Below are 142887 nucleotides of genomic sequence, written 5' to 3' on the forward strand. Positions count from 1 at the left end.
GGGACTGATGGACTTCTCCTCCGAGTGACTGCTAACTTCTCCTCCGAGGCACTGCTGACTTCTCTCTCCGAGGGACTGGTGGAGTTCTCTCTCCGAGGGACTGCTGACATCTCTCTCCGAGGGACTGATGGACTTCTCTCTCCGAGGGACTGCTGACTTCTCTCTCCGAGGTACTGCTGACTTCTCTTTCCGAGGGACTGCTGACTTCTCTCTCCGAGGGACTACTGACTTCTTCTCCGAGGGACTACTGACTTCTCTCTCCGAGGGACTGGTGGACCTCTCCTCCGAGGGACTGATGGACTTCTCCTCCGAGTGACTGCTAACTTCTCCTCCGAGGGACTGCTGACTTCTCTCTCCGAGGGACTGGTGGAGTTCTCTCTCCGAGGGACTGCTGACTTCTCTCTCCGAGGGACTGCTGATTTCTCTCTCCGAGGGACTGCTGACTTCTCTCTCCGAGGGACTGCTGACTTCTCTCTCCGAGGGACTGCTGATTTCTCTCTCCGAGGGACTGGTGGACTTCTCCTCCGAGGGACTGCTGACTTCTCTCTCCGAGGGACTGTTGGATTTCTCTCTCCGAGGGACTGCTGACTTCTCTTTCCGAGGGACTGCTGACTTCTCTCTCCGAGGGACTGCTGACTTCTCTCTCCAAGGGACTGCTGAATTCTCTCTCCGAGGGACTGTTGACTTCTTCTCCGAGGGACTACTGACTTCTCTCTCCGAGGGACTGGTGGACCTCTCCCCCGAGGGACTGCTGACTTCTCTCTCCGAGGGACTGGTGACTTCTCCTCCGAGGAACTGGTGACTTCTCCTCCGAGTGACTGGTGACTTCTCCTCCGAGGGACTGGTGTCTTCTCCTCCGAGGGACTGCTGGACTTCTCTCTCTGAGAGACTGCTGACTTCTCTCTCCGAGGGATAGCTGACTTCTCCTCCGAGGGACTGGTGGACTTCTCCTCCGAGCGACTGCTGACTTCTCCTCCGAAGGACTGCTGACTTCTCTCTCCGATGGACTGGTGGACTTCTCTCTCCGAGGGACTGCTGACTTTTCTCTACGAGGGACTGCTGACTTCTCTCTCCGAGGGACTGCTGACTTCTCTCTCCGAGGGACTACTGACTTCTTCTCCGAGGGACTACTGACTTCTCTCTCCGAGGGACTGGTGGACCTCTCCTCCGAGGGACTGATGGACTTCTCCTCCGAGTGACTGCTAACTTCTCCTCCGAGGGACTGCTGACTTCTCTCTCCGAGGGACTGTTGGACTTCTCTCTCCGAGGGACTGCTGAATTCTCTCTCCGAGGGACTGCTGACTTCTTCTCCGAGGGACTACTGACTTCTCTCTCCGAGGGACTGGTGACTTCTCCTCCGTGGGACTGGTGGACTTCTCCTCCGAGGGACTGGTGTCTTCTCCTCCGAGGGACTGCTGGACTTCTCTCTCTGAGAGACTGGTGACTTCTCTCTCCGAGGCATAGCTGACTTCTCCTCCGAGGGACTGGTGGACTTCTCCTCCGAGGGACTGGTGGACTTCTCCTCCGTGGGACTGCTGTCTTCTCTTTCTGAGGGACTGGTGGAATTCTCCTCCAAGGGACTGATGGACTTCTCCTTCGTGTGACTGCTAACTTCTCCTCCAAGGAACTGCTGACTTCTCCTCCGAGCGACTGCTGACTTCTCCTCCGAAGGACTGCTGACTTCTCTCTCCGAGGGACTGGTGGACTTCTCTCTCCGAGGGACTGCTGACTTTTCTCTACGAGGGACTGCTGACTTCTCTCTCCGAGGGACTGCTGATTTCTCTCTCCGACGGACTGCTGACCTCTCTCCCCGAGGGACTGCTGACTTCTCTCTCCAAGGGATTGGTGGACATCTCCTCCGAGGGACTGCTGACTTCTCTCTCCGAGGGACTTGTGGGCTTCTCTCTCCGAGGGACTGGTTGACTTCTCTCTCCGAGGGACTGCTGGACTTCTCTCTCCGAGGAACTGCTGACTTCTCTCTCCGAGGAACTGCTGACTTCTGTCTCCGAGGGACTGCGGACTTCTCTCTCCGAGGGACTGGTGGACTTCTCTCTCCGAGGGACTGCTGACTTCTCTCTCGGAGGGACTGCTGACTTCTCTCTCCGAGGGACTGCTGACTTCTCTCTCCGAGGGACTGCTGACTTCTCTCTCCGAGGGACTGGTGGATTTCTCCTCCGAAGGACTGGTAGACTTCTTCTCCGAGGGACTTCTGACTTCTCTCTCCGAGGGACTGCTGACTTCTCTCTCCGAGGGACTGGTGGACTTCTCCTCCGAGGGACTGGTGGACTTCTCCTCCGAGGGACTGGTGGACTTCTCCTCCGAGGGACTGGTGACTTCTCCTCCGAGGGACTGCTGGACTTCTCTCTCCGAGAGACTGCTGACTTCTCTCTCCGAGGGACTGCTGACTTCTCTCTCCGAGGGACTGCTGACTTCTCCTCCGAGGGACTGCTGACTTCTCTCTCCGAGGGACTGCTGACTTCACTCTCCGAGGGACTGGTGGACTTCTCCTCCGAGGTACTGCAGACTTCTCCTCCGAAGGACTGCTGACTTCTCTCTCCGAGGGACTGGTGGACTTCTCCTCCGAGGGATTGGTAGACTTCTCCTCCGAGGGACTGCTGACTTCTCTCTCCGATGGACTGGTGGACTTCTCCTCCGAGGGACTGCTGATTTCTCTCTCCGAGGGACTGCTGACTTCTCTCTCCGAGGGACTGCTGATTTTTCTCTCCGAGGGATTGGTGTCTTCTCCTCCGAGGGACTGCTGGACATCTCTCTCCGAGAGACTGCTGACTTCTCTCTCCGAGGGTCTGCTGACTTCTCTCTCCGAGGGACTGCTGACTTCCCTCTCCGAGGGACTGCTGGACTTCTCTCTCCGAGGGACTGCTGACTTCTCTCTCCGAGGGACTGCTGACTTCTCTCTCCGAGGGACTGGTGGATTTCTCCTCCGAAGGACTGGTAGACTTCTCCTCCGAGGTACTTCTGACTTCTCTCTCCGAGGGACTGCTGACTTCTCTCTCCGAGGGACTGGTGGACTTCTCCTCCGAGGGACTGGTGGACTTCTCCTCCGAGGGACTGGTGACTTCTCCTCCGAGGGACTGCTGGACTTCTCTCTCCGAGAGACTGCTGACTTCTCTCTCCGAGGGATAGCTGACTTCTCTCTCCGAGGGACTGCTGACTTCTCCTCCGAGGGACTGCTGACTTCTCTCTCCGAGGGACTGCTGACTTCTCCTCCGAGGGACTGCTGACTTCTCCTCCGAGGGACTGGTGGATTTCTCTCTCCGAGGGACTGGTGGATTTCTCTCTCCGAGGGACTGCTGACTTCTCCTCCGAGGGACTGCTGACTTCTCTATCCGAGGGACTGGTGGACTTCTCCTCCAAGGGACTGGTGGACTTCTCCTTCGAGTGACTGCTGACTACTCCTCCGAGGGACTGGTGGACTTCTCCTCCGAGGGACTGCTGACTTCTCCTCCGAGGGACTGCTGACTTCTCTCTCCGAGGGACTGCTCACTTCCCTCTCCGAGGGACTGCTGGACTTCTCTCTCCGAGGGACTGCTGACTTCTCTCTCCGAGGGACTGCTGACTTCTCTCTCCGAGGGACTGGTGGACTTCTCCTCCGAGGGACTGGTAGACTTCTCCTCCGAGGGACTGCTGACTTCTCTCTCCGAGGGACTGCTGACTTCTCTCTCCGAGGGACTGCTGACTTCTCTCTCCGAGGGACTGCTGACTTCTCTCTCCGAGGGACTGGTGGACTTCTCCTCCGAGGGACTGGTGGACTTCTCCTCCGAGGGACTGGTGGACTTCACCTCCGAGGGACTGATGGACTTCTCCTCCGAGTGACTGCTAACTTCTCCTCCGAGGCACTGCTGACTTCTCTCTCCGAGGGACTGGTGGAGTTCTCTCTCCGAGGGACTGCTGACATCTCTCTCCGAGGGACTGATGGACTTCTCTCTCCGAGGGACTGCTGACTTCTCTCTCCGAGGTACTGCTGACTTCTCTTTCCGAGGGACTGCTGACTTCTCTCTCCGAGGGACTACTGACTTCTTCTCCGAGGGACTACTGACTTCTCTCTCCGAGGGACTGGTGGACCTCTCCTCCGAGGGACTGATGGACTTCTCCTCCGAGTGACTGCTAACTTCTCCTCCGAGGGACTGCTGACTTCTCTCTCCGAGGGACTGGTGGAGTTCTCTCTCCGAGGGACTGCTGACTTCTCTCTCCGAGGGACTGCTGATTTCTCTCTCCGAGGGACTGCTGACTTCTCTCTCCGAGGGACTGCTGACTTCTCTCTCCGAGGGACTGCTGATTTCTCTCTCCGAGGGACTGGTGGACTTCTCCTCCGAGGGACTGCTGACTTCTCTCTCCGAGGGACTGTTGGATTTCTCTCTCCGAGGGACTGCTGACTTCTCTTTCCGAGGGACTGCTGACTTCTCTCTCCGAGGGACTGCTGACTTCTCTCTCCAAGGGACTGCTGAATTCTCTCTCCGAGGGACTGTTGACTTCTTCTCCGAGGGACTACTGACTTCTCTCTCCGAGGGACTGGTGGACCTCTCCCACGAGGGACTGCTGACTTCTCTCTCCGAGGGACTGGTGACTTCTCCTCCGAGGAACTGGTGACTTCTCCTCCGAGTGACTGGTGACTTCTCCTCCGAGGGACTGGTGTCTTCTCCTCCGAGGGACTGCTGGACTTCTCTCTCTGAGAGACTGCTGACTTCTCTCTCCGAGGGATAGCTGACTTCTCCTCCGAGGGACTGGTGGACTTCTCCTCCGAGCGACTGCTGACTTCTCCTCCGAAGGACTGCTGACTTCTCTCTCCGATGGACTGGTGGACTTCTCTCTCCGAGGGACTGCTGACTTTTCTCTACGAGGGACTGCTGACTTCTCTCTCCGAGGGACTGCTGACTTCTCTCTCCGAGGGACTACTGACTTCTTCTCCGAGGGACTACTGACTTCTCTCTCCGAGGGACTGGTGGACCTCTCCTCCGAGGGACTGATGGACTTCTCCTCCGAGTGACTGCTAACTTCTCCTCCGAGGGACTGCTGACTTCTCTCTCCGAGGGACTGTTGGACTTCTCTCTCCGAGGGACTGCTGACTTCTCTTTCCGAGGGACTGCTGACTTCTCTCTCCGAGGGACTGCTGACTTCTCTCTCCGAGGGACTGCTGAATTCTCTCTCCGAGGGACTGCTGACTTCTTCTCCGAGGGACTACTGACTTCTCTCTCCGAGGGACTGGTGACTTCTCCTCCGTGGGACTGGTGGACTTCTCCTCCGAGGGACTGGTGTCTTCTCCTCTGAGGGACTGCTGGACTTCTCTCTCTGAGAGACTGGTGACTTCTCTCTCCGAGGCATAGCTGACTTCTCCTCCGAGGGACTGGTGGACTTCTCCTCCGAGGGACTGGTGGACTTCTCCTCCGTGGGACTGCTGTCTTCTCTTTCTGAGGGACTGGTGGAATTCTCCTCCAAGGGACTGATGGACTTCTCCTTCGTGTGACTGCTAACTTCTCCTCCAAGGAACTGCTGACTTCTCCTCTGAGCGACTGCTGACTTCTCCTCCGAAGGACTGCTGACTTCTCTCTCCGAGGGACTGGTGGACTTCTCTCTCCGAGGGACTGCTGACTTTTCTCTACGAGGGACTGCTGACTTCTCTCTCCGAGGGACTGCTGATTTCTCTCTCCGACGGACTGCTGACCTCTCTCCCCGAGGGACTGCTGACTTCTCTCTCCAAGGGATTGGTGGACATCTCCTCCGAGGGACTGCTGACTTCTCTCTCCGAGGGACTTGTGGGCTTCTCTCTCCGAGGGACTGGTTGACTTCTCTCTCCGAGGGACTGCTGGACTTCTCTCTCCGAGGAACTGCTGACTTCTCTCTCCGAGGAACTGCTGACTTCTGTCTCCGAGGGACTGCGGACTTCTCTCTCCGAGGGACTGGTGGACTTCTCTCTCCGAGGGACTGCTGACTTCTCTCTCGGAGGGACTGCTGACTTCTCTCTCCGAGGGACTGCTGACTTCTCTCTCCGAGGGACTGCTGACTTCTCTCTCCGAGGGACTGGTGGATTTCTCCTCCGAAGGACTGGTAGACTTCTTCTCCGAGGGACTTCTGACTTCTCTCTCCGAGGAACTGCTGACTTCTCTCTCCGAGGGACTGGTGGACTTCTCCTCCGAGGGACTGGTGGACTTCTCCTCCGAGGGACTGGTGGACTTCTCCTCCGAGGGACTGGTGACTTCTCCTCCGAGGGACTGCTGGACTTCTCTCTCCGAGAGACTGCTGACTTCTCTCTCCGAGGGACTGCTGACTTCTCTCTCCGAGGGACTGCTGACTTCTCCTCCGAGGGACTGCTGACTTCTCTCTCCGAGGGACTGCTGACTTCTCTCTCCGAGGGACTGGTGGACTTCTCCTCCGAGGTACTGCAGACTTCTCCTCCGAAGGACTGCTGACTTCTCTCTCCGAGGGACTGGTGGACTTCTCCTCCGAGGGATTGGTAGACTTCTCCTCCGAGGGACTGCTGACTTCTCTCTCCGATGGACTGGTGGACTTCTCCTCCGTGGGACTGCTGATTTCTCTCTCCGAGGGACTGCTGACTTCTCTCTCCGAGGGACTGCTGATTTTTCTCTCCGAGGGATTGGTGTCTTCTCCTCCGAGGGACTGCTGGACATCTCTCTCCGAGAGACTGCTGACTTCTCTCTCCGAGGGTCTGCTGACATCTCTCTCCGAGAGACTGCTGACTTCTCTCTCCGAGGGTCTGCTGACTTCTCTCTCCGAGGGTCTGCTGACTTCTCTCTCCGAGGGACTGGTGGAGTTCTCTCTCCGAGGGACTGCTGACTTCTCTCTCCGAGGGACTGGTGGACTTCTCCTCCAAGGGACGACTGACTTCTCTCTACGAGGGACTGATGACTTCTCTCTCCGAGGGACTGCTGGACTTCTCTCTCCGAGGGACTGCTGACTTCTCTCTCCGAGGGACCGCTGACTTCTCTCTCCGAGGGACTGGTGGACTTCTCCTCCGAGGGACTGCTGCCTTCTCCTCCGAAGGACTGCTGACTTCTCTATCCGAGGGACTGTTGACTTCTCTCTCCGAGGGACTGCTGACTTCTCTCTCCGAGGGACTGGTGGACTTCTCCTCCAAGGGACTACTGACTTCTCTCTACGAGGGACTGATGACTTCTCTCTCCGAGGGACTGCTGGACTTCTCTCTCCGAGGGACTGCTGACTTCTCTCTCCGAGAGACTGCTGACTTCTCTCTCCGAGGGACTGCTGATTTCTCTCTCCGAGGGAGTGGTGGACTTCTCCTCCGAGGGCCTGCTGATTTCTCTCTCCGAGGGACTGCTGACTTCTCTCTCCGAGGGACTGCTGATTTCTCTCTCCGAGGGACTGGTGTCTTCTCCTCTGAGGGACTGCTGGACTTCTCTCTCCGAGGGACTGCTGACTTCTCTCTCCGAGGGACTGCTGACTTCTCTCTCCGAGGGTCTGGTGGACTTCTCCTCTGAGGGATTGGTAGAATTCTCCTCCGAGGGACTGCTGACTTCTCTCTCCGATGGACTGGTGGACTTCTCCTCCAAGGGACTACTGACTTCTCCTCCGAGGGACTGCTGATTTCTCTCTCCGAGGAACTGCTGACATCTCTCTCCGAGGGACTGCTGATTTCTTTCTCCGAGGGACTGGTGTCTTCTCCTCCGAGGGACTGCTGGACATCTCTCTCCGAGAGACTGCTGACTTCTCTCTCCGAGGGTCAGCTGACTTCTCTCTCCGAGGGTCTGCTGACTTCTCTCTCCGAGGGTCTGCTGACATCTCTCTCCGAGGGTCTGCTGACTTCTCTCTCCGAGAGACTGCTGACTTCTCTCTCCGAGGGACTGGTGGACTTCTCCTCCGAGGGACTACTGACTTCTCTCTACGAGGGACTGATGACTTCTCTCTCCGAGGGACTGCTGGACTTCTCTCTCCGAGGGACTGCTGACTTCTCTCTCCGAGGGCCCGCTGACTTCTCTCTCCGAGGGACTGGTGGACTTCTCCTCCGAGGGACTGCTGCCTTCTCCTCCGAAGGACTGCTGACTTCTCTCTCCGAGGGACTGCTGACTTCTCTCTCCGAGGGACTGGTGTCTTCTCCTCCGAGGGACTGGTGGACTTCTCCTCCGAGGGACTGCTGACTTCTCTCTCCGAGGGACTGGAGTAGTTCTCTCTCCGAGGGACTGCTGACTTCTCTCTCCGAGGGACTGGTGGAGTTCTCTCTCCGAGGGACTGCTGACTTCTCTCTCTCCGAGGGACTGCTGGACTTCTCTCTCCGAGGGACTGCTGACTTCTCTTTCCGAGGGACTGCTGACTTCTCTCTCCGAGGGACTACTGACTTCTTCTCCGAGGGACTACTGACTTCCCTCTCCGAGGGACTGGTGGACCTCTCCTCCGAGGGACTGATGGACTTCTCCTCCGAGTGACTGCTAACTTCTCCTCCGAGGGACTGCTGACTTCTCTCTCCGAGGGTCTGCTGACTTTTCTCTCCGAGGAACTGCTGACTTCTCTCTCCGAGAGACTGCTGACTTCTCTCTCCGAGGGACTGGTGGACTTCTCCTCCAAGGGACTGCTGACTTCTCTCTACGAGGGACTGATGACTTCTCTCTCCGAGGGACTGCTGGACTTCTCTCTCCGAGGGACTGCTGACTTCTCTCTCCGAGGGACCGCTGACTTCTCTTTCCGAGGGACTGGTGGGCTTCTCCTCCGAGGGACTGCTGCCTTCTCCTCCGAAGGACTGCTGACTTCTCTCTCCGAGGGACTGCTGACTTCTCTCTCCGAGGGACTGCTGACTTATCTCTCCGAGGGACTGGTGGACTTCTCCTCCGAGGGACTGGTGGACTACTCCTCCGAGGGACTGATGGACTTCTCCTCCGAGTGACTGCTAACTTCTCCTCCGAGGGATTGCTGACTTCTCTCTCCGAGGGACTGGTGGAGTTCTCTCTCCGAGGGACTGCTGACTTCTCTCTCCGAGGGACTGCTGATTTCTCTCTCCGAGGGACTACTGACTTCTCTCTCCGAGGGACTGCTGACTTCTCCTCCGAGGGACTGCTGACTTCTCTCTCCGAGGGACTGTTGGACTTCTCTCTCCGAGGTACTGCTGACTTCTCTTTCCGAGGGACTGCTGACTTCTCTCTCCGAGGGACTACTGACTTCTTCTCCGAGGGACTACTGACTTCTCTCTCCGAGGGACTGGTGGACCTCTCCTCCGAGGGACTGATGGACTTCTCCTCCGAGTGACTGCTAACTTCTCCTCCGAGGGACTGCTGACTTCTCTTTCCGAGGGACTGGTGGAGTTCTCTCTCCGAGGGACTGCTGACTTGTCTCTCCGAGGGACTGCTGATTTCTCTCTCCGAGGGACTGCTGACTTCTCTCTCCGAGGGACTGCTGACTTCTCTCTCCGAGGGACTGCTGATTTCTCTCTCCGAGGGACTGGTGGACTTCTCCTCCGAGGGACTGCTGACTTCTCTCTCCGAGGGACTGTTGGACTTCTCTCTCCGAGGGACTGCTGACTTCTCTTTCCGAGGGACTGCTGACTTCTCTCTCCGAGGGACTGCTGACTTCTCTCTCCGAGGGACTGCTGAATTCTCTCTCCGAGGGACTGCTGACTTCTTCTCCGAGGGACTACTGACTTCTCTCTCCGAGGGACTGGTGACTTCTCCTCCGTGGGACTGGTGGACTTCTCCTCCGAGGGACTGGTGTCTTCTCCTCCGAGGGACTGCTGGACTTCTCTCTCTGAGAGACTGGTGACTTCTCTCTCCGAGGCATAGCTGACTTCTCCTCCGAGGGACTGGTGGACTTCTCCTCCGAGGGACTGGTGGACTTCTCCTCCGTGGGACTGCTGTCTTCTCTTTCTGAGGGACTGGTGGAATTCTCCTCCAAGGGACTGATGGACTTCTCCTTCGTGTGACTGCTAACTTCTCCTCCAAGGAACTGCTGACTTCTCCTCCGAGCGACTGCTGACTTCTCCTCCGAAGGACTGCTGACTTCTCTCTCCGAGGGACTGGTGGACTTCTCTCTCCGAGGGACTGCTGACTTTTCTCTACGAGGGACTGCTGACTTCTCTCTCCGAGGGACTGCTGATTTCTCTCTCCGACGGACTGCTGACCTCTCTCCCCGAGGGACTGCTGACTTCTCTCTCCAAGGGATTGGTGGACATCTCCTCCGAGGGACTGCTGACTTCTCTCTCCGAGGGACTTGTGGGCTTCTCTCTCCGAGGGACTGGTTGACTTCTCTCTCCGAGGGACTGCTGGACTTCTCTCTCCGAGGAACTGCTGACTTCTCTCTCCGAGGAACTGCTGACTTCTGTCTCCGAGGGACTGCGGACTTCTCTCTCCGAGGGACTGGTGGACTTCTCTCTCCGAGGGACTGCTGACTTCTCTCTCCGAGGGATAGCTGACTTCTCTCTCCGAGGGACTGCTGACTTCTCCTCCGAGGGACTGCTGACTTCTCTCTCCGAGGGACTGCTGACTTCTCCTCCGAGGGACTGCTGACTTCTCCTCCGAGGGACTGGTGGATTTCTCTCTCCGAGGGACTGGTGGATTTCTCTCTCCGAGGGACTGCTGACTTCTCCTCCGAGGGACTGCTGACTTCTCTATCCGAGGGACTGGTGGACTTCTCCTCCAAGGGACTGATGGACTTCTCCTTCGAGTGACTGCTGACTTCTCCTCCGAGGGACTGGTGGACTTCTCCTCCGAGGGACTGCTGACTTCTCCTCCGAGGGACTGGTGACTTCTCCTCCGAGGGACTGGTGGACTCGTCCTCCGAGGGACTGCTGCCTTCTCCTCCGAAGGACTGCTGACTTCTCTCTCCGAGGGACTGCTGACTTCTCTCTCCGAGGGACTGCTGACTTCTCTCTCCGAGGGACTGCTGACTTCTCTCTCCGAGGGACTGCTGATTTCTCTCTCCGAGGGACTTGTGGACTTCTCCTCCGAGGTACTGCTGACTTCTCTCTCCGAGGGACTGCTCACTTCCCTCTCCGAGAGACTGCTGGACTTCTCTCTCCGAGGGACTGCTGACTTCTCTCTCCGAGGGACTGCTGAATTCTCTCTCCGAGGGACTGGTGAACTTCTCCTCCGAGGGACTGGTAGACTTCTCCTCCGAGGGACTGCTGACTTCTCTCTCCGAGGGACTGCTGACTTCTCTCTCCGAGGGACTGGTGGACTTCTCCTCCGAGGGACTGCTGCCTTCTCCTCCGAAGGACTGCTGACTTCTCTCTCCGAGGGACTGCTGACTTCTCTCTACGAGGGACTGCTGACTTCTCTCTCCGAGGGACTGCTGACTTCTCTCTCCGAGGGACTGCTGACTTCTCTCTCCGAGGGACTGGTGGACTTCTCCTCCGAGGGACTGGTGGACTTCTCCTCCGAGGGACTGGTGGACTTCTCCTCCAAGGGACTGATGGACTTCTCCTCCGAGTGACTGCTAACTTCTCCTCCTAGGGACTGCTGACTTCTCTCTCCGAGGGACTGGTGGAGTTCTCTCTCCGAGGGACTGCTGACTTCTCTCTCCGAGGGACTGCTGACTTCTCTTTCCGAGGGACTGCTGACTTCTCTCTCCGAGGGACTACTGACTTCTTCTCCGAGGGACTACTGACTTCTCTCTCCGAGGGAATGTTGGACCTCTCCTCCGAAGGACTGATGGACTTCTCCTCCGAGTGACTGCTAACTTCTCCTCCGGGGTACTGCTGACTTCTCTCTCCGAGGGACTGGTGGAGTTCTCTCTCCGAGGGACTGCTGACTTCTCTCTCCGAGGGACTGCTGAATTCTCTCTCCGAGGGACTGTTGACTTCTTCTCCGAGGGACTACTGACTTCTCTCTCCGAGGGACTGGTGGACCTCTCCTCCGAGGGACTGCTGACTTCTCTCTCCGAGGGACTGCTGACTTCTCCTCCGAGGAACTGGTGACTTCTCCTCCGTGTGACTGGTGACTTCTCCTCCGAGGGACTGCTGACTTCTCTCTCCGTGGGACTGGTGGACTTCTCCTCCGAGGGACTGGTGTCTTCTCCTCCGAGGGACTGCTGGACTTCTCTCTCTGAGAGACTGCTGACTTCTCTCTCCGAGGGATAGCTGACTTCTCCTCCGAGGGATTGGTGGACATCTCCTCCGAGGGACTGATGACTTCTCTCTCCGAGGGACTTGTGGGCTTCTCTCTCCGAGGGACTGGTTGACTTCTCTCTCCGAGGGACTGCTGGACTTCTCTCTCCGAGGAACTGCGGACTTCTCTCTCCGAGGGACTGGTGGACTTCTCTCTCCGAGGGACTGCTGACTTCTCTCTCCGAGGGACTGCTGCCTTCTCTCTCCGAGGGACTGCTGCCTTCTCTCTCCGAGGGACTGCTGCCTTCTCTCTCCGAGGGACTGCTGCCTTCTCTCTCCGAGGGACTGCTGACTTCTCTCTCCGAGGGACTGCTGACTTCCCTCTCCGAGGGACTGCTGGACTTCTCTCTCCGAGGGACTGCTGACTTCTCTCTCCGAGGGACTGCTGACTTCTCTCTCCGAGGGACTGGTGGATTTCTCCTCCGAAGGACTGGTAGACTTCTCCTCCGAGGTACTTCTGACTTCTCTCTCCGAGGGACTGCTGACATCTCTCTCCGAGGGACTGGTGGACTTCTCCTCCGAGGGACTGGTGGACTTCTCCTCCGAGGGACTGGTGACTTCTCCTCCGAGGGACTGCTGGACTTCTCTCTCCGAGAGACTGCTGACTTCTCTCTCCGAGGGATAGCTGACTTCTGTCTCCGAGGGACTGCTGACTTCTCCCGAGGGACTGCTGACTTCTCTCTCCGAGGGACTGCTGACTTCTCCTCCGAGGGACTGCTGACTTCTCCTCCGAGGGACTGGTGGATTTCTCTCTCCGAGGGACTGGTGGATTTCTCTCTCCGAGGGACTGCTGACTTCTCCTCCGAGGGACTGCTGACTTCTCTATCCGAGGGACTGGTGGACTTCTCCTCCAAGGGACTGATGGACTTCTCCTTCGAGTGACTGCTGACTTCTCCTCCGAGGGACTGGTGGACTTCTCCTCCGAGGGACTGCTGACTTCTCCTCCGAGAGACTGCTGACTTCTCTCTCCGAGGGATAGCTGACTTCTGTCTCCGAGGGACTGCTGACTTCTCCCGAGGGACTGCTGACTTCTCTCTCCGAGGGACTGCTGACTTCTCCTCCGAGGGACTGCTGACTTCTCCTCCGAGGGACTGGTGGATTTCTCTCTCCGAGGGACTGGTGGATTTCTCTCTCCGAGGGACTGCTGACTTCTCCTCCGAGGGACTGCTGACTTCTCTATCCGAGGGACTGGTGGACTTCTCCTCCAAGGGACTGATGGACTTCTCCTTCGAGTGACTGCTGACTTCTCCTCCGAGGGACTGGTGGACTTCTCCTCCGAGGGACTGCTGACTTCTCCTCCGAGGGACTGCTGACTTCTCTCTCCGAGGGACTGCTCACTTCCCTCTCCGAGGGACTGCTGGACTTCTCTCTCCGAGGGACTGCTGACTTCTCTCTCCGAGGGACTGCTGACTTCTCTCTCCGAGGGACTGGTGGACTTCTCCTCCGAGGGACTGGTAGACTTCTCCTCCGAGGGACTGCTGACTTCTCTCTCCGAGGGACTGCTGACTTCTCTCTCCGAGGGACTGCTGACTTCTCTCTCCGAGGGACTGCTGACTTCTCTCTCCGAGGGACTGGTGGACTTCTCCTCCGAGGGACTGGTGGACTTCTCCTCCGAGGGACTGGTGGACTTCTCCTCCGAGGGACTGATGGACTTCTCCTCCGAGTGACTGCTAACTTCTCCTCCGAGGGACTGCTGACTTCTCTCTCCGAGGGACTGGTGGAGTTCTCTCTCCGAGGGACTGCTGACTTCTCTCTCCGAGGGACTGATGGACTTCTCTCTCCGAGGGACTGCTGACTTCTCTCTCCGAGGTACTGCTGACTTCTCTTTCCGAGGGACTGCTGACTTCTCTCTCCGACGGACTACTGACTTCTTCTCCGAGGGACTACTGACTTCTCTCTCCGAGGGACTGGTGGACCTCTCCTCCGAGGGACTGATGGACTTCTCTCTCCGAGGGACTGGTGGAGTTCTCTCTCCGAGGGACTGCTGACTTCTCTCTCCGAGGGACTGCTGATTTCTCTCTCCGAGGGACTGCTGACTTCTCTCTCCGAGGGACTGCTGACTTCTCTCTCCGAGGGACTGGTGGAGTTCTCTCTCCAAGGGACTGCTGACTTCTCTCTCCGAGGGACTGCTGATTTCTCTCTCCGAGGGACTGCTGACTTCTCTCTCCGAGGGACTGCTGACTTCTCTCTCCGAGGGACTGCTGATTTCTCTCTCCGAGGGACTGGTGGACTTCTCCGAGGGACTGCTGACTTCTCTCTCCGAGGGACTGTTGGACTTCTCTCTCCGAGGGACTGCTGACTTCTCTTTCCGAGGGACTGCTGACTTCTCTCTCCGAGGGACTGCTGACTTCTCTCTCCAAGGGACTGCTGAATTCTCTCTCCGAGGGACTGTTGACTTCTTCTCCGAGGGACTACTGACTTCTCTCTCCGAGGGACTGGTGGACCTCTCCCCCGAGGGACTGCTGACTTCTCTCTCCGAGGGACTGGTGACTTCTCCTCCGAGGAACTGGTGACTTCTCCTCCGAGTGACTGGTGACTTCTCCTCCGAGGGACTGGTGTCTTCTCCTTCGAGGGACTGCTGGACTTCTCTCTCTGACTGACTGCTGACTTCTCTCTCCGAGGGATAGCTGACTTCTCCTCCGAGGGACTGGTGGACTTCTCCTCCGAGCGACTGCTGACTTCTCCTCCGAAGGACTGCTGACTTCTCTCTCCGATGGACTGGTGGACTTCTCTCTCCGAGGGACTGCTGACTTTTCTCTACGAGGGACTGCTGACTTCTCTCTCCGAGGGACTGCTGACTTCTCTCTCCGAGGGACTACTGACTTCTTCTCCGAGGGACTACTGACTTCTCTCTCCGAGGGACTGGTGGACCTCTCCTCCGAGGGACTGATGGACTTCTCCTCCGAGTGACTGCTAACTTCTCCTCCGAGGGACTGCTGACTTCTCTCTCCGAGGGACTGTTGGACTTCTCTCTCCGAGGGACTGCTGACTTCTCTTTCCGAGGGACTGCTGACTTCTCTCTCCGAGGGACTGCTGAATTCTCTCTCCGAGGGACTGCTGACTTCTTCTCCGAGGGACTAATGACTTCTCTCTCCGAGGGACTGGTGACTTCTCCTCCGAGGAACTGGTGACTTCTCCTCCGAGTGACTGGTGACTTCTCCTCCGAGGGACTGCTGACTTCTCTCTCCGTGGGACTGGTGGACTTCTCCTCCGAGGGACTGGTGTCTTCTCCTCCGAGGGACTGCTGGACTTCTCTCTCTGAGAGACTGGTGACTTCTCTCTCCGAGGCATAGCTGACTTCTCCTCCGAGGGACTGGTGGACTTCTCCTCCGAGGGACTGGTGGACTTCTCCTCCGTGGGACTGGTGGACTTCTCCTCCGAGGGACTGGTGTCTTCTCCTCCGAGGGACTGCTGGACTTCTCTCTCTGAGAGACTGGTGACTTCTCTCTCCGAGGCATAGCTGACTTCTCCTCCGAGGGACTGGTGGACTTCTCCTCCGAGGGACTGGTGGACTTCTCCTCCGTGGGACTGCTGTCTTCTCTTTCTGAGGGACTGGTGGAATTCTCCTCCAAGGGACTGATGGACTTCTCCTTCGTGTGACTGCTAACTTCTCCTCCAAGGAACTGCTGACTTCTCCTCCGAGCGACTGCTGACTTCTCCTCCGAAGGACTGCTGACTTCTCTCTCCGAGGGACTGGTGGACTTCTCTCTCCGAGGGACTGCTGACTTTTCTCTACGAGGGACTGCTGACTTCTCTCTCCGAGGGACTGCTGATTTCTCTCTCCGACGGACTGCTGACCTCTCTCCCCGAGGGACTGCTGACTTCTCTCTCCAAGGGATTGGTGGACATCTCCTCCGAGGGACTGCTGACTTCTCTCTCCGAGGGACTTGTGGGCTTCTCTCTCCGAGGGACTGGTTGACTTCTCTCTCCGAGGGACTGCTGGACTTCTCTCTCCGAGGAACTGCTGACTTCTCTCTCCGAGGAACTGCTGACTTCTGTCTCCGAGGGACTGCGGACTTCTCTCTCCGAGGGACTGGTGGACTTCTCTCTCCGAGGGACTGCTGACTTCTCTCTCGGAGGGACTGCTGACTTCTCTCTCCGAGGGACTGCTGACTTCTCTCTCCGAGGGACTGCTGACTTCTCTCTCCGAGGGACTGGTGGATTTCTCCTCCGAAGGACTGGTAGACTTCTCCTCCGAGGGACTTCTGACTTCTCTCTCCGAGGGACTGCTGACTTCTCTCTCCGAGGGACTGGTGGACTTCTCCTCCGAGGGACTGGTGGACTTCTCCTCCGAGGGACTGGTGACTTCTCCTCCGAGGGACTGCTGGACTTCTCTCTCCGAGAGACTGCTGACTTCTCTCTCCGAGGGACTGCTGACTTCTCTCTCCGAGGGACTGCTGACATCTCCTCCGAGGGACTGCTGACTTCTCTCTCCGAGGGACTGCTGACTTCTCTCTCCGAGGGACTGGTGGACTTCTCCTCCGAGGTACTGCAGACTTCTCCTCCGAAGGACTGCTGACTTCTCTCTCCGAGGGACTGGTGGACTTCTCCTCCGAGGGATTGGTAGACTTCTCCTCCGAGGGACTGCTGACTTCTCTCTCCGATGGACTGGTGGACTTCTCCTCCGAGGGACTGCTGATTTCTCTCTCCGAGGGACTGCTGACTTCTCTCTCCGAGGGACTGCTGATTTTTCTCTCCGAGGGATTGGTGTCTTCTCCTCCGAGGGACTGCTGACTTCTCTCTCCGAGGGACTGCTGACTTCTCCTCCGAGGGACTGCTGACTTCTCTCTCCGAGGGACTGCTGACTTCTCTCTCCGAGGGACTGGTGGACTTCTCCTCCGAGGTACTGCAGACTTCTCCTCCGAAGGACTGCTGACTTCTCTCTCCGAGGGACTGGTGGACTTCTCCTCCGAGGGATTGGTAGACTTCTCCTCCGAGGGACTGCTGACTTCTCTCTCCGATGGACTGGTGGACTTCTCCTCCGAGGGACTGCTGATTTCTCTCTCCGAGGGACTGCTGACTTCTCTCTCCGAGGGACTGCTGATTTCTCTCTCCGACGGACTGCTGACCTCTCTCCCCGAGGGACTGCTGACTTCTCTCTCCAAGGGATTGGTGGACATCTCCTCCGAGGGACTGCTGACTTCTCTCTCCGAGGGACTTGTGGGCTTCTCTCTCCGAGGGACTGGTTGACTTCTCTCTCCGAGGGACTGCTGGACTTCTCTCTCCGAGGGACTGCTGACTTCTCCTCCGAGGGACTGCTGACTTCTCTATCCGAGGGACTGGTGGACTTCTCCTCCAAGGGACTGGTGGACTTCTCCTTCGAGTGACTGCTGACTACTCCTCCGAGGGACTGGTGGACTTCTCCTCCGAGGGACTGCTGACTTCTCCTCCGAGGGACTGCTGACTTCTCTCTCCGAGGGACTGCTCACTTCCCTCTCCGAGGGACTGCTGGACTTCTCTCTCCGAGGGACTGCTGACTTCTCTCTCCGAGGGACTGCTGACTTCTCTCTCCGAGGGACTGGTGGACTTCTCCTCCGAGGGACTGGTAGACTTCTCCTCCGAGGGACTGCTGACTTCTCTCTCCGAGGGACTGCTGACTTCTCTCTCCGAGGGACTGCTGACTTCTCTCTCCGAGGGACTGCTGACATCTCTCTCCGAGGGACTGGTGGACTTCTCCTCCGAGGGACTGGTGGACTTCTCCTCCGAGGGACTGGTGGACTTCACCTCCGAGGGACTGATGGACTTCTCCTCCGAGTGACTGCTAACTTCTCCTCCGAGGCACTGCTGACTTCTCTCTCCGAGGGACTGGTGGAGTTCTCTCTCCGAGGGACTGCTGACATCTCTCTCCGAGGGACTGATGGACTTCTCTCTCCGAGGGACTGCTGACTTCTCTCTCCGAGGTACTGCTGACTTCTCTTTCCGAGGGACTGCTGACTTCTCTCTCCGAGGGACTACTGACTTCTTCTCCGAGGGACTACTGACTTCTCTCTCCGAGGGACTGGTGGACCTCTCCTCCGAGGGACTGATGGACTTCTCCTCCGAGTGACTGCTAACTTCTCCTCCGAGGGACTGCTGACTTCTCTCTCCGAGGGACTGGTGGAGTTCTCTCTCCGAGGGACTGCTGACTTCTCTCTCCGAGGGACTGCTGATTTCTCTCTCCGAGGGACTGCTGACTTCTCTCTCCGAGGGACTGCTGACTTCTCTCTCCGAGGGACTGCTGATTTCTCTCTCCGAGGGACTGGTGGACTTCTCCTCCGAGGGACTGCTGACTTCTCTCTCCGAGGGACTGTTGGATTTCTCTCTCCGAGGGACTGCTGACTTCTCTTTCCGAGGGACTGCTGACTTCTCTCTCCGAGGGACTGCTGACTTCTCTCTCCAAGGGACTGCTGAATTCTCTCTCCGAGGGACTGTTGACTTCTTCTCCGAGGGACTACTGACTTCTCTCTCCGAGGGACTGGTGGACCTCTCCCACGAGGGACTGCTGACTTCTCTCTCCGAGGGACTGGTGACTTCTCCTCCGAGGAACTGGTGACTTCTCCTCCGAGTGACTGGTGACTTCTCCTCCGAGGGACTGGTGTCTTCTCCTCCGAGGGACTGCTGGACTTCTCTCTCTGAGAGACTGCTGACTTCTCTCTCCGAGGGATAGCTGACTTCTCCTCCGAGGGACTGGTGGACTTCTCCTCCGAGCGACTGCTGACTTCTCCTCCGAAGGACTGCTGACTTCTCTCTCCGATGGACTGGTGGACTTCTCTCTCCGAGGGACTGCTGACTTTTCTCTACGAGGGACTGCTGACTTCTCTCTCCGAGGGACTGCTGACTTCTCTCTCCGAGGGACTACTGACTTCTTCTCCGAGGGACTACTGACTTCTCTCTCCGAGGGACTGGTGGACCTCTCCTCCGAGGGACTGATGGACTTCTCCTCCGAGTGACTGCTAACTTCTCCTCCGAGGGACTGCTGACTTCTCTCTCCGAGGGACTGTTGGACTTCTCTCTCCGAGGGACTGCTGACTTCTCTTTCCGAGGGACTGCTGACTTCTCTCTCCGAGGGACTGCTGACTTCTCTCTCCGAGGGACTGCTGAATTCTCTCTCCGAGGGACTGCTGACTTCTTCTCCGAGGGACTACTGACTTCTCTCTCCGAGGGACTGGTGACTTCTCCTCCGTGGGACTGGTGGACTTCTCCTCCGAGGGACTGGTGTCTTCTCCTCTGAGGGACTGCTGGACTTCTCTCTCTGAGAGACTGGTGACTTCTCTCTCCGAGGCATAGCTGACTTCTCCTCCGAGGGACTGGTGGACTTCTCCTCCGAGGGACTGGTGGACTTCTCCTCCGTGGGACTGCTGTCTTCTCTTTCTGAGGGACTGGTGGAATTCTCCTCCAAGGGACTGATGGACTTCTCCTTCGTGTGACTGCTAACTTCTCCTCCAAGGAACTGCTGACTTCTCCTCTGAGCGACTGCTGACTTCTCCTCCGAAGGACTGCTGACTTCTCTCTCCGAGGGACTGGTGGACTTCTCTCTCCGAGGGACTGCTGACTTTTCTCTACGAGGGACTGCTGACTTCTCTCTCCGAGGGACTGCTGATTTCTCTCTCCGACGGACTGCTGACCTCTCTCCCCGAGGGACTGCTGACTTCTCTCTCCAAGGGATTGGTGGACATCTCCTCCGAGGGACTGCTGACTTCTCTCTCCGAGGGACTTGTGGGCTTCTCTCTCCGAGGGACTGGTTGACTTCTCTCTCCGAGGGACTGCTGGACTTCTCTCTCCGAGGAACTGCTGACTTCTCTCTCCGAGGAACTGCTGACTTCTGTCTCCGAGGGACTGCGGACTTCTCTCTCCGAGGGACTGGTGGACTTCTCTCTCCGAGGGACTGCTGACTTCTCTCTCGGAGGGACTGCTGACTTCTCTCTCCGAGGGACTGCTGACTTCTCTCTCCGAGGGACTGCTGACTTCTCTCTCCGAGGGACTGGTGGATTTCTCCTCCGAAGGACTGGTAGACTTCTTCTCCGAGGGACTTCTGACTTCTCTCTCCGAGGAACTGCTGACTTCTCTCTCCGAGGGACTGGTGGACTTCTCCTCCGAGGGACTGGTGGACTTCTCCTCCGAGGGACTGGTGGACTTCTCCTCCGAGGGACTGGTGACTTCTCCTCCGAGGGACTGCTGGACTTCTCTCTCCGAGAGACTGCTGACTTCTCTCTCCGAGGGACTGCTGACTTCTCTCTCCGAGGGACTGCTGACTTCTCCTCCGAGGGACTGCTGACTTCTCTCTCCGAGGGACTGCTGACTTCTCTCTCCGAGGGACTGGTGGACTTCTCCTCCGAGGTACTGCAGACTTCTCCTCCGAAGGACTGCTGACTTCTCTCTCCGAGGGACTGGTGGACTTCTCCTCCGAGGGATTGGTAGACTTCTCCTCCGAGGGACTGCTGACTTCTCTCTCCGATGGACTGGTGGACTTCTCCTCCGTGGGACTGCTGATTTCTCTCTCCGAGGGACTGCTGACTTCTCTCTCCGAGGGACTGCTGATTTTTCTCTCCGAGGGATTGGTGTCTTCTCCTCCGAGGGACTGCTGGACATCTCTCTCCGAGAGACTGCTGACTTCTCTCTCCGAGGGTCTGCTGACATCTCTCTCCGAGAGACTGCTGACTTCTCTCTCCGAGGGTCTGCTGACTTCTCTCTCCGAGGGTCTGCTGACTTCTCTCTCCGAGGGACTGGTGGAGTTCTCTCTCCGAGGGACTGCTGACTTCTCTCTCCGAGGGACTGGTGGACTTCTCCTCCAAGGGACGACTGACTTCTCTCTACGAGGGACTGATGACTTCTCTCTCCGAGGGACTGCTGGACTTCTCTCTCCGAGGGACTGCTGACTTCTCTCTCCGAGGGACCGCTGACTTCTCTCTCCGAGGGACTGGTGGACTTCTCCTCCGAGGGACTGCTGCCTTCTCCTCCGAAGGACTGCTGACTTCTCTATCCGAGGGACTGTTGACTTCTCTCTCCGAGGGACTGCTGACTTCTCTCTCCGAGGGACTGGTGGACTTCTCCTCCAAGGGACTACTGACTTCTCTCTACGAGGGACTGATGACTTCTCTCTCCGAGGGACTGCTGGACTTCTCTCTCCGAGGGACTGCTGACTTCTCTCTCCGAGAGACTGCTGACTTCTCTCTCCGAGGGACTGCTGATTTCTCTCTCCGAGGGAGTGGTGGACTTCTCCTCCGAGGGCCTGCTGATTTCTCTCTCCGAGGGACTGCTGACTTCTCTCTCCGAGGGACTGCTGATTTCTCTCTCCGAGGGACTGGTGTCTTCTCCTCTGAGGGACTGCTGGACTTCTCTCTCCGAGGGACTGCTGACTTCTCTCTCCGAGGGACTGCTGACTTCTCTCTCCGAGGGTCTGGTGGACTTCTCCTCTGAGGGATTGGTAGAATTCTCCTCCGAGGGACTGCTGACTTCTCTCTCCGATGGACTGGTGGACTTCTCCTCCAAGGGACTACTGACTTCTCCTCCGAGGGACTGCTGATTTCTCTCTCCGAGGAACTGCTGACATCTCTCTCCGAGGGACTGCTGATTTCTTTCTCCGAGGGACTGGTGTCTTCTCCTCCGAGGGACTGCTGGACATCTCTCTCCGAGAGACTGCTGACTTCTCTCTCCGAGGGTCAGCTGACTTCTCTCTCCGAGGGTCTGCTGACTTCTCTCTCCGAGGGTCTGCTGACATCTCTCTCCGAGGGTCTGCTGACTTCTCTCTCCGAGAGACTGCTGACTTCTCTCTCCGAGGGACTGGTGGACTTCTCCTCCGAGGGACTACTGACTTCTCTCTACGAGGGACTGATGACTTCTCTCTCCGAGGGACTGCTGGACTTCTCTCTCCGAGGGACTGCTGACTTCTCTCTCCGAGGGCCCGCTGACTTCTCTCTCCGAGGGACTGGTGGACTTCTCCTCCGAGGGACTGCTGCCTTCTCCTCCGAAGGACTGCTGACTTCTCTCTCCGAGGGACTGCTGACTTCTCTCTCCGAGGGACTGGTGTCTTCTCCTCCGAGGGACTGGTGGACTTCTCCTCCGAGGGACTGCTGACTTCTCTCTCCGAGGGACTGGAGTAGTTCTCTCTCCGAGGGACTGCTGACTTCTCTCTCCGAGGGACTGGTGGAGTTCTCTCTCCGAGGGACTGCTGACTTCTCTCTCTCCGAGGGACTGCTGGACTTCTCTCTCCGAGGGACTGCTGACTTCTCTTTCCGAGGGACTGCTGACTTCTCTCTCCGAGGGACTACTGACTTCTTCTCCGAGGGACTACTGACTTCCCTCTCCGAGGGACTGGTGGACCTCTCCTCCGAGGGACTGATGGACTTCTCCTCCGAGTGACTGCTAACTTCTCCTCCGAGGGACTGCTGACTTCTCTCTCCGAGGGTCTGCTGACTTTTCTCTCCGAGGAACTGCTGACTTCTCTCTCCGAGAGACTGCTGACTTCTCTCTCCGAGGGACTGGTGGACTTCTCCTCCAAGGGACTGCTGACTTCTCTCTACGAGGGACTGATGACTTCTCTCTCCGAGGGACTGCTGGACTTCTCTCTCCGAGGGACTGCTGACTTCTCTCTCCGAGGGACCGCTGACTTCTCTTTCCGAGGGACTGGTGGGCTTCTCCTCCGAGGGACTGCTGCCTTCTCCTCCGAAGGACTGCTGACTTCTCTCTCCGAGGGACTGCTGACTTCTCTCTCCGAGGGACTGCTGACTTATCTCTCCGAGGGACTGGTGGACTTCTCCTCCGAGGGACTGGTGGACTACTCCTCCGAGGGACTGATGGACTTCTCCTCCGAGTGACTGCTAACTTCTCCTCCGAGGGATTGCTGACTTCTCTCTCCGAGGGACTGGTGGAGTTCTCTCTCCGAGGGACTGCTGACTTCTCTCTCCGAGGGACTGCTGATTTCTCTCTCCGAGGGACTACTGACTTCTCTCTCCGAGGGACTGCTGACTTCTCCTCCGAGGGACTGCTGACTTCTCTCTCCGAGGGACTGTTGGACTTCTCTCTCCGAGGTACTGCTGACTTCTCTTTCCGAGGGACTGCTGACTTCTCTCTCCGAGGGACTACTGACTTCTTCTCCGAGGGACTACTGACTTCTCTCTCCGAGGGACTGGTGGACCTCTCCTCCGAGGGACTGATGGACTTCTCCTCCGAGTGACTGCTAACTTCTCCTCCGAGGGACTGCTGACTTCTCTTTCCGAGGGACTGGTGGAGTTCTCTCTCCGAGGGACTGCTGACTTGTCTCTCCGAGGGACTGCTGATTTCTCTCTCCGAGGGACTGCTGACTTCTCTCTCCGAGGGACTGCTGACTTCTCTCTCCGAGGGACTGCTGATTTCTCTCTCCGAGGGACTGGTGGACTTCTCCTCCGAGGGACTGCTGACTTCTCTCTCCGAGGGACTGTTGGACTTCTCTCTCCGAGGGACTGCTGACTTCTCTTTCCGAGGGACTGCTGACTTCTCTCTCCGAGGGACTGCTGACTTCTCTCTCCGAGGGACTGCTGAATTCTCTCTCCGAGGGACTGCTGACTTCTTCTCCGAGGGACTACTGACTTCTCTCTCCGAGGGACTGGTGACTTCTCCTCCGTGGGACTGGTGGACTTCTCCTCCGAGGGACTGGTGTCTTCTCCTCCGAGGGACTGCTGGACTTCTCTCTCTGAGAGACTGGTGACTTCTCTCTCCGAGGCATAGCTGACTTCTCCTCCGAGGGACTGGTGGACTTCTCCTCCGAGGGACTGGTGGACTTCTCCTCCGTGGGACTGCTGTCTTCTCTTTCTGAGGGACTGGTGGAATTCTCCTCCAAGGGACTGATGGACTTCTCCTTCGTGTGACTGCTAACTTCTCCTCCAAGGAACTGCTGACTTCTCCTCCGAGCGACTGCTGACTTCTCCTCCGAAGGACTGCTGACTTCTCTCTCCGAGGGACTGGTGGACTTCTCTCTCCGAGGGACTGCTGACTTTTCTCTACGAGGGACTGCTGACTTCTCTCTCCGAGGGACTGCTGATTTCTCTCTCCGACGGACTGCTGACCTCTCTCCCCGAGGGACTGCTGACTTCTCTCTCCAAGGGATTGGTGGACATCTCCTCCGAGGGACTGCTGACTTCTCTCTCCGAGGGACTTGTGGGCTTCTCTCTCCGAGGGACTGGTTGACTTCTCTCTCCGAGGGACTGCTGGACTTCTCTCTCCGAGGAACTGCTGACTTCTCTCTCCGAGGAACTGCTGACTTCTGTCTCCGAGGGACTGCGGACTTCTCTCTCCGAGGGACTGCTGACTTCTCTCTCCGAGGGATAGCTGACTTCTCTCTCCGAGGGACTGCTGACTTCTCCTCCGAGGGACTGCTGACTTCTCTCTCCGAGGGACTGCTGACTTCTCCTCCGAGGGACTGCTGACTTCTCCTCCGAGGGACTGGTGGATTTCTCTCTCCGAGGGACTGGTGGATTTCTCTCTCCGAGGGACTGCTGACTTCTCCTCCGAGGGACTGCTGACTTCTCTATCCGAGGGACTGGTGGACTTCTCCTCCAAGGGACTGATGGACTTCTCCTTCGAGTGACTGCTGACTTCTCCTCCGAGGGACTGGTGGACTTCTCCTCCGAGGGACTGCTGACTTCTCCTCCGAGGGACTGGTGACTTCTCCTCCGAGGGACTGGTGGACTCGTCCTCCGAGGGACTGCTGCCTTCTCCTCCGAAGGACTGCTGACTTCTCTCTCCGAGGGACTGCTGACTTCTCTCTCCGAGGGACTGCTGACTTCTCTCTCCGAGGGACTGCTGACTTCTCTCTCCGAGGGACTGCTGATTTCTCTCTCCGAGGGACTTGTGGACTTCTCCTCCGAGGTACTGCTGACTTCTCTCTCCGAGGGACTGCTCACTTCCCTCTCCGAGAGACTGCTGGACTTCTCTCTCCGAGGGACTGCTGACTTCTCTCTCCGAGGGACTGCTGAATTCTCTCTCCGAGGGACTGGTGAACTTCTCCTCCGAGGGACTGGTAGACTTCTCCTCCGAGGGACTGCTGACTTCTCTCTCCGAGGGACTGCTGACTTCTCTCTCCGAGGGACTGGTGGACTTCTCCTCCGAGGGACTGCTGCCTTCTCCTCCGAAGGACTGCTGACTTCTCTCTCCGAGGGACTGCTGACTTCTCTCTACGAGGGACTGCTGACTTCTCTCTCCGAGGGACTGCTGACTTCTCTCTCCGAGGGACTGCTGACTTCTCTCTCCGAGGGACTGGTGGACTTCTCCTCCGAGGGACTGGTGGACTTCTCCTCCGAGGGACTGGTGGACTTCTCCTCCAAGGGACTGATGGACTTCTCCTCCGAGTGACTGCTAACTTCTCCTCCTAGGGACTGCTGACTTCTCTCTCCGAGGGACTGGTGGAGTTCTCTCTCCGAGGGACTGCTGACTTCTCTCTCCGAGGGACTGCTGACTTCTCTTTCCGAGGGACTGCTGACTTCTCTCTCCGAGGGACTACTGACTTCTTCTCCGAGGGACTACTGACTTCTCTCTCCGAGGGAATGTTGGACCTCTCCTCCGAAGGACTGATGGACTTCTCCTCCGAGTGACTGCTAACTTCTCCTCCGGGGTACTGCTGACTTCTCTCTCCGAGGGACTGGTGGAGTTCTCTCTCCGAGGGACTGCTGACTTCTCTCTCCGAGGGACTGCTGAATTCTCTCTCCGAGGGACTGTTGACTTCTTCTCCGAGGGACTACTGACTTCTCTCTCCGAGGGACTGGTGGACCTCTCCTCCGAGGGACTGCTGACTTCTCTCTCCGAGGGACTGCTGACTTCTCCTCCGAGGAACTGGTGACTTCTCCTCCGTGTGACTGGTGACTTCTCCTCCGAGGGACTGCTGACTTCTCTCTCCGTGGGACTGGTGGACTTCTCCTCCGAGGGACTGGTGTCTTCTCCTCCGAGGGACTGCTGGACTTCTCTCTCTGAGAGACTGCTGACTTCTCTCTCCGAGGGATAGCTGACTTCTCCTCCGAGGGATTGGTGGACATCTCCTCCGAGGGACTGATGACTTCTCTCTCCGAGGGACTTGTGGGCTTCTCTCTCCGAGGGACTGGTTGACTTCTCTCTCCGAGGGACTGCTGGACTTCTCTCTCCGAGGAACTGCGGACTTCTCTCTCCGAGGGACTGGTGGACTTCTCTCTCCGAGGGACTGCTGACTTCTCTCTCCGAGGGACTGCTGCCTTCTCTCTCCGAGGGACTGCTGCCTTCTCTCTCCGAGGGACTGCTGCCTTCTCTCTCCGAGGGACTGCTGCCTTCTCTCTCCGAGGGACTGCTGACTTCTCTCTCCGAGGGACTGCTGACTTCCCTCTCCGAGGGACTGCTGGACTTCTCTCTCCGAGGGACTGCTGACTTCTCTCTCCGAGGGACTGCTGACTTCTCTCTCCGAGGGACTGGTGGATTTCTCCTCCGAAGGACTGGTAGACTTCTCCTCCGAGGTACTTCTGACTTCTCTCTCCGAGGGACTGCTGACATCTCTCTCCGAGGGACTGGTGGACTTCTCCTCCGAGGGACTGGTGGACTTCTCCTCCGAGGGACTGGTGACTTCTCCTCCGAGGGACTGCTGGACTTCTCTCTCCGAGAGACTGCTGACTTCTCTCTCCGAGGGATAGCTGACTTCTGTCTCCGAGGGACTGCTGACTTCTCCCGAGGGACTGCTGACTTCTCTCTCCGAGGGACTGCTGACTTCTCCTCCGAGGGACTGCTGACTTCTCCTCCGAGGGACTGGTGGATTTCTCTCTCCGAGGGACTGGTGGATTTCTCTCTCCGAGGGACTGCTGACTTCTCCTCCGAGGGACTGCTGACTTCTCTATCCGAGGGACTGGTGGACTTCTCCTCCAAGGGACTGATGGACTTCTCCTTCGAGTGACTGCTGACTTCTCCTCCGAGGGACTGGTGGACTTCTCCTCCGAGGGACTGCTGACTTCTCCTCCGAGAGACTGCTGACTTCTCTCTCCGAGGGATAGCTGACTTCTGTCTCCGAGGGACTGCTGACTTCTCCCGAGGGACTGCTGACTTCTCTCTCCGAGGGACTGCTGACTTCTCCTCCGAGGGACTGCTGACTTCTCCTCCGAGGGACTGGTGGATTTCTCTCTCCGAGGGACTGGTGGATTTCTCTCTCCGAGGGACTGCTGACTTCTCCTCCGAGGGACTGCTGACTTCTCTATCCGAGGGACTGGTGGACTTCTCCTCCAAGGGACTGATGGACTTCTCCTTCGAGTGACTGCTGACTTCTCCTCCGAGGGACTGGTGGACTTCTCCTCCGAGGGACTGCTGACTTCTCCTCCGAGGGACTGCTGACTTCTCTCTCCGAGGGACTGCTCACTTCCCTCTCCGAGGGACTGCTGGACTTCTCTCTCCGAGGGACTGCTGACTTCTCTCTCCGAGGGACTGCTGACTTCTCTCTCCGAGGGACTGGTGGACTTCTCCTCCGAGGGACTGGTAGACTTCTCCTCCGAGGGACTGCTGACTTCTCTCTCCGAGGGACTGCTGACTTCTCTCTCCGAGGGACTGCTGACTTCTCTCTCCGAGGGACTGCTGACTTCTCTCTCCGAGGGACTGGTGGACTTCTCCTCCGAGGGACTGGTGGACTTCTCCTCCGAGGGACTGGTGGACTTCTCCTCCGAGGGACTGATGGACTTCTCCTCCGAGTGACTGCTAACTTCTCCTCCGAGGGACTGCTGACTTCTCTCTCCGAGGGACTGGTGGAGTTCTCTCTCCGAGGGACTGCTGACTTCTCTCTCCGAGGGACTGATGGACTTCTCTCTCCGAGGGACTGCTGACTTCTCTCTCCGAGGTACTGCTGACTTCTCTTTCCGAGGGACTGCTGACTTCTCTCTCCGACGGACTACTGACTTCTTCTCCGAGGGACTACTGACTTCTCTCTCCGAGGGACTGGTGGACCTCTCCTCCGAGGGACTGATGGACTTCTCTCTCCGAGGGACTGGTGGAGTTCTCTCTCCGAGGGACTGCTGACTTCTCTCTCCGAGGGACTGCTGATTTCTCTCTCCGAGGGACTGCTGACTTCTCTCTCCGAGGGACTGCTGACTTCTCTCTCCGAGGGACTGGTGGAGTTCTCTCTCCAAGGGACTGCTGACTTCTCTCTCCGAGGGACTGCTGATTTCTCTCTCCGAGGGACTGCTGACTTCTCTCTCCGAGGGACTGCTGACTTCTCTCTCCGAGGGACTGCTGATTTCTCTCTCCGAGGGACTGGTGGACTTCTCCTCCGAGGGACTGCTGACTTCTCTCTCCGAGGGACTGTTGGACTTCTCTCTCCGAGGGACTGCTGACTTCTCTTTCCGAGGGACTGCTGACTTCTCTCTCCGAGGGACTGCTGACTTCTCTCTCCAAGGGACTGCTGAATTCTCTCTCCGAGGGACTGTTGACTTCTTCTCCGAGGGACTACTGACTTCTCTCTCCGAGGGACTGGTGGACCTCTCCCCCGAGGGACTGCTGACTTCTCTCTCCGAGGGACTGGTGACTTCTCCTCCGAGGAACTGGTGACTTCTCCTCCGAGTGACTGGTGACTTCTCCTCCGAGGGACTGGTGTCTTCTCCTTCGAGGGACTGCTGGACTTCTCTCTCTGACTGACTGCTGACTTCTCTCTCCGAGGGATAGCTGACTTCTCCTCCGAGGGACTGGTGGACTTCTCCTCCGAGCGACTGCTGACTTCTCCTCCGAAGGACTGCTGACTTCTCTCTCCGATGGACTGGTGGACTTCTCTCTCCGAGGGACTGCTGACTTTTCTCTACGAGGGACTGCTGACTTCTCTCTCCGAGGGACTGCTGACTTCTCTCTCCGAGGGACTACTGACTTCTTCTCCGAGGGACTACTGACTTCTCTCTCCGAGGGACTGGTGGACCTCTCCTCCGAGGGACTGATGGACTTCTCCTCCGAGTGACTGCTAACTTCTCCTCCGAGGGACTGCTGACTTCTCTCTCCGAGGGACTGTTGGACTTCTCTCTCCGAGGGACTGCTGACTTCTCTTTCCGAGGGACTGCTGACTTCTCTCTCCGAGGGACTGCTGAATTCTCTCTCCGAGGGACTGCTGACTTCTTCTCCGAGGGACTAATGACTTCTCTCTCCGAGGGACTGGTGACTTCTCCTCCGAGGAACTGGTGACTTCTCCTCCGAGTGACTGGTGACTTCTCCTCCGAGGGACTGCTGACTTCTCTCTCCGTGGGACTGGTGGACTTCTCCTCCGAGGGACTGGTGTCTTCTCCTCCGAGGGACTGCTGGACTTCTCTCTCTGAGAGACTGGTGACTTCTCTCTCCGAGGCATAGCTGACTTCTCCTCCGAGGGACTGGTGGACTTCTCCTCCGAGGGACTGGTGGACTTCTCCTCCGTGGGACTGGTGGACTTCTCCTCCGAGGGACTGGTGTCTTCTCCTCCGAGGGACTGCTGGACTTCTCTCTCTGAGAGACTGGTGACTTCTCTCTCCGAGGCATAGCTGACTTCTCCTCCGAGGGACTGGTGGACTTCTCCTCCGAGGGACTGGTGGACTTCTCCTCCGTGGGACTGCTGTCTTCTCTTTCTGAGGGACTGGTGGAATTCTCCTCCAAGGGACTGATGGACTTCTCCTTCGTGTGACTGCTAACTTCTCCTCCAAGGAACTGCTGACTTCTCCTCCGAGCGACTGCTGACTTCTCCTCCGAAGGACTGCTGACTTCTCTCTCCGAGGGACTGGTGGACTTCTCTCTCCGAGGGACTGCTGACTTTTCTCTACGAGGGACTGCTGACTTCTCTCTCCGAGGGACTGCTGATTTCTCTCTCCGACGGACTGCTGACCTCTCTCCCCGAGGGACTGCTGACTTCTCTCTCCAAGGGATTGGTGGACATCTCCTCCGAGGGACTGCTGACTTCTCTCTCCGAGGGACTTGTGGGCTTCTCTCTCCGAGGGACTGGTTGACTTCTCTCTCCGAGGGACTGCTGGACTTCTCTCTCCGAGGAACTGCTGACTTCTCTCTCCGAGGAACTGCTGACTTCTGTCTCCGAGGGACTGCGGACTTCTCTCTCCGAGGGACTGGTGGACTTCTCTCTCCGAGGGACTGCTGACTTCTCTCTCGGAGGGACTGCTGACTTCTCTCTCCGAGGGACTGCTGACTTCTCTCTCCGAGGGACTGCTGACTTCTCTCTCCGAGGGACTGGTGGATTTCTCCTCCGAAGGACTGGTAGACTTCTCCTCCGAGGGACTTCTGACTTCTCTCTCCGAGGGACTGCTGACTTCTCTCTCCGAGGGACTGGTGGACTTCTCCTCCGAGGGACTGGTGGACTTCTCCTCCGAGGGACTGGTGACTTCTCCTCCGAGGGACTGCTGGACTTCTCTCTCCGAGAGACTGCTGACTTCTCTCTCCGAGGGACTGCTGACTTCTCTCTCCGAGGGACTGCTGACATCTCCTCCGAGGGACTGCTGACTTCTCTCTCCGAGGGACTGCTGACTTCTCTCTCCGAGGGACTGGTGGACTTCTCCTCCGAGGTACTGCAGACTTCTCCTCCGAAGGACTGCTGACTTCTCTCTCCGAGGGACTGGTGGACTTCTCCTCCGAGGGATTGGTAGACTTCTCCTCCGAGGGACTGCTGACTTCTCTCTCCGATGGACTGGTGGACTTCTCCTCCGAGGGACTGCTGATTTCTCTCTCCGAGGGACTGCTGACTTCTCTCTCCGAGGGACTGCTGATTTTTCTCTCCGAGGGATTGGTGTCTTCTCCTCCGAGGGACTGCTGACTTCTCTCTCCGAGGGACTGCTGACTTCTCCTCCGAGGGACTGCTGACTTCTCTCTCCGAGGGACTGCTGACTTCTCTCTCCGAGGGACTGGTGGACTTCTCCTCCGAGGTACTGCAGACTTCTCCTCCGAAGGACTGCTGACTTCTCTCTCCGAGGGACTGGTGGACTTCTCCTCCGAGGGATTGGTAGACTTCTCCTCCGAGGGACTGCTGACTTCTCTCTCCGATGGACTGGTGGACTTCTCCTCCGAGGGACTGCTGATTTCTCTCTCCGAGGGACTGCTGACTTCTCTCTCCGAGGGACTGCTGATTTCTCTCTCCGACGGACTGCTGACCTCTCTCCCCGAGGGACTGCTGACTTCTCTCTCCAAGGGATTGGTGGACATCTCCTCCGAGGGACTGCTGACTTCTCTCTCCGAGGGACTTGTGGGCTTCTCTCTCCGAGGGACTGGTTGACTTCTCTCTCCGAGGGACTGCTGGACTTCTCTCTCCGAGGAACTGCTGACTTCTCTCTCCGAGGAACTGCTGACTTCTGTCTCCGAGGGACTGCGGACTTCTCTCTCCGAGGGACTGGTGGACTTCTCTCTCCGAGGGACTGCTGACTTCTCTCTCGGAGGGACTGCTGACTTCTCTCTCCGAGGGACTGCTGACTTCTCTCTCCGAGGGACTGCTGACTTCTCTCTCCGAGGGACTGGTGGATTTCTCCTCCGAAGGACTGGTAGACTTCTCCTCCGAGGGACTTCTGACTTCTCTCTCCGAGGGACTGCTGACTTCTCTCTCCGAGGGACTGGTGGACTTCTCCTCCGAGGGACTGGTGGACTTCTCCTCCGAGGGACTGGTGGACTTCTCCTCCGAGGGACTGGTGACTTCTCCTCCGAGGGACTGCTGGACTTCTCTCTCCGAGAGACTGCTGACTTCTCTCTCCGAGGGACTGCTGACTTCTCTCTCCGAGGGACTGCTGACTTCTCCTCCGAGGGACTGCTGACTTCTCTCTCCGAGGGACTGCTGACTTCTCTCTCCGAGGGACTGGTGGATTTCTCCTCCGAGGTACTGCAGACTTCTCCTCCGAAGGACTGCTGACTTCTCTCTCCGAGGGACTGGTGGACTTCTCCTCCGAGGGATTGGTAGACTTCTCCTCCGAGGGACTGCTGACTTCTCTCTCCGATGGACTGGTGGACTTCTCCTCCGAGGGACTGCTGATTTCTCTCTCCGAGGGACTGCTGACTTCTCTCTCCGAGGGACTGCTGATTTTTCTCTCCGAGGGATTGGTGTCTTCTCCTCCGAGGGACTGCTGGACATCTCTCTCCGAGAGACTGCTGACTTCTCTCTCCGAGGGTCTGCTGACATCTCTCTCCGAGAGACTGCTGACTTCTCTCTCCGAGGGTCTGCTGACTTCTCTCTCCGAGGGTCTGCTGACTTCTCTCTCCGAGGCACTGGTGGAGTTCTCTCTCCGAGGGACTGCTGACTTCTCTCTCCGAGGGACTGGTGGACTTCTCCTCCAAGGGACGACTGACTTCTCTCTACGAGGGACTGATGACTTCTCTCTCCGAGGGACTGCTGGACTTCTCTCTCCGAGGGACTGCTGACTTCTCTCTCCGAGAGACTGCTGACTTCTCTCTCCGAGGGACTGCTGATTTCTCTCTCCGAGGGAGTGGTGGACTTCTCCTCCGAGGGCCTGCTGATTTCTCTCTCCGAGGGACTGCTGACTTCTCTCTCCGAGGGACTGCTGATTTCTCTCTCCGAGGGACTGGTGTCTTCTCCTCCGAGGGACTGCTGGACTTCTCTCTCCGAGGGACTGCTGACTTCTCTCTCCGAGGGACTGCTGACTTCTCTCTCCGAGGGTCTGGTGGACTTCTCCTCTGAGGGATTGGTAGACTTCTCCTCCGAGGGACTGCTGACTTCTCTCTCCGATGGACTGGTGGACTTCTCCTCCAAGGGACTACTGACTTCTCCTCCGAGGGACTGCTGATTTCTCTCTCCGAGGAACTGCTGACTTCTCTCTCCGAGGGACTGCTGATTTCTCTCTCCGAGGGACTGGTGTCTTCTCCTCCGAGGGACTGCTGGACATCTCTCTTCGAGAGACTGCTGACTTCTCTCTCCGAGGGTCTGCTGACTTCTCTCTCCGAGGGTCTGCTGACATCTCTCTCCGAGGGTCTGCTGACTTCTCTCTCCGAGAGACTGCTGACTTCTCTCTCCGAGGGACTGGTGGACTTCTCCTCCGAGGGACTACTGACTTCTCTCTACGAGGGACTGATGACTTCTCTCTCCGAGGGACTGCTGGACTTCTCTCTCCGAGGGACTGCTGACTTCTCTCTCCGAGGGCCCGCTGACTTCTCTCTCCGAGGGACTGGTGGACTTCTCCTCCGAGGGACTGCTGCCTTCTCCTCCGAAGGACTGCTGACTTCTCTCTCCGAGGGACTGCTGACTTCTCTCTCCGAGGGACTGGTGTCTTCTCCTCCGAGGGACTGGTGGACTTCTCCTCCGAGGGACTGCTGACTTCTCTCTCCGAGGGACTGGTGGAGTTCTCTCTCCGAGGACTGCTGACTTCTCTCTCCGAGGGACTGCTGACTTCTCTCTCCGAGGGACTGCTGATTTCTCTCTCCGAGGGACTGGTGGACTTCTCCTCCGAGGGACTGCTGACTTCTCTCTCTCCGAGGGACTGCTGGACTTCTCTCTCCGAGGGACTGCTGACTTCTCTTTCCGAGGGACTGCTGACTTCTCTCTCCGAGGGACTACTGACTTCTTCTCCGAGGGACTACTGACTTCCCTCTCCGAGGGACTGGTGGACCTCTCCTCCGAGGGACTGATGGACTTCTCTCTCCGAGGGACTGGTGCACTTCTCCTCCAAGGGACTGCTGACTTCTCTCTACGAGGGACTGATGACTTCTCTCTCCGAGGGACTGCTGGACTTCTCTCTCCGAGGGACTGCTGACTTCTCTCTCCGAGGGACCGCTGACTTCTCTCTCCGAGGGACTGGTGGACTTCTCCTCCGAGGGACTGCTGCCTTCTCCTCCGAAGGACTGCTGACTTCTCTCTCCGAGGGACTGCTGACTTCTCTCTCCGAGGGACTGCTGACTTCTCTCTCCGAGGGACTGCTGACTTATCTCTCCGAGGGACTGGTGGACTTCTCCTCCGAGGGACTGGTGGACTACTCCTCCGAGGGACTGATGGACTTCTCCTCCGAGTGACTGCTAACTTCTCCTCCGAGGGATTGCTGACTTCTCTCTCCGAGGGACTGGTGGAGTTCTCTCTCCGAGGGACTGCTGACTTCTCTCTCCGAGGGACTGCTGATTTCTCTCTCCGAGGGACTGCTGACTTCTCTCTCCGAGGGACTGCTGACTTCTCCTCCGAGGGACTGCTGACTTCTCTCTCCGAGGGACTGTTGGACTTCTCTCTCCGAGGTACTGCTGACTTCTCTTTCCGAGGGACTGCTGACTTCTCTCTCCGAGGGACTACTGACTTCTTCTCCGAGGGACTACTGACTTCTCTCTCCGAGGGACTGGTGGACCTCTCCTCCGAGGGACTGATGGACTTCTCCTCCGAGTGACTGCTAACTTCTCCTCCGAGGGACTGCTGACTTCTCTCTCCGAGGGACTGGTGGAGTTCTCTCTCCGAGGGACTGCTGACTTGTCTCTCCGAGGGACTGCTGATTTCTCTCTCCGAGGGACTGCTGACTTCTCTCTCCGAGGGACTGCTGACTTCTCTCTCCGAGGGACTGCTGATTTCTCTCTCCGAGGGACTGGTGGACTTCTCCTCCGAGGGACTGCTGACTTCTCTCTCCGAGGGACTGTAGGACTTCTCTCTCCGAGGGACTGGTGGTCTTCTCTCTCCGAGGGACTGCTGACTTTTCTCTACGAGGGACTGCTGACTTCTCTCTCCGAGGGACTGCTGATTTCTCTCTCCGACGGACTGCTGACCTCTCTCCCCGAGGGACTGCTGACTTCTCTCTCCAAGGGATTGGTGGACATCTCCTCCGAGGGACTGCTGACTTCTCTCTCCGAGGGACTTGTGGGCTTCTCTCTCCGAGGGACTGGTTGACTTCTCTCTCCGAGGGACTGCTGGACTTCTCTCTCCGAGGAACTGCTGACTTCTCTCTCCGAGGAACTGCTGACTTCTGTCTCCGAGGGACTGCGGACTTCTCTCTCCGAGGGACTGGTGGACTTCTCTCTCCGAGGGACTGCTGACTTCTCTCTCCGAGGGACTGCTGACTTCTCTCTCCGAGGGACTGCTGACTTCTCTCTCCGAGGGACTGGTGGATTTCTCCTCCGAAGGACTGGTAGACTTCTCCTCCGAGGGACTTCTGACTTCTCTCTCCGAGGGACTGCTGACTTCTCTCTCCGAGGGACTGGTGGACTTCTCCTCCGAGGGACTGGTGACTTCTCCTCCGAGGGACTGCTGGACTTCTCTCTCCAAGAGACTGCTGACTTCTCTCTCCGAGGGATAGCTGACTTCTCTCTCCGAGGGACTGCTGACTTCTCCTCCGAGGGACTGCTGACTTCTCTCTCCGAGGGACTGCTGACTTCTCCTCCGAGGGACTGCTGACTTCTCCTCCGAGGGACTGGTGGATTTCTCTCTCCGAGGGACTGCTGACTTCTCCTCCGAGGGACTGCTGACTTCTCTATCCGAGGGACTGGTGGACTTCTCCTCCAAGGGACTGATGGACTTCTCCTTCGAGTGACTGCTGACTTCTCCTCCGAGGGACTGGTGGACTTCTCCTCCGAGGGACTGCTGACTTCTCCTCCGAGGGACTGGTGACTTCTCCTCCGAGGGACTGGTGGACTCGTCCTCCGAGGGACTGCTGCCTTCTCCTCCGAGGGACTGCTGACTTCTCCTCCGAGGGACTGCTGACTTCTCTCTCCGAGGGACTGCTGACTTCTCCTCCGAGGGACTGCTGACTTCTCCTCCGAGGGACTGCTGACTTCTCTCTCCGAGGGACTGCTGACTTCTCTCTCCGAGGGACTGCTGACTTCTCTCTCCGAGGGACTGCTGATTTCTCTCTCCGAGGGACTGGTGGACTTCTCCTCCGAGGTACTGCTGACTTCTCTCTCCGAGGGACTGCTCACTTCCCTCTCCGAGAGACTGCTGGACTTCTCTCTCCGAGGGACTGCTGACTTCTCTCTCCGAGGGACTGCTGACTTCTCTCTCCGAGGGACTGGTGGACTTCTCCTCCGAGGGACTGGTAGACTTCTCCTCCGAGGGACTGCTGACTTCTCTCTCCGAGGGACTGCTGACTTCTCTCTCCGAGGGACTGGTGGACTTCTCCTCCGAGGGACTGCTGCCTTCTCCTCCGAAGGACTGCTGACTTCTCTCTCCGAGGGACTGCTGACTTCTCTCTACGAGGGACTGCTGACTTCTCTCTCCGAGGGACTGCTGACTTCTCTCTCCGAGGGACTGATGACTTCTCTCTCCGAGGGACTGGTGGACTTCTCCTCCGAGGGACTGGTGGACTTCTCCTCCGAGGGACTGGTGGACTTCTCCTCCAAGGGACTGATGGACTTCTCCTCCGAGTGACTGCTAACTTCTCCTCCTAGGGACTGCTGACTTCTCTCTCCGAGGGACTGGTGGAGTTCTCTCTCCGAGGGACTGCTGACTTCTCTCTCCGAGGGACTGCTGACTTCTCTTTCCGAGGGACTGCTGACTTCTCTCTCCGAGGGACTACTGACTTCTTCTCCGAGGGACTACTGACTTCTCTCTCCGAGGGAATGTTGGACCTCTCCTCCGAAGGACTGATGGACTTCTCCTCCGAGTGACTGCTAACTTCTCCTCCGAGGTACTGCTGACTTCTCTCTCCGAGGGACTGGTGGAGTTCTCTCTCCGAGGGACTGCTGACTTCTCTCTCCGAGGGACTGCTGATTTCTCTCTCCGAGGGACTGCTGACTTCTATCTCCGAGGGACTGCTGACTTCTCTCTCCGAGGGACTGCTGAATTCTCTCTCCGAGGGACTGTTGACTTCTTCTCCGAGGGACTACTGACTTCTCTCTCCGAGGGACTGGTGGACCTCTCCTCCGAGGGACTGCTGACTTCTCTCTACGAGGGACTGATGACTTCTCTCTCCGAGGGACTGCTGGACTTCTCTCTCCGAGGGACTGCTGACTTCTCTCTCCGAGAGACTGCTGACTTCTCTCTCCGAGGGACTGCTGATTTCTCTCTCCGAGGGAGTGGTGGACTTCTCCTCCGAGGGCCTGCTGATTTCTCTCTCCGAGGGACTGCTGACTTCTCTCTCCGAGGGACTGCTGATTTCTCTCTCCGAGGGACTGGTGTCTTCTCCTCCGAGGGACTGCTGGACTTCTCTCTCCGAGGGACTGCTGACTTCTCTCTCCGAGGGACTGCTGACTTCTCTCTCCGAGGGTCTGGTGGACTTCTCCTCTGAGGGATTGGTAGACTTCTCCTCCGAGGGACTGCTGACTTCTCTCTCCGATGGACTGGTGGACTTCTCCTCCAAGGGACTACTGACTTCTCCTCCGAGGGACTGCTGATTTCTCTCTCCGAGGAACTGCTGACTTCTCTCTCCGAGGGACTGCTGATTTCTCTCTCCGAGGGACTGGTGTCTTCTCCTCCGAGGGACTGCTGGACATCTCTCTCCGAGAGACTGCTGACTTCTCTCTCCGAGGGTCTGCTGACTTCTCTCTCCGAGGGTCTGCTGACATCTCTCTCCGAGGGTCTGCTGACTTCTCTCTCCGAGAGACTGCTGACTTCTCTCTCCGAGGGACTGGTGGACTTCTCCTCCGAGGGACTACTGACTTCTCTCTACGAGGGACTGATGACTTCTCTCTCCGAGGGACTGCTGGATTTCTCTCTCCGAGGGACTGCTGACTTCTCTCTCCGAGGGCCCGCTGACTTCTCTCTCCGAGGGACTGGTGGACTTCTCCTCCGAGGGACTGCTGCCTTCTCCTCCGAAGGACTGCTGACTTCTCTCTCCGAGGGACTGCTGACTTCTCTCTCCGAGGGACTGGTGTCTTCTCCTCCGAGGGACTGGTGGACTTCTCCTCCGAGGGACTGCTGACTTCTCTCTCCGAGGGACTGGTGGAGTTCTCTCTCCGAGGACTGCTGACTTCTCTCTCCGAGGGACTGCTGACTTCTCTCTCCGAGGGACTGCTGATTTCTCTCTCCGAGGGACTGGTGGACTTCTCCTCCGAGGGACTGCTGACTTCTCTCTCTCCGAGGGACTGCTGGACTTCTCTCTCCGAGGGACTGCTGACTTCTCTTTCCGAGGGACTGCTGACTTCTCTCTCCGAGGGACTACTGACTTCTTCTCCGAGGGACTACTGACTTCCCTCTCCGAGGGACTGGTGGACCTCTCCTCCGAGGGACTGATGGACTTCTCTCTCCGAGGGACTGGTGGACTTCTCCTCCAAGGGACTGCTGACTTCTCTCTACGAGGGACTGATGACTTCTCTCTCCGAGGGACTGCTGGACTTCTCTCTCCGAGGGACTGCTGACTTCTCTCTCCGAGGGACCGCTGACTTCTCTCTCCGAGGGACTGGTGGACTTCTCCTCCGAGGGACTGCTGCCTTCTCCTCCGAAGGACTGCTGACTTCTCTCTCCAAGGGACTGCTGACTTCTCTCTCCGAGGGACTGCTGACTTCTCTCTCCGAGGGACTGCTGACTTATCTCTCCGAGGGACTGGTGGACTTCTCCTCCGAGGGACTGGTGGACTACTCCTCCGAGGGACTGATGGACTTCTCCTCCGAGTGACTGCTAACTTCTCCTCCGAGGGATTGCTGACTTCTCTCTCCGAGGGACTGGTGGAGTTCTCTCTCCGAGGGACTGCTGACTTCTCTCTCCGAGGGACTGCTGATTTCTCTCTCCGAGGGACTGCTGACTTCTCTCTCCGAGGGACTGCTGACTTCTCCTCCGAGGGACTGCTGACTTCTCTCTCCGAGGGACTGTTGGACTTCTCTCTCCGAGGTACTGCTGACTTCTCTTTCCGAGGGACTGCTGACTTCTCTCTCCGAGGGACTACTGACTTCTTCTCCGAGGGACTACTGACTTCTCTCTCCGAGGGACTGGTGGACCTCTCCTCCGAGGGACTGATGGACTTCTCCTCCGAGTGACTGCTAACTTCTCCTCCGAGGGACTGCTGACTTCTCTCTCCGAGGGACTGGTGGAGTTCTCTCTCCGAGGGACTGCTGACTTGTCTCTCCGAGGGACTGCTGATTTCTCTCTCCGAGGGACTGCTGACTTCTCTCTCCGAGGGACTGCTGACTTCTCTCTCCGAGGGACTGCTGATTTCTCTCTCCGAGGGACTGGTGGACTTCTCCTCCGAGGGACTGCTGACTTCTCTCTCCGAGGGACTGTTGGACTTCTCTCTCCGAGGGACTGCTGACTTCTCTTTCCGAGGGACTGCTGACTTCTCTCTCCGAGGGACTGCTGACTTCTCTCTCCGAGGGACTGCTGAATTCTCTCTCCGAGGGACTGCTGACTTCTTCTCCGAGGGACGACTGACTTCTCTCTCCGAGGGACTGGTGACATCTCCTCCGAGGAACTGGTGACTTCTCCTCCGAGTGACTGGTGACTTCTCCGAGGGACTGCTGACTTCTCTCTCCGTGGGACTGGTGGACTTCTCCTCCGAGGGACTGGTGTCTTCTCCTCCAAGGGACTGGTGGACTTCTCCTCCGAGGGACTGGTGGACTTCTCCTCCGTGGGACTGCTGTCTTCTCTTTCTGAGGGACTGGTGGACTTCTCCTCCAAGGGACTGATGGACTTCTCCTTCGTGTGACTGCTAACTTCTCCTCCAAGGAACTGCTGACTTCTCCTCCGAGCGACTGCTGACTTCTCCTCCGAAGGACTGCTGACTTCTCTCTCCGAGGGACTGGTGGACTTCTCTCTCCGAGGGACTGCTGACTTTTCTCCACGAGGGACTGCTGACTTCTCTCTCCGAGGGACTGCTGATTTCTCTCTCCGACGGACTGCTGACCTCTCTCCCCGAGGGACTGCTGACTTCTCTCTCCAAGGGATTGGTGGACATCTCCTCCGAGGGACTGCTGACTTCTCTCTCCGAGGGACTTGTGGGCTTCTCTCTCCGAGGGACTGGTTGACTTCTCTCTCCGAGGGACTGCTGGACTTCTCTCTCCGAGGAACTGCTGACTTCTCTCTCCGAGGAACTGCTGACTTCTGTCTCCGAGGGACTGCGGACTTCTCTCTCCGAGGGACTGGTGGACTTCTCTCTCCGAGGGACTGCTGACTTCTCTCTCCGAGGGACTGCTGACTTCTCTCTACGAGGGACTGCTGACTTCTCTCTCCGAGGGACTGGTGGACTTCTCCTCCGAGGGACTGGTGGACTTCTCCTCCGAGGGACTGGTGACTTTTCCTCCGAGGGACTGCTGGACTTCTCTCTCCGAGAGACTGCTGACTTCTCTCTCCGAGGGATAGCTGACTTCTCTCTCCGAGGGACTGCTGACTTCTCCTCCGAGGGACTGCTGACTTCTCTCTCCGAGGGACTGCTGACTTCTCCTCCGAGGGACTGCTGACTTCTCCTCCGAGGGACTGGTGGATTTCTCTCTCCGAGGGACTGGTGGATTTCTCTCTCCGAGGGACTGCTGACTTCTCCTCCGAGGGACTGCTGACTTCTCTATCCGAGGGACTGGTGGACTTCTCCTCCAAGGGACTGATGGACTTCTCCTTCGAGTGACTGCTGACTTCTCCTCCGAGGGACTGGTGACTTCTCCTCCGAGGGACTGGTGGACTCGTCCTCCGAGGGACTGCTGCCTTCTCCTCCGAAGGACTGCTGACTTCTCTCTCCGAGGGACTGCTGACTTCTCTCTCCGAGGGACTGCTGACTTCTCTCTCCGAGGGACTGCTGACTTCTCTCTCCGAGGGACTGCTGATTTCTCTCTCCGAGGGACTGGTGGACTTCTCCTCCGAGGTACTGCTGACTTCTCTCTCCGAGGGACTGCTCACTTCCCTCTCCGAGAGACTGCTGGACTTCTCTCTCCGAGGGACTGCTGACTTCTCTCTCCGAGGGACTGCTGACTTCTCTCTCCGAGGGACTGGTGGACTTCTCCTCCGAGGGACTGGTAGACTTCTCCTCCGAGGGACTGCTGACTTCTCTCTCCGAGGGACTGCTGACTTCTCTCTCCGAGGGACTGGTGGACTTCTCCTCCGAGGGACTGCTGCCTTCTCCTCCGAAGGACTGCTGACTTCTCTCTCTGAGGGACTGCTGACTTCTCTCTACGAGGGACTGCTGACTTCTCTCTCCGAGGGACTGATGACTTCTCTCTCCGAGGGACTGATGACTTCTCTCTCCGAGGGACTGGTGGACTTCTCCTCCGAGGGACTGGTGGACTTCTCCTCCGAGGGACTGGTGGACTTCTCCTCCAAGGGACTGATGGACTTCTCCTCCGAGTGACTGCTAACTTCTCCTCCTAGGGACTGCTGACTTCTCTCTCCTAGGGACTGCTGACTTCTCTTTCCGAGGGACTGCTGACTTCTCTCTCCGAGGGACTACTGACTTCTTCTCCGAGGGACTACTGACTTCCCTCTCCGAGGGACTGGTGGACCTCTCCTCCGAGGGACTGATGGACTTCTCTCTCCGAGGGACTGGTGGACTTCTCCTCCAAGGGACTGCTGACTTCTCTCTACGAGGGACTGATGACTTCTCTCTCCGAGGGACTGCTGGACTTCTCTCTCCGAGGGACTGCTGACTTCTCTCTCCGAGGGACCGCTGACTTCTCTCTCCGAGGGACTGGTGGACTTCTCCTCCGAGGGACTGCTGCCTTCTCCTCCGAAGGACTGCTGACTTCTCTCTCCAAGGGACTGCTGACTTCTCTCTCCGAGGGACTGCTGACTTCTCTCTCCGAGGGACTGCTGACTTATCTCTCCGAGGGACTGGTGGACTTCTCCTCCGAGGGACTGGTGGACTACTCCTCCGAGGGACTGATGGACTTCTCCTCCGAGTGACTGCTAACTTCTCCTCCGAGGGATTGCTGACTTCTCCCTCCGAGGGACTGGTGGAGTTCTCTCTCCGAGGGACTGCTGACTTCTCTCTCCGAGGGACTGCTGATTTCTCTCTCCGAGGGACTGCTGACTTCTCTCTCCGAGGGACTGCTGACTTCTCCTCCGAGGGACTGCTGACTTCTCTCTCCGAGGGACTGTTGGACTTCTCTCTCCGAGGTACTGCTGACTTCTCTTTCCGAGGGACTGCTGACTTCTCTCTCCGAGGGACTACTGACTTCTTCTCCGAGGGACTACTGACTTCTCTCTCCGAGGGACTGGTGGACCTCTCCTCCGAGGGACTGATGGACTTCTCCTCCGAGTGACTGCTAACTTCTCCTCCGAGGGACTGCTGACTTCTCTCTCCGAGGGACTGGTGGAGTTCTCTCTCCGAGGGACTGCTGACTTGTCTCTCCGAGGGACTGCTGATTTCTCTCTCCGAGGGACTGCTGACTTCTCTCTCCGAGGGACTGCTGACTTCTCTCTCCGAGGGACTGCTGATTTCTCTCTCCGAGGGACTGGTGGACTTCTCCTCCGAGGGACTGCTGACTTCTCTCTCCGAGGGACTGTTGGACTTCTCTCTCCGAGGGACTGCTGACTTCTCTTTCCGAGGGACTGCTGACTTCTCTCTCCAAGGGACTGCTGACTTCTCTCTCCGAGGGACTGCTGAATTCTCTCTCCGAGGGACTGCTGACTTCTTCTCCGAGGGACGACTGACTTCTCTCTCCGAGGGACTGGTGACTTCTCCTCCGAGGAACTGGTGACTTCTCCTCCGAGTGACTGGTGACTTCTCCTCCGAGGGACTGCTGACTTCTCTCTCCGTGGGACTGGTGGACTTCTCCTCCGAGGGACTGGTGTCTTCTCCTCCGAGGGACTGGTGGACTTCTCCTCCGAGGGACTGGTGGACTTCTCCTCCGTGGGACTGCAGTCTTCTCTTTCTGAGGGACTGGTGGACTTCTCCTCCAAGGGACTGATGGACTTCTCCTTCGTGTGACTGCTAACTTCTCCTCCAAGGAACTGCTGACTTCTCCTCCGAGCGACTGCTGACTTCTCCTCCGAAGGACTGCTGACTTCTCTCTCCGAGGGACTGGTGGACTTCTCTCTCCGAGGGACTGCTGACTTTTCTCCATGAGGGACTGCTGACTTCTCTCTCCGAGGGACTGCTGATTTCTCTCTCCGACGGACTGCTGACCTCTCTCCCCGAGGGACTGCTGACTTCTCTCTCCAAGGGATTGGTGGACATCTCCTCCGAGGGACTGCTGACTTCTCTCTCCGAGGGACTTGTGGGCTTCTCTCTCCGAGGGACTGGTTGACTTCTCTCTCCGAGGGACTGCTGGACTTCTCTCTCCGAGGAACTGCTGACTTCTCTCTCCGAGGAACTGCTGACTTCTGTCTCCGAGGGACTGCGGACTTCTCTCTCCGAGGGACTGGTGGACTTCTCTCTCCGAGGGACTGCTGACTTCTCTCTCCGAGGGACTGCTGACTTCTCTCTCCGAGGGACTGCTGACTTCTCTCTCCGAGGGACTGCTGACTTCTCTCTCCGAGGGACTGGTGGATTTCTCCTCCGAAGGACTGGTAGACTTCTCCTCCGAGGGACTTCTGACTTCTCTCTCCGAGGGACTGCTGACTTCTCTCTCCGAGGGACTGGTGGACTTCTCCTCCGAGGGACTGGTGACTTCTCCTCCGAGGGACTGCTGGACTTCTCTCTCCGAGAGACTGCTGACTTCTCTCTCCGAGGGATAGCTGACTTCTCTCTCCGAGGGACTGCTGACTTCTCCTCCGAGGGACTGCTGACTTCTCTCTCCGAGGGACTGCTGACTTCTCCTCCGAGGGACTGCTGACTTCTCCTCCGAGGGACTGGTGGATTTCTCTCTCCGAGGGACTGGTGGATTTCTCTCTCCGAGGGACTGCTGACTTCTCCTCCGAGGGACTGCTGACTTCTCTATCCGAGGGACTGGTGGACTTCTCCTCCAAGGGACTGATGGACTTCTCCTTCGAGTGACTGCTGACTTCTCCTCCGAGGGACTGGTGGACTTCTCCTCCGAGGGACTGCTGACTTCTCCTCCGAGGGACTGGTGACTTCTCCTCCGAGGGACTGGTGGACTCGTCCTCCGAGGGACTGCTGCCTTCTCCTCCGAAGGACTGCTGACTTCTCTCTCCGAGGGACTGCTGACTTCTCTCTCCGAGGGACTGCTGACTTCTCTCTCCGAGGGACTGCTGATTTCTCTCTCCGAGGGACTGGTGGACTTCTCCTCCGAGGTACTGCTGACTTCTCTCTCCGAGGGACTGCTCACTTCCCTCTCCGAGAGACTGCTGGACTTCTCTCTCCGAGGGACTGCTGACTTCTCTCTCCGAGGGACTGCTGACTTCTCTCTCCGAGGGACTGGTGGACTTCTCCTCCGAGGGACTGGTAGACTTCTCCTCCGAGGGACTGCTGACTTCTCTCTCCGAGGGACTGCTGACTTCTCTCTCCGAGGGACTGGTGGACTTCTCCTCCGAGGGACTGCTGCCTTCTCCTCCGAAGGACTGCTGACTTCTCTCTCCGAGGGACTGCTGACTTCTCTCTACGAGGGACTGCTGACTTCTCTCTCCGAGGGACTGATGACTTCTCTCTCCGAGGGACTGATGACTTCTCTCTCCGAGGGACTGGTGGACTTCTCCTCCGAGGGACTGGTGGACTTCTCCTCCGAGGGACTGGTGGACTTCTCCTCCAAGGGACTGATGGACTTCTCCTCCGAGTGACTGCTAACTTCTCCTCCTAGGGACTGCTGACTTCTCTCTCCGAGGGACTGGTGGAGTTCTCTCTCCGAGGGACTGCTGACTTCTCTCTCCGAGGGACTGCTGACTTCTCTTTCCGAGGGACTGCTGACTTCTCTCTCCGAGGGACTACTGACTTCTTCTCCGAGGGACTACTGACTTCTCTCTCCGAGGGAATGTTGGACCTCTCCTCCGAAGGACTGATGGACTTCTCCTCCGAGTGACTGCTAACTTCTCCTCCGAGGTACTGCTGACTTCTCTCTCCGAGGGACTGGTGGAGTTCTCTCTCCGAGGGACTGCTGACTTCTCTCTCCGAGGGACTGCTGATTTCTCTCTCCGAGGGACTGCTGACTTCTCTCTCCGAGGGACTGCTGACTTCTCTCTCCGAGGGACTGCTGAATTCTCTCTCCGAGGGACTGTTGACTTCTTCTCCGAGGGACTACTGACTTCTCTCTCCGAGGGACTGGTGGACCTCTCCTCCGAGGGACTGCTGACTTCTCTCTCCGAGGGAAAGCTGACTTCTCCTCCGAGGAACTGGTGACTTCTCCTCCGAGTGACTGGTGACTTCTCCTCCGAGGGACTGCTGACTTCTCTCTCCGTGGGACTGGTGGACTTCTCCTCCGAGGGACTGGTGTCTTCTCCTCCGAGGGACTGCTGGACTTCTCTCTCTGAGAGACTGCTGACTTCTCTCTCCGAGGGACTGCTGGACTTCTCTCTCCGAGGAACTGCGGACTTCTCTCTCCGAGGGACTGGTGGACTTCTCTCTCCGAGGGACTGCTGACTTCTCTCTCCGAGGGACTGCTGCCTTCTCTCTCCGAGGGACTGCTGCCTTCTCTCTCCGAGGGACTGCTGCCTTCTCTCTCCGAGGGACTGCTGCCTTCTCTCTCCGAGGGACTGCTGACTTCTCTCTCCGAGGGACTGCTGACTTCCCTCTCCGAGGGACTGCTGGACTTCTCTCTCCGAGGGACTGCTGACTTCTCTCTCCGAGGGACTGCTGGACTTCTCTCTCCGAGGGACTGCTGACTTCTCTCTCCGAGGGACTGGTGGACTTCTCCTCCGAGGGACTGGTGGACTTCTCCTCCGAGGGACTGGTGACTTCTCCTCCGAGGGACTGCTGGACTTCTCTCTCCGAGAGACTGCTGACTTCTCTCTCCGAGGGATAGCTGACTTCTGTCTCCGAGGGACTGCTGACTTCTCCCGAGGGACTGCTGACTTCTCTCTCCGAGGGACTGCTGACTTCTCCTCCGAGGGACTGCTGACTTCTCCTCCGAGGGACTGGTGGATTTCTCTCTCCGAGGGACTGGTGGATTTCTCTCTCCGAGGGACTGCTGACTTCTCCTCCGAGGGACTGCTGACTTCTCTATCCGAGGGACTGGTGGACTTCTCCTCCAAGGGACTGGTGGACTTCTCCTTCGAGTGACTGCTGACTTCTCCTCCGAGGGACTGGTGGACTTCTCCTCCGAGGGACTGCTGACTTCTCCTCCGAGGGACTGCTGACTTCTCTCTCCGAGGGACTGCTCACTTCCCTCTCCGAGGGACTGCTGGACTTCTCTCTCCGAGGGACTGCTGACTTCTCTCTCCGAGGGACTGCTGACTTCTCTCTCCGAGGGACTGGTGGACTTCTCCTCCGAGGGACTGGGAGACTTCTCCTCCGAGGGACTGCTGACTTCTCTCTCCGAGGGACTGCTGACTTCTCTCGCCGAGGGACTGGTGGAGTTCTCTCTCCGAGGGACTGCTGACTTCTCTCTCCGAGGGACTGCTGATTTCTCTCTCCGAGGGACTGCTGACTTCTCTCTCCGAGGGACTGGTGGAGTTCTCTCTCCGAGGGACTGCTGACTTCTCTCTCCGAGGGACTGCTGATTTCTCTCTCCGAGGGACTGCTGACTTCTCTCTCCGAGGGACTGCTGACTTCTCTCTCCGAGGGACTGCTGATTTCTCTCTCCGAGGGACTGGTGGACTTCTCCTCCGAGGGACTGCTGACTTCTCTCTCCGAGGGACTGTTGGACTTCTCTCTCCGAGGGACTGCTGACTTCTCTTTCCGAGGGACTGCTGACTTCTCTCTCCGAGGGACTGCTGACTTCTCTCTCCAAGGGACTGCTGAATTCTCTCTCCGAGGGACTGTTGACTTCTTCTCCGAGGGACTACTGACTTCTCTCTCCGAGGGACTGGTGGACCTCTCCCCCGAGGGACTGCTGACTTCTCTCTCCGAGGGACTGGTGACTTCTCCTCCGAGGAACTGGTGACTTCTCCTCCGAGTGACTGGTGACTTCTCCTCCGAGGGACTGATGTCTTCTCCTCCGAGGGACTGCTGGACTTCTCTCTCTGAGAGACTGCTGACTTCTCTCTCCGAGGGATAGCTGACTTCTCCTCCGAGGGACTGGTGGACTTCTCCTCCGAGCGACTGCTGACTTCTCCTCCGAAGGACTGCTGACTTCTCTCTCCGATGGACTGGTGGACTTCTCTCTCCGAGGGACTGCTGACTTTTCTCTACGAGGGACTGCTGACTTCTCTCTCCGAGGGACTGCTGACTTCTCTCTCCGAGGGACTACTGACTTCTTCTCCGAGGGACTACTGACTTCTCTCTCCGAGGGACTGGTGGACCTCTCCTCCGAGGGACTGATGGACTTCTCCTCCGAGTGACTGCTAACTTCTCCTCCGAGGGACTGCTGACTTCTCTCTCCGAGGGACTGTTGGACTTCTCTCTCCGAGGGACTGCTGACTTCTCTTTCCGAGGCACTGCTGACTTCTCTCTCCGAGGGACTGCTGACTTCTCTCTCCGAGGGACTGCTGAATTCTCTCTCCGAGGGACTGCTGACTTCTTCTCCGAGGGACTACTGACTTCTCTCTCCGAGGGACTGGTGACTTCTCCTCCGAGGAACTGGTGACTTCTCCTCCGAGTGACTGGTGACTTCTCCTCCGAGGGACTGCTGACTTCTCTCTCCGTGGGACTGGTGGACTTCTCCTCCGAGGGACTGGTGTCTTCTCCTCCGAGGGACTGCTGGACTTCTCTCTCTGAGAGACTGGTGACTTCTCTGTCCGAGGCATAGCTGACTTCTCCTCCGAGGGACTGGTGGACTTCTCCTCCGAGGGACTGGTGGACTTCTCCTCCGTGGGACTGCTGTCTTCTCTTTCTGAGGGACTGGTGGACTTCTCCAAGGGACTGATGGACTTCTCCTTCGTGTGACTGCTAACTTCTCCTCCAAGGAACTGCTGACTTCTCCTCCGAGCGACTGCTGACTTCTCCTCCGAAGGACTGCTGACTTCTCTCTCCGAGGGACTGGTGGACTTCTCTCTCCGAGGGACTGCTGACTTTTCTCTACGAGGGACTGCTGACTTCTCTCTCCGAGGGACTGCTGATTTCTCTCTCCGACGGACTGCTGACCTCTCTCCCCGAGGGACTGCTGACTTCTCTCTCCAAGGGATTGGTGGACATCTCCTCCGAGGGACTGCTGACTTCTCTCTCCGAGGGACTTGTGGGCTTCTCTCTCCGAGGGACTGGTTGACTTCTCTCTCCGAGGGACTGCTGGACTTCTCTCTCCGAGGAACTGCTGACTTCTCTCTCCGAGGAACTGCTGACTTCTGTCTCCGAGGGACTGCGGACTTCTCTCTCCGAGGGACTGGTGGACTTCTCCTCCGAGGGACTTCTGACTTCTCTCTCCGAGGGACTGCTGACTTCTCTCTCCGAGGGACTGGTGGACTTCTCCTCCGAGGGACTGGTGGACTTCTCCTCCGAGGGACTGGTGACTTCTCCTCCGAGGGACTGCTGGACTTCTCTCTCCGAGAGACTGCTGACTTCTCTCTCCGAGGGATAGCTGACTTCTCTCTCCGAGGGACTGCTGACTTCTCCTCCGAGGGACTGCTGACTTCTCTCTCCGAGGGACTGCTGACTTCTCCTCCGAGGGACTGCTGACTTCTCCTCCGAGGGACTGGTGGATTTCTCTCTCCGAGGGACTGGTGGATTTCTCTCTCCGAGGGACTGCTGACTTCTCCTCCGAGGGACTGCTGACTTCTCTATCCGAGGGACTGGTGGACTTCTCCTCCAAGGGACTGATGGACTTCTCCTTCGAGTGACTGCTGACTTCTCCTCCGAGGGACTGGTGGACTTCTCCTCCGAGGGACTGCTGACTTCTCCTCCGAGGGACTGGTGACTTCTCCTCCGAGGGACTGGTGGACTCGTCCTCCGAGGGACTGCTGCCTTCTCCTCCGAAGGACTGCTGACTTCTCTCTCCGAGGGACTGCTGACTTCTCTCTCCGAGGGACTGCTGACTTCTCTCTCCGAGGGACTGCTGACTTCTCTCTCCGAGGGACTGCTGATTTCTCTCTCCGAGGGACTGGTGGACTTCTCCTCCGAGGTACTGCTGACTTCTCTCTCCGAGGGACTGCTCACTTCCCTCTCCGAGAGACTGCTGGACTTCTCTCTCCGAGGGACTGCTGACTTCTCTCTCCGAGGGACTGCTGACTTCTCTCTCCGAGGGACTGGTGGACTTCTCCTCCGAGGGACTGGTAGACTTCTCCTCCGAGGGACTGCTGACTTCTCTCTCCGAGGGACTGCTGACTTCTCTCTCCGAGGGACTGGTGGACTTCTCCTCCGAGGGACTGCTGCCTTCTCCTCCGAAGGACAGCTGACTTCTCTCTCCGAGGGACTGCTGACTTCTCTCTACGAGGGACTGCTGACTTCTCTCTCCGAGGGACTGATGACTTCTCTCTCCGAGGGACTGGTGGACTTCTCCTCCGAGGGACTGGTGGACTTCTCCTCCGAGGGACTGGTGGACTTCTCCTCCAAGGGACTGATGGACTTCTCCTCCGAGTGACTGCTAACTTCTCCTCCGAGGGACTGCTGACTTCTCCTCCGAGGGACTGGTGGATTTCTCTCTCCGAGGGACTGGTGGATTTCTCTCTCCGAGGGACTGCTGACTTCTCCTCCGAGGGACTGCTGACTTCTCTATCCGAGGGACTGGTGGACTTCGCCTCCAAGGGACTGATGGACTTCTCCTTCGAGTGACTGCTGACTTCTCCTCCGAGGGACTGGTGGACTTCTCCTCCGAGGGACTGCTGACTTCTCCTCCGAGGGACTGGTGACTTCTCCGAGGGACTGGTGGACTCGTCCTCCGAGGGACTGCTGCCTTCTCCTCCGAAGGACTGCTGACTTCTCTCTCCGAGGGACTGCTGACTTCTCTCTCCGAGGGACTGCTGACTTCTCTCTCCGAGGGACTGCTGACTTCTCTCTCCGAGGGACTGCTGATTTCTCTCTCCGAGGGACTGGTGGACTTCTCCTCCGAGGTACTGCTGACTTCTCTCTCCGAGGGACTGCTCACTTCCCTCTCCGAGAGACTGCTGGACTTCTCTCTCCGAGGGACTGCTGACTTCTCTCTCCGAGGGACTGCTGACTTCTCTCTCCGAGGGACTGGTGGACTTCTCCTCCGAGGGACTGGTAGACTTCTCCTCCGAGGGACTGCTGACTTCTCTCTCCGAGGGACTGCTGACTTCTCTCTCCGAGGGACTGGTGGAATTCTCCTCCGAGGGACTGCTGCCTTCTCCTCCGAAGGACTGCTGACTTCTCTCTCCGAGGGACTGCTGACTTCTCTCTACGAGGGACTGCTGACTTCTCTCTCCGAGGGACTGATGACTTCTCTCTCCGAGGGACTGGTGGACTTCTCCTCCGAGGGACTGGTGGACTTCTCCTCCGAGGGACTGGTGGACTTCTCCTCCAAGGGACTGATGGACTTCTCCTCCGAGTGACTGCTAACTTCTCCTCCTCGGGACTGCTGACTTCTCTCTCCGAGGGACTGGTGGAGTTCTCTCTCCGAGGGACTGCTGACTTCTCTCTCCGAGGGACTGCTGACTTCTCTTTCCGAGGGACTGCTGACTTCTCTCTCCGAGGGACTGCTGACTTCTCTCTCCGAGGGACTGCTGACTTCTCTCTCCGAGGGACTGCTGATTTCTCTCTCCGAGGGACTGGTGGACTTCTCCTCCGAGGTACTGCTGACTTCTCTCTCCGAGGGACTGCTCACTTCCCTCTCCGAGAGACTGCTGGACTTCTCTCTCCGAGGGACTGCTGACTTCTCTCTCCGAGGGACTGCTGACTTCTCTCTCCGAGGGACTGGTGGACTTCTCCTCCGAGGGACTGGTAGACTTCTCCTCCGAGGGACTGCTGACTTCTCCTCCTCGGGACTGCTGACTTCTCTCTCCGAGGGACTGGTGGAGTTCTCTCTCCGAGGGACTGGTGACTTCTCCTCCGAGGAACTGGTGACTTCTCCTCCGAGTGACTGGTGACTTCTCCTCCGAGGGACTGGTGTCTTCTCCTCCGAGGGACTGCTGGACTTCTCTCTCTGAGAGACTGCTGACTTCTCTCTCCGAGGGATAGCTGACTTCTCCAAGGGACTGATGGACTTCTCCTCCGAGTGACTGCTAACTTCTCCTCCGAGGGACTGCTGACTTCTCTCTCCGAGGGACTGGTGGAGTTCTCTCTCCGAGGGACTGCTGACTTCTCTCTCCGAGGGACTGCTGACTTCTCTTTCCGAGGGACTGCTGACTTCTCTCTCCGAGGGACTACTGACTTCTTCTCCGAGGGACTACTGACTTCTCTCTCCGAGGGAATGTTGGACCTCTCCTCCGAAGGACTGATGGACTTCTCCTCCGAGTGACTGCTAACTTCTCCTCCGAGGGACTGCTGACTTCTCTCTCCGAGGGACTGGTGGAGTTCTCTCTCCGAGGGACTGCTGACTTCTCTCTCCGAGGGACTGCTGATTTCTCTCTCCGAGGGACTGCTGACTTCTCTCTTCGAGGGACTGCTGACTTCTCTCTCCGAGGGACTGCTGAATTCTCTCTCCGAGGGACTGTTGACTTCTTCTCCGAGGGACTACTGACTTCTCTCTCCGAGGGACTGGTGGACCTCTCCTCCGAGGGACTGCTGACTTCTCTCTCCGAGGGACTGCTGACTTCTCCTCCGAGGAACTGGTGACTTCTCCTCCGAGTGACTGGTGACTTCTCCTCCGAGGGACTGCTGACTTCTCTCTCCGTGGGACTGGTGGACTTCTCCTCCGAGGGACTGGTGTCTTCTCCTCCGAGGGACTGCTGGACTTCTCTCTCTGAGAGACTGCTGACTTCTCTCTCCGAGGGATAGCTGACTTCTCCTCCGAGGGATTGGTGGACATCTCCTCCGAGGGACTGATGACTTCTCTCTCCGAGGGACTTGTGGGCTTCTCTCTCCGAGGGACTGGTTGACTTCTCTCTCCGAGGGACTGCTGGAATTCTCTCTCCGAGGAACTGCGGACTTCTCTCTCCGAGGGACTGGTGGACTTCTCTCTCCGAGGGACTGCTGACTTCTCTCTCCGAGGGACTGCTGCCTTCTCTCTCCGAGGGACTGCTGCCTTCTCTCTCCGAGGGACTGCTGCCTTCTCTCTCCGAGGGACTGCTGCCTTCTCTCTCCGAGGGACTGCTGACTTCTCTCTCCGAGGGACTGCTGACTTCCCTCTCCGAGGGACTGCTGGACTTCTCTCTCCGAGGGACTGCTGACTTCTCTCTCCGAGGGACTGCTGACTTCTCTCTCCGAGGGACTGGTGGATTTCTCCTCCGAAGGACTGGTAGACTTCTCCTCCGAGGTACTTCTGACTTCTCTCTCCGAGGGACTGCTGACTTCTCTCTCCGAGGGACTGGTGGACTTCTCCTCCGAGGGACTGGTGGACTTCTCCTCCGAGGGACTGGTGACTTCTCCTCCGAGAGACTGCTGGACTTCTCTCTCCGAGAGACTGCTGACTTCTCTCTCCGAGGGATAGCTGACTTCTGTCTCCGAGGGACTGCTGACTTCTCCCGAGGGACTGCTGACTTCTCTCTCCGAAGGACTGCTGACTTCTCCTCCGAGGGACTGCTGACTTCTCCTCCGAGGGACTGGTGGATTTCTCTCTCCAAGGGACTGGTGGATTTCTCTCTCCGAGGGACTGCTGACTTCTCCTCCGAGGGACTGCTGACTTCTCTATCCGAGGGACTGGTGGACTTCTCCTCCAAGGGACTGGTGGACTTCTCCTTCGAGTGACTGCTGACTTCTCCTCCGAGGGACTGGTGGACTTCTCCTCCGAGGGACTGCTGACTTCTCCTCCGAGGGACTGCTAACTTCTCTCTCCGAGGGACTGCTCACTTCCCTCTCCGAGTGACTGCTGGACTTCTCTCTCCGAGGGACTGCTGACTTCTCTCTCCGAGGGACTGCTGACTTCTCTCTCCGAGGGACTGGTGGACTTCTCCTCCGAGGGACTGGGAGACTTCTCCTCCGAGGGACTGCTGACTTCTCTCTCCGAGGGACTGCTGACTTCTCTCTCCGAGGGACTGCTGACTTCTCTCTCCGAGTGACTGGTGGACTTCTCCTCCGAGGGACTGGTGGACTTCTCCTCCGAGGGACTGGTGGACTTCTCCTCCGAGGGACTGATGGACTTCTCCTCCGAGTGACTGCTAACTTCTCCTCCGAGGGACTGCTGACTTCTCTCTCCGAGGGACTGGTGGAGTTCTCTCTCCGAGGGACTGCTGACTTCTCTCTCCGAGGGACTGATGGACTTCCCTCTCCGAGGGACTGCTGACTTCTCTCTCCGAGGTACTGCTGACTTCTCTTTCCGAGGGACTGCTGACTTCTCTCTCCGACGGACTACTGACTTCTTCTCCGAGGGACTACTGACTTCTCTCTCCGAGGGACTGGTGGACCTCTCCTCCGAGGGACTGATGGACTTCTCTCTCCGAGGGACTGGTGGAGTTCTCTCTCCGAGGGACTGCTGACTTCTCTCTCCGAGGGACTGCTGATTTCTCTCTCCGAGGGACTGCTGACTTCTCTCTCCGAGGGACTGCTGACTTCTCTCTCCGAGGGACTGGTGGAGTTCTCTCTCCGAGGGACTGCTGACTTCTCTCTCCGAGGGACTGCTGATTTCTCTCTCCGAGGGACTGCTGACTTCTCTCTCCGAGGGACTGCTGACTTCTCTCTCCGAGGGACTGCTGACTTCTCTCTCCGAGGGACTGCTGACTTCTCTCTCCAAGGGACTGCTGAATTCTCTCTCCGAGGGACTGTTGACTTCTTCTCCGAGGGATTACTGACTTCTCTCTCCGAGGGACTGGTGGACCTCTCCCCCGAGGGACTGCTGACTTCTCTCTCCGAGGGACTGGTGACTTCTCCTCCGAGGAACTGGTGACTTCTCCTCCGAGTAACTGGTGACTTCTCCTCCGAGGGACTGCTGACTTCTCCTCCGAGGGACTGGTGACTTCTCCTCCGAGGGACTGGTGGACTCGTCCTCCGAGGGACTGCTGCCTTCTCCTCCGAAGGACTGCTGACTTCTCTCTCCGAGGGACTGCTGACTTCTCTCTCCGAGGGACTGCTGACTTCTCTCTCCGAGGGACTGCTGACTTCTCTCTCCGAGGGACTGCTGATTTCTCTCTCCGAGGGACTGGTGGACTTCTCCTCCGAGGTACTGCTGACTTCTCTCTCCGAGGGACTGCTCACTTCCCTCTCCGAGAGACTGCTGGACTTCTCTCTCCGAGGGACTGCTGACTTCTCTCTCCGAGGGACTGCTGACTTATCTCTCCGAGGGACTGGTGGACTTCTCCTCCGAGGGACTGGTAGACTTCTCCTCCGAGGGACTGCTGACTTCTCTCTCCGAGGGACTGCTGACTTCTCTCTCCGAGGGACTGGTGGACTTCTCCTCCGAGGGACTGCTGCCTTCTCCTCCGAAGGACTGCTGACTTCTCTCTCCGAGGGACTGCTGACTTCTCTCTACGAGGGACTGCTGACTTCTCTCTCCGAGGGACTGCTGACTTCTCTCTCCGAGGGACTGATGACTTCTCTCTCCGAGGGACTGGTGGACTTCTCCTCCGAGGGACTGGTGGACTTCTCCTCCGAGGGACTGGTGGACTTCTCCTCCAAAGGACTGATGGACTTCTCCTCCGAGTGACTGCTAACCTCTCCTCCTCGGGACTGCTGACTTCTCTCTCCGAGGGACTGGTGGAGTTCTCTCTCCGAGGGACTGCTGACATCTCTCACCGAGGGACTGCTGACTTCTCTTTCCGAGGGACTGCTGACTTCTCTCTCCGAGGGACTACTGACTTATTCTCCGAGGGACTACTGACTTCTCTCTCCGAGGGAATGTTGGACCTCTCCTCCGAAGGACTGATGGACTTCTCCTCCGAGAGACTGCTAACTTCTCCTCCGAGGTACTGCTGACTTCTCTCTCCGAGGGACTGGTGGAGTTCTCTCTCCGAGGGACTGCTGACTTCTCTCTCCGAGGGACTGCTGATTTCTCTCTCCGAGGGACTGCTGACTTCTCTCTCCGAGGGACTGTTGACTTCTTCTCCGAGGGACTACTGACTTCTCTCTCCGAGGGACTGGTGGACCTCTCCTCCGAGGGACTGCTGACTTCTCTCTCCGAGGGACTGCTGACTTCTCCTCCGAGGAACTGGTGACTTCTCCTCCGAGTGACTGGTGACTTCTCCTCCGAGGGACTGCTGACTTCTCTCTCCGTGGGACTGGTGGACTTCTCCTCCGAGGGACTGGTGTCTTCTCCTCCGAGGGACTGCTGGACTTCTCTCTCTGAGAGACTGCTGACTTCTCTCTCCGAGGGATAGCTGACTTCTCCTCCGAGGGATTGGTGGACATCTCCTCCGAGGGACTGATGACTTCTCTCTCCGAGGGACTTGTGGGCTTCTCTCTCCGAGGGACTGGTTGACTTCTCTCTCCGAGGGACTGCTGGACTTCTCTCTCCGAGGAACTGCGGACTTCTCTCTCCGAGGGACTGGTGGACTTCTCTCTCCGAGGGACTGCTGACTTCTCTCTCCGAGGGACTGCTGCCTTCTCTCTCCGAGGGACTGCTGCCTTCTCTCTCCGAGGGACTGCTGCCTTCTCTCTCCGAGGGACTGCTGCCTTCTCTCTCCGAGGGACTGCTGACTTCTCTCTCCGAGGGACTGCTGACTTCCCTGTCCGAGGGACTGCTGGACTTCTCTCTCCGAGGGACTGCTGACTTCTCTCTCCGAGGGACTGCTGACTTCTCTCTCCGAGGGACTGGTGGATTTCTCCTCCGAAGGACTGGTAGACTTCTCCTCCGAGGTACTTCTGACTTCTCTCTCCGAGGGACTGCTGACTTCTCTCTCCGAGGGACTGGTGGACTTCTCCTCCGAGGGACTGGTGGACTTCTCCTCCGAGGGACTGGTGACTTCTCCTCCGAGAGACTGCTGGACTTCTCTCTCCGAGAGACTGCTGACTTCTCTCTCCGAGGGATAGCTGACTTCTGTCTCCGAGGGACTGCTGACTTCTCCCGAGGGACTGCTGACTTCTCTCTCCGAGGGACTGCTGACTTCTCCTCCGAGGGACTGCTGACTTCTCCTCCGAGGGACTGGTGGATTTCTCTCTCCAAGGGACTGGTGGATTTCTCTCTCCGAGGGACTGCTGACTTCTCCTCCGAGGGACTGCTGACTTCTCTATCCGAGGGACTGGTGGACTTCTCCTCCAAGGGACTGGTGGACTTCTCCTTCGAGTGACTGCTGACTTCTCCTCCGAGGGACTGGTGGACTTCTCCTCCGAGGGACTGCTGACTTCTCCTCCGAGGGACTGCTAACTTCTCTCTCCGAGGGACTGCTCACTTCCCTCTCCGAGTGACTGCTGGACTTCTCTCTCCGAGGGACTGCTGACTTCTCTCTCCGAGGGACTGCTGACTTCTCTCTCCGAGGGACTGGTGGACTTCTCCTCCGAGGGACTGGGAGACTTCTCCTCCGAGGGACTGCTGACTTCTCTCTCCGAGGGACTGCTGACTTCTCTCTCCGAGGGACTGCTGACTTCTCTCTCCGAGGGACTGCTGACTTCTCTCTCCGAGGGACTGGTGGACTTCTCCTCCGAGGGACTGGTGGACTTCTCCTCCGAGGGACTGGTGGACTTCTCCTCCGAGGGACTGATGGACTTCTCCTCCGAGTGACTGCTAACTTCTCCTCCGAGGGACTGCTGACTTCTCTCTCCGAGGGACTGGTGGAGTTCTCTCTCCGAGGGACTGCTGACTTCTCTCTCCGAGGGACTGATGGACTTCCCTCTCCGAGGGACTGCTTACTTCTCTCTCCGAGGTACTGCTGACTTCTCTTTCCGAGGGACTGCTGACTTCTCTCTCCGACGGACTACTGACTTCTTCTCCGAGGGACTACTGACTTCTCTCTCCGAGGGACTGGTGGACCTCTCCTCCGAGGGACTGATGGACTTCTCTCTCCGAGGGACTGGTGGAGTTCTCTCTCCGAGGGACTGCTGACTTCTCTCTCCGAGGGACTGCTGATTTCTCTCTCCGAGGGACTGCTGACTTCTCTCTCCGAGGGACTGCTGACTTCTCTCTCCGAGGGACTGGTGGACTTCTCTCTCCGAGGGACTGCTGACATCTCTCTCCGAGGGACTGCTGATTTCTCTCTCCGAGGGACTGCTGACTTCTCTCTCCGAGGGACTGCTGACTTCTCTCTCCGAGGGACTGCTGATTTCTCTCTCCGAGGGACTGGTGGACTTCTCCTCCGAGGGACTGCTGACTTCTCTCTCCGAGGGACTGTTGGACTTCTCTCTCCGAGGGACTGCTGACTTCTCTTTCCGAGGGACTGCTGACTTCTCTCTCCGAGGGACTGCTGACTTCTCTCTCCAAGGGACTGCTGAATTCTCTCTCCGAGGGACTGCTGACTTCTTCTCCGAGGGACTACTGACTTCTCTCTCCGAGGGACTGGTGGACCTCTCCCCCGAGGGACTGCTGACTTCTCTCTCCGAGGGACTGGTGACTTCTCCTCCGAGGAACTGGTGACTTCTCCTCCGAGTGACTGGTGACTTCTCCTCCGAGGGACTGGTGTCTTCTCCTCCGAGGGACTGCTGGACTTCTCTCTCTGAGAGACTGCTGACTTCTCTCTCCGAGGGATAGCTGACTTCTCCTCCGAGGGACTGGTGGACTTCTCCTCCGAGCGACTGCTGACTTCTCCTCCGAAGGACTGCTGACTTCTCTCTCCGATGGACTGGTGGACTTCTCTCTCCGAGGGACTGCTGACTTTTCTCTACGAGGGACTGCTGACTTCTCTCTCCGAGGGACTGCTGACTTCTCTCTCCGAGGGACTACTGACTTCTTCTCCGAGGGACTACTGACTTCTCTCTCCGAGGGACTGGTGGACCTCTCCTCCGAGGGACTGATGGACTTCTCCTCCGAGTGACTGCTAACTTCTCCTCCGAGGGACTGCTGACTTCTCTCTCCGAGGGACTGTTGGACTTTTCTCTCCGAGGGACTGCTGACTTCTCTTTCCGAGGGACTGCTGACTTCTCTCTCCGAGGGACTGCTGACTTCTCTCTCCGAGGGACTGCTGAATTCTCTCTCCGAGGGACTGCTGACTTCTTCTCCGAGGGACTACTGACTTTTCTCTCCGAGGGACTGCTGACTTCTCTTTCCGAGGGACTGCTGACTTCTCTCTCCGAGGGACTGCTGACTTCTCTCTCCGAGGGACTGCTGAATTCTCTCTCCGAGGGACTGCTGACTTCTTCTCCGAGGGACTGCTGACTTCTCTCTCCGAGGGACCGCTGACTTCTCTCTCCGAGGGACTGGTGGACTTCTCCTCCGAGGGACTGCTGCCTTCTCCTGCGAAGGACTGCTGACTTCTCTATCCGAGGGACTGCTGACTTCTCTCTCCGAGGGACTGCTGACTTCTCTCTCCGAGGGTCTTCTGACTTCTCTCTCCGAGAGACTGCTGACTTCTCTCTCCGAGGGACTGGTGGACTTCTCCTCCAAGGGACTACTGACTTCTCTCTACGAGGGACTGATGACTTCTCTCTCCGAGGGACTGCTGGACTTCTCTCTCCGAGGGACTGCTGACTTCTCTCTCCGAGAGACTGCTGACTTCTCTCTCCGAGGGACTGCTGATTTCTCTCTCCGAGGGAGTGGTGGACTTCTCTTCCGAGGGCCTGCTGATTTCTCTCTCCGAGGGACTGCTGACTTCTCTCTCCGAGGAACTGCTGATTTCTCTCTCCGAGGGACTGGTGTCTTCTCCTCCGAGGGACTGCTGGACTTCTCTCTCCGAGGGACTGCTGACTTCTCTCTCCGAGGGACTGCTGACTTCTCTCTCCGAGGGTCTGGTGGACTTCTCCTCTGAGGGATTGGTAGACTTCTCCTCCGAGGGACTGCTGACTTCTCTCTCCGATGGACTGGTGGACTTCTCCTCCAAGGGACTACTGACTTCTCCTCCGAGGGACTGCTGATTTCTCTCTCCGAGGAACTGCTGACTTCTCTCTCCGAGGGACTGCTGATTTCTCTCTCCGAGGGACTGGTGTCTTCTCCTCCGAGGGACTGCTGGACATCTCTCTCCGAGAGACTGCTGACTTCTCTCTCCGAGGGTCTGCTGACTTCTCTCTCCGAGGGTCTGCTGACATCTCTCTCCGAGGGTCTGCTGACATCTCTCTCCGAGGATCTGCTGACTTCTCTCTCCGAGAGACTGCTGACTTCTCTCTCCGAGGGACTGGTGGACTTCTCCTCCGAGGGACTACTGACTTCTCTCTACGAGGGACTGATGACTTCTCTCTCCGAGGGACTGCTGGACTTCTCTCTCCGAGGGACTGCTGACTTCTCTCTCCGAGGGACCGCTGACTTCTCTCTCCGAGGGACTGGTGGACTTCTCCTCCGAGGGACTGCTGCCTTCTCCTGCGAAGGACTGCTGACTTCTCTATCCGAGGGACCGCTGACTTCTCTCTCCGAGGGACTGGTGGACTTCTCCTCCGAGGGACTGCTGCCTTCTCCTGCGAAGGACTGCTGACTTCTCTATCCGAGGGACTGCTGACTTCTCTCTCCGAGGGACTGCTGACTTCTCTCTCCGAGGGTCTGCTGACTTCTCTCTCCGAGAGACTGCTGACTTCTCTCTCCGAGGGACTGGTGGACTTCTCCTCCAAGGGACTACTGACTTCTCTCTACGAGGGACTGATGACTTCTCTCTCCGAGGGACTGCTGGACTTCTCTCTCCGAGGGACTGCTGACTTCTCTCTCCGAGAGACTGCTGACTTCTCTCTCCGAGGGACTGCTGATTTCTCTCTCCGAGGGAGTGGTGGACTTCTCTTCCGAGGGCCTGCTGATTTCTCTCTCCGAGGGACTGCTGACTTCTCTCTCCGAGGAACTGCTGATTTCTCTCTCCGAGGGACTGGTGTCTTCTCCTCCGAGGGACTGCTGGACTTCTCTCTCCGAGGGACTGCTGACTTCTCTCTCCGAGGGACTGCTGACTTCTCTCTCCGAGGGTCTGGTGGACTTCTCCTCTGAGGGATTGGTAGACTTCTCCTCCGAGGGACTGCTGACTTCTCTCTCCGATGGACTGGTGGACTTCTCCTCCAAGGGACTACTGACTTCTCCTCCGAGGGACTACTGATTTCTCTCTCCGAGGAACTGCTGACTTCTCTCTCCGAGGGACTGCTGATTTCTCTCTCCGAGGGACTGGTGTCTTCTCCTCCGAGGGACTGCTGGACATCTCTCTCCGAGAGACTGCTGACTTCTCTCTCCGAGGGTCTGCTGACTTCTCTCTCCGAGGGTCTGCTGACTTCTCTCTCCGAGGGTCTGCTGACATCTCTCTCCGAGGATCTGCTGACTTCTCTCTCCGAGAGACCGCTGACTTCTCTCTCCGAGGGACTGGTGGACTTCTCCTCCGAGGGACTACTGACTTCTCTCTACGAGGGACTGATGACTTCTCTCTCCGAGGGACTGCTGGACTTCTCTCTCCGAGGGACTGCTGACTTCTCTCTCCGAGGGACCGCTGACTTCTCTCTCCGAGGGACTGGTGGACTTCTCCTCCGAGGGACTGCTGCCTTCTCCTCCGAAGGACTGCTGACTTCTCTCTCCGAGGGACTGCTGACTTCTCTCTCCGAGGGACTGGTGTCTTCTCCTCCGAGGGACTGGTGGAGTTCTCTCTCCGAGGGACTGCTGACTTCTCTCTCCGAGGGACTGGTGGAGTTCTCTCTCCGAGGACTGCTGACTTCTCTCTCCGAGGGACTGCTGACTTCTCTCTCCGAGAGACTGCTGATTTCTCTCTCCGAGGGACTGGTGGACTTCTCCTCCGAGGGACTGCTGACTTCTCTTTCCGAGGGACTGCTGACTTCTCTCTCCGAGGGACTACTGACTTCTTCTCCGAGGGACTACTGACTTCCCTCTCCGAGGGACTGGTGGACCTCTCCTCCGAGGGACTGATGGACTTCTCCTCCGAGTGACTGCTAACTTCTCCTCCGAGGGACTGCTGACTTCTCTCTCCGAGGGTCTGCTGACTTTTCTCTCCGAGGAACTGCTGACTTCTCTCTCCGAGAGACTGCTGACTTCTCTCTCCGAGGGACTGGTGGACTTCTCCTCCAAGGGACTGCTGACTTCTCTCTACGAGGGACTGATGACTTCTCTCTCCGAGGGACTGCTGGACTTCTCTCTCCGAGGGACTGCTGACTTCTCTCTCAGAGGGACCGCTGACTTCTCTCTCCGAGGGACTGGTGGACTTCTCCTCCGAGGGACTGCTGCCTTCTCCTCCGAAGGACTGCTGACTTCTCTGTCCGAGGGACTGCTGACTTCTCTTTCCGAGGGACTGGTGTCTTCTCCTCCGAGGGACTGGTGGACTTCTCCTCCGAGGGACTGCTGACTTCTCTCTCCGAGGGACTGCTGACTTCTCTCTCCGAGGGTCTTCTGACTTCTCTCTCCGAGAGACTGCTGACTTCTCTCTCCGAGGGACTGGTGGACTTCTCCTCCAAGGGACTACTGACTTCTCTCTACGAGGGACTGATGACTTCTCTCTCCGAGGGACTGCTGGACTTCTCTCTCCGAGGGACTGCTGACTTCTCTCTCCGAGAGACTGCTGACTTCTCTCTCCGAGGGACTGCTGATTTCTCTCTCCGAGGGAGTGGTGGACTTCTCTTCCGAGGGCCTGCTGATTTCTCTCTCCGAGGGACTGCTGACTTCTCTCTCCGAGGAACTGCTGATTTCTCTCTCCGAGGGACTGGTGTCTTCTCCTCCGAGGGACTGCTGGACTTCTCTCTCCGAGGGACTGCTGACTTCTCTCTCCGAGGGACTGCTGACTTCTCTCTCCGAGGGTCTGGTGGACTTCTCCTCTGAGGGATTGGTAGACTTCTCCTCCGAGGGACTGCTGACTTCTCTCTCCGATGGACTGGTGGACTTCTCCTCCAAGGGACTACTGACTTCTCCTCCGAGGGACTGCTGATTTCTCTCTCCGAGGAACTGCTGACTTCTCTCTCCGAGGGACTGCTGATTTCTCTCTCCGAGGGACTGGTGTCTTCTCCTCCGAGGGACTGCTGGACATCTCTCTCCGAGAGACTGCTGACTTCTCTCTCCGAGGGTCTGCTGACTTCCCTCTCCGAGGGTCTGCTGACTTCTCTCTCCAAGGGTCTGCTGACATCTCTCTCCGAGGATCTGCTGACTTCTCTCTCCGAGAGACTGCTGACTTCTCTCTCCGAGGGACTGGTGGACTTCTCCTCCGAGGGACTACTGACTTCTCTCTACGAGGGACTGATGACTTCTCTCTCCGAGGGACTGCTGGACTTCTCTCTCCGAGGGACTGCTGACTTCTCTCTCCGAGGGACCGCTGACTTCTCTCTCCGAGGGACTGGTGGACTTCTCCTCCGAGGGACTGCTGCCTTCTCCTGCGAAGGACTGCTGACTTCTCTATCCGAGGGACCGCTGACTTCTCTCTCCGAGGGACTGGTGGACTTCTCCTCCGAGGGACTGCTGCCTTCTCCTGCGAAGGACTGCTGACTTCTCTATCCGAGGGACTGCTGACTTCTCTCTCCGAGGGACTGCTGACTTCTCTCTCCGAGGGTCTGCTGACTTCTCTCTCCGAGAGACTGCTGACTTCTCTCTCCGAGGGACTGGTGGACTTCTCCTCCAAGGGACTACTGACTTCTCTCTACGAGGGACTGATGACTTCTCTCTCCGAGGGACTGCTGGACTTCTCTCTCCGAGGGACTGCTGACTTCTCTCTCCGAGAGACTGCTGACTTCTCTCTCCGAGGGACTGCTGATTTCTCTCTCCGAGGGAGTGGTGGACTTCTCTTCCGAGGGCCTGCTGATTTCTCTCTCCGAGGGACTGCTGACTTCTCTCTCCGAGGAACTGCTGATTTCTCTCTCCGAGGGACTGGTGTCTTCTCCTCCGAGGGACTGCTGGACTTCTCTCTCCGAGGGACTGCTGACTTCTCTCTCCGAGGGACTGCTGACTTCTCTCTCCGAGGGTCTGGTGGACTTCTCCTCTGAGGGATTGGTAGACTTCTCCTCCGAGGGACTGCTGACTTCTCTCTCCGATGGACTGGTGGACTTCTCCTCCAAGGGACTACTGACTTCTCCTCCGAGGGACTGCTGATTTCTCTCTCCGAGGAACTGCTGACTTCTCTCTCCGAGGGACTGCTGATTTCTCTCTCCGAGGGACTGGTGTCTTCTCCTCCGAGGGACTGCTGGACATCTCTCTCCGAGAGACTGCTGACTTCTCTCTCCGAGGGTCTGCTGACTTCTCTCTCCGAGGGTCTGCTGACTTCTCTCTCCGAGGGTCTGCTGACATCTCTCTCCGAGGATCTGCTGACTTCTCTCTCCGAGAGACTGCTGACTTCTCTCTCCGAGGGACTGGTGGACTTCTCCTCCGAGGGACTACTGACTTCTCTCTACGAGGGACTGATGACTTCTCTCTCCGAGGGACTGCTGGACTTCTCTCTCCGAGGGACTGCTGACTTCTCTCTCCGAGGGACCGCTGACTTCTCTCTCCGAGGGACTGGTGGACTTCTCCTCCGAGGGACTGCTGCCTTCTCCTCCGAAGGACTGCTGACTTCTCTCTCCGAGGGACTGCTGACTTCTCTCTCCGAGGGACTGGTGTCTTCTCCTCCGAGGGACTGGTGGACTTCTCCTCCGAGGGACTGCTGACTTCTCTCTCCGAGGGACTGGTGGAGTTCTCTCTCCGAGGACTGCTGACTTCTCTCTCCGAGGGACTGGTGGAGTTCTCTCTCCGAGGACTGCTGACTTCTCTCTCCGAGGGACTGCTGACTTCTCTCTCCGAGAGACTGCTGATTTCTCTCTCCGAGGGACTGGTGGACTTCTCCTCCGAGGGACTGCTGACTTCTCTCTCTCCGAGGGACTGCTTGACTTCTCTCTCCGAGGGACTGCTGACTTCTCTTTCCGAGGGACTGCTGACTTCTCTCTCCGAGGGACTACTGACTTCTTCTCCGAGGGACTACTGACTTCCCTCTCCGAGGGACTGGTGGACCTCTCCTCCGAGGGACTGATGGACTTCTCCTCCGAGTGACTGCTAACTTCTCCTCCGAGGGACTGCTGACTTCTCTCTCCGAGGGTCTGCTGACTTTTCTCTCCGAGGAACTGCTGACTTCTCTCTCCGAGAGACTGCTGACTTCTCTCTCCGAGGGACTGGTGGACTTCTCCTCCAAGGGACTGCTGACTTCTCTCTACGAGGGACTGATGACTTCTCTCTCCGAGGGACTGCTGGACTTCTCTCTCCGAGGGACTGCTGACTTCTCTCTCAGAGGGACCGCTGACTTCTCTCTCCGAGGGACTGGTGGACTTCTCCTCCGAGGGACTGCTGCCTTCTCCTCCGAAGGACTGCTGACTTCTCTGTCCGAGGGACTGCTGACTTCTCTTTCCGAGGGACTGGTGTCTTCTCCTCCGAGGGACTGGTGGACTTCTCCTCCGAGGGACTGCTGACTTCTCTCTCCGAGGGACTGGTGGAGTTCTCTCTCCGAGGGACTGCTGACTTCTCTCTCCGAGGGACTGGTGGAGTTCTCTCTCCGAGGACTGCTGACTTCTCTCTCCGAGGGACTGCTGACTTCTCTCTCCGAGGGACTGCTGATTTCTCTCTCCGAGGGACTGGTGGACTTCTCCTCCGAGGGACTGCTGACTTCTCTCTCTCCGAGGGACTGCTTGACTTCTCTCTCCGAGGGACTGCTGACTTCTCTTTCCGAGGGACTGCTGACTTCTCTCTCCGAGGGACTACTGACTTCTTCTCCGAGGGACTACTGACTTCCCTCTCCGAGGGACTGGTGGACCTCTCCTCCGAGGGACTGATGGACTTCTCCTCCGAGTGACTGCTAACTTCTCCTCCGAGGGACTGCTGACTTCTCTCTCCGAGTGTCTGCTGACTTTTCTCTCCGAGGAACTGCTGACTTCTCTCTCCGAGAGACTGCTGACTTCTCTCTCCGAGGGACTGGTGGACTTCTCCTCCAAGGGACTGCTGACTTCTCTCTACGAGGGACTGATGACTTCTCTCTCCGAGGGACTGCTGACTTCTCTCTCAGAGGGACCGCTGACTTCTCTCTCCGAGGGACTGGTGGACTTCTCCTCCGAGGGACTGCTGCCTTCTCCTCCGAAGGACTGCTGACTTCTCTCTCCGAGGGACTGCTGACTTCTCTCTCCGAGGGACTGCTGACTTCTCTCTCCGAGGGACTGCTGACTTATCTCTCCGAGGGACTGGTGGACTTCTCCTCCGAGGGACTGGTGGACTTCTCCTCCGAGGGACTGGTGGACTTCTCCTCCGAGGGACTGGTGGACTACTCCTCCGAGGGACTGACGGACTTCTCCTCCGAGTGACTGCTAACTTCTCCTCCGAGGGATTGCTGACTTCTCTCTCCGAGGGACTGGTGGAGTTCTCTCTCCGAGGGACTGCTGACTTCTCTCTCCGAGGGACTGCTGATTTCTCTCTCCGAGGGACTGCTGACTTCTCTCTCCGAGGGACTGCTGACTTCTCCTCCGAGGGACTGCTGACTTCTCTCTCCGAGGGACTGTTGGACTTCTCTCTCCGAGGTACTGCTGATTTCTCTTTCCGAGGGACTGCTGACTTCTCTCTCCGAGGGACTACTGACTTCTTCTCCGAGGGACTACTGACTTCTCTCTCCGAGGGACTGGTGGACCTCTCCTCCGAGGGACTGATGGACTTCTCCTCCGAGTGACTGCTAACTTCTCCTCCGAGGGACTGCTGACTTCTCTCTCCGAGGGACTGGTGGAGTTCTCTCTCCGAGGGACTGCTGACTTGTCTCTCCGAGGGACTGCTGATTTCTCTCTCCGAGGGACTGCTGACTTCCCTTTCCGAGGGACTGCTGACTTCTCTCTCCGAGGGACTGCTGACTTCTCTCTCCGAGGGACTGCTGAATTCTCTCTCCGAGGGACTGCTGAATTCTTCTCCGAGGGACTACTGACTTCTCTCTCCGAGGGACTGGTGACTTCTCCTCCGAGGAACTGGTGACTTCTCCTCCGAGTGACTGGTGACTTCTCCTCCGAGGGACTGCTGACTTCTCTCTCCGTGGGACTGGTGGACTTCTCCTCCGAGGGACTGGTGTCTTCTCCTCCGAGGGACTGCTGGACTTCTCTCTCTGAGACACTGGTGACTTCTCTCTCCGAGGCATAGCTGACTTCTCCTCCGAGGGACTGGTGGACTTCTCCTCCGAGGGACTGGTGGACTTCTCCTCCGTGGGACTGCTGTCTTCTCTTTCTGAGGGACTGGTGGACTTCTCCTCCGAGGGACTGGTGGACTTCTCCTCCGAGCGACTGCTGACTTCTCCTCCGAAGGACTGCTGACTTCTCTCTCCGAGGGACTGGTGGACTTCTCTCTCCGAGGGACTGCTGACTTTTCTCTACGAGGGACTGCTGACTTCTCTCTCCGAGGGACTGCTGATTTCTCTCTCCGACGGACTGCTGACCTCTCTCCCCGAGGGACTGCTGACTTCTCTCTCCAAGGGATTGGTGGACATCTCCTCCGAGGGACTGCTGACTTCTCTCTCCGAGGGACTTGTGGGCTGCTCTCTCCGAGGGACTGGTTGACTTCTCTCTCCGAGGGACTGCTGGACTTCTCTCTCCGAGGAACTGCTGACTTCTCTCTCCGAGGAACTGCTGACTTCTGTCTCCGAGGGACTGCGGACTTCTCTCTCCGAGGGACTGGTGGACTTCTCTCTCCGAGGGACTGCTGACTTCTCTCTCCGAGGGACTGCTGACTTCTCTCTCCGAGGGACTGCTGACTTCTCTCTCCGAGGGACTGCTGACTTATCTCTCCGAGGGACTGGTGGATTTCTCCTCCGAAGGACTGGTAGACTTCTCCTCCGAGGGACTTCTGACTTCTCTCTCCGAGGGACTGCTGACTTCTCTCTCCGAGGGACTGGTGGACTTCTCCTCCGAGGGACTGGTGGACTTCTCCTCCGAGGGACTGGTGACTTCTCCTCCGAGGGACTGCTGGACTTCTCTCTCCGAGAGACTGCTGACTTCTCTCTCCGAGGGATAGTTGACTTCTCTCTCCGAGGGACTGCTGACTTCTCCTCCGAGGGACTGCTGACTTCACTCTCCGAGGGACTGCTGACTTCTCCTCCGAGGGACTGCTGACTTCTCCTCCGAGGGACTGGTGGATTTCTCTCTCCGAGGGACTGGTGGATTTCTCTCTCCGAGGGACTGCTGACTTCTCCTCCGAGGGACTGCTGACTTCTCTCTCCAAGGGACTGGTGGACTTCTCCTCCGAGGGACTGGTAGACTTCTCCTCCGAGGGACTGCTGACTTCTCTCTCCGAGGGACTGCTGACTTCTCTCTCCGAGGGACTGCTGACTTCTCTCTCCGAGGGACTGCTGACTTCTCTCTCCGAGGGACTGGTGGACTTCTCCTCCGAGGGACTGGTGGACTTCTCCTCCGAGGGACTGGTGGACTTCTCCTCCGAGGGACTGATGGACTTCTCCTCCGAGTGACTGCTAACTTCTCCTCCGAGGGACTGCTGACTTCTCTCTCCGAGGGACTGGTGGAGTTCTCTCTCCGAGGGACTGCTGACTTCTCTCTCCGAGGGACTGATGGACTTCTCTCTCCGAGGGACTGCTGACTTCTCTCTCCGAGGTACTGCTGACTTCTCTTTCCGAGGGACTGCTGACTTCTCTCTCCGACGGACTACTGACTTCTTCTCCGAGGGACTACTGACTTCTCTCTCCGAGGGACTGGTGGACCTCTCCTCCGAGGGACTGATGGACTTCTCTCTCCGAGGGACTGGTGGAGTTCTCTCTCCGAGGGACTGCTGACTTCTCTCTCCGAGGGACTGCTGATTTCTCTCTCCGAGGGACTGCTGACTTCTCTCTCCGAGGGACTGCTGACTTCTCTCTCCGAGGGACTGGTGGAGTTCTCTCTCCGAGGGACTGCTGACTTCTCTCTCCGAGGGACTGCTGATTTCTCTCTCCGAGGGACTGCTGACTTCTCTCTCCGAGGGACTGCTGACTTCTCTCTCCGAGGGACTGCTGATTTCTCTTTCCGAGGGACTGCTGACTTCTCTCTCCAAGGGACTGCTGAATTCTCTCTCCGAGGGACTGTTGACTTCTTCTCCGAGGGACTACTGACTTCTCTCTCCGAGGGACTGGTGGACCTCTCCCCCGAGGGACTGCTGACTTCTCTCTCCGAGGGACTGGTGACTTCTCCTCCGAGGAACTGGTGACTTCTCCTCCGAGTGACTGGTGACTTCTCCTCCGAGGGACTGGTGTCTTCTCCTCCGAGGGACTGCTGGACTTCTCTCTCTGAGAGACTGCTGACTTCTCTCTCCGAGGGATAGCTGACTTCTCCTCCGAGGGACTGGTGGACTTCTCCTCCGAGCGACTGCTGACTTCTCCTCCGAAGGACTGCTGACTTCTCTCTCCGATGGACTGGTGGACTTCTCTCTCCGAGGGACTGCTGACTTTTCTCTACGAGGGACTGCTGACTTCTCTCTCCGAGGGACTGCTGACTTCTCTCTCCGAGGGACTACTGACTTCTTCTCCGAGGGACTACTGACTTCTCTCTCCGAGGGACTGGTGGACCTCTCCTCCGAGGGACTGATGGACTTCTCCTCCGAGTGACTGCTAACTTCTCCTCCGAGGGACTGCTGACTTCTCTCTCCGAGGGACTGTTGGACTTCTCTCTCCGAGGGACTGCTGACTTCTCTTTCCGAGGGACTGCTGACTTCTCTCTCCGAGGGACTGCTGACTTCTCTCTCCGAGGGACTGCTGAATTCTCTCTCCGAGGGACTGCTGACTTCTTCTCCGAGGGACTACTGACTTCTCTCTCCGAGGGACTGGTGACTTCTCCTCCGAGGAACTGGTGACTTCTCCTCCGAGTGACTGGTGACTTCTCCTCCGAGGGACTGCTGACTTCTCTCTCCGTGGGACTGGTGGACTTCTCCTCCGAGGGACTGGTGTCTTCTCCTCCGAGGGACTGCTGGACTTCTCTCTCTGAGAGACTGGTGACTTCTCTCTCCGAGGCATAGCTGACTTCTCCTCCGAGGGACTGGTGGACTTCTCCTCCGAGGGACTGGTGGACTTCTCCTCCGTGGGACTGCTGTCTTCTCTTTCTGAGGGACTGGTGGACTTCTCCAAGGGACTGATGGACTTCTCCTTCGTGTGACTGCTAACTTCTCCTCCAAGGAACTGCTGACTTCTCCTCCGAGCGACTGCTGACTTCTCCTCCGAAGGACTGCTGACTTCTCTCTCCGAGGGACTGGTGGACTTCTCTCTCCGAGGGACTGCTGACTTTTCTCTACGAGGGACTGCTGACTTCTCTCTCCGAGGGACTGCTGATTTCTCTCTCCGACGGACTGCTGACCTCTCTCCCCGAGGGACTTGTGGGCTTCTCTCTCCGAGGGACTGGTTGACTTCTCTCTCCGAGGGACTGCTGGACTTCTCTCTCCGAGGAACTGCTGACTTCTCTCTCCGAGGAACTGCTGACTTCTGTCTCCGAGGGACTGCGGACTTCTCTCTCCGAGGGACTGGTGGACTTCTCTCTCCGAGGGACTGCTGACTTCTCTCTCCGAGGGACTGCTGACTTCTCTCTCCGAGGGACTGCTGACTTCTCTCTCCGAGGGACTGCTGACTTCTCTCTCCGAGGGACTGGTGGATTTCTCCTCCGAAGGACTGGTAGATTTCTCCTCCGAGGGACTTCTGACTTCTCCCTCCGAGGGACTGCTGACTTCTCTCTCCGAGGGACTGGTGGACTTCTCTCTCCGAGGGACTGGTGGACTCCTCCTCCGAGGGACTGGTGGACTTCTCCTCCGAGGGACTGGTGGACATCTCCTCCGAGGGACTGGTGACTTCTCCTCCGAGGGACTGCTGGACTTCTCTCTCCGAGAGACTGCTGACTTCTCTCTCCGAGGGACTGCTGACTTCTCTCTCCGAGGGACTGCTGACTTCTCTCTCCGAGGGACTGCTGACTTCTCTCTCCGAGGGACTGGTGGACTTCTCCTCCGAGGTACTGCAGACTTCTCCTCCGAAGGACTGCTGACTTCTCTCTCCGAGGGACTGGTGGACTTCTCCTCCGAGGGATTGGTAGACTTCTCCTCCGAGGGACTGCTGACTTCTCTCTCCGATGGACTGGTGGACTTCTCCTCAGAGGAACTGCTGATTTCTCTCTCCGAGGGACTGCTGACCTCTCTCTCCGAGGGACTGCTGATTTTTCTCTCCGAGGGATTGGTGTCTTCTCCTCCGAGGGACTGCTGGACATCTCTCTCCGAGAGACTGCTGACTTCTCTCTCCGAGGGTCTGCTGACATCTCTCTCCGAGAGACTGCTGACTTCTCTCTCCGAGGGTCTGCTGACTTCTCTCTCCGAGGGTCTGCTGACTTCTCTCTCCGAGGGACTGGTGGAGTTCTCTCTCCGAGGGACTGCTGACTTCTCTCTCCGAGGGACTGGGGGACTTCTCCTCCAAGGGACGACTGATTTCTCTCTGCGAGGGACTGATGACTTCTCTCTCCGAGGGACTGCTGGACTTCTCTCTCCGAGGGACTGCTGACTTCTCTCTCCGAGGGACCGCTGACTTCTCTCTCCGAGGGACTGGTGGACTTCTCCTCCGAGGGACTGCTGCCTTCTCCTGCGAAGGACTGCTGACTTCTCTCTACGAGGGACTGATGACTTCTCTCTCCGAGGGACTGCTGGACTTCTCTCTCCGAGGGACTGCTGACTTCTCTCTCCGAGAGACTGCTGACTTCTCTCTCCGAGGAACTGGTGGACTTCTCCTCCAAGGGACTACTGACTTCTCTCTACGAGGGACTGATGACTTCTCTCTCCGAGGGACTGCTGGACTTCTCTCTCCGAGGGACTGCTGACTTCTCTCTCCGAGAGACTGCTGACTTCTCTCTCCGAGGGACTGCTGATTTCTCTCTCCGAGGGAGTGGTGGACTTCTCTTCCGAGGGCCTGCTGATTTCTCTCTCCGAGGGACTGCTGACTTCTCTCTCCGAGGAACTGCTGATTTCTCTCTCCGAGGGACTGGTGTCTTCTCCTCCGAGGGACTGCTGGACTTCTCTCTCCGAGGGACTGCTGACTTCTCTCTCCGAGGGACTGCTGACTTCTCTCTCCGAGAGACTGCTGACTTCTCTCTCCGAGGGTCTGGTGGACTTCTCCTCTGAGGGATTGGTAGACTTCTCCTCCGAGGGACTGCTGACTTCTCTCTCCGATGGACTGGTGGACTTCTCCTCCAAGGGACTACTGACTTCTCCTCCGAGGGACTGCTGATTTCTCTCTCCGAGGAACTGCTGACTTCTCTCTCCGAGGGACTGCTGATTTCTCTCTCCGAGGGACTGGTGTCTTCTCCTCCGAGGGACTGCTGGACATCTCTCTCCGAGAGACTGCTGACTTCTCTCTCCGAGGGTCTGCTGACTTCTCTCTCCGAGGGTCTGCTGACTTCTCTCTCCGAGGGTCTGCTGACATCTCTCTCCGAGGATCTGCTGACTTCTCTCTCCGAGAGACTGCTGACTTCTCTCTCCGAGGGACTGGTGGACTTCTCCTCCGAGGGACTACTGACTTCTCTCTACGAGGGACTGCTGACTTCTCTCTCCGAGGGACCGCTGACTTCTCTCTCCGAGGGACTGGTGGACTTCTCCTCCGAGGGACTGCTGCCTTCTCCTCCGAAGGACTGCTGACTTCTCCCTCCGAGGGACTGCTGACTTCTCTCTCCGAGGTACTGCTGACTTCTCTTTCCGAGGGACTGCTGACTTCTCTCTCCGACGGACTACTGACTTCTTCTCCGAGGGACTACTGACTTCTCTCTCCGAGGGACTGGTGGACCTCTCCTCCGAGGGACTGATGGACTTCTCTCTCCGAGGGACTGGTGGAGTTCTCTCTCCGAGGGACTGCTGACTTCTCTCTCCGAGGGACTGCTGATTTCTCTCTCCGAGGGACTGCTGACTTCTCTCTCCGAGGGACTGCTGACTTCTCTCTCCGAGGGACTGGTGGAGTTCTCTCTCCGAGGGACTGCTGACTTCTCTCTCCGAGGGACTGCTGATTTCTCTCTCCGAGGGACTGCTGACTTCTCTCTCCGAGGGACTGCTGACTTCTCTCTCCGAGGGACTGCTGATTTCTCTTTCCGAGGGACTGGTGGACTTCTCCTCCGAGGGACTGCTGACTTCTCTCTCCGAGGGACTGTTGGACTTCTCTCTCCGAGGGACTGCTGACTTCTCTTTCCGAGGGACTGCTGACTTCTCTCTCCGAGGGACTGCTGACTTCTCTCTCCAAGGGACTGCTGAATTCTCTCTCCGAGGGACTGTTGACTTCTTCTCCGAGGGACTACTGACTTCTCTCTCCGAGGGACTGGTGGACCTCTCCCCCGAGGGACTGCTGACTTCTCTCTCCGAGGGACTGGTGACTTCTCCTCCGAGGAACTGGTGACTTCTCCTCCGAGTGACTGGTGACTTCTCCTCCGAGGGACTGGTGTCTTCTCCTCCGAGGGACTGCTGGACTTCTCTCTCTGAGAGACTGCTGACTTCTCTCTCCGAGGGATAGCTGACTTCTCCTCCGAGGGACTGGTGGACTTCTCCTCCGAGCGACTGCTGACTTCTCCTCCGAAGGACTGCTGACTTCTCTCTCCGATGGACTGGTGGACTTCTCTCTCCGAGGGACTGCTGACTTTTCTCTACGAGGGACTGCTGACTTCTCTCTCCGAGGGACTGCTGACTTCTCTCTCCGAGGGACTACTGACTTCTTCTCCGAGGGACTACTGACTTCTCTCTCCGAGGGACTGGTGGACCTCTCCTCCGAGGGACTGATGGACTTCTCCTCCGAGTGACTGCTAACTTCTCCTCCGAGGGACTGCTGACTTCTCTCTCCGAGGGACTGTTGGACTTCTCTCTCCGAGGGACTGCTGACTTCTCTTTCCGAGGGACTGCTGACTTCTCTCTCCGAGGGACTGCTGACTTCTCTCTCCGAGGGACTGCTGAATTCTCCCTCCGAGGGACTGCTGACTTCTTCTCCGAGGGACTACTGACTTCTCTCTCCGAGGGACTGGTGACTTCTCCTCCGAGGAACTGGTGACTTCTCCTCCGAGTGACTGGTGACTTCTCCTCCGAGGGACTGCTGACTTCTCTCTCCGTGGGACTGGTGGACTTCTCCTCCGAGGGACTGGTGTCTTCTCCTCCGAGGGACTGCTGGACTTCTCTCTCTGAGAGACTGGTGACTTCTCTCTCCGAGGCATAGCTGACTTCTCCTCCGAGGGACTGGTGGACTTCTCCTCCGAGGGACTGGTGGACTTCTCCTCCGTGGGACTGCTGTCTTCTCTTTCTGAGGGACTGGTGGACTTCTCCAAGGGACTGATGGACTTCTCCTTCGTGTGACTGCTAACTTCTCCTCCAAGGAACTGCTGACTTCTCCTCCGAGCGACTGCTGACTTCTCCTCCGAAGGACTGCTGACTTCTCTCTCCGAGGGACTGGTGTTCTTCTCTCTCCGAGGGACTGCTGACTTTTCTCTACGAGGGACTGCTGACTTCTCTCTCCGAGGGACTGCTGATTTCTCTCTCCGACGGACTGCTGACCTCTCTCCCCGAGGGACTGCTGACTTCTCTCTCCAAGGGATTGGTGGACATCTCCTCAGAGGGACTGCTGACTTCTCTCTCCGAGGGACTTGTGGGCTTCTCTCTCCGAGGGACTGGTGGACTTCTCCTCCGAGGGACTGGTGACTTCTCCTCCGAGGGACTGCTGGACTTCTCTCTCCGAGAGACTGCTGACTTCTCTCTCCGAGGGACTGCTGACTTCTCTCTCCGAGGGACTGCTGACTTCTCCTCCGAGGGACTGCTGACTTCTCTCTCCGAGGGACTGCTGACTTCTCTCTCCGAGGGACTGGTGGACTTCTCCTCCGAGGTACTGCAGACTTCTCCTCCGAAGGACTGCTGACTTCTCTCTCCGAGGGACTGGTGGACTTCTCCTCCGAGGGATTGGTAGACTTCTCCTCCGAGGGACTGCTGACTTCTCTCTCCGATGGACTGGTGGACTTCTCCTCAGAGGGACTGCTGATTTCTCTCTCCGAGGGACTGCTGACTTCTCTCTCCGAGGGACTGCTGATTTTTCTCTCCGAGGGATTGGTGTCTTCTCCTCCGAGGGACTGCTGGACATCTCTCTCCGAGAGACTGCTGACTTCTCTCTCCGAGGGTCTGCTGACATCTCTCTCCGAGAGACTGCTGACTTCTCTCTCCGAGGGTCTGCTGACTTCTCTCTCCGAGGGTCTGCTGACTTCTCTCTCCGAGGGACTGGTGGAGTTCTCTCTCCGAGGGACTGCTGACTTCTCTCTCCGAGGGACTGGGGGACTTCTCCTCCAAGGGACGACTGATTTCTCTCTGCGAGGGACTGATGACTTCTCTCTCCGAGGGACTGCTGGACTTCTCTCTCCGAGGGACTGCTGACTTCTCTCTCCGAGGGACCGCTGACTTCTCTCTCCGAGGGACTGGTGGACTTCTCCTCCGAGGGACTGCTGCCTTCTCCTGCGAAGGACTGCTGACTTCTCTCTACGAGGGACTGATGACTTCTCTCTCCGAGGGACTGCTGGACTTCTCTCTCCGAGGGACTGCTGACTTCTCTCTCCGAGAGACTGCTGACTTCTCTCTCCGAGGGACTGTTGGACTTCTCCTCCAAGGGACTACTGACTTCTCTCTACGAGGGACTGATGACTTCTCTCTCCGAGGGACTGCTGGACTTCTCTCTCCGAGGGACTGCTGACTTCTCTCTCCGAGAGACTGCTGACTTCTCTCTCCGAGGGACTGCTGATTTCTCTCTCCGAGGGAGTGGTGGACTTCTCTTCCGAGGGCCTGCTGATTTCTCTCTCCGAGGGACTGCTGACTTCTCTCTCCGAGGAACTGCTGATTTCTCTCTCCGAGGGACTGGTGTCTTCTCCTCCGAGGGACTGCTGGACTTCTCTCTCCGAGGGACTGCTGACTTCTCTCTCCGAGGGACTGCTGACTTCTCTCTCCGAGGGTCTGGTGGACTTCTCCTCTGAGGGATTGGTAGACTTCTCCTCCGAGGGACTGCTGACTTCTCTCTCCGATGGACTGGTGGACTTCTCCTCCAAGGGACTACTGACTTCTCCTCCGAGGGACTGCTGATTTCTCTCTCCGAGGAACTGCTGACTTCTCTCTCCGAGGGACTGCTGATTTCTCTCTCCGAGGGACTGGTGTCTTCTCCTCCGAGGGACTGCTGGACATCTCTCTCCGAGAGACTGCTGACTTCTCTCTCCGAGGGTCTGCTGACTTCTCTCTCCGAGGGTCTGCTGACTTCTCTCTCCGAGGGTCTGCTGACTTCTCTCTCCGAGGGTCTGCTGACATCTCTCTCCGAGGATCTGCTGACTTCTCTCTCCGAGAGACTGCTGACTTCTCTCTCCGAGGGACTGGTGGACTTCTCCTCCGAGGGACTACTGACTTCTCTCTACGAGGGACTGCTGACTTCTCTCTCCGAGGGACCGCTGACTTCTCTCTCCGAGGGACTGGTGGACTTCTCCTCCGAGGGACTGCTGCCTTCTCCTCCGAAGGACTGCTGACTTCTCCCTCCGAGGGACTGCTGACTTCTCTCTCCGAGGGACTGGTGTCTTCTCCTCCGAGGGACTGGTGGACTTCTCCTCCGAGGGACTGCTGACTTCTCTCTCCGAGGGACTGGTGGAGTTCTCTCTCCGAGGGACTGCTGACTTCTCTCTCCGAGGGACTGGTGGAGTTCTCTCTCCGAGGACTGCTGACTTCTCTCTCCGAGGGACTGCTGACTTCTCTCTCCGAGGGACTGCTGATTTCTCTCTCCGAGGGACTGGTGGACTTCTCCTCCGAGGGACTGCTGACTTCTCTCTCTCCGAGGGACTGCTTGACTTCTCTCTCCGAGGGACTGCTGACTTCTCTTTCCCAGGGACTGCTGACTTCTCTCTCCGAGGGACTACTGACTTCTTCTCCGAGGGACTACTGACTTCCCTCTCCGAGGGACTGGTGGACCTCTCCTCCGAGGGACTGATGGACTTCTCCTCCGAGTGACTGCTAACTTCTCCTCCGAGGGACTGCTGACTTCTCTCTCCGAGGGTCTGCTGACTTTTCTCTCCGAGGAACTGCTGACTTCTCTCTCCGAGAGACTGCTGACTTCTCTCTCCGAGGGACTGGTGGACTTCTCCTCCAAGGGACTGCTGACTTCTCTCTACGAGGGACTGATGACTTCTCTCTCCGAGGGACTGCTGGACTTCTCTCTCCGAGGGACTGCTGACTTCTCTCTCAGAGGGACCGCTGACTTCTCTCTCCGAGGGACTGGTGGACTTCTCCTCCGAGGGACTGCTGCCTTCTCCTCCGAAGGACTGCTGACTTCTCTCTCCGAGGGACTGCTGACTTCTCTCTCCGAGGGACTGCTGACTTCTCTCTCCGAGGGACTGCTGACTTATCTCTCCGAGGGACTGGTGGACTTCTCCTCCGAGGGACTGGTGGACTTCTCCTCCGAGGGACTGGTGGACTTCTCCTCCGAGGGACTGGTGGACTTCTCCTCCGAGGGACTGGTGGACTACTCCTCCGAGGGACTGACGGACTTCTCCTCCGAGTGACTGCTAACTTCTCCTCCGAGGGATTGCTGACTTCTCTCTCCGAGGGACTGGTGGAGTTCTCTCTCCGAGGGACTGCTGACTTCTCTCTCCGAGGGACTGCTGATTTCTCTCTCCGAGGGACTGCTGACTTCTCTCTCCGAGGGACTGCTGACTTCTCCTCCGAGGGACTGCTGACTTCTCTCTCCGAGGGACTGTTGGACTTCTCTCTCCGAGGTACTGCTGACTTCTCTTTCCGAGGGACTGCTGACTTCTCTCTCCGAGGGACTACTGACTTCTTCTCCGAGGGACTGCTGGACTTCTCTCTCCGAGAGACTGCTGACTTCTCTCTCCGAGGGACTGCTGACTTCTCTCTCCGAGGGACTGCTGACTTCTCCTCCGAGGGACTGCTGACTTCACTCTCCGAGGGACTGTTGACTTCTCTCTCCGAGGGACTGGTGGACTTCTCCTCCGAAATACTGCAGACTTCTCCTCCGAAGGACTGCTGACTTCTCTCTCCGAGGGACTGGTGGACTTCTCCTCTGAGGGATTGGTAGACTTCTCCTCCGAGGGACTGCTGACTTCTCTCTCCGATGGACTGGTGGACTTCTCCTCCGAGGGACTGCTGATTTCTCTCTCCGAGGGACTGCTGACTTCTCTCTCCGAGGGACTGCTGATTTTTCTCTCCGAGGGATTGGTGTCTTCTCCTCCGAGGGACTGCTGGACATCTCTCTCCGAGAGACTGCTGACTTCTCTCTCCGAGGGTCTGCTGACATCTCTCTCCGAGAGACTGCTGACTTCTCTCTCCGAGGGTCTGCTGACTTCTCTCTCCGAGGGTCTGCTGACTTCTCTCTCCGAGGGACTGGTGGAGTTCTCTCTCCGAGGGACTGCTGACTTCTCTCTCCGAGGGACTGGTGGACTTCTCCTCCAAGGGACGACTGACTTCTCTCTACGAGGGACTGATGACTTCTCTCTCCGAGGGACTGCTGGACTTCTCTCTCCGAGGGACTGCTGACTTCTCTCTCCGAGGGACCGCTGACTTCTCTCTCCGAGGGACTGGTGGACTTCTCCTCCGAGGGACTGCTGCCTTCTCCTGCGAAGGACTGCTGACTTCTCTATCCGAGGGACTGCTGACTTCTCTCTCCGAGGGACTGCTGACTTCTCTCTCCGAGGGTCTGCTGACTTCTCTCTCCGAGAGACTGCTGACTTCTCTCTCCGAGGGACTGGTGGACTTCTCCTCCAAGGGACTACTGACTTCTCTCTACGAGGGACTGATGACTTCTCTCTCCGAGGGACTGCTGGACTTCTCTCTCCGAGGGACTGCTGACTTCTCTCTCCGAGAGACTGCTGACTTCTCTCTCCGAGGGACTGCTGATTTCTCTCTCCGAGGGAGTGGTGGACCTCTCTTCCGAGGGCCTGCTGATTTCTCTCTCCGAGGGACTGCTGACTTCTCTCTCCGAGGAACTGCTGATTTCTCTCTCCGAGGGACTGGTGTCTTCTCCTCCGAGGGACTGCTGGACTTCTCTCTCCGAGGGACTGCTGACTTCTCTCTCCGAGGGACTGCTGACTTCTCTCTCCGAGGGTCTGGTGGACTTCTCCTCTGAGGGATTGGTAGACTTCTCCTCCGAGGGACTGCTGACTTCTCTCTCCGATGGACTGGTGGACTTCTCCTCCAAGGGACTACTGACTTCTCCTCCGAGGGACTGCTGATTTCTCTCTCCGAGGAACTGCTGACTTCTCTCTCCGAGGGACTGCTGATTTCTCTCTCCGAGGGACTGGTGTCTTCTCCTCCGAGGGACTGCTGGACATCTCTCTCCGAGAGACTGCTGACTTCTCTCTCCGAGGGTCTGCTGACTTCTCTCTCCGAGGGTCTGCTGACTTCTCTCTCCGAGGGTCTGCTGACTTCTCTCTCCGAGGGTCTGCTGACTTCTCTCTCCGAGGGTCTGCTGACATCTCTCTCCGAGGATCTGCTGACTTCTCTCTCCGAGAGACTGCTGACTTCTCTCTCCGAGGGACTGGTGGACTTCTCCTCCGAGGGACTACTGACTTCTCTCTACGAGGGACTGATGACTTCTCTCTCCGAGGGACTGCTGGACTTCTCTCTCCGAGGGACTGCTGACTTCTCTCTCCGAGGGACCGCTGACTTCTCTCTCCGAGGGACTGGTGGACTTCTCCTCCGAGGGACTGCTGCCTTCTCCTCCGAAGGACTGCTGACTTCTCTCTCCGAGGGACTGCTGACTTCTCTCTCCGAGGGACTGGTGTCTTCTCCTCCGAGGGACTGGTGGACTTCTCCTCCGAGGGACTGCTGACTTCTCTCTCCGAGGGACTGGTGGAGTTCTCTCTCCGAGGGACTGCTGACTTCTCTCTCCGAGGGACTGGTGGAGTTCTCTCTCCGAGGACTGCTGACTTCTCTCTCCGAGGGACTGCTGACTTCTCTCTCCGAGGGGCTGCTGATTTCTCTCTCCGAGGGACTGGTGGACTTCTCCTCCGAGGGACTGCTGACTTCTCTCTCTCCGAGGGACTGCTTGACTTCTCTCTCCGAGGGACTGCTGACTTCTCTTTCCGAGGGACTGCTGACTTCTCTCTCCGAGGGACTGCTGACTTCTTCTCCGAGGGACTACTGACTTCCCTCTCCGAGGGACTGGTGGACCTCTCCTCCGAGGGACTGATGGACTTCTCCTCCGAGTGACTGCTAACTTCTCCTCCGAGGGACTGCTGACTTCTCTCTCCGAGGGTCTGCTGACTTTTCACTTCGAGGAACTGCTGACTTCTCTCTCCGAGAGACTGCTGACTTCTCTCTCCGAGGGACTGGTGGACTTCTCCTCCAAGGGACTGCTGACTTCTCTCTACGAGGGACTGATGACTTCTCTCTCCGAGGGACTGCTGGACTTCTCTCTCCGAGGGACTGCTGACTTCTCTCTCAGAGGGACCGCTGACTTCTCTCTCCGAGGGACTGGTGGAGTTCTCTCTCCGAGGGACTGCTGACTTCTCTCTCCGAGGGACTGGTGGAGTTCTCTCTCCGAGGACTGCTGACTTCTCTCTCCGAGGGACTGCTGACTTCTCTCTCCGAGGGGCTGCTGATTTCTCTCTCCGAGGGACTGGTGGACTTCTCCTCCGAGGGACTGCTGACTTCTCTCTCTCCGAGGGACTGCTTGACTTCTCTCTCCGAGGGACTGCTGACTTCTCTTTCCGAGGGACTGCTGACTTCTCTCTCCGAGGGACTGCTGACTTCTTCTCCGAGGGACTACTGACTTCCCTCTCCGAGGGACTGGTGGACCTCTCCTCCGAGGGACTGATGGACTTCTCCTCCGAGTGACTGCTAACTTCTCCTCCGAGGGACTGCTGACTTCTCTCTCCGAGGGTCTGCTGACTTTTCACTTCGAGGAACTGCTGACTTCTCTCTCCGAGAGACTGCTGACTTCTCTCTCCGAGGGACTGGTGGACTTCTCCTCCAAGGGACTGCTGACTTCTCTCTACGAGGGACTGATGACTTCTCTCTCCGAGGGACTGCTGGACTTCTCTCTCCGAGGGACTGCTGACTTCTCTCTCAGAGGGACCGCTGACTTCTCTCTCCGAGGGACTGGTGGACTTCTCCTCCGAGGGACTGCTGCCTTCTCCTCCGAAGGACTGCTGACTTCTCTCTCCGAGGGACTGCTGACTTCTCTCTCCGAGGGACTGCTGACTTCTCTCTCCGAGGGACTGCTGACTTATCTCTCCGAGGGACTGGTGGACTTCTCCTCCGAGGGACTGGTGGACTTCTCCTCCAAGGGACTGGTGGACTTCTCCTCCGAGGGACTGGTGGACTTCTCCTCCGAGGGACTGGTGGACTTCTCCTCCGAGGGACTGGTGGACTACTCCTCTGAGGGACTGACGGACTTCTCCTCCGAGTGACTGCTAACTTCTCCTCCGAGGGATTGCTGACTTCTCTCTCCGAGGGACTGGTGGAGTTCTCTCTCCGAGGGACTGCTGACTTCTCTCTCCGAGGGACTGCTGATTTCTCTCTCCGAGGGACTGCTGACTTCTCTCTCCGAGGGACTGCTGACTTCTCCTCCGAGGGACTGCTGACTTCTCTTTCCGAGGGACTGCTGACTTCTCTCTCCGAGGGACTACTGACTTCTTCTCCGAGGGACTACTGACTTCTCTCTCCGAGGGACTGGTGGACCTCTCCTCCGAGGGACTGATGGACTTCTCCTCCGAGTGACTGCTAACTTCTCCTCCGAGGGACTGCTGACTTCTCTCTCCGAGGGACTGGTGGAGTTCTCTCTCCGAGGGACTGCTGACTTGTCTCTCCGAGGGACTGCTGATTTCTCTCTCCGAGGGACTGCTGACTTCTCTCTCCGAGGGACTGCTGACTTCTCTCTCCGAGGGACTGCTGATTTCTCTCTCCGAGGGACTGGTGGACTTCTCCTCCGAGAGACTGCTGACTTCTCTCTCCGAGGGACTGTTGGACTTCTCTCTCCGAGGGACTGCTGACTTCCCTTTCCGAGGGACTGCTGACTTCTCTCTCCGAGGGACTGCTGACTTCTCTCTCCGAGGGACTGCTGAATTCTCTCTCCGAGGGACTGCTGAATTCTTCTCCGAGGGACTACTGACTTCTCTCTCCGAGGGACTGGTGACTTCTCCTCCGAGGGACTGGTGACTTCTCCTCCGAGTGACTGGTGACTTCTCCTCCGAGGGACTGCTGACTTCTCTCTCCGTGGGACTGGTGGACTTCTCCTCCGAGGGACTGGTGTCTTCTCCTCCGAGGGACTGCTGGACTTCTCTCTCTGAGAGACTGGTGACTTCTCTCTCCGAGGCATAGCTGACTTCTCCTCCGAGGGACTGGTGGACTTCTCCTCCGAGGGACTGGTGGACTTCTCCTCCGTGGGACTGCTGTCTTCTCTTTCTGAGGGACTGGTGGACTTCTCCTCCGAGGGACTGGTGGACTTCTCCTCCGAGCGACTGCTGACTTCTCCTCCGAAGGACTGCTGACTTCTCTCTCCGAGGGACTGGTGGACTTCTCTCTCCGAGGGACTGCTGACTTTTCTCTACGAGGGACTGCTGACTTCTCTCTCCGAGGGACTGCTGATTTCTCTCTCCGACGGACTGCTGACCTCTCTCCCCGAGGGACTGCTGACTTCTCTCTCCAAGGGATTGGTGGACATCTCCTCCGAGGGACTGCTGACTTCTCTCTCCGAGGGACTTGTGGGCTGCTCTCTCCGAGGGACTGGTTGACTTCTCTCTCCGAGGGACTGCTGGACTTCTCTCTCCGAGGAACTGCTGACTTCTCTCTCCGAGGAACTGCTGACTTCTGTCTCCGAGGGACTGCGGACTTCTCTCTCCGAGGGACTGGTGGACTTCTCTCTCCAAGGGACTGCTGACTTCTCTCTCCGAGGGACTGCTGACTTCTCTCTCCGAGGGACTGCTGACTTCTCTCTCCGAGGGACTGCTGACTTCTCTCTCCGAGGGACTGGTGGATTTCTGCTCCGAAGGACTGGTAGACTTCTCCTCCGAGGGACTTCTGACTTCTCTCTCCGAGGGACTGCTGACTGCTCTCTCCGAGGGACTGGTGGACTTCTCCTCCGAGGGACTGGTGGACTTCTCCTCCGAGGGACTGGTGACTTCTCCTCCGAGGGACTGCTGGACTTCTCTCTCCGAGAGACTGCTGACTTCTCTCTCCGAGGGATAGTTGACTTCTCTCTCCGAGGGACTGCTGACTTCTCCTCCGAGGGACTGCTGACTTCTCCTCCGAGGGACTGGTGGATTTCTCTCTCCGAGGGACTGGTGGATTTCTCTCTCCGAGGGACTGCTGACTTCTCCTCCGAGGGACTGCTGACTTCTCTCTCCGAGGGACTGCTGACTTCTCCTCCGAGGGACTGCTGACTTCTCCTCCGAGGGACTGGTGGATTTCTCTCTCCGAGGGACTGGTGGATTTCTCTCTCCGAGGGACTGCTGACTTCTCCTCCGAGGGACTGCTGACTTCTCTATCCGAGGGACTGGTGGACTTCTCCTCCGAGGGACTGCTGCCTTCTCCTCCGAAGGACTGCTGACTTCTCTCTCCGAGGGACTGCTGACTTCTCTCTCCGAGGGACTGCTGACTTCTCTCTCCGAGGGACTGCTGACTTCTCTCTCCGAGGGACTGCTGATTTCTCTCTCCGAGGGACTGGTGGACTTCTCCTCCGAGGTACTGCTGACTTCTCTCTCCGAGGGACTGCTCACTTCCCTCTCCGAGAGACTGCTGGACTTCTCTCTCCGAGGGACTGCTGACTTCTCTCTCCGAGGGACTGCTGACTTCTCTCTCCGAGGGACTGGTGGACTTCTCCTCCGAGGGACTGGTAGACTTCTCCTCCGAGGGACTGCTGACTTCTCTCTCCGAGGGACTGCTGACTTCTCTCTCCGAGGGACTGGTGGACTTCTCCTCCGAGGGACTGCTGCCTTCTCCTCCGAAGGACTGCTGACTTCTCTCTCCGAGGGACTGCTGACTTCTCTCTCCGAGGGACTGCTGACTTCTCTCTCCGAGGGACTGCTGACTTCTCTCTCCGAGGGACTGCTGACTTCTCTCTCCGAGGGACTGGTGGACTTCTCCTCCGAGGGACTGGTGGACTTCTCCTCCGAGGGACTGGTGGACTTCTCCTCCGAGGGACTGATGGACTTCTCCTCCGAGTGACTGCTAACTTCTCCTCCGAGGGACTGCTGACTTCTCTCTCCGAGGGACTGGTGGAGTTCTCTCTCCGAGGGACTGCTGACTTCTCTCTCCGAGGGACTGCTGACTTCTCTTTCCGAGGGACTGCTGACTTCTCTCTCCGAGGGACTACTGACTTCTTCTCCGAGGGACTACTGACTTCTCTCTCCGAGGGAATGTTGGACCTCTCCTCCGAAGGACTGATGGACTTCTCCTCCGAGTGACTGCTAACTTCTCCTCCGAGGGACTGCTGACTTCTCTCTCCGAGGGACTGGTGGAGTTCTCTCTCCGAGGGACTGCTGACTTCTCTCTCCGAGGGACTGCTGATTTCTCTCTCCGAGGGACTGCTGACTTCTCTCTCCGAGGGACTGCTGACTTCTCTCTCCGAGGGACTGCTGAATTCTCTCTCCGAGGGACTGCTGACTTCTCCTCCGAGGGACTGCTGACTTCTCCTCCGAGGGACAGGTGGATTTCTCTCTCCGAGGGACTGGTGGATTTCTCTCTCCGAGGGACTGCTGACTTCTCCTCCGAGGGACTGCTGACTTCTCTATCCGAGGGACTGGTGGACTTCTCCTCCAAGGGACTGATGGACTTCTACTTCGAGTGACTGCTGACTTCTCCTCCGAGGGACTGGTGGACTTCTCCTCCGAGGGACTGCTGACTTCTCCTCCGAGGGACTGGTGACTTCTCCTCCGAGGGACTGGTGGACTCGTCCTCCGAGGGACTGCTGCCTTCTCCTCCGAAGGACTGCTGACTTCTCTCTCCGAGGGACTGCTGACTTCTCTCTCCGAGGGACTGCTGACTTCTCTCTCCGAGGGACTGCTGACTTCTCTCTCCGAGGGACTGCTGATTTCTCTCTCCGAGGGACTGGTGGACTTCTCCTCCGAGGTACTGCTGACTTCTCTCTCCGAGGGACTGCTCACTTCCCTCTCCGAGAGACTGCTGGACTTCTCTCTCCGAGGGACTGCTGACTTCTCTCTCCGAGGGACTGCTGACTTCTCTCTCCGAGGGACTGGTGGACTTCTCCTCCGAGGGACTGCTGCCTTCTCCTCCGAAGGACTGCTGACTTCTCTCTCCGAGGGACTGCTGACTTCTCTCTACGAGGGACTGCTGACTTCTCTCTCCGAGGGACTGCTGACTTCTCTCTCCGAGGGACTGCTGACTTCTCTCTCCGAGGGACTGGTGGACTTCTCCTCCGAGGGACTGGTGGACTTCTCCTCCGAGGGACTAGTGGACTTCTCCTCTGAGGGACTGATGGACTTCTCCTCCGAGTGACTGCTAACTTCTCCTCCGAGGGACTGCTGACTTCTCTCTCCGAGGGACTGGTGGAGTTCTCTCTCCGAGGGACTGCTGACTTCTCTCTCCGAGGGACTGCTGACTTCTCTTTCCGAGGGACTGCTGACTTCTCTCTCCGAGGGACTACTGACTTCTTCTCCGAGGGACTACTGACTTCTCTCTCCGAGGGAATGTTGGACCTCTCCTCCGAAGGACTGATGGACTTCTCCTCCGAGTGACTGCTAACTTCTCCTCCGAGGGACTGCTGACTTCTCTCTCCGAGGGACTGGTGGAGTTCTCTCTCCGAGGGACTGCTGACTTCTCTCTCCGAGGGACTGCTGACTTCTCTCTCCGAGGGACTGGTGGACTTCTCCTCCGAGGGACTGGTGGACTTCTCCTCCGAGGGACTGGTGACTTCTCCTCCGAGGGACTGCTGGACTTCTCTCTCCGAGAGACTGCTGACTTCTCTCTCCGAGGGATAGTTGACTTCTCTCTCCGAGGGACTGCTGACTTCTCCTCCGAGGGACTGCTGACTTCTCCTCCGAGGGACTGGTGGATTTCTCTCTCCGAGGGACTGGTGGATTTCTCTCTCCGAGGGACTGCTGACTTCTCCTCCGAGGGACTGCTGACTTCTCTCTCCGAGGGACTGCTGACTTCTCCTCCGAGGGACTGCTGACTTCTCCTCCGAGGGACTGGTGGATTTCTCTCTCCGAGGGACTGGTGGATTTCTCTCTCCGAGGGACTGCTGACTTCTCCTCCGAGGGACTGCTGACTTCTCTATCCGAGGGACTGGTGGACTTCTCCTCCGAGGGACTGCTGCCTTCTCCTCCGAAGGACTGCTGACTTCTCTCTCCGAGGGACTGCTGACTTCTCTCTCCGAGGGACTGCTGACTTCTCTCTCCGAGGGACTGCTGACTTCTCTCTCCGAGGGACTGCTGATTTCTCTCTCCGAGGGACTGGTGGACTTCTCCTCCGAGGTACTGCTGACTTCTCTCTCCGAGGGACTGCTCACTTCCCTCTCCGAGAGACTGCTGGACTTCTCTCTCCGAGGGACTGCTGACTTCTCTCTCCGAGGGACTGCTGACTTCTCTCTCCGAGGGACTGGTGGACTTCTCCTCCGAGGGACTGGTAGACTTCTCCTCCGAGGGACTGCTGACTTCTCTCTCCGAGGGACTGCTGACTTCTCTCTCCGAGGGACTGGTGGACTTCTCCTCCGAGGGACTGCTGCCTTCTCCTCCGAAGGACTGCTGACTTCTCTCTCCGAGGGACTGCTGACTTCTCTCTCCGAGGGACTGCTGACTTCTCTCTCCGAGGGACTGCTGACTTCTCTCTCCGAGGGACTGCTGACTTCTCTCTCCGAGGGACTGGTGGACTTCTCCTCCGAGGGACTGGTGGACTTCTCCTCCGAGGGACTGGTGGACTTCTCCTCCGAGGGACTGATGGACTTCTCCTCCGAGTGACTGCTAACTTCTCCTCCGAGGGACTGCTGACTTCTCTCTCCGAGGGACTGGTGGAGTTCTCTCTCCGAGGGACTGCTGACTTCTCTCTCCGAGGGACTGCTGACTTCTCTTTCCGAGGGACTGCTGACTTCTCTCTCCGAGGGACTACTGACTTCTTCTCCGAGGGACTACTGACTTCTCTCTCCGAGGGAATGTTGGACCTCTCCTCCGAAGGACTGATGGACTTCTCCTCCGAGTGACTGCTAACTTCTCCTCCGAGGGACTGCTGACTTCTCTCTCCGAGGGACTGGTGGAGTTCTCTCTCCGAGGGACTGCTGACTTCTCTCTCCGAGGGACTGCTGATTTCTCTCTCCGAGGGACTGCTGACTTCTCTCTCCGAGGGACTGCTGACTTCTCTCTCCGAGGGACTGCTGAATTCTCTCTCCGAGGGACTGCTGACTTCTCCTCCGAGGGACTGCTGACTTCTCCTCCGAGGGACAGGTGGATTTCTCTCTCCGAGGGACTGGTGGATTTCTCTCTCCGAGGGACTGCTGACTTCTTCTCCGAGGGACTGCTGACTTCTCTATCCGAGGGACTGGTGGACTTCTCCTCCAAGGGACTGATGGACTTCTACTTCGAGTGACTGCTGACTTCTCCTCCGAGGGACTGGTGGACTTCTCCTCCGAGGGACTGCTGACTTCTCCTCCGAGGGACTGGTGACTTCTCCTCCGAGGGACTGGTGGACTCGTCCTCCGAGGGACTGCTGCCTTCTCCTCCGAAGGACTGCTGACTTCTCTCTCCGAGGGACTGCTGACTTCTCTCTCCGAGGGACTGCTGACTTCTCTCTCCGAGGGACTGCTGACTTCTCTCTCCGAGGGACTGCTGATTTCTCTCTCCGACGGACTGGTGGACTTCTCCTCCGAGGTACTGCTGACTTCTCTCTCCGAGGGACTGCTCACTTCCCTCTCCGAGAGACTGCTGGACTTCTCTCTCCGAGGGACTGCTGACTTCTCTCTCCGAGGGACTGCTGACTTCTCTCTCCGAGGGACTGGTGGACTTCTCCTCCGAGGGACTGCTGCCTTCTCCTCCGAAGGACTGCTGACTTCTCTCTCCGAGGGACTGCTGACTTCTCTCTACGAGGGACTGCTGACTTCTCTCTCCGAGGGACTGCTGACTTCTCTCTCCGAGGGACTGCTGACTTCTCTCTCCGAGGGACTGGTGGACTTCTCCTCCGAGGGACTGGTGGACTTCTCCTCCGAGGGACTAGTGGACTTCTCCTCTGAGGGACTGATGGACTTCTCCTCCGAGTGACTGCTAACTTCTCCTCCGAGGGACTGCTGACTTCTCTCTCCGAGGGACTGGTGGAGTTCTCTCTCCGAGGGACTGCTGACTTCTCTCTCCGAGGGACTGCTGACTTCTCTTTCCGAGGGACTGCTGACTTCTCTCTCCGAGGGACTACTGACTTCTTCTCCGAGGGACTACTGACTTCTCTCTCCGAGGGAATGTTGGACCTCTCCTCCGAAGGACTGATGGACTTCTCCTCCGAGTGACTGCTAACTTCTCCTCCGAGGGACTGCTGACTTCTCTCTCCGAGGGACTGGTGGAGTTCTCTCTCCGAGGGACTGCTGACTTCTCTCTCCGAGGGACTGCTGATTTCTCTCTCCGAGGGACTGCTGACTTCTCTCTCCGAGGGACTGCTGACTTCTCTCTCCGAGGGACTGCTGAATTCTCTCTCCGAGGGACTGTTGACTTCTTCTCCGAGGGACTATTGACTTCTCTCTCCGAGGGACTGGTGGATCTCTCCTCCAAGGGACTGCTGACTTCTCTCTCCGAGGGACTGCTGACTTCTCCTCCGAGGAACTGGTGACTTCTCCTCCGAGTGACTGGTGACTTCTCCTCCGAGGGACTGCTGACTTCTCTCTCCGTGGGACTGGTGGACTTCTCCTCCGAGGGACTGGTGTCTTCTCTTCCGAGGGACTGCTGGACTTCTCTCTCTGAGAGACTGCTGACTTCTCTCTCCGAGGGATAGCTGACTTCTCCTCCGAGGGATTGGTGGACATCTCCTCCGAGGGACTGATGACTTCTCTCTCCGAGGGACTTGTGGGCTTCTCTCTCCGAGGGACTGGTTGACTTCTCTCTCCGAGGGACTGCTGGGCTTCTCTCTCCGAGGAACTGCGGATTTCTCTCTCCGAGGGACTGGTGGACTTCTCTCTCCGAGGGACTGCTGACTTCTCTCTCCGAGGGACTGCTGCCTTCTCTCTCCGAGGGACTGCTGCCTTCTCTCTCCGAGGGACTGCTGCCTTCTCTCTCCGAGGGACTGCTGCCTTCTCTCTCCGAGGGACTGCTGCCTTCTCTCTCCGAGGGACTGCTGCCTTCTCTCTCCGAGGGACTGCTGCCTTCTCTCTCCGAGGGACTGCTGCCTTCTCTCTCCGAGGGACTGCTGCCTTCTCTCTCCGAGGGACTGCTGACTTCTCTCTCCGAGGGACTGCTGACTTCTCTCTCCGAGGGACTGCTGACTTCCCTCTCCGAGGGACTGCTGGACTTCTCTCTCCGAGGGACTGCTGACTTCTCTCTCCGAGGGACTGGTGGATTTCTCCTCTGAAGGACTGGTAGACTTCTCCTCCGAGGTACTTCTGACTTCTCTCTCCGAGGGACTGCTGACTTCTCTCTCCGAGTGACTGGTGGACTTCTCCTCCGAGGGACTGGTGGACTTCTCCTCCGAGGGACTGGTGACTTCTCCTCCGAGGGACTGCTGGACTTCTCTCTCCGAGAGACTGCTGACTTCTCTCTCCGAGGGATAGCTGACTTCTGTCTCCGAGGGACTGCTGACTTCTCCTCCGAGGGACTGCTGACTTCTCTCTCCGAGGGACTGCTGACTTCTCCTCCGAGGGACTGCTGACTTCTCCTCCGAGGGACTGGTGGATTTCTCTCTCCGAGGGACTGGTGGATTTCTCTCTCCGAGGGACTGCTGACTTCTCCTCCGAGGGACTGCTGACTTCTCTATCCGAGGGACTGGTGGACTTCTCCTCCAAGGGACTGATGGACTTCTCCTTCGAGTGACTGCTGACTTCTCCTCCGAGGGACTGGTGGACTTCTCCTCCGAGGGACTGCTGACTTCTCCTCCGAGGGACTGCTGACTTCTCTCTCCGAGGGACTGCTCACTTCCCTCTCCGAGGGACTGCTGGACTTCTCTCTCCGAGGGACTGCTGACTTCTCTCTCCGAGGGACTGCTGACTTCTCTCTCCGAGGGACTGGTGGACTTCTCGTCCGAGGGACTGGTGGACTTCTCCTCCGAGGGACTGGTGGACTTCTCCTCTGAGGGACTGATGGACTTCTCCTCCGAGTGACTGCTAACTTCTCCTCCGAGGGACTGCTGACTTCTCTCTCCGAGGTACTGCTGACTTCTCTTTCCGAGGGACTGCTGACTTCTCTCTCCGAGGGACTACTGACTTCTCTCTCCGAGGGACTACTGACTTCTCTCTCCGAGGGACTGGTGGACCTCTCCTCCGAGGGACTGATGGACTTCTCCTCCGAGTGATTGCTAACTTCTCCTCCGAGGGACTGCTGACTTCTCTCTCCGAGGGACTGGTGGAGTTCTCTCTCCGAGGGACTGCTGACTTCTCTCTCCGAGGGACTGCTGATTTCTCTCTCCGAGGGACTGCTGACTTCTCTCTCCGAGGGACTGCTGACTTCTCTCTCCGAGGGACTGCTGATTTCTCTCTCCGAGGGACTGGTGGACTTCTCCTCCGAGGGACTGCTGACTTCTCTCTCCGAGGGACTGTTGGACTTCTCTCTCCAAGGGACTGCTGACTTCTCTTTCCGAGGGACTGCTGACTTCACTCTCCGAGGGACTGCTGACTTCTCTCTCCAAGGGACTGCTGAATTCTCTCTCCGAGGGACTGTTGACTTCTTCTCCGAGGGACTACTGACTTCTCTCTCCGAGGGACTGGTGGACCTCTCCCCCGAGGGACTGCTGACTTCTCTCTCCGAGGGACTGGTGGACCTCTCCCCCGAGGGACTGCTGACTTCTCTCTCCGAGGGACTGGTGACTTCTCCTCCGAGGGACTGGTGACTTCTCCTCCGAGTGACTGGTGACTTCTCCTCCGAGGGACTGGTGTCTTCTCCTCCGAGGGACTGCTGGACTTCTCTCTCTGAGAGACTGCTGACTTCTCTCTCCGAGGGATAGCTGACTTCTCCTCCGAGGGACTGGTGGACTTCTCCTCCGAGCGACTGCTGACTTCTCCTCCGAAGGACTGCTGACTTCTCTCTCCGATGGACTGGTGGACTTCTCTCTCCGAGGGACTGCTGACTTTTCTCTACGAGGGAATGCTGACTTCTCTCTCCGAGGGACTGCTGACTTATCTCTCCGACGGACTGCTGACCTCTCTCCCCGAGGGACTGCTGACTTCTCTCTCCGAGGGATTGGTGGACATCTCCTCCGAGGGACTGCTGACTTCACTCTCCGAGGGACTTGGGGGCTTCTCTCTCCGAGGGACTGGTTGACTTCTCTCTCCGAGGGACTGCTGGACTTCTCTCTCCGAGGGACTGCTGATTTCTCTCTCCGAGGGACTGCTGACTTCTCTCTCCGAGGGACTGCTGATTTCTCTCTCCGAGGGACTGCTGACTTCTCTCTCCGAGGGACTGCTGACTTCTCTCTCCGAGGGACTGCTGAATTCTCTCTCCGAGGGACTGCTGACTTCTCCTCCGAGGGACTGCTGACTTCTCCTCCGAGGGACAGGTGGATTTCTCTCTCCGAGGGACTGGTGGATTTCTCTCTCCGAGGGACTGCTGACTTCTCCTCCGAGGGACTGCTGACTTCTCTATCCGAGGGACTGGTGGACTTCTCCTCCAAGGGACTGATGGACTTCTACTTCGAGTGACTGCTGACTTCTCCTCCGAGGGACTGGTGGACTTCTCCTCCGAGGGACTGCTGACTTCTCCTCCGAGGGACTGGTGACTTCTCCTCCGAGGGACTGGTGGACTCGTCCTCCGAGGGACTGCTGCCTTCTCCTCCGAAGGACTGCTGACTTCTCTCTCCGAGGGACTGCTGACTTCTCTCTCCGAGGGACTGCTGACTTCTCTCTCCGAGGGACTGCTGACTTCTCTCTCCGAGGGACTGCTGATTTCTCTCTCCGAGGGACTGGTGGACTTCTCCTCCGAGGTACTGCTGACTTCTCTCTCCGAGGGACTGCTCACTTCCCTCTCCGAGAGACTGCTGGACTTCTCTCTCCGAGGGACTGCTGACTTCTCTCTCCGAGGGACTGCTGACTTCTCTCTCCGAGGGACTGGTGGACTTCTCCTCCGAGGGACTGCTGCCTTCTCCTCCGAAGGACTGCTGACTTCTCTCTCCGAGGGACTGCTGACTTCTCTCTACGAGGGACTGCTGACTTCTCTCTCCGAGGGACTGCTGACTTCTCTCTCCGAGGGACTGCTGACTTCTCTCTCCGAGGGACTGGTGGACTTCTCCTCCGAGGGACTGGTGGACTTCTCCTCCGAGGGACTGGTGGACTTCTCCTCCGAGGGACTGATGGACTTCTCCTCCGAGTGACTGCTAACTTCTCCTCCGAGGGACTGCTGACTTCTCTCTCCGAGGGACTGGTGGAGTTCTCTCTCCGAGGGACTGCTGACTTCTCTCTCCGAGGGACTGCTGACTTCTCTTTCCGAGGGACTGCTGACTTCTCTCTCCGAGGGACTACTGACTTCTTCTCCGAGGGACTACTGACTTCTCTCTCCGAGGGAATGTTGGACCTCTCCTCCGAAGGACTGATGGACTTCTCCTCCGAGTGACTGCTAACTTCTCCTCCGAGGGACTGCTGACTTCTCTCTCCGAGGGACTGGTGGAGTTCTCTCTCCGAGGGACTGCTGACTTCTCTCTCCGAGGGACTGCTGATTTCTCTCTCCGAGGGACTGCTGACTTCTCTCTCCGAGGGACTGCTGACTTCTCTCTCCGAGGGACTGCTGAATTCTCTCTCCGAGGGACTGTTGACTTCTTCTCCGAGGGACTATTGACTTCTCTCTCCGAGGGACTGGTGGACCTCTCCTCCAAGGGACTGCTGACTTCTCTCTCCGAGGGACTGCTGACTTCTCCTCCGAGGAACTGGTGACTTCTCCTCCGAGTGACTGGTGACTTCTCCTCCGAGGGACTGCTGACTTCTCTCTCCGTGGGACTGGTGGACTTCTCCTCCGAGGGACTGGTGTCTTCTCTTCCGAGGGACTGCTGGACTTCTCTCTCTGAGAGACTGCTGACTTCTGTCTCCGAGGGATTGGTGGACATCTCCTCCGAGGGACTGATGACTTCTCTCTCCGAGGGACTTGTGGGCTTCTCTCTCCGAGGGACTGGTTGACTTCTCTCTCCGAGGGACTGCTGGGCTTCTCTCTCCGAGGAACTGCGGATTTCTCTCTCCGAGGGACTGGTGGACTTCTCTCTCCGAGGGACTGCTGACTTCTCTCTCCGAGGGACTGCTGCCTTCTCTCTCCGAGGGACTGCTGCCTTCTCTCTCCGAGGGACTGCTGCCTTCTCTCTCCGAGGGACTGCTGCCTTCTCTCTCCGAGGGACTGCTGCCTTCTCTCTCCGAGGGACTGCTGCCTTCTCTCTCCGAGGGACTGCTGCCTTCTCTCTCCGAGGGACTGCTGCCTTCTCTCTCCGAGGGACTGCTGCCTTCTCTCTCCGAGGGACTGCTGCCTTCTCTCTCCGAGGGACTGCTGACTTCTCTCTCCGAGGGACTGCTGACTTCTCTCTCCGAGGGACTGCTGACTTCCCTCTCCGAGGGACTGCTGGACTTCTCTCTCCGAGGGACTGCTGACTTCTCTCTCCGAGGGACTGGTGGATTTCTCCTCTGAAGGACTGGTAGACTTCTCCTCCGAGGTACTTCTGACTTCTCTCTCCGAGGGACTGCTGACTTCTCTCTCCGAGTGACTGGTGGACTTCTCCTCCGAGGGACTGGTGGACTTCTCCTCCGAGGGACTGGTGACTTCTCCTCCGAGGGACTGCTGGACTTCTCTCTCCGAGAGACTGCTGACTTCTCTCTCCGAGGGATCGCTGACTTCTGTCTCCGAGGGACTGCTGACTTCTCCTCCGAGGGACTGCTGACTTCTCTCTCCGAGGGACTGCTGACTTCTCCTCCGAGGGACTGCTGACTTCTCCTCCGAGGGACTGGTGGATTTCTCTCTCCGAGGGACTGGTGGATTTCTCTCTCCGAGTGACTGCTGACTTCTCCTCCGAGGGACTGCTGACTTCTCTATCCGAGGGACTGGTGGACTTCTCCTCCAAGGGACTGATGGACTTCTCCTTCGAGTGACTGCTGACTTCTCCTCCGAGGGACTGGTGGACTTCTCCTCCGAGGGACTGCTGACTTCTCCTCCGAGGGACTGCTGACTTCTCTCTCCGAGGGACTGCTCACTTCCCTCTCCGAGGGACTGCTGGACTTCTCTCTCCGAGGGACTGCTGACTTCTCTCTCCGAGGGACTGCTGACTTCTCTCTCCGAGGGACTGGTGGACTTCTCGTCCGAGGGACTGGTGGACTTCTCCTCCGAGGGACTGGTGGACTTCTCCTCCGAGGGACTGATGGACTTCTCCTCCGAGTGACTGCTAACTTCTCCTCCGAGGGACTGCTGACTTCTCTCTCCGAGGTACTGCTGACTTCTCTTTCCGAGGGACTGCTGACTTCTCTCTCCGAGGGACTACTGACTTCTCTCTCCGAGGGACTACTGACTTCTCTCTCCGAGGGACTGGTGGACCTCTCCTCCGAGGGACTGATGGACTTCTCCTCCGAGTGATTGCTAACTTCTCCTCCGAGGGACTGGTGGACTTCTCCTCCGAGGGACTGCTGACTTCTCCTCCGAGGGACTGGTGACTTCTCCTCCGAGGGACTGGTGGACTCGTCCTCCGAGGGACTGCTGCCTTCTCCTCCGAAGGACTGCTGACTTCTCTCTCCGAGGGACTGCTGACTTCTCTCTCCGAGGGACTGCTGACTTCTCTCTCCGAGGGACTGCTGATTTCTCTCTCCGAGGGACTGCTGATTTCTCTCTCCGAGGGACTGGTGGACTTCTCCTCCGAGGTACTGCTGACTTCTCTCTCCGAGGGACTGCTCACTTCCCTCTCCGAGAGACTGCTGGACTTCTCTCTCCGAGGGACTGCTGACTTCTCTCTCCGAGGGACTGCTGACTTCTCTCTCCGAGGGACTGGTGGACTTCTCCTCCGAGGGACTGCTGCCTTCTCCTCCGAAGGACTGCTGACTTCTCTCTCCGAGGGACTGCTGACTTCTCTCTACGAGGGACTGCTGACTTCTCTCTCCGAGGGACTGCTGACTTCTCTCTCCGAGGGACTGCTGACTTCTCTCTCCGAGGGACTGGTGGACTTCTCCTCCGAGGGACTGGTGGACTTCTCCTCCGAGGGACTAGTGGACTTCTCCTCTGAGGGACTGATGGACTTCTCCTCCGAGTGACTGCTAACTTCTCCTCCGAGGGACTGCTGACTTCTCTCTCCGAGGGACTGGTGGAGTTCTCTCTCCGAGGGACTGCTGACTTCTCTCTCCGAGGGACTGCTGACTTCTCTTTCCGAGGGACTGCTGACTTCTCTCTCCGAGGGACTACTGACTTCTTCTCCGAGGGACTACTGACTTCTCTCTCCGAGGGAATGTTGGACCTCTCCTCCGAAGGACTGATGGACTTCTCCTCCGAGTGACTGCTAACTTCTCCTCCGAGGGACTGCTGACTTCTCTCTCCGAGGGACTGGTGGAGTTCTCTCTCCGAGGGACTGCTGACTTCTCTCTCCGAGGGACTGCTGACTTCTCTCTCCGAGGGACTGGTGGACTTCTCCTCCGAGGGACTGGTGGACTTCTCCTCCGAGGGACTGGTGACTTCTCCTCCGAGGGACTGCTGGACTTCTCTCTCCGAGAGACTGCTGACTTCTCTCTCCGAGGGATAGTTGACTTCTCTCTCCGAGGGACTGCTGACTTCTCCTCCGAGGGACTGCTGACTTCTCCTCCGAGGGACTGGTGGATTTCTCTCTCCGAGGGACTGGTGGATTTCTCTCTCCGAGGGACTGCTGACTTCTCCTCCGAGGGACTGCTGACTTCTCTCTCCGAGGGACTGCTGACTTCTCCTCCGAGGGACTGCTGACTTCTCCTCCGAGGGACTGGTGGATTTCTCTCTCCGAGGGACTGGTGGATTTCTCTCTCCGAGGGACTGCTGACTTCTCCTCCGAGGGACTGCTGACTTCTCTATCCGAGGGACTGGTGGACTTCTCCTCCGAGGGACTGCTGCCTTCTCCTCCGAAGGACTGCTGACTTCTCTCTCCGAGGGACTGCTGACTTCTCTCTCCGAGGGACTGCTGACTTCTCTCTCCGAGGGACTGCTGACTTCTCTCTCCGAGGGACTGCTGATTTCTCTCTCCGAGGGACTGGTGGACTTCTCCTCCGAGGTACTGCTGACTTCTCTCTCCGAGGGACTGCTCACTTCCCTCTCCGAGAGACTGCTGGACTTCTCTCTCCGAGGGACTGCTGACTTCTCTCTCCGAGGGACTGCTGACTTCTCTCTCCGAGGGACTGGTGGACTTCTCCTCCGAGGGACTGGTAGACTTCTCCTCCGAGGGACTGCTGACTTCTCTCTCCGAGGGACTGCTGACTTCTCTCTCCGAGGGACTGGTGGACTTCTCCTCCGAGGGACTGCTGCCTTCTCCTCCGAAGGACTGCTGACTTCTCTCTCCGAGGGACTGCTGACTTCTCTCTCCGAGGGACTGCTGACTTCTCTCTCCGAGGGACTGCTGACTTCTCTCTCCGAGGGACTGCTGACTTCTCTCTCCGAGGGACTGGTGGACTTCTCCTCCGAGGGACTGGTGGACTTCTCCTCCGAGGGACTGGTGGACTTCTCCTCCGAGGGACTGATGGACTTCTCCTCCGAGTGACTGCTAACTTCTCCTCCGAGGGACTGCTGACTTCTCTCTCCGAGGGACTGGTGGAGTTCTCTCTCCGAGGGACTGCTGACTTCTCTCTCCGAGGGACTGCTGACTTCTCTTTCCGAGGGACTGCTGACTTCTCTCTCCGAGGGACTACTGACTTCTTCTCCGAGGGACTACTGACTTCTCTCTCCGAGGGAATGTTGGACCTCTCCTCCGAAGGACTGATGGACTTCTCCTCCGAGTGACTGCTAACTTCTCCTCCGAGGGACTGCTGACTTCTCTCTCCGAGGGACTGGTGGAGTTCTCTCTCCGAGGGACTGCTGACTTCTCTCTCCGAGGGACTGCTGATTTCTCTCTCCGAGGGACTGCTGACTTCTCTCTCCGAGGGACTGCTGACTTCTCTCTCCGAGGGACTGCTGAATTCTCTCTCCGAGGGACTGCTGACTTCTCCTCCGAGGGACTGCTGACTTCTCCTCCGAGGGACAGGTGGATTTCTCTCTCCGAGGGACTGGTGGATTTCTCTCTCCGAGGGACTGCTGACTTCTTCTCCGAGGGACTGCTGACTTCTCTATCCGAGGGACTGGTGGACTTCTCCTCCAAGGGACTGATGGACTTCTACTTCGAGTGACTGCTGACTTCTCCTCCGAGGGACTGGTGGACTTCTCCTCCGAGGGACTGCTGACTTCTCCTCCGAGGGACTGGTGACTTCTCCTCCGAGGGACTGGTGGACTCGTCCTCCGAGGGACTGCTGCCTTCTCCTCCGAAGGACTGCTGACTTCTCTCTCCGAGGGACTGCTGACTTCTCTCTCCGAGGGACTGCTGACTTCTCTCTCCGAGGGACTGCTGACTTCTCTCTCCGAGGGACTGCTGATTTCTCTCTCCGACGGACTGGTGGACTTCTCCTCCGAGGTACTGCTGACTTCTCTCTCCGAGGGACTGCTCACTTCCCTCTCCGAGAGACTGCTGGACTTCTCTCTCCGAGGGACTGCTGACTTCTCTCTCCGAGGGACTGCTGACTTCTCTCTCCGAGGGACTGGTGGACTTCTCCTCCGAGGGACTGCTGCCTTCTCCTCCGAAGGACTGCTGACTTCTCTCTCCGAGGGACTGCTGACTTCTCTCTACGAGGGACTGCTGACTTCTCTCTCCGAGGGACTGCTGACTTCTCTCTCCGAGGGACTGCTGACTTCTCTCTCCGAGGGACTGGTGGACTTCTCCTCCGAGGGACTGGTGGACTTCTCCTCCGAGGGACTAGTGGACTTCTCCTCTGAGGGACTGATGGACTTCTCCTCCGAGTGACTGCTAACTTCTCCTCCGAGGGACTGCTGACTTCTCTCTCCGAGGGACTGGTGGAGTTCTCTCTCCGAGGGACTGCTGACTTCTCTCTCCGAGGGACTGCTGACTTCTCTTTCCGAGGGACTGCTGACTTCTCTCTCCGAGGGACTACTGACTTCTTCTCCGAGGGACTACTGACTTCTCTCTCCGAGGGAATGTTGGACCTCTCCTCCGAAGGACTGATGGACTTCTCCTCCGAGTGACTGCTAACTTCTCCTCCGAGGGACTGCTGACTTCTCTCTCCGAGGGACTGGTGGAGTTCTCTCTCCGAGGGACTGCTGACTTCTCTCTCCGAGGGACTGCTGATTTCTCTCTCCGAGGGACTGCTGACTTCTCTCTCCGAGGGACTGCTGACTTCTCTCTCCGAGGGACTGCTGAATTCTCTCTCCGAGGGACTGTTGACTTCTTCTCCGAGGGACTATTGACTTCTCTCTCCGAGGGACTGGTGGATCTCTCCTCCAAGGGACTGCTGACTTCTCTCTCCGAGGGACTGCTGACTTCTCCTCCGAGGAACTGGTGACTTCTCCTCCGAGTGACTGGTGACTTCTCCTCCGAGGGACTGCTGACTTCTCTCTCCGTGGGACTGGTGGACTTCTCCTCCGAGGGACTGGTGTCTTCTCTTCCGAGGGACTGCTGGACTTCTCTCTCTGAGAGACTGCTGACTTCTCTCTCCGAGGGATAGCTGACTTCTCCTCCGAGGGATTGGTGGACATCTCCTCCGAGGGACTGATGACTTCTCTCTCCGAGGGACTTGTGGGCTTCTCTCTCCGAGGGACTGGTTGACTTCTCTCTCCGAGGGACTGCTGGGCTTCTCTCTCCGAGGAACTGCGGATTTCTCTCTCCGAGGGACTGGTGGACTTCTCTCTCCGAGGGACTGCTGACTTCTCTCTCCGAGGGACTGCTGCCTTCTCTCTCCGAGGGACTGCTGCCTTCTCTCTCCGAGGGACTGCTGCCTTCTCTCTCCGAGGGACTGCTGCCTTCTCTCTCCGAGGGACTGCTGCCTTCTCTCTCCGAGGGACTGCTGCCTTCTCTCTCCGAGGGACTGCTGCCTTCTCTCTCCGAGGGACTGCTGCCTTCTCTCTCCGAGGGACTGCTGCCTTCTCTCTCCGAGGGACTGCTGACTTCTCTCTCCGAGGGACTGCTGACTTCTCTCTCCGAGGGACTGCTGACTTCCCTCTCCGAGGGACTGCTGGACTTCTCTCTCCGAGGGACTGCTGACTTCTCTCTCCGAGGGACTGGTGGATTTCTCCTCTGAAGGACTGGTAGACTTCTCCTCCGAGGTACTTCTGACTTCTCTCTCCGAGGGACTGCTGACTTCTCTCTCCGAGTGACTGGTGGACTTCTCCTCCGAGGGACTGGTGGACTTCTCCTCCGAGGGACTGGTGACTTCTCCTCCGAGGGACTGCTGGACTTCTCTCTCCGAGAGACTGCTGACTTCTCTCTCCGAGGGATAGCTGACTTCTGTCTCCGAGGGACTGCTGACTTCTCCTCCGAGGGACTGCTGACTTCTCTCTCCGAGGGACTGCTGACTTCTCCTCCGAGGGACTGCTGACTTCTCCTCCGAGGGACTGGTGGATTTCTCTCTCCGAGGGACTGGTGGATTTCTCTCTCCGAGGGACTGCTGACTTCTCCTCCGAGGGACTGCTGACTTCTCTATCCGAGGGACTGGTGGACTTCTCCTCCAAGGGACTGATGGACTTCTCCTTCGAGTGACTGCTGACTTCTCCTCCGAGGGACTGGTGGACTTCTCCTCCGAGGGACTGCTGACTTCTCCTCCGAGGGACTGCTGACTTCTCTCTCCGAGGGACTGCTCACTTCCCTCTCCGAGGGACTGCTGGACTTCTCTCTCCGAGGGACTGCTGACTTCTCTCTCCGAGGGACTGCTGACTTCTCTCTCCGAGGGACTGGTGGACTTCTCGTCCGAGGGACTGGTGGACTTCTCCTCCGAGGGACTGGTGGACTTCTCCTCTGAGGGACTGATGGACTTCTCCTCCGAGTGACTGCTAACTTCTCCTCCGAGGGACTGCTGACTTCTCTCTCCGAGGTACTGCTGACTTCTCTTTCCGAGGGACTGCTGACTTCTCTCTCCGAGGGACTACTGACTTCTCTCTCCGAGGGACTACTGACTTCTCTCTCCGAGGGACTGGTGGACCTCTCCTCCGAGGGACTGATGGACTTCTCCTCCGAGTGATTGCTAACTTCTCCTCCGAGGGACTGCTGACTTCTCTCTCCGAGGGACTGGTGGAGTTCTCTCTCCGAGGGACTGCTGACTTCTCTCTCCGAGGGACTGCTGATTTCTCTCTCCGAGGGACTGCTGACTTCTCTCTCCGAGGGACTGCTGACTTCTCTCTCCGAGGGACTGCTGATTTCTCTCTCCGAGGGACTGGTGGACTTCTCCTCCGAGGGACTGCTGACTTCTCTCTCCGAGGGACTGTTGGACTTCTCTCTCCAAGGGACTGCTGACTTCTCTTTCCGAGGGACTGCTGACTTCACTCTCCGAGGGACTGCTGACTTCTCTCTCCAAGGGACTGCTGAATTCTCTCTCCGAGGGACTGTTGACTTCTTCTCCGAGGGACTACTGACTTCTCTCTCCGAGGGACTGGTGGACCTCTCCCCCGAGGGACTGCTGACTTCTCTCTCCGAGGGACTGGTGGACCTCTCCCCCGAGGGACTGCTGACTTCTCTCTCCGAGGGACTGGTGACTTCTCCTCCGAGGGACTGGTGACTTCTCCTCCGAGTGACTGGTGACTTCTCCTCCGAGGGACTGGTGTCTTCTCCTCCGAGGGACTGCTGGACTTCTCTCTCTGAGAGACTGCTGACTTCTCTCTCCGAGGGATAGCTGACTTCTCCTCCGAGGGACTGGTGGACTTCTCCTCCGAGCGACTGCTGACTTCTCCTCCGAAGGACTGCTGACTTCTCTCTCCGATGGACTGGTGGACTTCTCTCTCCGAGGGACTGCTGACTTTTCTCTACGAGGGAATGCTGACTTCTCTCTCCGAGGGACTGCTGACTTATCTCTCCGACGGACTGCTGACCTCTCTCCCCGAGGGACTGCTGACTTCTCTCTCCGAGGGATTGGTGGACATCTCCTCCGAGGGACTGCTGACTTCACTCTCCGAGGGACTTGGGGGCTTCTCTCTCCGAGGGACTGGTTGACTTCTCTCTCCGAGGGACTGCTGGACTTCTCTCTCCGAGGGACTGCTGATTTCTCTCTCCGAGGGACTGCTGACTTCTCTCTCCGAGGGACTGCTGATTTCTCTCTCCGAGGGACTGCTGACTTCTCTCTCCGAGGGACTGCTGACTTCTCTCTCCGAGGGACTGCTGAATTCTCTCTCCGAGGGACTGCTGACTTCTCCTCCGAGGGACTGCTGACTTCTCCTCCGAGGGACAGGTGGATTTCTCTCTCCGAGGGACTGGTGGATTTCTCTCTCCGAGGGACTGCTGACTTCTCCTCCGAGGGACTGCTGACTTCTCTATCCGAGGGACTGGTGGACTTCTCCTCCAAGGGACTGATGGACTTCTACTTCGAGTGACTGCTGACTTCTCCTCCGAGGGACTGGTGGACTTCTCCTCCGAGGGACTGCTGACTTCTCCTCCGAGGGACTGGTGACTTCTCCTCCGAGGGACTGGTGGACTCGTCCTCCGAGGGACTGCTGCCTTCTCCTCCGAAGGACTGCTGACTTCTCTCTCCGAGGGACTGCTGACTTCTCTCTCCGAGGGACTGCTGACTTCTCTCTCCGAGGGACTGCTGACTTCTCTCTCCGAGGGACTGCTGATTTCTCTCTCCGAGGGACTGGTGGACTTCTCCTCCGAGGTACTGCTGACTTCTCTCTCCGAGGGACTGCTCACTTCCCTCTCCGAGAGACTGCTGGACTTCTCTCTCCGAGGGACTGCTGACTTCTCTCTCCGAGGGACTGCTGACTTCTCTCTCCGAGGGACTGGTGGACTTCTCCTCCGAGGGACTGCTGCCTTCTCCTCCGAAGGACTGCTGACTTCTCTCTCCGAGGGACTGCTGACTTCTCTCTACGAGGGACTGCTGACTTCTCTCTCCGAGGGACTGCTGACTTCTCTCTCCGAGGGACTGCTGACTTCTCTCTCCGAGGGACTGGTGGACTTCTCCTCCGAGGGACTGGTGGACTTCTCCTCCGAGGGACTGGTGGACTTCTCCTCCGAGGGACTGATGGACTTCTCCTCCGAGTGACTGCTAACTTCTCCTCCGAGGGACTGCTGACTTCTCTCTCCGAGGGACTGGTGGAGTTCTCTCTCCGAGGGACTGCTGACTTCTCTCTCCGAGGGACTGCTGACTTCTCTTTCCGAGGGACTGCTGACTTCTCTCTCCGAGGGACTACTGACTTCTTCTCCGAGGGACTACTGACTTCTCTCTCCGAGGGAATGTTGGACCTCTCCTCCGAAGGACTGATGGACTTCTCCTCCGAGTGACTGCTAACTTCTCCTCCGAGGGACTGCTGACTTCTCTCTCCGAGGGACTGGTGGAGTTCTCTCTCCGAGGGACTGCTGACTTCTCTCTCCGAGGGACTGCTGATTTCTCTCTCCGAGGGACTGCTGACTTCTCTCTCCGAGGGACTGCTGACTTCTCTCTCCGAGGGACTGCTGAATTCTCTCTCCGAGGGACTGTTGACTTCTTCTCCGAGGGACTATTGACTTCTCTCTCCGAGGGACTGGTGGACCTCTCCTCCAAGGGACTGCTGACTTCTCTCTCCGAGGGACTGCTGACTTCTCCTCCGAGGAACTGGTGACTTCTCCTCCGAGTGACTGGTGACTTCTCCTCCGAGGGACTGCTGACTTCTCTCTCCGTGGGACTGGTGGACTTCTCCTCCGAGGGACTGGTGTCTTCTCTTCCGAGGGACTGCTGGACTTCTCTCTCTGAGAGACTGCTGACTTCTGTCTCCGAGGGATTGGTGGACATCTCCTCCGAGGGACTGATGACTTCTCTCTCCGAGGGACTTGTGGGCTTCTCTCTCCGAGGGACTGGTTGACTTCTCTCTCCGAGGGACTGCTGGGCTTCTCTCTCCGAGGAACTGCGGATTTCTCTCTCCGAGGGACTGGTGGACTTCTCTCTCCGAGGGACTGCTGACTTCTCTCTCCGAGGGACTGCTGCCTTCTCTCTCCGAGGGACTGCTGCCTTCTCTCTCCGAGGGACTGCTGCCTTCTCTCTCCGAGGGACTGCTGCCTTCTCTCTCCGAGGGACTGCTGCCTTCTCTCTCCGAGGGACTGCTGCCTTCTCTCTCCGAGGGACTGCTGCCTTCTCTCTCCGAGGGACTGCTGCCTTCTCTCTCCGAGGGACTGCTGCCTTCTCTCTCCGAGGGACTGCTGCCTTCTCTCTCCGAGGGACTGCTGACTTCTCTCTCCGAGGGACTGCTGACTTCTCTCTCCGAGGGACTGCTGACTTCCCTCTCCGAGGGACTGCTGGACTTCTCTCTCCGAGGGACTGCTGACTTCTCTCTCCGAGGGACTGGTGGATTTCTCCTCTGAAGGACTGGTAGACTTCTCCTCCGAGGTACTTCTGACTTCTCTCTCCGAGGGACTGCTGACTTCTCTCTCCGAGTGACTGGTGGACTTCTCCTCCGAGGGACTGGTGGACTTCTCCTCCGAGGGACTGGTGACTTCTCCTCCGAGGGACTGCTGGACTTCTCTCTCCGAGAGACTGCTGACTTCTCTCTCCGAGGGATCGCTGACTTCTGTCTCCGAGGGACTGCTGACTTCTCCTCCGAGGGACTGCTGACTTCTCTCTCCGAGGGACTGCTGACTTCTCCTCCGAGGGACTGCTGACTTCTCCTCCGAGGGACTGGTGGATTTCTCTCTCCGAGGGACTGGTGGATTTCTCTCTCCGAGTGACTGCTGACTTCTCCTCCGAGGGACTGCTGACTTCTCTATCCGAGGGACTGGTGGACTTCTCCTCCAAGGGACTGATGGACTTCTCCTTCGAGTGACTGCTGACTTCTCCTCCGAGGGACTGGTGGACTTCTCCTCCGAGGGACTGCTGACTTCTCCTCCGAGGGACTGCTGACTTCTCTCTCCGAGGGACTGCTCACTTCCCTCTCCGAGGGACTGCTGGACTTCTCTCTCCGAGGGACTGCTGACTTCTCTCTCCGAGGGACTGCTGACTTCTCTCTCCGAGGGACTGGTGGACTTCTCGTCCGAGGGACTGGTGGACTTCTCCTCCGAGGGACTGGTGGACTTCTCCTCCGAGGGACTGATGGACTTCTCCTCCGAGTGACTGCTAACTTCTCCTCCGAGGGACTGCTGACTTCTCTCTCCGAGGTACTGCTGACTTCTCTTTCCGAGGGACTGCTGACTTCTCTCTCCGAGGGACTACTGACTTCTCTCTCCGAGGGACTACTGACTTCTCTCTCCGAGGGACTGGTGGACCTCTCCTCCGAGGGACTGATGGACTTCTCCTCCGAGTGATTGCTAACTTCTCCTCCGAGGGACTGCTGACTTCTCTCTCCGAGGGACTGGTGGAGTTCTCTCTCCGAGGGACTGCTGACTTCTCTCTCCGAGGGACTGCTGATTTCTCTCTCCGAGGGACTGCTGACTTCTCTCTCCGAGGGACTGCTGACTTCTCTCTCCGAGGGACTGCTGATTTCTCTCTCCGAGGGACTGGTGGACTTCTCCTCCGAGGGACTGCTGACTTCTCTCTCCGAGGGACTGTTGGACTTCTCTCTCCAAGGGACTGCTGACTTCTCTTTCCGAGGGACTGCTGACTTCACTCTCCGAGGGACTGCTGACTTCTCTCTCCAAGGGACTGCTGAATTCTCTCTCCGAGGGACTGTTGACTTCTTCTCCGAGGGACTACTGACTTCTCTCTCCGAGGGACTGGTGGACCTCTCCCCCGAGGGACTGCTGACTTCTCTCTCCGAGGGACTGGTGGACCTCTCCCCCGAGGGACTGCTGACTTCTCTCTCCGAGGGACTGGTGACTTCTCCTCCGAGGAACTGGTGACTTCTCCTCCGAGTGACTGGTGACTTCTCCTCCGAGGGACTGGTGTCTTCTCCTCCGAGGGACTGCTGGACTTCTCTCTCTGAGAGACTGCTGACTTCTCTCTCCGAGGGATAGCTGACTTCTCCTCCGAGGGACTGGTGGACTTCTCCTCCGAGCGACTGCTGATTTCTCCTCCGAAGGACTGCTGACTTCTCTCTCCGATGGACTGGTGGACTTCTCTCTCCGAGGGACTGCTGACTTTTCTCTACGAGGGAATGCTGACTTCTCTCTCGGAGGGACTGCTGACTTATCTCTCCGACGGACTGCTGACCTCTCTCCCCGAGGGACTGCTGACTTCTCTCTCCGAGGGATTGGTGGACATCTCCTCCGAGGGACTGCTGACTTCACTCTCCGAGGGACTTGGGGGCTTCTCTCTCCGAGGGACTGGTTGACTTCTCTCTCCGAGGGACTGCTGGACTTCTCTCTCCGTGGAACTGCTGACTTCTCTCTCCGAGGAACTGCTGACTTCTCTCTCCGAGGGACTGCGGACTTCTCTCTCCGAGGTACTGGTGGACTTCTCTCTCCGAGGGACTGCTGACTTCTCTCTCCGAGGGACTGCTGCCTTCTCTCTCCGAGGGACTGCTGCCTTCTCTCTCCGAGGGACTGCTGCCTCCTCTCTCCGAGGGACTGCTGACTTCTCCTCCGAGGGACTGCTGACTTCTCTCTCCGAGGGACTGCTCACTTCCCTCTCCGAGGGACTGCTGGACTTCTCTCTCCGAGGGACTGCTGACTTCTCTCTCCGAGGGACTGCTGACTTCTCTCTCCGAGGGACTGGTGGACTTCTCGTCCGAGGGACTGGTGGACTTCTCCTCCGAGGGACTGGTGGACTTCTCCTCCGAGGGACTGATGGACTTCTCCTCCGAGTGACTGCTAACTTCTCCTCCGAGGGACTGCTGACTTCTCTCTCCGAGGTACTGCTGACTTCTCTTTCCGAGGGACTGCTGACTTCTCTCTCCGAGGGACTACTGACTTCTCTCTCCGAGGGACTACTGACTTCTCTCTCCGAGGGACTGGTGGACCTCTCCTCCGAGGGACTGATGGACTTCTCCTCCGAGTGATTGCTAACTTCTCCTCCGAGGGACTGCTGACTTCTCTCTCCGAGGGACTGGTGGAGTTCTCTCTCCGAGGGACTGCTGACTTCTCTCTCCGAGGGACTGCTGATTTCTCTCTCCGAGGGACTGCTGACTTCTCTCTCCGAGGGACTGCTGACTTCTCTCTCCGAGGGACTGCTGATTTCTCTCTCCGAGGGACTGGTGGACTTCTCCTCCGAGGGACTGCTGACTTCTCTCTCCGAGGGACTGTTGGACTTCTCTCTCCAAGGGACTGCTGACTTCTCTTTCCGAGGGACTGCTGACTTCACTCTCCGAGGGACTGCTGACTTCTCTCTCCAAGGGACTGCTGAATTCTCTCTCCGAGGGACTGTTGACTTCTTCTCCGAGGGACTACTGACTTCTCTCTCCGAGGGACTGGTGGACCTCTCCCCCGAGGGACTGCTGACTTCTCTCTCCGAGGGACTGGTGGACCTCTCCCCCGAGGGACTGCTGACTTCTCTCTCCGAGGGACTGGTGACTTCTCCTCCGAGGAACTGGTGACTTCTCCTCCGAGTGACTGGTGACTTCTCCTCCGAGGGACTGGTGTCTTCTCCTCCGAGGGACTGCTGGACTTCTCTCTCTGAGAGACTGCTGACTTCTCTCTCCGAGGGATAGCTGACTTCTCCTCCGAGGGACTGGTGGACTTCTCCTCCGAGCGACTGCTGACTTCTCCTCCGAAGGACTGCTGACTTCTCTCTCCGATGGACTGGTGGACTTCTCTCTCCGAGGGACTGCTGACTTTTCTCTACGAGGGAATGCTGACTTCTCTCTCGGAGGGACTGCTGACTTATCTCTCCGACGGACTGCTGACCTCTCTCCCCGAGGGACTGCTGACTTCTCTCTCCGAGGGATTGGTGGACATCTCCTCCGAGGGACTGCTGACTTCACTCTCCGAGGGACTTGGGGGCTTCTCTCTCCGAGGGACTGGTTGACTTCTCTCTCCGAGGGACTGCTGGACTTCTCTCTCCGTGGAACTGCTGACTTCTCTCTCCGAGGAACTGCTGACTTCTCTCTCCGAGGGACTGCGGACTTCTCTCTCCGAGGTACTGGTGGACTTCTCTCTCCGAGGGACTGCTGCCTTCTCTCTCCGAGGGACTGCTGCCTTCTCTCTCCGAGGGACTGCTGCCTTCTCTCTCCGAGGGACTGCTGCCTCCTCTCTCCGAGGGACTGCTGACTTCCCTCTCCGAGGGACTGCTGGACTTCTCTCTCCGAGGGACTGCTGACTTCTCTCTCCGAGGGACTGGTGGATTTCTCCTCCGAAGGACTGGTGGACTTCTCCTCCGAGGGACTTCTGACTTCTCTCTCCGAGGGACTGCTGACTTCTCTCTCCGAGGGACTGGTGGACTTCTCCTCCGAGGGACTGGTGACTTCTCCTCCGAGGGACTGCTGGACTTCTCTCTCCGAGAGACTGCTGACTTCTCTCTCCGAGGGATAGCTGACTTCTCTCTCCGAGGGACTGCTGACTTCTCCTCCGAGGGACTGCTGACTTCTCTCTCTGAGGGACTGCTGACTTCTCCTCCGAGGGACTGCTGACTTCTCCTCCGAGGGACTGGTGGATTTCTCTCTCCGAGGGACTGGTGGATTTCTCTCTCCGAGGGACTGCTGACTTCTCCTCCGAGGGACTGCTGACTTCTCTCTCCGAGGGACTGCTGACTTCTCCTCCGAGGGATTGCTGACTTCTCCTCTGAGGGACTGGTGGACTTCTCCGAGGGACTGGTGACTTCCCCTCCGAGGGACTGGTGACTTCTCCTCCGAGGGACTGGTGGACTCCTCCTCCGAGGGACTGGTGGACTCCTCCTCCGAGGGACTGGTGGACTTCTCCTCCGAGGGACTGGGGGACTTCTCCTCCGAGGGACTGGTGGACTTCTCCTCCGTGGGACTGCTGTCTTCTCTCTCCGAGGGACTGTTACACTTCTCCTCCAAGGGACTGATGGACATCTCCTTCGAGTGACTGCTGACTTCTCCTCCGAGGGACTGGTGGACTTCTCCTCCGAGGGACTGCTGACTTCTCCTCCGAGGGACTGGTGACTTCTCCTCCGAGGGACTGGTGGACTCCTCCTCCGAGGGACTGCTGCCTTCTCCTCCGAAGGACTGCTGACTTCTCTCTCCGAGGGACTGCTGACTTCTCTCTCCGAGGGACTGCTGACTTCTCTCTCCGAGGGACTGCTGACTTCTCTCTCCGAGGGACTGCTGACTTCTCTCTCCGAGGGACTGGTGGACTTCTCCTCCGAGGGACTGGTGGACTTCTCCTCCGAGGGACTGCTGATTTCTCTCTCCGAGGAACTGGTGGACTTCTCCTCCAAGGGACTGATGGACTTCTCCTTCGAGTGACTGCTAACTTCTCCTCCGAGGAACTGCTGACTTCTCTCTCCGAGGGACTGCTGACTTCTCCTCCGAAGGACTGCTGACTTCTCTCTCCGAGGGACTGGTGGACTTCTCTCTCCGAGGAACTGCTGACTTCTCTCTCCGAGGGACTGCTGACTTCTCTCTCCGAGGAACTGCTGACTTTTCTCTCCGAGGGACTGCTGACTTCTCTCTCCGAGGGACTGGTGGACTTCTCCTCCGAGGGACTGCTGGACTTCTCCTCCGAGGGACTGCTGACTTCTCTCTCCGAGGGACTGCTGACTTCTCTCTCCGAGGGACTGCTGCCTTCTCTCTCCGAGGGACTGGTGGACTTCTCCTCCGAGGGACTGCTGACTTCTCTCTCCGAGGGTCTGCTGGACTTCTCTCTCCGAGGGACTGGTGGACTTCTCCTCCGAGGGACTGCTGACTTCTCTCTCCGAGGGACTGCTGGACTGCTCTCTCTGAGAGACTGCTGACTTCTCTCTCCGAGGGATAGCTGACTTCTCCTCCGAGGGACTGGTGGACTTCTCCTCCGAGGGACTGCTGGACTGCTCTCTCTGAGAGACTGCTGTCTTCTCTCTCCGAGGGACTGCTGACTTCTCTCTCCGAGGGACTGATGGACTTCTCCGAGGGACTGCTGAACTTCTCCTCCGAGTGACTGCTAACTTCCCCTCCGAGCGACTGCTAACTTCTCCTCCGAGCGACTGCTGACTTCTCTCTCCGAGGGACTGCTGACTTCTCTCCCCGAGGGATTGGTGGACTTCTCTCTCCGAGGGACTGCTGACTTCTCTCTCCGAGGGACTGGTGGACTTCTCCTCCGAGGGACTGCTGAACTTCTCCTCCGAGGGACTGGTGACCTCTCCTCCGAGGGTCTGCTGACTTCTCTCTCCGAGGGACTGCTGACTTCTCTCTCCGAGGGATAGCTGACTTCTCCTCCGAGGGACTGGTGGACTTCTCCTCTGAGGGACTGGTGGACTTCTCCTCTGAGGGACTGGTGGACTTCTCCTCCGTGGGACTGCTGTCTTCTCTCTCCGAGGGACTGGTGGACTTCTCCTCCAAGGGACTGATGGACTTCTCCTCCGAGTGACTGCTGACTTCTCCTCCGAGGGACTGCTGACTTCTCTCTCCGAGGGACTGCTGACCTCTCTCCCCGAGGGATTGGTGGACTTCTCTCTCCGAGGGACTGCTGACTTCTCTCTCCGAGGGACTGCTGCCTTCTCCTCCGAGGGACTGCTGCCTTCTCTCTCCGAGGGACTGGTGGACTTCTCCTCCGAGGGACTGCTGCCTTCTCTCTCCGAGGGACTGGTGGACTTCTCCTCCGAGGGACTGCTGCCTTCTCTCTCCGAGGGACTGATGGACTTCCCCGAGGGACTGCTGAACTTCTCCTCCGAGGGACTGGTGACCTCTCCTCCGAGGGACTGCTGACTTCTCTCTCCGAGGGACTGCTGTCTTCTCCTCCGAGGGACTGGTGGACTACACCGGGGAACTGCTGACTTCTCTCGTGACACCACTCAGCCTGAGATCGGGGCAGAACATCGGGTCCCACGCTGCAGAGGAGCTACTTCGCATGCACGAAGCCTCCAGTGCGCATTCGTTGAGCTGCCGGCACTCTTTTGAGTGCAGGGCCCAAGCTCTTACCCTAATTGAATTGTCATGCCGCGCTAAACACAAGGACAGTTGACAGAGTGGGGAGAATACGAGGAAATCTTTTTGCCGCCGTTTTGAGCGTTGGAAGTCGTCGCACCTGACGTGAGTGCGCTGAAAAAGCCGAAGGTCCAAATTTGGGCCCGATGATACTACACATTGTCCTCTATGTATCTAACCATTGATCCAATCCATGAAAGCATACACTCTAGATTGTCACTGCAATGAAGTACTGAGGCAATGCTGCACTATTAGAGTTGTTGTTCTTTGGTTCTGATTTTAAATCGAGGCCCTGTTAGTTTGTTCTGATGTGGATTTTTAAAAATTCTGTGGTACTATTTGAAAAATATCATTTCTCCCTCATAGAGTAACTTAAATTACAGCACAGTTAGATACCAGTTAGCTTGCGCGAGTGCTAGTTCTTCAACTGAAGCTATCTATTTTTCCTCTTTCAGCATGAGTTATTTTACTAAAGAATGACCTGAATGCACAAATCTTTGATTCAAAGGTAAGTGTGCTACCAACTGAGAAAAGCAGACCGAGTGTTTCAATGCCTTAAATTTTGGCTCTTCAAACATGTGTTACTTTTATTTTCTGTGCTACCTCTCTGCTCTGACTAATTTTCTTGCCTGCCTTCTTAATTTTAATCATCTCCTTGTCACTCTCTGAGCTCCTCTGCTACAAGGATACAAGGACTATGTCCATATCTTCTTATCTTAGGCAGTCCCTGGGAGTTGAGAATGATTTGTTTCCACACTAATATGAGTTCTCTGGTGACTGATGAGTCCAATGTGGGACCGACAGTCTCTGTCACAGGTGGGCATATAGTGGTTGAAGGGATGGGTGGGTGGGGTGCTTGTGTTGTTGTGCGCTCCTTCCGCTGTTTGCATTTGGCTTCTGTGTGCTCCTGGCGAATAGACTCGAGGTGTTCAGCGCCTTCTCGGATGCTTCTCCTCCACTTTGAGTGGTCTTGGGCCAGGGATTCCCAGGTGTCAGTAGGGATGTTGCACTTTTTCAAGGATGCTTTGAAGGTGTCCTTGAAGCATTTCCTCTGCCAACCTAGGACTCACTTGCTGTGTCGGAGCTGCAAATAGGGCACTTGTTTTGGGAGTCTAGCATCAGGCATGCGGACGATGTGGCCCGGCAATCGGAGTTGATTGGGCATGGTCAATGCTTCAATGCTGGGGATGTTGGCCTGAGCGAGAACACTGACGTTGCTGCACCTATCCTGCCAATGGATTTTCAGGATCTTGCAGAAGCAGCATTGGTGGTACTTCTCCAATGTTTTGAGGTGCCTGCTGTACATGGTTCATGTCTCTGAAGCATATAGGAGGGCGGGTATCACCACTGCTCTGTAGACCATGAGCTTGGTGCCGCGTTTGAGGTCCTGGTCTTCAAACACTCACTTCCTCAGGCAACTGAGGGCTGCACTGGCACACTGAAGGTGGTGTTGAACTTCGTCATCAACATCTGCCCTTGTTGACAGTAGGCTCCCACGGTGTGGAAAATGGTCCACGTTGCCCAAGGCCTCGTCGTGAATTTTGATAATTGGGGGGCAGTACTGTGTGGTGGGGGCAGGTTGGCAGAGGGCCTTTGTCTTACGGCTATTTAGTGTAAGGCCCATGCTCTCGTATGCTTCGGTGAAGGTGTTGATGATGGTTTAAAGTTCAACCTCAGAGTGTGTGCAGATGCAAGCGTTGTCTGTATACTGTAATTCAATGACAGAGGTTGGGACGACCTTGGATCTGGACTGGAAGTGATGAACGTTGAACAATTTCTCGTTTGTTCTGTAGATTAGCTCCGTTCCAGTGGGGAACTTATTGAGGGTGGGATGGAGCATTGCAGCAAGGAAGATCAAGAAGAGCGTTGGTGCAATGACACAGCCTTGCTTGACCCCAGTCCCTACGTGAATTGGGTCTGTAGTGGTTCCGTTGGTCAGCATCACGGCTTGCATGTCATTGTGAAGCAGGCAGAGGATGGTGACAAACTTTTGAGGGCAGCCAAATTTGAGGAGGACAGTCCATAATCCCTCATGGTTGACAATGTCGAAGACCTTTGTGAGGTCAAAGAAGGCAATGTACAGGGGTTGGTGCTGTTCCCTGCATTTCTCTTGAATTTGACACGCGGTGAAGATCATGTCCATTGTGCCCCTTAGTGGGCGGAATTCACAGCGACTCTGGGAGGAGCTCTTCAGCCACAGGGAGAAGGCGATTGAGGAGAATTCTTGCGATGACTTTCTCTGTGGCAGATTGTAGGGAGACTCCTCTGTAATTACCACAATTGGTCTTATCACCTTGGAACCTAATGAGTAGAGGCCCAACCTACTCAACCTTTTCTCATAAGTCAACCCCCTCATCCCCGGAATCAACCTAGTGAAATCCTTAGTAGTCAGGAAATTGTGTTAGGGAAATTGATGGGATTGAAAGCCGATAAATTCCCACGGCCTGATAGTCTGCATCCCAGAGTACTTAAGGAAGTGGTCCTAGAAATAGTGGATGCATTTGTGGTCATTTTCCAACATTCTATAGACTCTGGATTAGTTCCTATGGATTGAAGGGTAGCTAATGTAACCCCACTTTTTAAAAAAGGAGGGAGAGAGAAAACTGAATTATTGACCAGTCAGCTTGACATCTGTCATGGGGAAAATGTTGAAATCAATTATTAAAGATTAAATAGCAGCACATTTGGAAAGCAGTGACAGGATGGATTCATGAAAGGGAAATCATGCTTGACAAATCTTCTGGAATTTTTTGAGGATCTACTAGCAGAGTGGACAAGGGAGAACCAGTGGATGTAGTGTATTTGGAATTTCAAAATGCTTTTGACAAGGCCCCACACAAGAGATTAGTGTGCAAAATTAAAGCACATGGTATTGGGAGAAATGTATTTACGTGGATAGAGAACTGGTTGGCATACAGGAAGCAAAGAGTCGGGATAAACGGGTCCTTTTCAGAATGACAAGCAGTGACTAGTGGAGTACGGCAAGGTTCAGTGCTGGGACCCTAGCTATTTGCAATATACATTCATGATTTAGACGAAGGAATTGAATGTAATATCTCCAAGTTTGCAGATGATACTAAGCTAGGTAGCAGTGTGAGTTGTGAGGAGGATGCTATGTGGCTGCAGGGTGAGTTGGACAGGTTAGGTGAGTGGGCAAATGCATGGCAGATGCAATATAATGTAGATAAATGTGAGGTTATCCATTTTGGTGGCAAAAACAGGAAGACAAAATATTATCTGAATGGTGACAGATTAGGAAAAGAGGAGGTGCAACGAGACCTGGGTGTCATGGTACATCAGTCATTGAAAGTTGGCATGCAGGTACAGCAGGCGGTGAAGAAGGCAAATGGCATGTTGGCCTTCATAGCGAGAGGATTTGAGTATAGGAGCAGGGAGGTCTTACTACAGTTGTACAGGGCATTGGTGAGGCCACACCTTGAATATTGTGTTTAGTTTTGTTCTCCTAATCTGAGGAAGGACGTTCTTGCTATTGAGGGTGTGCAGTGAAGGTTCACCAGACTGATTCCCGGGTTGGCAGAACTGACATATGAAGAAAGCCTGGATCGACTCGGTTTATATTCACTGGAATTTAGAAGAATGAAAGGGGATCTCATCGAAACATATAAATTTCTGACGGGATTGGACAGGTTAGATGCAGGAAGAATGTTCCCAATGTTGGGGAAGTCCAGGACCAGTGGTCACAGTCTAAAGATAAGGGGTAAGCCATTTAGGACCGAGATGAGGAGAAACTTCTTCACTTAGAGAGTTTTGAACCTGTGGAATTCTCTTCCATAGCAAGTTGTTGAGGCCAGTTCATTAGATATATTCAAAAGGGATTTAGAGGTGGCCCTTACAGCTAAAGGGATCAAGGTGTATGGAGAGAAAGCAGGAATGGGGTACTGAAGTTGCATGATCAGCCATGATAATATTGAATGGTGGTTGAGGTTCAAAAGGCTGAATGGCCTAGTCCTATACCTATTTTCTATGTTTCTATGTTTCCATGAACCTTCTCTGAACAATCTCCAAAGCAAGTATATCCTAGGTTAAATATGGAAACCAAAACTGCATGCAGTATTCCAGGTGTGGCCTCAACAATACCCTATATAACTGTAGCAAGACTTCCCTGCTTTTATACTCCATCCCCTTTGCAATAAGGCCAAGATTACATTGGCCTTCCTGATCACTTACTGTACCTGCATACTAAACTTTTGTGTCGTCACCAACTTTGTATCATCACCAACTTGGCTCTGTTACATTCAGTCCCTTCTTCCAAGTCATTAATATAGATTGTAAATAGTTGCGGTCCTAGCACTGATCCCTGCAAGCACACCACTAGTTACTGATTGCCAACTCGAGAATGAACCATTTACCCCAACTCTCTTTTCTGTTACTTAGCCAATCCTCTATACATGCTAATATATTACCCCCAACCCCATGAATTTTTATCTTGTGCAGTAATCTTTTATGCGGCACCTTGTGAAATGCCTTCTGGAAGTCCAAATACATCACATCCACTGGTTCCCCTTTATCACCCTGTTCGTTACATCCTCAAAAATTCCACCAAATTTGTCAAACATGACTTGCCCTTCATAAATCCATGCTGACTCTGCCTGACTGAATGATGCTTTTCTAAATATCCTGCTACTGCTTCTTTAATAATGGACTCCAACATTTTCCCAGCCCATCTTCATCGTAGGCAGTCCCTCGAAATCGAGAAATAATTGCTTCCACTCTAAAAATGAGTCCTTATGTGGCTGAACAGTCCAATATGAGAGCCACAGTCCCTGTCTCAATAGTTGTTGTGGGAAAGGTTGGGTGGGACTGGTTTGCCGCACGTTCTTTCCGCTGCCTGCACTTGATTATTGCATGCTCTCGGCGATGAGACTCGAGGTGCTCAGTCCCCTCCCGGATGCACTTCTGCTTTGTCCAGGGACTTCCAGCTGTCAGAGGGGATGTTATACTTTATCATGGAGCCAATGAGGGTGTATTGTAACGTTTCCTCTGCCCACCTTTGGCTTGTTTGCTGTAAAGAATTTCCGAGTCGAGCGCTTGCTTTGGGATACTTGTGGCCGGCCTGTGGCCTGCCCAGCGGAGCTCATTAAATGTGGTCAGTGCTTCAATGCTGGGGATATTGGCCTGGTCGAGGACGCTAATGTTGGTGTGTCTGTCCTCCCAGGGGATTTGCAGGATCTTGCGTTATACTACAGTTATAGCACAGATGCCAGGCTAACTGGTCTCTAGTTTTCTGCTTTTTGTCTGCTTCCTTTTTTAAATAGGGACGTTACATTTGCAGTTTTCCAATCTGCTGGGACCACCCCAGAATCCATGGAATTTTGGTAAATTACAACCAATGCATCCACTATCCCTGATGCTACTACTCTTAAGACCCTAGGATGCAAGCCATCAGGTCCAGGTGATTTATCTGCCTTGCGTCCCATTATCTTACTGAGTACCACCCCGTTAGTGATTGTGATTGTGTTAAGCTCTTCCCCCCTATAGCCCCTTGACCATCCACTGTTGAGATATTTTTAGTACCCTTTGCTGTAAAGACTGATACAAAATATTTGGTTAGCGTTTCTGTCATCTCCATGTTCCCCATTAGTTCACCGCTTTGCATGAAGGCTGAACGGCATGTTTGATCAGTAACTATTTCCTCCTGTTATTCTGCAAATGAGACAGTACATAAGTTTGCATAGTTGAAAAAGTAACGTACATAATTTTGGTTTAGTTGAAAAAATAATTTAGAGTTTATTAAACATTTGTACACTTTTACTTAACTTTAATAAAAAATATTATATTGAACTTTAAACTTTTAAATTAACATCACTTAAATAATAAAAGAAGAACAAAAGAACAGCAAAACAGCAACAACAACAACAACAGCAGCAAACAAACTTCAGCTGCAGCCATCTATCCCCCCACCCACCTATTTAAACACCGCCGCGCCGCCTGTCCTTCTTGCCCTTGCCTGTTACCGCAGACTTAGCCCTACTCCCGGTGAGCCCAAGCTTCTTATTAGTGTCTCAGGTACGGCACTCCACTGGTTGGGGGACAGACCCAGGAGACGGAAATCTGGAAGACCCGGGTTCGGCGTCTTCGGCCTGTGGATCAACCTGCAGAATTGGTGTGGGAGCGGCATCACTTGGTACTGTCAATTGCCCCTGGGCAATGACAGCCTGGGTGTGTTCCTGCATTGCAGCGACTATCTCCAACATGCCTGCAAATAGTACTGCTGTTCCTCCCAACATGCCCTCCCTAATGTCACCAGATAGTGCTGCTATTTCTCCCTTGATCCCATCCATGTCCTCAATGAGCTATTTCCTAAGCAGAACGCTCTCCCCACTCATTCTTATGAGTTCTACCAACTCCTGTGGAACCTGCATTTCAGGAGAGCACTGTTTAGGTCTCCTCCTCTTCCTCCTCCTCCATACAGACAGTACTACTGCTGCCCTGGGTGTGCTTTCCTGCAACTCACTCCATACCTCGGGAACCTATAATCAGCAAGAGCAGTCTTCAATGACAAGGTTCAACACCGCCTCCAGTGCACCAACGCAGTCTTTGGTCGCCTGAGGAAAAGTGTCCGAAGAGCAGGCCCTCAAATCTGCCACCAAGCTCATGGTCTACAGGTCTGTAGTGATACCCTTCCTCCTGTATGGCTCAGAGACATGGACCCATGTACAGTAGATACCTCAAATCGCTGGAGAAATACCACCAACGATGTCTCTGCAAGATCCTGCAAATCCCCTGGGAGGACAGACGCATCAGCGTTAGCGTCCTCAATCAGGCCAACATCCCCAGCATCGAAGCACTGACCACACTCAACCAGCTCCGTTGGGCGGGCCACATTGTTTGCATGCCTGACACAAGACTCCCAAAGCAAGCGCTCTACTCGGAACTCGTCCACGGCAAGCGAGCCAAATGTGGGCGGAGGAAACGTTACAAGGACATCCTCAACACCTCCTTGATAAAATGCAACATCCCCACCGACACCTGGGAGTTCCTGGCCAAAGACAGCCCTAAGTGGAGGAAGTGCATCTGGGAGGGCACTGAGCACCTCGCGTCTCGTTGCCAAGAGCATGCAGAAAACAAGCGCAGGCTGTGGAAGGAGCTTGCGGCAAACCAGTCCCACCCACCTTTCAATGACTGTCTGTCCCACCTGTGTCAGAGACTGTAATTCCCGTATTGGACTGTACAGTCACCTGAGAACTCACTTTTAGAGTGGAAGCAAGTCTTCCTCGATTGTGAGGGACTGCCTATGATGATGATGGCTTTCCTGCAACCCACTGGGATCCGCAACCTCAGAGGGTGGACAACCCACAAATGTCCCCTCGCAGGTAGATGTATTGAAAACGCTTGGTACATCTGTGGCCTGCAACTCCAACAATTGCAATATCACCATCTGATCAGCCTCCTCCTCCACCCAGCGCCCCCAGAGGAGGGCTCCTGCTCCTCCTCATTCTCTTCCTCATCCTCCTCCTGAATGCCCTGTGTAACTTGGTTCAGTATGGCTGAGGTCGGCGAGCTCATCCACTTCTACTTCTGGTATGGTGGCGGTATCTTGTCCTTCATTATTGGATGTCTGTGCAACATCTGCAAAATATAACAGAACAGACGAATGGTTAGCAGCAGGGGAGGGGACAGGGTGACATGAGTAGGCTCACATAGCGCAGGCTCATTTGAAGGACCACGACGAATGACAGTACATCGCATAAACCGAAGCGTAGCCCACTTGTGCCAACCCAGACTGGATTTTGCAGGACTTACCCTCTCTCTGCAAATTGGGCCCAGCATTCGCACGTATGCTCAATCTTCGGAATCCACCAAAATTCCTGTGATTCTACTTTCCAAGGCTGTTAGTGGGTGCACTCTTGGCGGACTTCCATCAGTTTTCATCCGTTCTCGGTTGTTGTCAGACACCGTGTTCTGGAAAGATGGCAATAGAAATTTTTAAGAGAGGGGTCTTCTGCTGTTGTGGCACACACAGATAGTCACATTTACAATTCAAGTTATTGCAGTGCACAAATAAAAACATTACTTACTTTAACTGCTTAGCAAAGGTCCTGACACTTCTTCTGGCACTGCTGGCCAGTCCTTCTGATGGACCCGACTGAGGAAACCTGTTGAGCAACGCATTGCCAAGCTTGAGCTATTGCTGCTGGTTTAAGTTTACCAGGACCCTTCTTGCCAATCTAGCGCCATCCTCTCTCCACAGCGGCTACCAGAGCCTCAATGGCATCTGGTTAGATTTCCTGGCCCTTTTCCTTTCCGAATCAGACTCCATTTTTCGTTTTGCAGCTCCTGTGTGGACGTATTCATAAATCTCCTGCAAGTTACAATGGTCTTTAAAAATGGCTGATCCAGACCAGCAAGTGTACTGCGCGTGGCTGGGCACACCGGTCACGTGAAAAATGGGCTATTTTTTTTTGTCCATGCGCAGAACGGGCGTTATTTTTAAGGCAAAAAAATTTTGCTCCATCCTTAAACACGCAGGTATTTTAAGGCTACACCACAATTTTAAAAATTTGCCGAAACTGAGGTCTTATTATTTTACTGTTATTTCGGCAAAAAAAATCGGTCGTTATTCGTAAATAGCAACAACAAACTGAGCTATATTTCAATGTGGAATTTCTAGCCCTTAGTGCTGATCTTTTTTTTATTTTCATGATTTACTGGAAATACAAATATAAAAGTATTAAAACTAGCAATTTGGGCAAAAAACCTGAAATGTAAAATCCCCTTCACACTGAGAGAAAATGAATTACATAGGATTACATAGGATCTACAGCACAGAAACAGGCCATTCGGTTCCACCAGTCCATGCCGGTGTTTATGCTCCACTTAAGCCTCTTCCTGTCTTTTGTCATCTAACCCAACAAGCATAACCCTCTATTCCCTTCTTCCTTATATGCTTATCTAACCGCCCCTTAAATGCATCTATAAGAAAATCCGTTTCTTGTGAATTCCCTATTTGATTTCTCGGTGACTATCTTATTTTGATGGCCGCTAGTTTTGCTCTTCCCAACTAGTGGAAACATTCTCTCTGTATCCACTCTATCAAAACCTTTCATGATTTTAAAGACCTCTATTAGGTCACCCCTTAGCCTTCTTTTATCAAGAGAGAAGAGACCCAGCCTGTTCATCCTTTCCTGATCGATGAACCCTTGCATTTCTGGTATCATCCTTGTAAATCTTCTCTGCACCCTCTCCAGTGCCTTTACATCCTTTTTTATAATATGGCGACCAGAATTGCACAAAGTACTCCATGTGGCCTAAACAAGGTTTGATACAAATGTAGCATAACTTCCCTACTTTTCAATTCTAACCCTCTAGAAATAAACCCGAGTGCTTGGTTTTCCTTTTTTATGGCTTTGTTAACCTGTGATGCTACTTTTAATATGTGTAGTTGTACTCTAAGATCCCTTTGCACCTCTACCCCATTTAGATTCTTATTTTCCAAGTAATATGTGATCTCCCTATTTTTTTTACCCAAATGTAATACCTCAAATTTACATAAGAACATAAGACCATAATAGGAGCAGGAGTAGCCATACGGCCCCTCGCTCCTGCTCCGCCATTTAATACGATCATGGCTGATCCGATCATGGATATTCTATTATGTATGTAACCCTTGGCAACCTGTATCATACCACCACCAGAGGGCTTACTTGTTGGAGTCCCAAGGGATCCCAGCATCCTTTGGGAGCACTGTATATAAGCAGGCCTCCCATGCTGTACCAACACTCTGGAGTCTGATTAAAGGAGCTAAGGTCATTGCATACAGTACTCAGTTGTATCACTTTATTATGAACGTAACAATTGGCGATGAGATAACGAACAACCACGCGAAAATGCAAAGAATTCTTGGTATCCTGGATAAATTCTCAGAAGGGGACGATTAAGAGGTCTTCGTGGAGAGACTCGACCAATACTTCGTGGCCAACGAGCTGGAAGGGGACGAGAACACTGCCAAACAAAGGGCGATTCTCCTTACCATCTGTGGGGCAACAACCTATGGCCTCATGAAGAATCTTCTAGCTCCGGTGAAACCAGCAACCAAATCCTATGAAGAACTGTGTACGCTGGTCCAGGAGCACCTCAATCTGAAGGAAAGTGTTTTGATGGCAAGGTATCAGTTCTACACATGTCAGCAGTCTGAAGGCCAGAAAGTGGCGAGCTATGTCGCCGAACTAAGGCGCCTTGCAGGACATTGCGAATTCGATGGAATCCTTGAGCAAATGCTAAGAGACTTTTTTGTGCTTGGCATTGGCCATAAGGTTATCCTTCGCAAACTATTGACTGTTAAAACACCGAATCTGAGCAAAACCATAACGATAGCCCAGGCATTTATGTCCACCAGCGATAACACCAAACAAATTTCACAGCATAAAGAGGTTTCGGCTAATAATGTACACAAAGTAATGTCATTTTCAGGCAGGAATGCATATGGCAGAACGTACACGCCGGCAGCTGAACAGCCTCAGATGACCCAGAGTCCGCCATGAATCATTAATGCGAGGCAGTTAACACGTTGTTGGCGCTGCGGAGGTGATCATCGAGCCCATCAATGCCGCTTCAAATACTATACGTGTAAAGGTTGTGGAACAATGGGACACCTCCAACGAATGTGTAGACGAGCTACAAACCCTGCAAGCCACCACGTTGCAGAGGCGGATCGATCCATGGTAGACCAGCCTGAACTAGAGAATCGAACTGAGGAGGCAGAAGTGTATGGGGTACACATCTTTACCACGAAATATTAAAAGTTGAACTGAACGGAATTCCAGTATCCATGGAACTGGACACGGGTGCGAGTCAGTCTATCATGAGCAAAAAGGCCTTCGACAGGCTGTGGTGCAACAAGGCACACAGGCTCAAGCTTAGCCCCATTCACACCAAGCTAAGAACTTACACCAAAGAGCTGATCCCTGTTATTGACAGCACAGAAGTAAACGTCTTCTATGATGGAGCAGTGCACAAACTCCCACTATGGATTGTGCCAGGAGATGGCCCCACACTGTTCGGCGGAAGCTGACTGGGAAAAATCCGCTGGAACTGGGACGATGCTTTCAGCCGTTGACGACGCCTCATGTGCCCAGGTTCTGAGCAGGTTCCCGTCGTTGTTTGAACCAGACATTGGAAGTTTCTCGGGGACGAAGGTGCAGATCCACTTGGTTCCGGTTATACGACCTATCCACCACAAGACACAGGCAGTGCCATATACGATGCGAGAGCAAGTAGAAATTGAGTTGGACAGGCTGCAGCGAGAAGGCTTCATTGCGCCGGTGGAGTTCAACGAGTGGGCCAGTCCGATTGTTCCGGTTCTCAAAGGCGACAGCACGGTCAGAATTTGGGGGACTATAAAGTAACGATTAACCATTTTTCGCTACAGGACCAGTACCCACTACCCAAGGCAGATGACCTATTTGCGACTCTGGCTGGAGGAAAGATGTTCTCCAAGTTGGACCTGACCTCGGCCTCCATGGCGCAGGAGCTGGAGGAATCTTCGAAAGGCCTCACCTGCATCAACACGCACAAAGGTCTGTTCATCTACAATAAGCTGCCCGTTTGGGATTCATTCGGCCATGGCAATTTTCCAACAGAACATGGAGAGAGTGCTAAAGTTGGTTCCGCGCACTGTGGTCTTCCAGGACGACATTACTGGTCACAGGTCGGGACACCATCGAACACTTGCAGAACCTGGAAGAGGTTCTAAGTCGGCTAGATCACGTGGGATTCAGGTTGAAATGCTCGAAGTATGTTTTCCTGGCTCCAGAGGTCAAGTTCTTCGGAAGAAGAATCGTGGCAGACAGCATCAGACCCACCGACGCCAAGACGGAGCCATCAAGAACGCGCCGAGATCACAGAAGGTGACGGCGCTGCGGTCGTTCCTGGGACTCCTCAACTATTTCGGTAATTTCCTACCCGGGTTAAGCACCTTGCTAGAACCCCTACATGTGCCACTGCGCAAGGGAGACGACTGGGTATGGGGGAAATCACAAGAGTCTGCTTTTGAGAAAGCCAGAAATCTGTTATGCTCCAACAAACTGCTTGTTCTGTATAACCCATGTAAATGATTAGTGCTAGCTTGCGATACGTCAACATATGGGGTTGGGTGTGTGTTACAACTGGCTAACAAATCAGGAACATTGCAACTGGTCGCCTATGCTTCCAGGAGTTTGTCCAAGACCAAAAGGGCTTACAGCATGATTGAAAAAGAAGCTCTGGCATGCCTTTACGGGGTGGAAAAAATGCACCAGTATCTGTTTGGTCTCAATTTTGAGCTAGAAACTGACCCTAAGCCACTCATATCGCTATTCTCAGAGAGCAAAGGGATTAACACCAATGCCTCTGCCCGCATCCAAAGATGGGCGCTCATACTGTCTGCATACAACTATGTAATCTGCCACAGACCAGGCACAGAGAACTGCGCTGATGCTCTCAGTCGACTACCATTGCCCACCACCGGGGTGGAAATGGCACAGCCTGCAGACTTGCTCTTGGTGATGGATGCATTCGAAAACGAAAAGTTACCTGGTACGGCCCGCCAGATCAGGACCTGGACCAGCCACGATCCTTTACTGTTCCTGGTAAAAAACTGTGTCCTCCATGGGAGCTGGTCCAGCATCCCAGCGGAGATGCATGAAGAGATCAAGCCGTTCCAGCGGCGCAAAGATGAAATGTCCATACAGGCCGACTGTCTTTTGTCGGGTAATTGCGTGGTTTGGCCTAAGAAAGGTAGGGAAACTTTCATACACAACCTACACAGTACCCACTCAGGCATAGTAATGATGAAAGCTATAGCCAGATCCCATGTGTGGTGGCCCAGCATCGACTCAGACTTAGAGTCATGCGTGCGCCAATGCAACACTTGCTCTCAACTGAGCAATGCACCCAGAGAGGCACCGCTAAGTTTGTGGTCATGGCCCTCCAAACCATGGTCTTGGATCAAAGTTGACTTTGCGGGCCCATTCCTAGGCAAAATGTTCTTGGTTGTTGTGGATGCTTATTCAAAATGGATTGAATGTGTAAAAATGTCTGTAAGCACGCCCACTGCCACCATCGAAAGCCGACGAGCCATGTTTGCCACACATTCCTTGTCAGCGACAATGGGCCGTGCTTCACCAGTGCTGAATTCAAGGAATTCATGACCCGCAATGCGATCAAGCACATCACATCTGCCCCGTTCAAGCCCGCATCCAACGGCCAGGCAGAACGGGCAGTCCAAACCATGAAGCAAAGCTTGAAATGTGTGAGGAAGGTTCCCTGCAGACCCGCCTGTCCCGAGTCCTGCTCAGCTACTGCACCAGACACCACTCGCTCACCGGGGTTCGCCCAGCTGAGCTGCTCATGAAAAGGGCGCTCAAACAAGACTCTCTCTTGTCCACCCTGATCTCCATGATCACATAGAGGGCAGGCGGCATCAACAAAGCAAACTTGTCACACAATATTACATAGAAACATAGAAAATAGGTGCAGGAGTAGGCCATTCGGCCCTTCTAGCCTGCACCGCCATTCAATGAGTTCATGGCTGAACATGCAACTTCAGTACCCCATTCCTGCTTTCTCGCCATACCCCTTGATCCCCCTAGTAGTAAGGACTACATCTAACTCCTTTTTGAACATATTTAGTGAATTGGCCTCAACAACTTTCTGTGGTAGAGAATTCCACAGGTTCACCACTCTCTGGGTGAAGAAGTTTCTCCTCATCTCGGTCCTAAATGGCTTACCCCTTATCTTTAGACTGTGACCCCTGGTTCTGGACTTCCCCAACATTGGGAACATTCTTCCTGCATCTAACCTGTCTAACCCGTCAGAATTTTAAATGTTTCTAAGAGGTCCCCTCATTCTTCTGAACTCCAGTGAACACAAGCTCAGTTGATCCAGTTTTTCTTGATAGGTCAGTCCCGCCATCCCGGGAATCAATCTGGTGAACCTTCGCTGCACTCCCTCAATAGCAAGAATGTCCTTCCTCAAGTTAGGAGACCAAAACTATATTGAAGTCAATGGCCCTGTATTTTTACTCAACTATGGACATGGTCCCAAATGGCTTGCTGGCACTGTCACAGCCAAAGAAGGGAGTAGGGTGGTTCAGGTCAAACTGGCCAATGGACTAATGTGCAGAAAGCATTTGGACCATACCAAATTGCGATTCACAAAGAGCCATGAGCAACCCGAAGAGGAAACCACCAACTTCGACCCTCCAACAAACACACAAATGGCAACCGACATCATGGTTGACCACAAAGCTGAACTCACCACCCCCAGAAGCCTGGCAATGCCAGCTGCCCAGCAGCCCAGCGAAGAAGCAACCAACTCACCCACACCTGCAATTGTACCGAGACGATCGACAAGGGAGTGAAAAGCCCCAGATCGTCTCACCCTGTAAATAAGTGTACTATTGACTTTGGGAGGGAGTGAGGTTATGTGTGTAACCATTGGCAACCTGTATCATACCACCACCAGAGGGCCTACCTGTTGGACTCCCAAGGGATCCCAGCATCCCTTGGGAGCACTGTATATAAGTAGGCCTCCCATGCTGTACCAGTACTCCAGAGTCTAATTAAAGGAGCTAAGGTCAGACTCACTCATTGCATACAGTACTCAGTTGTATCACTTTATTATGAGCGTAACAGATTCAGGTCCACTTCCCTCCCCGCTCCTCATTACCCCTTAATCGCTTATCGGTTAAGAAGCTATCTATCTCTATCTTAAATTTCTTCAATGTCCCAGCTTCTACAGCTCTCTGAGGCAGTGAATTCTACAGATTTACAACCCTCTGAGAGAAGAAATTCCTCCTCATCTCAGTTTTAAATGGGCAGTCCCTTATCAAAGATTATGCCCCCTAGTTATAGTCTCCCCTATCAGCGCAAACATCCTTTCTGTATCCACCCTGTCAAGCCCCCGCATAATCTTATATGTTTCGAGTTCCAATGAGTTGAGGCCCAACCTACTCAACCTTTCCTCATAAGTCAACCCCCTCATCTCCGGAATCAACCTAGTGAACCTTCTCTGAACAGCCTCCAAAGCAAGTACATCCTTTCATAAATATGGAAACCAAAACTGCATGCAGTATTCCAGATGTGGCCTCAACAATACCCTCTATAACTGCAGCAAGACTTCTCGGCTTTTATACTCCATCCGCTTTGCAAGATTCCATTGGCCTTCCTGATCACTTGCTGTACCTGCATACTATACTTTTGTGTTTCATGCACAAGTACCCCCAGATCTTGCTGTACTGCGGCACTTTGCAATTTTTCTCCATTTAAATAATAACTTGCTCTTTGATTTTTTTCTGCCAAAGTGCATGACCTCACACTTCCCAACATTATACTCCATCTGCCAAATTTTTGCCCACTCACTTAGCCTGTATATGTCCTTTTACAGATTTTTTGTGTCCTCCTCACACATTGCTTTTCCTCCCATCTTTTTATCATGAGCAAACTTGTCTACGTTGCACTCAGTCCCTTCTTCCAAGTCATTAATATAGCTTGTAAATAGTTGGGGTCCCAGCACTGATCCCTGCTGCACCCCACTAGTTACTGATTGCCAACCCAAGAATGAACCATTTATCCTGACTCTCTGTTTTCTGTTAGTTAGCCAATCTTCTATACATGCTAATATATTATGCCCAACCTCGTGAACTTTTATCTTGTGTAGTAACCTTTTATGTGACAGCTTGTCAAATGCCTTCTGGAAGTCCAAATACACTACATCCACTGGTTCCCCTTTATCCACCCTGTTCGTTACATCCTCAAAGAATTCTAGCAAATTTGTCAAACATGACTTCCCCTTCATAAATCCATGCTGACTCTGCCTGACTGAATTATGTTTTACCAAATATCCTGCTACTGCTTCTTTAAAAATGGACTCCAACATATTCCCAACCACAGATGTTAAGCTAACTGGTCAATAGTTTCCTGCTTTTTGTCTGCCTCCTTTTTTAAATAAGGCCGTTACATTTGCAGTTTTCCAATCGGCTGTGGGACCTCCCCAGAATTCATGGGATTTTGTTAAATTACAACCAATGTATCTACTATCCCTGCCGCTTCTTCTCTTAAGACCCTAGGATGCAAGACATCAGGTCCAGGGGATTTATCTGCCTTTAGTCCCATTATCTTACTGAGTACCACCTCCTTCATGATTGTGATTGTGTTAAGTTCCTCCCCCCACTATAGCCCATTGACTATCCACTGTTAGGATATTGTTAGTCTCCTCTACCGTAAAGATTGATACAAAATATTTGTTCAGAGTTTCTGCCATCTCAATGTTCCCCATTACTAATTCCCCGGTCTCGTCCTCTAAGGGACCAACATTAACTTCAGCCACCCTTTTCCTTTTGATATATCTATAGAAACTCTTGCTATCTGTTTTTATATTTTGTGCTAATTTACTTTCATAGTCTATCTTCCCTTTCTTAATCATTTTTTTAGTCATTCTTTGTTGGCTTTTAAAAGCTTCCCAATCTTCTGTCCTCCCACTAGTTTTGGCCACTTTGTATGCCCTTGTTTTTAATTGAATACTATCCTTTATTTCTTTAGTTAGCCATGGATGGTTATCTTATCTTTTACATCCTTTTCTTGGGATTACGGAGACGTGGCTCCAGGATGATCAGGGCTGGGAACTCAACATTCAGGGGTATTCAACATTCAGGAAGGATAGAATAAAAGGAAAAGGAGGTGGGGTAGCATTGCTGGTTAAAGAGGAGATTAATGCAATAGTTAGGAAAGACATTAGCTTGGATGATGTGGAATCTATATGGGTAGAGCTGCAGAACACCAAAGGGCAAAAAACGTTAGTAGGAGTTGTGTACAGACCTCCAAACAGTAATAGGGATGTTGGGGAGGGCATCAAACAGGAAATTAGGGGTGCATGCAATAAAGGTGTAGCAGTTATAATGGGTGACTTTAATATGCACATAGATTGGGTTAACCAAACTGGAAGCAATACGGTGGAGGAGGATTTCCTGGAGTGCATAAGGGATGGTTTTCTAGACCAATATGTTGAGGAACCAACTAGGGGGGAGGCCATCTTAGACTGGGTGTTGTGTAATGAGAGAGGATTAATTAGCAATCTCATTGTGCGAGGCCCCTTGGGGAAGAGTGACCATAATATGGTGGAATTCTTCATTAGGATGGAGAATGAAACAGTAATTTCAGAGACCATGGTCCAGAACTTAAAGAAGGGTAACTTTGAAGGTATGAGGCGTGAATTGACTAGGATAGATTGGCGAATGATACTTAGGGGGTTGACTGTGGATGGGCAATGGCAGACATTTAGAGACCGCATGGATGAATTACAACAATTGTACATTCCTGTCTGGCGTAAAAATAAAAAAGGGAAGGTGGCTCAACCGTGGCTATCAAGGGAAATCAGGGATAGTATTAAAGCCAAGGAAGTGGCATACAAATTGGCCAGAAATAGCAGCGAACCTGGGGACTGGGAGAAATTTAGAACTCAGCAGAGGAGGACAAAGGGTTTGATTAGGGCAGGGAAAATGGAGTACGAGAAGAAGCTTGCAGGGAACATTAAGGCGGATTGCAAAAGTTTCTATAGGTATGTAAAGAGAAAAAGGTTGGTGAAGACAAACGTAGGTCCCCTGCAGTCAGAATCAGGGGAAGTCATAACGGGGAACAAAGAAATGGCAGACCAATTGAACAAGTACTTTGGTTCAGTATTCACTAAGGAGGATACAAACAACCTTCCGGATATAAAAGGGGTCAGAGGGTCTAGTAAGGAGGGGGAACTGAGGGAAATCTCTATTAGTCGGGAAATTGTGTTGGGGAAATTGATGGGATTGAAGGCCGATAAATCCCCAGGGCCTGATGGACTGCATCCTAGAGTACTTAAGGAGGTGGCCTTGGAAATAGCGGATGCATTGACAGTCATTTTCCAACATTCCATTGACTCTGGATCAGTTCCTATGGAGTGGAGGGTAGCCAATGTAACCCCACTTTTTAAAAAAGGAGGGAGAGAGAAAACAGGGAATTATAGACCGGTCAGCCTGACCTCAGTAGTGGGTAAAATGATGGAATCAATTATTAAGGATGTCATAGCAGTGCATCTGGAAAATGGTGACATGATAGGTCCAAGTCAGCATGGATTTGTGAAAGGGAAATCATGCTTGAAAATCTTCTGGAATTTTTTGAGGATGTTTCCAGTAAAGTGGACAAAGGAGAACCAGTTGATGTGGTATATTTGGACTTTCAGAAGGCTTTCGACAAGGTCCCACACAAGAGATTAATGTGCAAAGTTAAAGCACATGGGATTGGGGGTAGTGTGCTGACGTGGATTGAGAACTGGTTGTCAGACAGGAAGCAAAGAGTAGGAGTAAACGGGTACTTTTCAGAATGGCAGGCAGTGACTAGTGGAGTGCCGCAAGGTTCTGTGCTGGGGCCCCAGCTGTTTACATTGTACATTAATGATTTAGACGAGGGGATTAAATGCAGTATCTCCAAATTTGCGGATGATACTAAGTTGGGTGGCAGTGTGAGCTGCGAGGAGGATGCTATTAGGCTGCAGAGTGACTTGGATAGGTTAGGTGAGTGGGCAAATGCATGGCAGATGAAGTATAATGTGGATAAATGTGAGGTTATCCACTTTGGTGGTAAAAACAGAGAGACAGACTATTATCTGAATGGTGACAGATTAGGAAAAGGGAAGGTGCAACGAGACCTGGGTGTCATGGTACATCAGTCATTGAAGGTTAGCATGCAGGTACAGCAGGCGGTTAAGAAAGCAAATGGCATGTTGGCTTTCATAGCGAGGGGATTTGAATACAGGGGCAGGGAGGTGTTGCTACAGTTGTACAGGGCCTTGGTGAGGCCACACCTGGAGTATTGTGTACAGTTTTGGTCTCCTAACTTGAGGAAGGACATTCTTGCTATTGAGGGAGTGCAGCGAAGGTTCACCAGACTGATTCCCGGGATGGCGGGACTGACCTATCAAGAAAGATTGGATCAACTGGGCTTGTATTCACTGGAGTTCAGAAGAATGAGAGGGGACCTCATAGAAACGTTTAAAATTCTGACGGGTTTAGACAGGTTAGATGCAGAAAGAATGTTCCCAATGTTGGGGAAGTCCAGAACCAGGGGTCACAGTCTGAGGATAAGGGGTAAGCCATTTAGGACCGAGATGAGGAGAAACTTCTTCACCCAGAGAGTGGTGAACCTGTGGAATTCTCTACCACAGAAAGCAGTTGAGGCCAATTCACTAAATATATTCAAAAGGGAGTTAGATGAAGTCCTTACTACTCGGGGGATCAAGGGTTATGGCGAGAAAGCAGGAAGGGGGTACTGAAGTTTCATGTTCAGCCATGAACTCATTGAATGGCGGTGCAGGCTAGAAGGGCTGAATGGCCTGCTCCTGCACCTATTTTCTATGTTTCTATGTTTCTCACTGGAATATATTTTTCTTTAGAGTTGTGAAATATCTCCTTAAATGTACACCACTATTCATCAACCGTCCTGCATTTTAATCTATTCTCCCAGTCCACTTTAGCCAACTCTGCCCTCATACCTTTGTAGTCTCCTTTATTTAAACTTAGCACACTGGGTTGAGATCCAACTTTCTCACGCTCCATCTGAATTTGAAATTCAACCATGCTATGATCACTCATTCCGAGGGGATCGTTAACTAGGAGATTGTTTATTAATCCTGTCTCATTACACAGGACCAGATCAAAGATAGCCTGCCCCCTGGTTGGTTCCGTTACATACTGCTCAACGAACCCGTCCTTTATGCACTCTATGAGCTCTTCCTCCAGGCTCCCCTGACCAATTTGATTTTTCCAATCAATATGCAGGTTAAAATCACTCATGATTATTGCTGTTCCCTTTTTATAAGCCCCCATTATTTCCTGGTTTATACAGGTTAGCGAGGCTGATCTTGGCCCATGAGTTTTTCCATCCATTGAAATGTTGTGGAAAGCGTTATGCTGGGAACCTAAATTGTAAACTATACCCATGTCTATATTTTGAGGGGGATTGACAGGGTAGATGCTGAGAGGTTGTTTCCTCTGGCTGGGGAGTCTCGAACTAGGAGGCATATTCTCAGGATAAAGGGTTGGCATTTAGGACTGAGATGAGGAGGAATTTCTTTATGCAGAGGGTTGTGAATCTGTAGAATTCTCTACCTCAGAGGGCTGTGGATGCTCATTCATTAAGTCTATTCAAGACTGAGATCGATAGAATTTTTGGACACTAAAGGAATCAAGGGATATGGCGATAGAGCAGGAAAGTGGTAGGAGTGAGGTAGGAGATCAACCATGACCATAGTGAATGGCGGAGCATGCTTGAGGGGCCCTTTGGCCTACTCCTGCTCCTATTTCTTACATTCTTTTTTCGTTATGACAAGGTTCTGACCACATATCTTTCAGTCAAGATTTCTTGATAGCTATTGATTTCACCTTCTAGTAACTGAAGATAGCACATGTGTTTTGTGCATAGCCTCCAATTATGTTTATATCGACCAGAAGCAATTTGGTCACTGCTTGTTAGAAGGTGATTTAACCTTTATGTCGAAAGTGCCATTTGCAAAAGGAGCAGTAATTTTAAAGACAAGGAAAGGTGCAGCCAAGTACACTTATCTGAGTCCCTCTATTATAAGAAGATGTTTTTCATGACTAATATTTTTGTCATCCTAGGAAGTCATATTTTAATTGAGCACCTCTTTAGATATGCCAGATGAAATCAGTTCCACGAGGTCAGGAAGCCATGGCATATCAAAAACTCTTCCAGTATTTTAGCTAAAAGGGGAAATGAATCAAGAAGCATAAACAGATGAGAGTCTCTTGGTTAGGTAGCGTTCAAATGCTTGAAAACGCATATAAAGTAAACTCTGGTGCAGAGAGTCCTCTTGGGTGGTGGTACAAAATGGGTGATCGTGAATCAGCAGCCTGTCATCAATGAAAAAGAAAAATGGGCTGACAATTCGTTATCACCTGCTTTGTTCTACCGCTCAAGACCACTTTCTACCCCTCCAAGTCAAACTGAATATGCATCAAATCAAATTGTGGACCTAAAATATAAATCAGACAACGGAAGCCAAACTGAAAAAAACTTGAGGGCGCCTAAATCATCATTACAATTGCATTCAGTGAGTGCCACATACAGATTCCAGTACCACATACAGATTTTTATGCAAACTCTTGAATTCTAAATTAACTTCTATTCTACTATGATCAGATTAACCATGAAATTAATTTTCACTGACTAAATTGTCCACTTTCAAGTGAAGCAATAATCTTTATCAGAAACCATCCATGAATGTCAACTTTAGTGGTTTGTGCATATTGTAAGGAAATGAGAGGAATAACCAATAAACGTCTGCAAATATTACTATGCCACTTATGAAAACTGATGTTCAGTCTCCTCTGTACCAAATTCTCAAAGCAATTTTGCAGTAACAGAAACTATGAGTTTGATATCCAAGAAGCTACCGAAGACAATCCATGACTTCTTCATTTAATGTAAAACTAATTGGTTTAACTATAGACTTGAGCTGCAAAAACATATTTATTGTGATTTTATGGAGCATATGCAAAGAGTTTGAATCACAAATTCTCATTTACTGTGAAGCTGCTCAGCAATACTTTTACGAAGCAACTTAAAAAAAAATGTTTAATTTATTCTTGGGCATTGCTGGCGAGGCCAGTATTTATTCTCCATTCCTAGCTGCACTTGGAAAGCTGGTGGTGAGCCGCCTTCTTGAACCACTGCTGCCCGTGTGGTGAAGAAACTCCCACAAGGCTGTTAGGGAGGGAGTTCCAGGATTTTGATACAGCAAAGATAAAGGAACGGTGATACATTTCCAAGTTAGGATGTTGCGTGACTTGGAGGGCAATTTGTAGATGATAGTGTTCTCATGCACCTCCTGCCATTGTCCTTCTGCCAAAGAAGCCTTAGGGCTAGACATTCCACGTGACACCGCTGGGCTAGTGCCCATCTAATGCCCAAAAAGGCAGGCTTTCGTCCATTTTTCTTAAAAAGTGGAAGTTGGGCCGGAACATCGGCGGAAAATTGCTGGCCCAACTTTCGTGTCACATTGCTGAGGTGATTGCCCACACATTGCCCAGCACAACTTTCGGCACATCGCTGGGCTAATCACTCGCTGAGAAGATCGCTGGAGAAAAGCTGCTCTTACCTGGCGTTCCTCACAGAACTCGGCATTACGGACACCATTTTGAAAGTCGGAGGAAGTGAGGAGGCTGCTTAAAGAAGGGGCTTATAATTTGTGAGTTATTTAAGGGCCTTTACATTACTCATTCATCTACTCACAGTTATATTTATATTTATTTTAGTACAAAGGTCATTTATAGTTATAATAGTGATAGTGATGGGGCCTGTAACTTCTCTACCATTACTTGTAAATGCTCACATGCTGGAGTCTGAAGTTGGGTTTAGTGAAGGGTGCAGTGAAGGGCCCAATCGAAGAGGTGGAAGACTAATATGGAGGTGGAGTAGGAGAATGTACAGCCGACAAATTTATAGAGTAAAGCAATCTTACCTCAACTTGTCTGATAACACGTGTCTTAGGAGGCTGCACTTCCAAAAGGAGGTCATCGATGAGATATGCCAGCTCATCAAGGGGGATCTGCAGCCTACCAGCACCATCAGGACCGCACTGACCATTGAGGTAAATGTTACTGCAGCTCTATCCTTCTATGCATCTGGCTCCTTTCAGGCTTCAGCTGGTGACATCTGTGGTATCTCTCAGCACTCCACACAATGCTCCATTTGGCAGGTGACTGAAGCCCTTTACACTCGCAGGATGGACTTTATAAACTTCCCTATGACCAGGGAGGCACAGACCGGGAGAGCTTTGGGTTTCTCGAGAATAGCAAACTTCCCCAAGGTGCAGGGAGCAATAAATTGCACGCATGTCGCCCTGAAAGCACCTTTACAGAATGCGGAGGTATTTTGTAATTGAAAGAGATTCCACTCCCTGAATGTGTAGCTCGTTGTCAACCACAACCAAATAATCAGGGCAGTAAATGCTAAATTTCCAGGCGGCATCCATGATGCGCACATCCTGTGTGAGAGCACTGTCTCTGACCTGTTTAACAGTCAGCCACAAGGTCACAGTTGGATGCTGGGGGATGAAGGATATGGCCTTGCCAGCTGGCTCATGACTCCTCCTGCATAATCCCCAGATGGAAGCCGAGAAGCGTTACAATGAAAACAACATAGCGATACGCCATATCGTTGAAAAGACAATTGGAGTGCTGAAGCAGCGCTTCAGATGCTTGGACCAATATGGAGGCATCCGACAATACCACCCTGACCAGGTCGCTGAGTTTATTGCGGTATGCTGCATGTTACATAACCTAGCTATAAGCAGAGGACAACAATTGCCAGATGGGGCTGCCAGTCCACCTCAGGAGAGATTGGAGGCGCAAGAGGCAGATGAGGAAGAGGAGAAGGAGGCTGGTGAAGACCTCGGGGAGGAAATCAGCCTGGCGATGAAACCATGGTCCCACCACATCCCACCCCCCGCAAGATTGCAAAAACCCCGTGGGAGTTCGGCGGCTACAAAGCAGTTGCACCAGCAGCACATAAATCAACGCTTTGCATGAACTTACATTAGGGACAGTCACAGTTACAGTTACAGTTATGGTTACGGAAAGACAACAGTTGTGTTTGTGTTGAGTTATGTTTCATCCTTGCCTGGTCTGGCCTGGCCATTGTTTTGCAACAGTTGATAGTTTTACCTTAACAAGTTATTAGAAGACACTGCACAACAATTGTAAAGTGAAATAATTTTTAAAAATTATAATAACATTTATTAATTTTTTGAAAATAACACCCACCCACCCACCCACCCAACACTCCCCCCCCCCCCCCCCCCACCGCCAACCCACACCCCAACAGTGAACCAACAATAAAAACAACAACAATAAACAATGAACAATATCAACAATGTAAAAAACAATAAAGTACTGCCCTCCCTACTTGTAGCCACATTTCCCTCCAGGTCCTGTACCCGACTGTGTCTTAGCCCCACCCGCCCGTTTTGATCCCCGGGTACTGAGATGAAGCTGGCATGTAGCGGACAATGGCAAGTCTTCCTGCTGTGGTGGGAGTGATGGTGTCGCGATCGGCAGTTTGGGGGGTACTGGAGGGGTAGGCAAAGCTGGGGAATCGCATTCCAAGTCAGAAGGAAGTGCTTCCTCCTGACTCGCTTGAGTGCTGGTGCTGGTGGTATGTCGGATGACGGCACCTTGGGGTTCATTGCCATGTTCCACCACTATTCCATGCCGCAAAGCATCGATGATGGCGGTCATCGCATGCATCTCCCGGATCATCGACTGCATATCCTCTGAATTGCAAGCACACGCCAGGGAGATGTCCCTCGTGAATTCCACAAATGTTTGGAGATGCTCGCGACTATTCACAACACTCTCCTTGCACAGTCTGGTCAGGCTTTCGATCTGATCGGCCAGAGGAGGCATGTGCTGACCTCGCTGACTCGACCTCAGTGGGGTTGGCGTGAGCACTAAATGCCTTGGCGTCATCGGCTGCACTCCGCTTGGTCCCACTACCTCTTCCGTCGAAACCGACATTGTGGCCGCAGGTCCCACAGGTACATCAGGCATGGGGATGGTGGGGAATCCTCCTCTGCTTTCATGTATTCCTCCTCCTCATGGTCAGTGCTCTCTTCATACTCCCCTCCCATGGTGAGGACCATCTGCAGCTGGAGGGGGGGGGGGGGGGGCGGGGGTTTCCGGTCGTGCCTCACTGCGCATGGGTGTTGGTGGACCTGCAAAACACAATTGAGCTTATTGAGCTGATTAGAACAGAAGGGTACACATTCTTGCACTGCGTTGCACTGGCATACAAAGGAGGAGCAGCAGTACTGCAATAAATGAGACCAGAGACGTTACATAATAACGCATCACATGGTAGTACATATGGTGGTAAATCTAAGTTAAAATTCAGTGACCCAGAGAGCTTTAGAGGGTGGATCAGTCAGAGAAAGGCAGAATGATAAGGGAATGAATGTTTATGAGGAGCGGACAGAGAAGGGGACAGTAGGCCAGATGGCTTGCTCCTGCTCTTATATCTTGTCAACCTGAGAATAGCACAGAGGCTGCACGGGAATCAGGATAGCTGCATGCATAACATGACATTCATCTTATATTATAATGAAATGTCGTTACATTACTTTAACACTGCTTGACGCATTACTCACGTGATGCAAGTGAGGGATCTGCCTCACCACGGGTGGCTGACCGAGTGTGGCCTCCTACCATGCCACAGTGCGTTCCTCCAACTCGGTGAGCTGAGTTAGCTGGGCAGGGCCTCCTCCGTTCGCCTGCGCTCTGAGCGATTCTTCGTTAACATCTTCTGAAAATGTGAAAAGAGCATGGCATAAGCTCATTGACTAGGTACTATCATAGAAAGACAGCATTTGCTAACATTAAATGCTAATAGGGTTTTTATCCACAATTGATGCACGGTTATAACAAAGATCGTATTTAGGAGTTAATGTTTGACACAAACATCTCTCTCGATTACAATCTCCATTGAACTCGGCAATGACAGGAGCCAATGTCCCAAAGTGTCCCAGAGCAGACAGTGAGCAAGGGCAGCTCTCCCCCAGTCCATGCTGGGTCACTGTTTAAGTTAAGTGACAGCAGCCAGAGAGACTTAAAAAGGGCGCAGGTTGATAGCCCTGTCCAGATCTTAGCAAGGATTGTATGTAATATATATGTAGGAGTAACAAGCTTCAATTCAATCCATGAGATTTATAATTATAATTAAAATTTGCATCATTATATATAATCTATACTTACTCTTGCCGAAGCAACCAGGCTGTTCCAGCGCTTCTAGCACTGGTCGGACCCCCACGCCTCATGGGATGCTGATGAGACCATGTCCACGATCTCGGCCCAGATTTTCCGATACACCCAGGGTGAGGGTTTCCCACGCCCACCCTGGGTTAATTGGGCCCATCGGGAGTGCACCTCCTGAACGAGGGCCTCGTTGGCCTTGTCGCTAAAAAAGCTTAGCCCTTTTCCTCGCCTCCTCCACATCATGGAGACTTTCATTGGAAGATGACATTTTTTAATTGGATCAATTATATTTAATTATATATAATTTTATCTATAATTCTTCTTTTATCAATAATTCTCTAATTCAATCACTCCACAAGTCTGTACTCTCCTTCCTCTCTGCTCTCTCTCTCCCTCCCTCTCCCTTTGCCTTCTGCGTATGTGTGGATAGAAACATAGAAACATAGAAAATAGGTGCAGGCGTAGGCCATCTGGCCCTTCGAGCCTGCACCACCATTCAATAAGATCATGGCTGATCATTCTTTCAGTATCCCGTTCCTGCTTTTTCTCCATACTCCTTGGTCCCTTAAGCCGCAAGGGCCATATCTAACTCCCTCTTGAATATATCCAATGAACCGGCATCAACAATTCTCTGCGGTAGGGAATTCCATAGGTTAACAACTCTCTGAGTGAAGAAGTTCCGCCTCATCTCAGTCCTAAATGGCTTACCTCTTATCCTAAGCCATGGTTCTGGACTTCCCCAACATCGGGAACATTCTTCCCGCATCTAACCTGTCCAGTCCTGTCAGAATTTTATATGTTTCTATGAGATCCCCTCGCATCCTTCTGAACTCCAGTGAATACAGGCCCAGTAGATACAGTCTCTCCTCATATGTCAGTCCTGCCATCCCAGGAATCAGTCTGGTGAACCTCCGCTGCACTCCCTCAATAGCAAGAATGTCCTTCCTCAGATTAGGAGACCAAAATTGAACACCAAGGCCCTGTACAACTGCAGTAAGACCTCCCTGCTCCTATACTCAAATCCCCTTGCTATGAAGGCCAACATACCATTTGTCTTCTTCACCTCCTGCTGTACCTGCAAGCCAACCTTCAATGACTGATGAATCATGACAGCCAGGTCTCGCTGCACCTCCCCTTTTCCTAATCTGCCGCCATTCAGATAATATTCTGCCTTCGTGTTTTTGCCCCCAAAGTGGATAACCTCACATTTATCCACATTATACTGCATCCACCATTGTTTCTCTGTTTCTATGAGATCCCCTCTCATCCTTCTAAACTCCAGTGAATACAGGCCCAGTAGATCCACCAACCACTCGCCTAACCTGTCCAAAACACACTGCAGCCTCTTAGCGTCCACCTCACAGCTCACACTGCCATGCAGTTTAGTGTCATCTGCAAACTTGGAGATATTACACTCAATTCCATCATCCAAATCATTAATATATATTGTAAAGAGCTGGGATCCCAGCACTGAGCCCTGCGGCACTCCACTAGTCACTGCCTGCCATTCTGAAAAGGACCCATTAATCCCGACTCTCTGCTTCCTGTCTGCCAACCAGTTCTCTATCCACATCAGTACATTACCCCCAACACCAATCTCTTGTGTGGGACCTTGTCAAAAGCCTTTTGAAAGTCCAACTGCACCACATCCACTGGTTCGCTCCTGTCTACTCTACCAAATTCCAGAAGATTTGTCAATCATGATTTCCCTTTCATAAATCCATGCTGACTTGGACCAATCCTATCACTCCTTTCCAAATGTGCTGCTATTTCATCCTTAATGATTGATTCCAACATTTTCCCCACTACTGATGTCAGGCAAACTGGTCTATAATTCCCCATTTTCTCTCTCCCTCCTTTTTTAAAAAGTGGTGTTACATTACAACCCTCCAGTCCATAGGAACTGATCCAGAGTCAATAGACTGTTGGAAAATTATCACCAGTGCATCCACTATTTCTAGGGCCACTTCCTTAAGTACTCTGCGATGTAGACTATCAGGCCCTGGGGATTTATCGGCCTTCAATCCCGTCAATTTCCCTAACACAAGTTCCCGCCGAATAAGGATATCCTTCAGTTCCTCCTTCGCACTAGACCTTCGGACCCCTAGTACATCAGGAAGGTTATTTGTATCTTCCTTTGTGAAGACAGAACCAAAGTACTTGTTCAATTGGCCTGCCATTTCTTTGTTCCCCATTATAAATTCACCCGAATCCGACTGCAAGGGACCAACATTTGTCTTCACTAATCTTTTTCGCTTCACATATCTATAGAAGCTTTTGCAGTAATTTTTTATGTTTCCGGCAAGCTTCCTCTCGTACTCTATTTTCCCCCTCTTAATTAAACCCTTTGTCCTCCTCTGCTGTATTCTAAATTTCTCCCAGTCCTCCGGCTTGCTACTTTTTCTGGCTAATTTGTATGCCTCTTCCTAGGATTTAACACTATCCTTAATTTCCCTTGTTAACCACGGTTGAGCCACCTTCCCCATTTTATTTTTACTGCAGACAGAGATGTACAATTGCTGAAGTTCATCCATGTGATCTTTAAAGGTTTGCCATTGCCTATCCACCGTCAACCCTTTAAGTATCATTTGCCAGTCTAATCTAGCCAATTCTGGCCTCATACCATCAAAGTTACCTTTCCTTAAGTTTAGGACCCTAGTTTCTGAATTAACTTTGTCACTCTCCATCTTAATAAAGAATTCTACCATATTATGGTCACTCTTCCCCAGGGGCCTCGCACAACAAGATTGCTAATTAGTCCCTTCTCATTACACATCACCCAGTCTTGGATGGCCAGCTCTCTGGTTGGTTCCTCGACATATTGGTCAAGAAAATCATCCCTAATACACTCCAGGAAATCCTCCTCCACCACATTACTACCAGTTAGGTTAGCCGAATCAATATGTAGATTAAAGTCGCCTATGATTACTGCTGTACCTTTATTGCACACATCCCTTATTTCTTGTTTGATGCTGTCCCCAACCTCACTACTACTATTTGGTGGCCTGTACACAACTCCCACCAGCGTTTTCTGCCCTTTGGTATTCCGTAGCTCCACCCATACCGATTCCACATCATACAAGCTAATCTCTTTCCTTACAATTGTATTAATTTCCTCTTTAACCAGCAACACCACCCCACCTCCTTTTCCTTTCTGTCTATCCTTCCTAAATGTTGAATCCCCTGGATATTGATTTCCCAGCCTTGGTCACCCTGGAGCCATGTCTCCGTGATGCCAATCACATCATACCCGTTAACTGCTATCTGCGCAGTTAGTTCGTCCATCTTATTCCGAATACTCCTCGCATTGAGGCACAGAGCCTTCAGGCTTGTCTTTTTAACACACTTTGACCCTTTAGAATTCTGCTGTAAAGTGGCCCTTTTTGTTTTTTGCCTTGGGTTTCTCTGCCCTCCACTTTTACTATTCTCCTTTCTATCTTTTGTTTCTGTCTCCATTTTATTCCTCTCTGGCTCCCTGTATAGGTTCCCATCCCCCTGCCATATTAGTTTAACTCCTCCCAAACAGCACGAGCAAACACTCCCCTGAGGACGTTGGTTCCAGTCCTGCCCAGTTGCAGACCGTTCGGTTTGTACTGGTCCCACATCCCCCAGAACCGGTTCCAATGTCCCAGGAATTTGAATCCCTCCCTTCTGCACCACTTCTCAAGCCACGTATTCATCTGAGCTATCCTGCGATTTCTACTCTGACTAGCACGATTACTACTTTTGAGGTCCTACTTTTTAATTTAACTCCTAGCTCCCTAAATTCGTCTCGTAGGACCTCATACCGTTTTTTACCTATATCGTTGGTACCTATATGCACCATGATAACTGGCTGTTCACCCTCCCTCTCCAGAATGCTCTGCAGCCACTCCTTGACCCTTGCACCAGGGAGGCAACATACCATCCTGGAGTCTCTGTTGCGGCTGCAGAAACTCCTATCTATTCCCCTTGCAATAGAGTCCCCTATCACTATAGCTCTCCCACTCTTTTTTCTGACCTCCTGTGCAGCAGTGCCAGCCATGGTGCAATGAACTTGGCTGCTGCTGTTCCCCCCTGCTGAGTCATCCCCCTCAACAGTATCCAGAGCGGTGTATCTGTTTTGCAAGGGGATGACCGCAGAGGACCCCTGCACTACCTTCCTTGCACTGCTCTTCCTGTTGGTCTTCCATTCCTTATCTGGCTGTGGACCCTTTACCTGCAGTAAGACCAACCCACTAAATGTGCTATTCACATCATTCTCAGCATCGTGGATGCTCCAGTGTGAATCCACCCGCAGCTCCAGTTCCGCAACGCTGTTCGTCAGGATGGCTGATCCCTGACCTTCCGAAATGTGGGAAAACCTGTTTACAAAAAAAAACGCAGAAGGCCGTTGCTTGGGAAGCTTTGCCTTTCATATCGCTGGGCTATCGTTGGGCCCGTTTCGCATCGCTGGGCTATCGCTGAGCCGAAAGTCGCGATCCCGAAAATGGCCGATGTTCCAGCGATCATGAAGGCTGACACATTGCCAAAGCTGGAACATCGCCCATTTTTTGGGGCCTAGTGATCTGAGTGGAAAGCCTAGCCCTTAGTAAATTGCTGCAGTGCATCCTGTAGATAGTGTACACTGCAGGCACGGTGCACCAATGGTGGAGAGTGCAGATGTTTAAGCTGGTGGATGGGGTACGAATTAAGCAGACTGTTTTGTCCTGGATGGTGTTGAGCTTCTTGAGTGTTGAGCAGCATTCATCTATCCAGGCAAGTGGAGAGTATTCCATCACACTCCTGAAAATGTGTCTTGCAGGTGGTGGAGAGGATTTGGGAATCAGAAGGTGAGCCACTTGCCACAGGATAACCAGCCTCTGACCTGCTCAAGTAGCCATGATATCTATGTGGTTCATCCTGTTGTGGTTCTTGTCAGTGGTGACCCCAGGATGTTTATGGCAGGGGCCTCATGATGGCAATCCCTTTGAATGTCATGGGGAGTTGGTTAGACTCTTGTTGAAGATGTTCATTGCCTGGCACTTGTGTGCTGCCAATGTTACTTGTCACTTATCAGGCCAAGCTTGGATGTTGTCCAGGTCTTGCTGCATGAGGGTATACACTGCTTCATTTTCTGCTGATTTGGAACTGAGCACTGTGCAATCAACAGCGAACATGCACATTTCAGACTTTATGATCCCACCGACTAACCTGCTACTTACACTATCCCACTGATCTCATCATTTCCCACGGCTAGGGCACAGTGCATCCTCAACAGCTCCATGGTATGCTCCTTATGGAATATTAGCTGTCTAATGACCAGAATACACCTTCCAGTCCCCTGTCTCTCATGGGATTGTGTGTAAGTTTCTTCTGTAATGAGATTGTGTGAATTATGTGATGGATAATATTTGAGGAATGTCTTGCAGATGACATTAGACAGCTAATGGAAGAGATCTGCTCTTCATCCTGTTGAAGTGCACAAATGGTTATAAAGTTTTGCTTGTAAGTAATGTGATTAAGAGAGATGGAAACACACAGGCTGGAATTTTACAGGCGCTGCGAGAGAAAGTTTGGAGGCGGGTCAGCTGTCAAAAAGGTAGTGATTGACAGCCGCGTGGAAGTCCACTGTGAACCTTACCACCATGTCAGTTTCCAAAGTTTCAGACCTGTCTGCACATCACAGACTCGACAAGAAGTGGCAGGGAAACATAAGAACATAAGAAATAGGAGCAGGAGTAGGCCATTTGGCCATTCGAGCCTACTCCGTCATTCAATAAGATCATGGCTGATCTGATCTTGGCCTCAACTTAACTTTCCTGCCCGCTCTCCATAATCCTTGACTCCCCTATCTTTCAAAAATCTGTCTATCTCTATCTTAAATATATTCAATGACCCAGCCTCAACAGCTCTCTGGGGTAGAGAATTCCAAAGATTCAGGACCCTCTGAGAGAAGAAATTCCTCCTCATCTCTGTTTTACATAGAAACATAGAAACATAGAAAATAGGTGCAGGAGTAGGCCATTGGCCCTTCGAGCCTGCACCGCCATTCAATGAGTTCATGGCTGAACATGCAACTTCAGTACACCATTCCTGCTTTCTCGCCATACCCCTTGATCCCCCTAGTAGTAAGGACCACATCTAACTCATTTTTGAATATATTTAGTGAATTGGCCAAATCAACTTTCTGTGGTAGAGAATTCCACAGGTTCACCACTCTCTGGGTGAAGAAGTTTCTCCTCATCTCGGTTCGAAATGGCTTACCCCTTATCCTTAGACTGTGACCCCTGGTTCTGGACTTCCCCAACATTGGGAACATTCTTCCTGCATCTAACCTGTCTAAATCTGTCAGAATTTTAAACGTTTCTATGAGATCCCCTCTCATTCTTCTGAACTCCAGTGAATACAAGCCCTGTTGATCCAGTCTTTCTTGATATGTCAGTCCCGCCATCCCGGGAATCAGTCTGGTGAACCTTCGCTGCACTCCCTCAATAGCAAGAATGTCCTTCCTCAAATTAGGAGACCAAAACTGTACACAATACTCCAGGTGTGGCCTCACCAATGCCCTGTACAACTGTAGCAACACCTCCCTGCCCCTGTACTCAAATCCCCTTGCTATGAAGGCCAACATGCTATTTGCTTTCTTAACCGCCTGCTGTACCTGCATGCCAACCTTCAATGATTGATGTACCATGACACCCAGGTCTCGTTGCACCTCCTCTTTTCTTAATCTGTCACCATTCAGATAATAGTCTGTCTTTCTGTTTTTACCACCAAAGTGGATAACCTCACATTTATCCACATTATACTTCATCTGCCATGCATTTGCCCACTCACCTAACCTATCCAAGTCACTCTGCAGCCTCATAGCATCCTCCTCGCAGCTCACACTGCCACCCAACTTAGTGTCATCCGCAAATTTGGAAATACTACATTTAATCCCCTCATCCAAATCATTAATGTTCAATGTAAACAGCTGGGGCCCCAGCACAGAACCTTGCGGTACCCCACTAGTCACTGACTGCCATTCTGAAAAGTACCCATTTACTCCTACTCTTTGCTTTAAATATCTGGAAGAAGGAGATCATGCCAGGAGTTCTCAGAGATGCTGTAATCGTGACCATCTTCAAGAAAGATGACAAGTCTGACTGCGGTAACTACAGATGAATTTCCCTACTGTTGACCACAGGGAAAGTCATCGCAAGAATCCTCCTGAATCTGCTTCTTCCTGTGGCTGAAGAACTCCTTCCAGAGTCGCAATGTGGATTCCGCCAACTAAGGGGCACAATGGACATGATCTTCACCGCGCGGCAGATACAAGAGAAATGCATTGAACAGCACCAACCCCTGTACATGGCCTTCTTCGACCTCACAAAAGCCTACAACACTGTCAACCGTGAGGCATAATGAAACGTCCTCCGCAGATTTGGCTGCTCTCAAAACTTTGTCACCATTCTCCGCCTGCTCCACGATGACATGCAAGCCGTGACCCTGAACAATGGATCCACCACAAATTCATTCCAATTTCGGACCGGGGTTAAACAGGGCTGCGTTATTGCATCAATGCTCTTCTCGATCTTCCTTGCTGCAATGCTCCATCTCACCCTCAGCAAGCTCCCCGCTGGAGTGGAGCTAAATTATAGAACAAACGGAAATCTGTTCAACCTCTGCCACCTCCAGGCGAGATCCAAGGTCGTCGAATCCTCCGTCATTGAACTACAGTATGCAGACGACACCTGCATCTGTGCACACTCGGAGGCCAAGCTCCAAGCCATCATCAACACCTTCACCGAGGCGTACGAGAGAATGGCCTTACACTAAACATCCGTAAGACTAAGGTCCTCTACCAACCTTCCCCCACCACACAGCACTGTCCCCCGGTTATCAAAATCCACGACGAGGCCTTGGACAATATGGACCATTTTCCATAGCTCGGGAGCCTACTGTCAATAAGGGCAGACATCGATGATGAGATCCAACACCGCCTTCTGTGTGCCAGTGCAGCCTTCAGTCGCCTGAGGAAGAGAATGTTTGAAGACGAGGACCTCAAACCCGGCACCAAGCTCATGGTCTACAGAGCAATGGTGATACCCACCCTCCTATATGGCTCAGAGACATGGACTATTTACAGCAAGCACCTAAAAACACTGGAGAAGTACCACCAACGCTGCCTCCACAAATTCCTGCAAATCTATTGGCAGTGTTCTAGGCATTAGGCA

Source organism: Pristiophorus japonicus, chromosome 2 (genome assembly GCF_044704955.1).
Source record: "Pristiophorus japonicus isolate sPriJap1 chromosome 2, sPriJap1.hap1, whole genome shotgun sequence".
NCBI lineage: Eukaryota > Metazoa > Chordata > Chondrichthyes > Pristiophoridae > Pristiophorus > Pristiophorus japonicus.